General features: G+C 39.9%; 3 protein-coding genes and 1 pseudogene across 10 annotated transcripts; 3 read left to right on the top strand and 1 right to left on the bottom strand.

Moving 5' to 3' along the window:
• Positions 1–4,110: 4,110 nt before the first annotated feature.
• SCYL3 (SCY1 like pseudokinase 3) lies at positions 4,111–45,845 on the top strand. Of its 3 annotated transcripts, none has more exons than XM_070768128.1 (14): positions 4,111–4,269; positions 8,706–8,923; positions 17,040–17,225; positions 19,012–19,125; positions 21,230–21,286; positions 22,384–22,486; positions 23,688–23,799; positions 25,890–25,967; positions 28,188–28,327; positions 28,956–29,140; positions 40,196–40,367; positions 43,063–43,221; positions 44,011–44,684; positions 45,141–45,845. In XM_070768128.1, exons 2-14 carry the CDS (start codon positions 8,759–8,761, stop codon positions 45,198–45,200), a joined length of 2,205 nt encoding a protein of 734 aa, XP_070624229.1. In that variant the 5' UTR covers positions 4,111–4,269; positions 8,706–8,758; the 3' UTR covers positions 45,201–45,845. The 3 variants fall into 3 exon arrangements, with proteins under 3 accessions (XP_070624229.1, XP_070624230.1, XP_019831489.2); XM_070768129.1 differs by lacking the exon at positions 4,111–4,269 and adding an exon at positions 4,418–4,571; XM_019975930.2 differs by lacking the exon at positions 4,111–4,269 and having other exon boundaries at positions 8,796–8,935.
• LOC139176586 (5S ribosomal RNA) lies at positions 39,709–39,826 on the top strand (annotated as a pseudogene).
• On the bottom strand, positions 44,796–95,649 carry FIRRM (FIGNL1 interacting regulator of recombination and mitosis). 4 transcript variants are annotated; one of them, XM_070768124.1, is made up of 25 exons: positions 95,438–95,649; positions 89,585–89,624; positions 88,293–88,381; positions 86,797–86,901; positions 86,131–86,271; positions 85,044–85,209; positions 82,111–82,195; positions 80,074–80,212; positions 74,392–74,472; positions 69,100–69,164; positions 65,745–65,893; positions 65,349–65,478; positions 64,073–64,259; positions 61,822–61,904; positions 61,421–61,472; positions 59,840–59,929; positions 55,453–55,638; positions 53,529–53,651; positions 52,360–52,455; positions 50,643–50,756; positions 48,946–49,050; positions 48,247–48,327; positions 47,252–47,371; positions 46,001–46,180; positions 44,796–45,514 (listed from the first exon to the last, which is right to left on the bottom strand). In XM_070768124.1, the coding sequence occupies exons 1-25, from the start codon at positions 95,639–95,641 to the stop codon at positions 45,344–45,346; spliced, it is 2,982 nt and encodes a 993-aa protein (XP_070624225.1). In that variant the 5' UTR covers positions 95,642–95,649; the 3' UTR covers positions 44,796–45,343. The 4 variants fall into 4 exon arrangements, with proteins under 4 accessions (XP_070624225.1, XP_070624228.1, XP_070624227.1 ...); XM_070768126.1 differs by having other exon boundaries at positions 45,377–45,514; positions 45,991–46,180; XM_070768125.1 differs by having other exon boundaries at positions 45,382–45,514; positions 45,954–46,180.
• METTL18 (methyltransferase 18, RPL3 N3(tau)-histidine) lies at positions 95,645–98,109 on the top strand. 3 transcript variants are annotated; one of them, XM_019976858.2, is made up of 2 exons: positions 95,645–95,783; positions 96,728–98,109. In XM_019976858.2, the coding sequence occupies exon 2, from the start codon at positions 96,940–96,942 to the stop codon at positions 98,059–98,061; it is 1,122 nt and encodes a 373-aa protein (XP_019832417.1). In that variant the 5' UTR covers positions 95,645–95,783; positions 96,728–96,939; the 3' UTR covers positions 98,062–98,109. The 3 variants fall into 3 exon arrangements, with proteins under 3 accessions (XP_019832417.1, XP_019832416.1, XP_019832418.1); XM_019976857.2 differs by having other exon boundaries at positions 95,758–95,863; XM_019976859.2 differs by lacking the exon at positions 95,645–95,783 and adding an exon at positions 96,342–96,424.
• The last annotated feature ends 4,807 nt before the right edge of the window (positions 98,110–102,916 follow it).

Genomic DNA, 102,916 nt, shown 5'->3' with positions numbered 1-102,916 from the left:
AAGAGTAACCAAGGGAGCGTAGAGTCATTTGGCTCATACCCAGCTTCACACAGTAGTTTGAAACTTATTTGTTGGTGCTGGGGCAGGCACTTCAAAAACAAAAGTAACATTCCTAGCACCATTACCTCAATCACTTAAAAAGTTTAATTTGGGCCCCTCAAAGAACACACTTTTCTGTAATGACTGTTATCTTCTTTTCTTACTGGTTAACGTAGTTTATGGCTCAGAAAGGTGTGTCTTAAATATCTGTGGGATACATATAGTCTGTAACATAAGCTTGTAAGTTCTATAACATTTGTGTAGTGTTTACAGTTTACAAAGCAGGCCAATATTCCTTACAACATGGGTGCACAATGTCTGTGGTTGACTTTAAATTTCTTCAGGACACTGTAATATTCTTTGTGGGTTATTTGGTTTAAGCTATGCCCTAGAAGCAGCTAGCATTCTAATAACCATGAATCCACTCTCCAGAAATAGTTAGCTAGCATCATACCAGAAAGGCCACATTCCAGAGATGGAGCTACAAATAATTTAGTCACCTTGATCTCTGATAACACTGGATATTTTGCTAATTATCATAGTGAATGCCAGAAATGGCTTTTAACCAGAAAAAATAACAGCTTAATAATTATCATGATGAACACTAGAGATGAAATCTCAAAAGAATGCTCTCCATTCCTAGTAAATCAGGGTTTAAAAATTCTAGTCCTCAACTTTTTCAGATGCCATCTGAGGCTTCATCCCTGTTGGTTCTGGCTTTCCCACTGGTCTGCAAGATTTTCGGTTGCCAGATGCTGACAGTGGAATCCTGCCTCTGCAGCCCTGTGGGTCTGTTTCTCAACTTGTCAGTACAAGCTGGTGGTCAAACCTACCTACAACTGCACCCTCCAATAGTGTGATCACACTACCTACATTTGAATTTTGAGCATTTATATATGGCTAGTTTAAATTGTAAAAGATACACATCAGATTTTGAAGACAGTACAAAAAATGTAAAGTATCTTATTAATAATTTTTTATATTGAGTGATTGTTTAAATCACAATCTTCTGGCTATGTACCTATGCCCCTGAAGTGGGAGGTCAGAGCCTTAATCACTGGACTGCCAGGGAAGCCCCTCTTTTTTACTATTTCAGATGTGGCTCCTAGAAAACTTAGTAATACATTTGTGGCTCAAGTTCTATTTCTATAGGATAGTGCTGACCTAGGACGGAGAGCACCACTTTCAACCAGCTAATAAGACAATTAAATACTAACTGTGCCTACTTTCTAATAAATATTCATTTTATTTGCTTTCACTCACTTAATCTGGTGAAGTAACTGTGGCGTCCTTATCCAAACTGTAATAAGCCAGAAAGAATTTAAAACTTTTAGGTGATTGAATGATTTATGTCAACTGTGAGGTTGTAAAAGTATTAAATAGAAGTGATGACTAAGATCATGTGTAAGATAGTAGAGAAAATACACTGGGTTTGAGTCAACTAGTTCTAAAAAATATCACATTTACTCACTTTATTTTCACAAGACCCTATTAAGTAGAAACTAAGCAAAATGGCTGTCTGGGGAGGACTTACAAATAGCTGTGAAAAGAAGAGAAGCGAAAAGCAAAGCAGAAAAGGAAAGATATAAACATCTGAATGCAGAGTTCCAAAGAATAGCAAGGAGAGATAAGAAAGCCTTCTTCAGTGATCAATGCAAAGAAATAGAGGGAAACAACGGAATGGGAAAGACTAGAGATCTCTTCAAGAAAATTAGAGATACCAAGGGAACATTTCATGCAAAGATGGGCTCGATAAAGGACAGAAATGGTATGGACCTAACAGAAGCAGAAGATATTAAGAAGAGATGGCAAGAATACACAGAAGAACTGTACAAAAAAGATCTTCACGACCCAGATAATCACGATGGTGTGATCACTGACCTAGAGCCAGACATCCTGGAATGTGAAGTCAAGTGGGCCTTAGAAAGCATCACTACGAACAAAGCTAGTGCAGGTGATGCAATTCCAGTTGAGCTATTTCAAATCCTGAAAGATGATGCTGTGAAAGTGCTGCATTCAATATGCCAGCAAATTTGGAAAACTCAGCAGTGGCCACAGGACTGGAAAAGGGCAGTTTTCATTCCAATCCCAAAGAAAGGCAATGCCAAAGAATGCTCAAACTACCACACAATTGCACTCATCTCACATGCTAGTAAAGTAATGCTCAAAATTCTCCAAGCCAGGCTTCAGCAATATGTGAACCGTGAATTTCCTGATGTTCAAGCTGGTTTTAGAAAAGGCAGAGGAACCAGAGATCAAATTGCCAACATCTGCTGGATCATGGAAAAAGCAAGGGAGTTCCAGAAAAACATCTATTTCTGCTTTATTGACTATGCCAAAGCCTTTGACTGTGTGGATCACAATCAACTGTGGAAAATTCTGAAAGAGATGGGAATACCAGACCACCTGATCTGCCTCTTGAGAAATTTGTATGCAGGTCAGGAAGCAACAGTTAGAACTGGACATGGAACAACAGGCTGGTTCCAAATAGGAAAAGGAGTTTATTTAACGTATATGCAGAGTACATCATGAGAAACGCTGGACTGGAAGAAACACAAGCTGAAATCAAGATTGCTGGGAGAAATATCAATAACCTCAGATATGCAGATGACACCACCTTTATGGCAGAAAGTGAAGAGGAACTCAAAAGCCTCTTGATGAAAGTGAAAGTGGAGAGTGAAAAAGTTGGCTTAAAGCTCAACATTCAGAAAACGAAGATCATGGCATCCGGTCCCATCACTTCATGGGAAATAGATGGGGAAACAGTGGAAACAGTGTCAGACTTTATTTTTCTGGGCTCCAAAATCACTACAGATGGTGACTGCAGCCATGAAATTAAAAGACGCTTACTCCTTGGAAGGAAAGTTATGACCAACCTAGATAACATATTCAAAAGCAGAGACATTACTTTGCCAACAAAGGTCTGGCTAGTCAAGGCTATGGTTTTTCCTGTGGTCATGTATGGATGTGAGAGTTGGACTGTGAAGAAGGTTGAGTGCCGAAGAATTGATGCTTTTGAACTGTGGTGTTGGAGAAGACTCTTGAGAGTCCCTTGGACTGCAAGGAGATCCAACCAGTCCATTCTGAAGGAGATCAGCCCTGGGATTTCTTTGGAAGCAATGATGCTAAAGCTGAAACTCCAGTACTTTGGCCACCTCATGCGAAGAGTTGACTCATTGGAAAAGACTCTGATGCTGGGAGGGATTGGGGGCAGGAGGAGAAGGGGACGACAGAGGATGAGATGGCTGGATGGCATCACTGACTCGATGGACGTGAGTCTGAGTGAACTCCGGGAGCTGGTGATGGACAGGGAGGCCTGGCGTGCTGCGATTCATGGGGTCGCAGAGTCGGACACGACTGAGCGACTGATCCGATCCGATCCGATCAATATTAATAATGTGTGTGTGCACGCGCGCCCAGTCGTGTCCGATTCTAAACGATCCCATGGGCCACAGATTTTCCAAGCAAGAATACTGGAGTGGGTTGCCGTTTCCTTCTCCTAGGGATTTCCTGACCCAGGGACCCACAAACACTATTAATAATCCCAATTTCACTCCCCGCTGATTTAAGCGTAACTTCAGATTCTCTGTCTGAAAGGGCTTCAGCTGGAATCTCTTCCACCTCTGCCAGCTTTAGCCAGGGATTCTTGGGACTTCGGCCCACGCAGCACAGCCAATCAGAGCTGCGGGGTTAGTCACGTCACTCTCCTAAAAGTCCTCACCAATTTCCAGAGTGTGCCTCTTCTCCGTCCCGCCCCTTTTCTATTTGTTAGAGGCCACCAGCGGCCATTTTTGATTAGGGCGGAAATCCAGTTAAGACGTGCAGTTAAAAGGCTGAAAATTAAAATCAAGGCTGACTTTCACGTTTAAGTCAGAGTCCAAGAGAGGAGACATCTTCACAGACCAACTAGGAGACTAGGGCCAGAGAGTGAGCCGCGGGCCCGCACTGGCGCCCGCACTCAAGATGGCACCGGCCTGAGAAACACCTGCGCGGCCGCTCTATCTCGGTTCCGGGTGCTCTCGCCCTCGTGGTGGCGTTGGAGGGCTGAAAGCCGGCATTCTTTCCGGCTTCCGGACCCGTCTCTATGGTGCCGGAGAGACCAGACTCGGAAGATTGTGGGGGTAGAGGCTAGTGCGTCACGGGGGAGGCGAGGGTGGTTGGTGTCAACACGGGGCGAAGAGGGGACCGAAGCTAAGACCCTTGGCCGCCTCCCCCACCGCCCACCCGCAGGTAACAGGGAGCCGCCGGCTGCGTCCTGCGTCAGTGCAGGTCTGGGCCGCCGGGGATGGGGCCGGCCTGGGCCGGGAGCGAGGCGGGGGGCGCGCGCCCCGCTCGCGGGTCCGCGCTTGGGGCCCGCGCGGGGGCGAGCTCGGCGCGGCACCGCCGCCGGTTGAGCGCTGCTTGCCGCCTCCGCGCAGCCTCTCTGTGCTCACTGCCGGGCCCCCTGCAAATCTGGGCGTCGCGGACGAACCCCGCCCGGTGGGGCGCCGGAAGGGAGCCACTGAGCCCGGCCTCGCGGGCAGGTGTGGAAGGTGAGCGGCCAGCGAAGTGGAATCGCCGCCCCGGCCTCTAAGCGACCCCGAGGCGTAGCGGTCAGATCTCCGCCGACCTCCAGCCACCGCTCCCGGCCTGCCCCCCTGGCCCCCGGAAGGGCGAGTGTGCGCGGCGGGGCGAGACGGTGCCAGGCGCTTGGGGCCGAGCCGGGGGAGCATGGGTTCGCGCCCGCCCTGGGATGCTGCCTTCATTCTCGTTCGGAGACCGGTGCGGGGCCCCAGAGGCCCCGCTGGCTCCTGTCTCTGGTTCGTGCATTTTGTTTAGAATAAAGGTGAAACATATATGGGTAACCGTGCGAATACTCAGTTGGATCCTGAATTTTGGAATCCCTGTTACTGTTATTTTTAAGGACCCGTGCGCATACCCCCAAAACATCCCGTGCCTTAGCTGAAATCATACTTAGTTCTTTAGGTACGCAAAGGCTTCATTATATGTTGCTGGACTGAGTTCATTATAGGGAATGTATGCGTGAAACAGATCAAAGGGCTTCAAGTAATATTGTCACCTGATAACAAAATACCGATCAATAACAGATGTCCTTTGAACTCTCAGTGTAAAACCTTATTGTTGGAACTTCCAAGTTGAGGGAGCTAAGATCACGATCATCCCAATTACTTGAGAAGGAGAGCGAGTTCCCCAAAGAACACTCATTTCTTTGTTTAGTGTATGAGTTGCCCAGTAACATAGACGAGGACTTTTAATCCCACAGGTGGCCTAGAAACTTGATGTGCTGCCCAAGGAAATAAAAGGATGAAGGAAGATAGGTGAACAACATTTTAAAGAGAAGACGATGATACCTATACAAGTCAGAAACTGCCTACCCAATATTTTAATTTAGTGTCTGTGTGCGCGCGGGAGAGATCAAACGTGTCCAACTCTGCGACCCCATCGACTAGCCCACCAGGCTCCTTTGACCATGGAATTTTCCAGACAAGAATACTGGAGCTTGGAAATGAGTTGACATTTCCTTCTCTAGGGGATCTTGCCGATCCAGAGATGGAGTCTGTGTCTCTTGGTCTCCTGCTTTGGCAAGCGGATTCTTTACCAGCTGAGCCACCAGGTGGTAAATTTTGAAAAACACCTATGCTAATATTAGAATATCTTTTTCTGCCTTTTTGTGACTTTTTCATTTCAAAGTTAAATGATTTGGTGCTTTCCCTTTTACTCTTCAAAACAAAAAAGAGCATTTTGGAAGTCCAGGTGTTCTTGTTTACCAGTATTACATTTCAGTAAGTCCATTTTAGCTGAATTGTCATTTTTAAAGCGTTGTTTATAGCAATAGTTTTTGTGCCTCTTAGGATACAGAATTGTGAAGCTACGAATTAAGAATTACTGCTTATAAGACATATACAAATTGCAGTTAACAGCGCATCTTTTTATTTCCCTCCTGATATTTATTTCTCAATAGGGCCTACCTGGTGGCTCAGACGGTATTTAATCTTCCTGCAATGCAGGAGATGGGGTTCGATCCCTGGGATGGGAAGGAAATGGCAACCACTCTAGTATTCTGGCCTGGAGAATTCTATGGACAGAGGAACCTGGTGGGCCAAGTCCATGGGCTGGCAAAGAGTCGGACTCCACTGAGTGATCAACACTAACTAATGAAGTTTTTACTGAAAGTAGGCTATAATCCAACTACTGTAAGCGCTGCAGGGTGGTATTAGTCGACTGCTGTCAACATTAATCATGCTTTCAAACTAATAAAATGTCATCCTTTTGAGTTCTCACAAGGAAGGGGTTCATTCCTTTGAATTTTCAGGTGGTATTTCTTTAGGTCATGGACCCAAATAAAACCCAGTTTTAACATCTTCCTAGAGCAGTACTTGGTGATCTGTGGTTGATCGGGTCCCCTTTGTTGGTTGAATCCACAGATGTGGGACTGCAGATACGGAGGGTCAGCTGTAAAGTTATACTTAGGTTTTTGACCAAGAGGGTATGGGTGCCCCTAATTTCCTGTGATTTTAAAGGGTCAGCTGTTGTTGAGATACTTTTTAATACTGTTTCTTGTTGTCATTTGGGGTGTTTTTTTGTTTGGGGGGGTTATTATTATTTTTTTTTTTTTTTGCCTCTATCATAATTCTTCAGTTCAGTCGCTCAGTCATGTCCGACTCTTTGCAACCCCATGAATTGCAGCACGCCAGGCCTCCCTGTCCATCACCAACTCCTGGAGTTCACCCAGACTCACATCCATCGAGTCAGTGATGCCATCCAGCCATCTCATCCTCTGTCGTCCCCTTCTCCTCCTGCCCCCAGTCCCTCCCAGCATCTGGGTCTTTCCCAGTGAGTCATGAGGTGGCCAAAGTATTGGAGTTTGGAGCTCAAAGTATTGGTAGGTAGGAACTCAGTGGATTTGTTACAAAGCCAGCTTAGTTCTTATCCTCAGAAACATTCTTTGGTTTTAAAAAAACATCAATTTTAGATAACTTTAGCCCTTATGCATGTTATAATCCTTATTCAGGTTTATATGTAGGTCTGTAGCCCTTTGAAATTCTTTGGTTGGGGTATGTGTTTTAAGTAGTATTACATACTCTGATAACCTAGTAAGTGTTGAATGGAACTTTACCAAGGTAGGGGAAAAAAAATCCCAAGTAGAGGGTCAACGTATAATGATTCTTGGGTTTATATTTACCCAAAGGATGAAGATTTTAAAGTGAATTTTTTAAAGGTCCACTTAGATTTTTGGCTGTTACTTAGAGCTCTCAATTTGCTTCCCACGCTGCCAGAGTTAGTAAGAACTCTTTTTATCCTGTATTTTTTAAGTTATGGTAAAGCCAGAACTAAAAACTGACTGCCATAAACTTTTCAGACATGTGTTGTTTGGCCTATACAGGTTTAAAAATGTTGTAGCCAATGTTTAAAAATATAGAAATTTCCACATAAATATTCAGGCTCTTGGCTCTTTATGGGTAAATCGTGTGACCTGGCAGTTCTGAAGTGGCAGTTCTGGTTGGGACCTTGTGATGGTGGCTCCCTTCGTAGTGTAAACCCAGTCACAGTAGGCGCCTGCACACACAGTAAGCCCTTTACTACTCCACCAATACTGCTGAACCTCTGTGTACTGTCTGTTGTAACCACATGAGTTTGTATCCTTGAAAGAAATGCTCTTATTGTGGAATAGTTGGGAGGTGCAGGCAAATGTATGTCTGTGTTTGTGACAAACACAGAATGTGAATTCACATACATTCACATTCATGTATGTGAATCATCCATGATCTGACATCCACAACAAACCTGCTAATACTTAATACATCTTTCAAGTGTGTGTGTGTGTGTGTAGCTATAGCAGTAGATCACTCATCACTGTAATCATAGTCAAGGTATACTGAATATATCCATTCCCTCCAAAGTTTCCTTGCACCCCGTTGTATTCCTGTCCTCTCCCATGGTTCCTCTAACTAGTCTCACCCCAGGCAACCACTTAGCTGTTTTCTGTCCTTATAGAAAGTTTGCATTTCCTAGAATCTCACGTCTTTTTAATGTTTGGGATTATACAGTTTTGCTTTTTCCCCTTTTTAGCATACTTCGGAGAGCAGTCATGGGATTGTATTTTTTCTTTTATTTGTTGTCATTTGTGTTCAATGAGTTATCTGTTTCCCTTCCCATTATTCTGCTGGTGTTTTATGTTTTCTTGATTTATACAAACTTTTTCAACATTTTTAGAAATATTTTCCAGTTTGTAGTGTTCTTCATATAATTGTGAGTTGTTTTAGACATCCAGAAGTTTATCATTTTTGAATGATCAAGTTTTGCAGCACTTTCCTCTGTGAGACTGGATATAAGTGGGTTAGGGAGCCAGAGAGCCCTTATTCTGTATTGGATCGCTTTTCCTCTGTGGAGGTTCCGTGTGTGCAGTGGGGGTTGGGAACGACAGTAACTGCATGTGTCTGTTTAGTTCAGTGCGTTTTTTTCTAGAGCTATTACTTGTTCATTGTCAAGCCTTGCAGGTAACTTGCTGAACTTTGACTGTCTTTGTTGTCACATGACCTAGGTGATGAGGATTGTAGGCAGTGGTAGGAGTTTCTGCAGCGGAGTGCCTGGGTCTGGTTACTTGGCTGTCTCTGGCTCATGGCTCAGATACTCAGCGTTTGGAAATGTTTCCTGTTTGCTTTCAGGTCTGCTTGGCTTTGAGAAGGAGCTGCAGCACCCCTGTCTCACCGAATAAGGGATGGGCTCAGAGAACAGCGCTTTGAAGAGCTATGCCCTGAAGGAGCCGCCTTTCACCTTACCCTCCGGACTTGCTGTTTACCCCGCTGTATTGCAAGATGGCAAACTCGCGTCAGTCTTTGTGTATAAGAGAGAAAACGAAGATAAGGTTAATAAAGCTGCCAAGGTACCTTCATAGGTGACTACCTAATAGCTAGTACTTTTTACTATCTTCTTATTTTCTATTTTAAAAAATCATGAAATTAATAAAGTTCCAAAGGGGTAGGTCATAGTAATATTTTCACTCATGGCCTTTGAAAATACAGTTGTCCTTACTTCATGGGAACGTCACCAGCTTGTATCACGAGGTCAAGTACCACAGATTAGCCAAAAGCTTTATGCAACTCAGCGTAATAGCTCTTCTCATCGTATTTTATTTTTTTAGTGAGAAAGTTTGGGAGGGGATTTTACATGGCTCACAGAAGATAAAGGGACTTAATTCTAGCATAGCAAAAATGCTATAAGTACAGACAACATTTTAATTGGTGTGCTGATGATGGGATAGATCTGGAAATTATATATTTTAGGAACTGTAACTGGTGTGTTTTCCTTTTCTGAGGCATTGTGGTGCTCCCGGAAAGAATGTGAAACTGGAATGTGGGATGGGATGCCCCAGAAAGACTGTGACCTGGGCCCTACTTCTTGCTGAGGGACCCTAGAGCATCAACCTCCAGCAGCTTCAGTTTTATTATTACGAAGAAGTTCCTCCCACCTCAAGCCTCCTAACCGCTGCTCCTGTGAAGGGCGCCAGCGAGCTGGCTGACCTGCTCTCAGGGGATCTTGGGCTGTCATTAGAAAAAATGACTCCACCTTGGAATATAATTCAAGAAAATAGCCCTAAGTATCTTTTCAGATTAGAGAAAAGGAAAGTATTAGCTGATATTTGTCTAGTTAGCCATTTCCTTGGGTATTCAGGCATTCAGATTATCTTCAGGAAGGTTCTAAAAAGGAAAGCCCTTTCAGATTGATTCATGGTCTTTGTTAGACGTTATGATCTGTATTATCTTGAGTCTCTTTGTGCTAACAATAAGAATGAAACATTGATATATATTTCATAAGTGTTAGTCACTCAGTGTTTGACTCTTTGTGACCCCTTGGACGGTAGCCCATCAGGTTCCTCTGTCCATGGAATTCTTCTGGCAAGAATACTGGAGTGGATTGCCGTTTCCTTCTCCAGGGAATCTTTCTGACTCAGGGATCAAACCTGGGTCTCCAGAACTGCAGGGAGATTCTTCATTGTCTGAGCCACCAGGGAAGCCTGTATTTCATGCTGCTGCTGCTAAGTCTCTTCAGTTATGTCCGACTCTGTGCGACCCCGTAGATGGCAGCCCACCAGGTTCCCCCGTCCCTGGGATTCTCCAGGCAAGAACACTGGAGTGGGTTGCCATTTCCTTCTCCAATGCATGAAAGTGAAAAGTGAAAGTGAAGTCACTTAGTCGTGTCTGACTCTTCGTGACCAGATGGACTGCAGCCTACCAGGCTCCTCCATCCATGGGATTTTCCAGGCAAGAGTAGTGGAATGGGTTGCCATTGCCTTCTCCCCTGCAATGGCAACCCACTCCTGTATTTCATAGATCTGTTTAAATGGTTTATACCTTGATCATGATTATAAAGGGCTATATTATAATATAGTGATGGCACCCCACTCCAGTACTTTTGCCTGGAAAATCCCATGGACGGAGGAGCCTGGTAGGCTGAAGTCCATGGGGTCGCTAGAGTAGGACATGACTGAGCGACTTCACTTTCACTTTTCACTTTCATGCATTGGAGAGGGCACTGGCAACCCACTCCAGTGTTCTTGCCTGGAGAATCCCAGGGACGGGGGAGCCTGGTGGGCTGCCGTCTATGGGGTCTCACAGAGTCAGACACGACTGACATGACTTAGCAGCAGCAGCAGCAGCAGGAATATAGTTTAGGCATTTTGTCTGTCACACTAGTTCATTATTTGATGTCTCTGATCAGCCTTGAGATTAACAGTTGTAAGATGGTTCCTAAGGAAAATGTTTTGCTCAGAATGCATTTTCCATTAATGTGCTCTGATAAAAAGTGTAGCTGGCTGTTGTATCACTAAGTAATTGTGCTTTTTGTTAAGACCACACATTTGTCTCTTTTCCAGCCCATCTGGGAATTGATAATATTTTTTTATTGTGATTTTACAAAAGATACAATGCCTTGCCTCCCTGTCTTTTGCTTAGGTGCAGTTACTATCTGACATACTTCCTATTATTTTCATCTAATAAGATTGCACATTTTTTAAAAATAACAATTGACTATTACTAGGTAGGCTGCAGTCCATGGGGTTGCTAAGAGTTGGACACAGCGACTTCACTTTCACTTTTCACTTTCATGCATTGGAGAAGGAAATGGCACCCCACTCCAGTGTTCTTACCTGGAGAATCCCAGGGACGGGGGAGCCTGGTGGGCTGCCGTCTGTGGGGTCGCACAGAATCGGACATGACTGAAGAGACTTAGCAGCAGCAGCAGTGAGGTACTAGAAATTTATAATCATTTATAAGACCATAGATTTTTTAAATTATGTTAATCTTTATGGTGTATGTAGCATGGAAGTTGAACAACCCAAATCATAAAAGTTTAAAGGGAAGAAGCAAAACTCATGCAATATTTGACGACTTCCACACTGTAGGAATTGCAAAACTTGAGAAGGAATATTTTTTTCTGCCCGTGTTATCTACACATACTCTTCGGAGCCCTGACTCTTCTCTAGTGGTTCATACTTGTCCCTTAGGTTCCTCGGGCTATCATGTGGCTTTGAATACCTGAACCATGAATCTGAGAAATTTTGAAATGGCAACAAAATTATAAGGAGTTTAGATGAAGGTCATAGTACTTGAGAAACGAATGGGATTGCAACAGGTTTTAGAGACTTGGTTTCCTAGATACCTGAAATATTGAAGTACCATCGTTAACTTGCTTCTTTTCTCTAGAGATCAGGTTCCTAATCCTACCACTGACATTTCTAATAGCTGTCAATGGTAGGATTACCATTTCAAGCAGATACGCAGTGTTTCCTTAGCCAAACATTGTTAGGTAGGGATTATGCTCTTCTAACCATGTTGTAAATAAAAAACAGCAGTCTCAGCACACTGTTTAACCTCTGAAGTAAGATGAAATGCAGGTATAACCTTTGGCCACAAAACAGTATCAGAAATACTTCAAGTCCATCACACCTTCTCATTTTATCCTGAATTCATTAGCTGTTGATACAGCAGTATAATTTTCTCACTGGGATTATGATTCATTTCTAACCAATAGCCTGCAAGGGGTGGTAAATCCTGTCAGAACTTGGTTACTCTGTGGTTTGCTATAATACAATGTAAGTGCTTAGTTAGGGCCTCATGGTGAGTGCAGGCTCAAAGAATGGTTCCTAAGTGTCTTTCTATCTGGCAGCCACATCAGAATAGGTATTTAGATGCTGTGTAGGTGCTCTGTGGAGTGCCTTAGGAGGCATGCTGTAATTCCAGGGTGGGTTCACGCTGCTGTTGGTCAACATACTTGAGAACCCACATTGTGTGGGCATGAGAAAGAAATAGAAAGACTGATTGCTGTGCTTAAAGGAGCTTGAATTCCGTTTGGGAAATGCTTTACTGCTCTTCCTTATGCTGACATTTTCTTTCTGTTCCTCTCCCTCTCAGCCTTTTTTATGCTATTTATAACCCCATTCTGGTAAATCAACTTCCCTGTATCGTCAGCTTTGAAAAAAATGATTTCCTTCCCCTCATGGTCAAAGTCTGGTTCTCTTACAAGGCTCCCAAGCACCACCCGCTGAGAAGAACTTGGAAGTGTTACCCCTCCCTCCGGGTGTTAGGGTCACCAGGTGGCACTGGCCCTCGGCTAGTTCCCACCGGAGTTCTCAGACTTCACATTCTCATCCTTTTGTCTCTAAATAGCTGTCAAAACCTCATCTGAGCCTCATCCTTTTGTCTCTAAATAGCTGTCAAAACCTCGTCTGAGCTCCAGAGCTATTACTTCCACGTGCCTATTCAGAATCTCCTGTTCCCCAAAGCATGCTTTCCAGCACAGAATTCTTTATCCCTTTACCTTCCTGCATTTTATTCTTGGTTTATGACCCTGCCTCCAGGCAGTGAACATTTAAAGAGAATGGACTTCTGTCTTTTTCTCCAATTTGAATTTTAGGGGTAGGAGGAATAATATGTCTCCCTGAAGATTCTTGCTCACTGGTTTAGGCATCTTGTTATTTTGTTGTAGTTCTCTAGCAGAGTGACAGTAAAGCTTTCTCCTTGTCTAAAAACTTCCAAGTGAATTTAAGCTACAGTTGAGAACTACTTTGTGTTGTTTTCAAAGTGAAGTAGCAAGTTCGAGGTAGAACGGTAATGAAAAGTCAAGCCCCTGAGGCTTGAATTAATTCTCTGAATGGCTGAGTCCTAACTGATTCCTGAATAGTAGGGATACCACACACTTAACATCTGTGTGTGGGCATAGATCGGCAAAATATCTACTACTACTCATATTTAATAATATAAAGTTCTTACTCAGAATCCTCGTACCTAGTGGAGTGAATGAGATGTGATCGATACTTGGTTTCAGATAACTCTCATTCAATAGCAGTCACTATTCTCCACCAGAACAAAAGCATTTTTCTCTTTAATTGATGTTCATTGAGAAAATATCCTAGTTAAACTTAGCAAGTACATCTTGTCATTCCGTCTGTTCTTTGGAACAGCAGAAGTTTAAATCAAGAAGTATTTCTATTTCATTCTTAACTGCTCACCTTTCCTGTGAATTTATGCATAATTTTATGCATAATTACATGTGCCAAAGAGGAGTGACAGTGTTTTTGCTGAATTAAGTGCTTATTCAGAATCATGCAAGATCTATTCCATTCTTTCTTCCTTCATTTAAACAAATAAGAAGCCACTTGGGACACCTCATTAGTTAATGAAAAGAGAAAAGTTTTAAAGATGGTTGAATAATGTGCTGGATCATAAAACAGTTTTGAATGGATTAGTACCCTGATCCACGATAAACAATTTAATTTTGTTGATCTTGCTTTCTTATTTTTTGCCTTTTTACTTAAACATTTAATCCCCTTAATTATATTCAACTATCTTTAAAGCTTTTCTCTTTTCATTAACTAGAAAACTGATCATCAAATAAAGAATTTGTATCTGCAATTGGATAAAGTGTTTTCTAAATCTCAGTTTGATTCAGGTAGTTGATATTATTCAGGTTTTCTAAGTTTTTATCTATTTAGTTCATTTTCTGCTAGTTCTATTGATTTTTTTTTTTCTGTTGATTGTTGAGACAGGAGCTTTAAAATCTCCAACTCTGATACTATGATTGTGAAATTGTCTGTTTTTCCCTTTCATTTTCCCAGTTTTACTTCATGTGTATCTTGAGTTTCTGCTCTTATGCGCATACACATTTATAATTAGTTATGTCTTTTTAATGAATTATCCCTTTTATTCTTAAGTAATTGTCCCATTTTATCTCTGGCCATACTCTTGTCTTGAAGTATATTTTGTCTGATAGGAATATATCCATGTCAGCCTTCTTTTGCCTACTGATATCCTTTTCCATCAAATTCATTTATTTTCTATTCATTTACCTATCTCTGTCTTTTGTCTAAAGTGTGTCTTCTATAGGCAGCATATAGTTGGATCTTCCTTTTTTATCCACTCTTAATTGGAGTGTTTAGTTTTTTAACATTTAATGTAATTATTTATCATTTGTTTTCTTTTCATCCCCTTCTGATTTTTGTTCTTCTGTTCCCCCTTCTTGTGAATTATTTTAATATTTTTAGTATTCTGTTTTAATGTAACTTGAATGGGGGCTATATATTTCTTTATTTTTTTAAAAATAGTTACACTGAGGACTTCAGTATACATAACTAACTTTTAATTAGTTATGGTTATTAACTGTGGTTAGTTAGTACTAACCACTAATTATGGTTAGCATTGTACCACAGTCACATAAAATGTAGAAGCCTTGGAATCACATAGATGTCTCCAGCCTCCAACCCTGCTGTCCTTTTGTTACATGTATATTAACTGTATGTGCGCACAGCTACACAGGCATGCATGTACATCGCACACGTGGAAAACCTTACCAGGCGAGTGTTACAGTGCTTCCTCTACATACTGCTACTGCTAAGTCCCTTCAGTCGTGTCCGACTCTGTGTGACCCCATAGACGGCCTCCTACCAGGCTCCTCTGTCCCTGGGATTCTCCAGGCAAGAGCAGTGGAGTGGGTTGCCATTGCCTTCTCCAATGCATGAAAGTGAAAAGTGAAAGTGAAGTCGCTCAGTCGTGTCCGACTCCTAGCGACCCCATGGACTGCAGCCTACCAGGCTCCTCCGTCCATGGGATTTGCCAGGCAAGAGTACTGGAGTGGGGTGCCATTGCCTTATATATTTTAAATAAGAGGGAAAAAATGGAACCTTCAGCTTTAACCTGCTTTTCTTGCAATCCTGAAGATCCAGGTTTCCCTTTGGTGTTGTTTCCTTTTCAGCTTGAACTAACTTTAGCATTTTTGTAGAGCAGATCATCTAGCAACAACTTTTCTGTTTTCTTGATCAAAAATGCTTTTAATTTGCCGTCTTTCCTGAAGTGTATTTTTGCTAGGTACAGAATTCAGGTTTGATGATTTTTTTTGTTTCATTGCTTTAAAGATAGTTCCCCTTTATCTTTAGGATTCTGTTTTCTTATGAGAAATTAGTATCATTCAGTTTATCTCTCCACCTGTGTTGTTTTGCTCTAGCTACTTCTAAGATTTTTAAATTGATCTTTGGTTTTCAGCAGTTTGATCATAATGTGTTTAGGTGTAGTTTTCTCTGATTTATCATATTTAGCATTCACTGACATTCTTAAATCTGTAAACTTAAGTATTTGGCCAAATTTGGGGAGTTTTCAGCCATTATATTTTTTTATGTCCCAATTATTTTTTCTTCTTTTTTTTTAGAACTCCAGTTATGCGCATTAAACTTTTTGTTATTGTCACCCAGGTTTCTGAAGCCCTGACCTTTTCTTTTACTTTTTCTTCTTCATTCTTTAGATTGGTTAACAACTTTAAGTTCACTGAGTCTTGTCTCTGTCATTATCATTCTGTTATTAAGTTCATCCATTGTATTTTTTTATTTGTAGTATTTTTAATTTATAAAATTTCCATTTAGTTCTTTTATGTAACATTCATTTCTCTTCTGGGAGCTTCTATCTTTCTACTTATTTTATAACTGTTTCCTTTATCTCCAGGCGGGAATGGTGGTGATAGCTGTTTCAGATTCCTTCTGATAATTTCTAGTATCCAGTGTCTGGTCAATCTTGGGGTATTTGTTGGCTGTTTTTTCACATTTTCATGATTCTTTATCTTCTGAGTGATTTTGGATTGCATCCTGGACATTTTGAATGCCCTGTTGCATAGACTCTTGATTCTGTTATAATTCTCTGAAGAATGTTGATGTTTTTCATTTGCAGATGGTCAGTTCCCTTGGGTTCAAGCTTCCTGCCCACCTTTTTTTTTTAAACTACTCTGCTCTCACCCTTCCTGTGCATGGTAGTTCAAACCTTAGTTCATTTTTCAAAACTTTGCTGTACTAATTTGGGTCTGTCCTGTGACTGGTTCTGGGGTTAGCCTGAGACCTGTGTGGGTATACAGATAACTGGGGCCTCTTCTTCTCCCTCCCTCGGCTCTCTCTCCTCTGGGTCAGCTTCCTCAGACTCAAACCTGCTTCGGTTCTCCTGGCCACAAAGCTGGCAGAGTTTCCATTCGAGTTCTAGCCACCTTTGCTGCACTGCTCTGCACCTGGGGCCTGCCCTCAGCGCACAGCTGTGAGAAGGGACATCCCCCAAACCGGGAAACTCACCCCATGGGTGACTGCCGTCCATAATCTACATGCTCTTGTTTACTTTTCAGAGTTCTCACATGTTGTTTTCCATGCTTTGTTCAGAGTCTATAGCAAAAATCATTGGAAATCCGGGCTCTTGGGGGCTTACACTCATGGAAATGAAAGTCTCTCTAGAGTAATATAAATGCTGGTTAAGTAAACACTGTCAGAACAAGTCATGGAATTTTCTTTGCCTTATTTGAAACTTGGGGGTTAGGTGGGGGAGGTAAGAAACTGGAGAAGACCTTGAATTTAAGTATACATTTTCTGAATTGATTACAATATATATGAGACTATAATTAATCTTGGGCTTCCCTGGTGGCTCAGATGGTAAAGCGTGGAGTCATTAACTTTACCGACTTTTCTATTTGTATTTTTAAAGCACCTGAAGACCCTTCGTCACCCGTGCTTGCTAAGGTTTTTATCTTGCACTGTGGAAGCAGACGGCATTCATCTCGTCACTGAGCGAGTGCAGCCTCTGGAAGTGGTTTTGGAAACATTGTCTTCTGCAGAGGTCTGTGCTGGGATCTATGACATATTGCTGGCTCTTATCTTCCTTCATGACCGAGTAAGTAACCTGGACAGTCTGCCTCACAGCCTTTCGTTTAGACCAGGAGTGGGAGATGGAGGCTGATGTATGGGGTAGTGCTTGTGAATTTTGATATCTATAGAAATCATAAGTTACTATTCTCATCGGAAAGCTTCCTGAGGGAAAACAGCACATGAGATGCTATAGACAGACAAGTGGTTTGTGGAGCAGGCAACAAGTTCTTTGTCCCTGGGTAGTTGTTTATAGAACTTTATTTCAGTTTACTAGATAGTCTGTCTCTAGTTTTGGATAAGTCTTTACCTAAAAGTATCTACAGCTGGTATTTGTTATTAGGATGAGATAAAAGTTTAATAACATCAGTGCTGGTGTGGACCATGTTTCTCTTTGTTTTCAGGAATTTTTTTTTTTTTAATGAAAGAAATGATCATTTCTTAGAAAGAGGCAGAGTTTTACACACCCTTTGCCATTCAAGTAGGTGGTGCCAAAGATAGGCAGCCCCTTAATATCACGGCAGTATTCACTATTATGGGGATAAAGTGGTATTGTTTACTTGTGGTAGTTTCTTAATGGGATTTACATTCTGAGGTATAAAGGCCTATGGCAGCCTCCCAAGATTAAAAAACACCAGTTACAGGTTAGAAGCACTTGCATTTGACTCATCTTAATGTGTTTTTAAAAAGTTTTTTTCTATTAATGGGAGATAGACTCTCCAAATATCACTTTGAATTTATTGTCTCTTAAAAGTATTTCTAAGATACACATAAGTAGAATTATTAATGCTGCACCGTGGTGGAATATTTTCTCTGTTGGAAAAATGTTTGAATTCACTAAAAAGTTTGAATAGTATGAGAGTGCAGACAAGGAAACAAGTCCCTGTCCTTGAAGCCAGGGCCCTGCTTCTTGCCATAGACAACCTCAGTGGTCAGTGTGTTAGGCCACAGATGCTCTTTGTGTGTCCTAAGCAAATATCTAAGTGTTTATTCGCCTTTATTTTTCTCAAGCGGAAACACACCCTAATACTACTCCAAGCTTTCCTTTAAAAAAATATATACATACCTTGGAGTGTTTTATATATAAAATGTACATATTGGATCTGATGGGTAGAGTATTTCAAGTGCGCTTATCTACTGCCATAATTTCTGGTTTGAGAAAAAAACATACTTCACCCCCGTTCTCGTTTTCTTCTTCCTTCATTTATTTGACTATACTCTTCTTTTATATAGTTTTAAATTTGGCTCTTCTGTGGTCTGTGGGATATTTCTGGTGGTCCTTATCATTCCGTTTTCCTCTTCTTCAGGCAGAATTTTTTTAATGCCTACTGACAAGATTTCAGGTGAAGTGGATCTGGGTTCGTGATAGAATGTAGGTGAGAAAGAATTTAGAGGAGAAAATTAATACAATAACCTTATGGGAGCAAAGATAAACTTTTCCTTTAAAGGCGTTTGAAGCACACGATGTAGGCTGAAAAGACTTGTAAATTTACCTGTAAGGACACCTGTATCTCCCGACTCCGATGGAGATGGGGATGTACAGTGTCTGTGCGGTGGCTTTCGTGTCTTTATTAACCTGCCACACTGGGCAGGGGGCGATAAGCCTTTCCATTGTGTTTTTCCTTTTTTCCTAACCTCATAATGCTTAGGCTGGCTCATTGAATTTGTCATTTCTTAAAGTTGTAGTTCTGTTTATTATGCCACAAGTAGGAAGGCTTGCCGTAATGTTTTTTTTGGGGGGTGATGACTTCTTAGTTTTCTAAAACTTCTCAGAAAATGGGAATGGCAGTCTTCTTCCTGTTCTTTTTTCCCAGGGACACCTCACACACAACAATGTCTGCGTGTCGTCTGTGTTTGTGAGCGAAGATGGGCACTGGAAGCTGGGAGGAATGGAAACAGTCTGCAAAGTTGCTCAGGCCACACCAGAGGTAAGCCAGGTGCCAGGCCCTCCATGTCACTCAGAGTCTGGTAGCATTTTGGTGTGCGGTTAGGGACTGTGCTTCAATAATAGTATGAGCTGAGGTTTGGAGACTTGACTTTTTTGTCAGTACTCACATTCACAGGGTTGTAGGCTTTTACTGTCCAGAGGGGCTAGGCATCGTCTATTCTTTTCTCATTTTAGAGCGAAGGTATCTTGCGAATGGAAGAGTGGCTCGGTCGGTTTTCCATGAAATGCCCGCCCCCTGTGCCCCTAGTAACCCGCACGTGGTTTTACCACTGAGTGTTTCCTGTTGAATTGCCTCCTTGTGTCTGCCTTCTTTACCAGTGGCTGAGCTTCTTGAGGGTGCTAGTGTTGTATATGTATCTTTGTCCATCCACTGGAATAGGCCTGGCACATATTAGGCCCATTAGACATGTTTGTTGAGCACTTGTTTGTGTTCTCCAGAGTCATACGTTACGTCCTAAAAGCTGGTGTCAGGGGCTGTGCATCGTAACTCCTCGTGGGCCACGGTATTGCTGCCTGGGCTCTGTCTTATGATTTTGTCTGACAGAGGTCTACAAATTCCCCTCCGGAGTTGAGCAGTCTTACTGTTCTCTGTTTTGTTTCTTATTTCCATAATTTTGCATGTTGCCACTACTCTTAGCCTTTTCAAACACACACACACAAACACACACATCATGATTTCCTTACTGACGAGGGTGCTCCCTGACTTCCTGGCTCCACCTCACTCCCCTCTTCCCTCATGTGCCAGTTTCACGGGGGCCTTGTTGCATGTGTACCTTCAAGGGCTCTGGCTCAGCTCAAATGCTTCTTCCACCGTGAAGACATTCCTCTGTTATTTCTGTCCCCGTTGATCCCTTTCTTCTCAGAAGTCAGCTTCCAGCTAATCAGTATAACAGCGTAACTCCCTCTGCGGGGTGTACCCCAGACTCTGTACCGCGGGGTCCCAGGCCCTTCACCAGCTCTTCCCAGCCTGCCTTCAGCTCCAGGTGCCACTCGGTTATTGAGCTCCACGCTGGTTGCATCCTGCTCCACGCAGTCCAGCGGGGTTCTCCTCCTTCACCCGCTTTTTCCCTTGTGTGCCGTTCTGTCGCCTTTCTTCCCCTGGACTCTGCAGGATGTAAGATGAGGCTGACGTCTCGCCGAAGTCTAGATCAGGCTAAGTCTCCTCTTTGTGAAGGCCTCCCTGAGGTGTCCCTTGCCCAACAAGAGTAGCCCTCCTCCTGGGCTTCCCAGGTGCTCAACCAGCGCAGGTTATCGAAGTTCTTAGTTTACATTTTAGGTCGTGAGCTCCTGGCTGGGGACAGGGATTTATTGCATTCAATATGTATTCCTGGTGCCCTAGATGGCGTTTGGAACATACAAGCTCTTGAGAAATAATCTGATGAATCAGTAGATGAATGTTGTTCTGTGGATGCTGGCTCTGTCTCTCTAGTTTATAAGGTCCTCACATATCTCATGTGGCAACCAGCTTATGACTGACTTGACTCAGAGAGCAGATTAATGATAGATTTGTCCTATGCTAGAGAAGTCTTTTATTTGTTAATATCTTCGTAGGATAAGGGTGGTCTTCCCTGGTGGCTCAGCTGGTAAAGAATCTACCCACAATATGGGAGACCTGGATTCCATCCCTGGGTTGGGAAGATCCCCTGGAGAAGGGAATAGCTACCCACTCCAGTATTCTGGCCTGGAGAATTCCATGGACTGTATGGTCCATGGGGTCGCAAATAGTTGGACATGACTGAGTGACTTTCACTGTCACTTTCATGTAGGATGAGAAAGAAGTATTTCTAATTTCCTTATAAATAAATCAGATATAGAGATGCCTCTGAACACCAGAGGGTATCTGTTAAACCAGCTGAAAGGAAAAGGAAAGGGAACTGATATTTATTTTCCACTAAGTCTTGTGCCATACCAGGCACTGTATCTACATTTTTCAGTGATGAAGATTTTTAATTTATGTATTTAGCCTATAGCATTGTTTTGAAGGTTTCATTGGTGTTGATTGCTCTTTGCTTTTGTAACTTGATGTAAGAGATTGGTTCACCAAACATATGCTTGAATTACTTTCCATAATTTATTTCTCTTAGTTTCTGAAGAGTATTCGGTCAGTAAGAGACCCAGCATCTATTCCTCCTGAAGAGATGGTAAGATGATACACTCCAGATGTCACGAAAGCTTCTTTGTGTAACTGAGTATGAAACTTAAAAACAAAACAAAAACCTTTCCTCTGCCCACCTCTTTGCTAAGTCATAGACACTTCCTGATTCCTCTGGCCTTGAAGGCTTCTGAGACTGATCATGTCATCAGAGCAGAGAGCCTTTTTTCTTGAAACTCAGCTTACATTTTGGTCATGTAGACACCTGTGATAGTGCTGAAAAATAAGAGGTACCTCGGTGTGAGCAGGGTGGGGGCGTCATAGCCATCTCATGGTGAGCCTGTGTACCTTTGTGGAAGCCATGAGAGTTGAGGAAACAAGAGCCCAGCACCTTCCTGTGCTTCACCCGAGCTGGTCATCTGCCTATCTGCCGTTAGTTGGGATTCCAAGATGTGAGGAAGAGTGATTATTAATATTATGGTGCTGGTAAAGAAAGATAATATTTAACAATAAATTCAAAAGCACTTGTTCTTTCTAAATTTGTCCTTAACCACTATAGACTTTGATCCCCAAAGACATATTTAGTGTGCTTTGCAGGAAAGACAAACTCAAAAATAAACTTAAGTATAAACCTAGGACTTGAAATAAGTCAGGTTTATTCAAAGCAGTACCATATGTATATATTAGTGTCTTTCAAACCAACGATCTGTAGGTTTTGAATCAATTTAGGGGTCCTGACTGGCATTTTAAGGGAGAAAAATAAGGGAGTAAATAGAAAGTATCACTGGACATCTTGGGGCGCAAGACTAAGAACTGTTGTTTGAAACTTCTGTTTTTGTTATGTGCTTACCCGTATATGTGCATATAATGCTGATGACAATTTTTTTTACTCTAGTTTGTAGTCAGAAATATTTCTGAAAGCCACAAACATATATTATGGCCTTTCCCCGCTCCTTATTTAATATTATTAATATCTTTGATAAATTCTGTTCACTAATCGTTTTAAGAGCTTAGAAATTTGTGTGTGATACTGTGTAGTTAATTTTGGATACACTAAATGCAAAAATGGGAGAAAGTGCTTCAGAGAAGATTAGGAATGGTTTCTAAAGCAGATCCTCTGGTTGTAATGGTCTTTACTGCTTTTAGTCTCCAGAATTCACGACTCTGCCAGCGTCCCACGGACACGCCCGGGATGCCTATTCTTTTGGGACACTGGTGGAAAGTTTGCTCACAGTCTTAAGTGAACAGGGTGAGTTGGACTTGTGCTGTCTGCATCCACAGAATTAGTGGGACAGCCATCCACGGTGGATGCTGCGGCGTTTGATCGTGGTACGGAACTGTTGCTTACCAAGTAACTTTGTGCAGGGCAGATGGTGATAGCAGTGAGGGCAGAAGCTTTGGGTTTCTTCACTTTGAACAGTTAAAAGAATTTTAGGTAGGAAGCACTTGGAACTATGGCTTTGGGTATCTTATATTATGATCTTATTGATTGGTACTGTATTTATGGTCTAAAGACTATTCCTTATCAAACCAGCCTATAAATAAATGAATGGTGCTATTGATGTGTATGTAATGATCTGAGGATAAGATTCAGAGTTTTTTTAAATTAATTTCTAAATTAAGATTAACATTTCTTTATCTTGATTCTTTCAAAGTCCTTTCGGTTTTTTTTTTTTTTTTTTGGCCATGATTTCATTTACTCATTACTTTTTTCTTTGGTTGGCCCTTAAAGGCCAGGCTACTGAGCACATAGTTCTTCTCTGAGCTCTCTGGCGGCATGCTTGACAGCCCGCTTCACTGTCCTCCACCCGCTCCGGGCCTTCAGGTGTCCACCCTTTGCGTGGACTGGGGTCTTTGTACATTAAGCCCCTTTACCAGCCTGTATCTCATGTTGCTGCAGCTTTGTGCAGTTCTAACGCAGTTTCTTCTGCCTGGTTCATTCCATCCTCTGAAGTTACAAGCACCATTCAGCCATCAGCTCTGAGCTGTCCCAGCCTGAACATTTGAGAATTAAGCTCTAGGACATCCTTTGTGGGTGATGAACTCACTGCTCTTCACTGTTTCTAGCACGGTGGCAATTATGTACCATCCTTGAGAGGAAATACAGTCCTTCAAATAACTTCCTGTGTTTTGAGGGTTAGGAGACTTGATTGAAAAGGCCTCAAACCTGCCACTTACTAAGCTTCCTCCTCTAGGCCTGAGCTGAGTTAAGCTGACAGTCAGGAAAGGTGGGGGCCTCCAAGGGGAGCAGGGGGGTAGATGTGTTGGCAGGATGATTTTCTCCACCTGCCCAGGAGTTTGACTTCAGGCAGGCAGGGAGCTGTTCAGCACCAGCCAGGGCTCTGTTTGGGCTTTTTCCAGGTTGGTTTTTGTTCCCGTCAGCCTCCAGCTGTAGAGGTCCTAACAGGAGGGAGGAGGCAGTGGGAACTAACTGTCACTCTGGGTTTCAGTTGCAGCGGATATTCTCTCCAGCTTTCAACAGACCTTGCGCTCAGCCCTGCTGAGTCCCAGCCCGCACTGCCGGCCAGCGCTCTGCAGCCTCCTGTGCCATGACTTCTTCAGGTGAGGCGCCCGGCGTGGAGTGCTGCCTGCCTCCGCCTGCCCTCCTGCGGGCCGCACTCCTGCGGTGGGGTTCGGGGGACCGGGCGATGCGGGCCCTTGTGCTGCTGCTGCTGCTGTCCTTCAGTATTAGGAGAGAGTGAGTCATGTCCACGTGGGAAGTAGAGGGAGACATGATCATTGCCTCTCACGTTCCTCTTATAGATAGGAAGTTCTAGAAACCCTTCACTGTGGACGCCTGGGTCTAGACATTATAGCTGGATTTCTTAGGACTTCTGTGAATGGGAAGAAGCTAGGCTGTGTCCAGTGGTGTAGAGTTGGAGAAGTTAATTGAGGAACTTAATGTTAACACAGCCTCTCTGTTTTGCTGACATTGTATTATTTATACGAGTTTGTTATTGTTGAATTTTACTTGTTGGTGGGGGATGGGCATGGAAATGAGCTTATTTTTCTTCAGGCAGGCAGAAGATTGTTTTCTTTGTTTAGTAATTCGTGATGGAAGAGCAAAGAAGTCAATTTAGAGGGAGGGCACAGTATAGCTGTCAATACTGTCGCTGGATTCAGAGAGATTTTTGAACCTCTCTCTTCAAGGTTAGTTTTAATTATGTGTCCTTTGTTTTTTAAATTTCCGTGTCTGCAGAACTTCTGCACAGGTTAACTCCTCATTGATAACTTTTATTAGCAAAATCAAACTCATGTCAGTTGTGAAACTAAAAATCCTTATGTGTTTGCAGTCGGAAAGCCTGAGAGAAATCAGAGTGAAGGGAGAGCTGATATTATCCCTGGAGGGGGCTCTAAGATAGGATGAGGTATATCATTAAACACAGCAGAGGGGATATTTTCCTTGTGGTCACGTGGCTTTGTTACTTATGTTCCAAAAGAGCTATTCAGACCTTTCCCATTATGAGTCCTTTAACCAAGGTATCTCCATGTGTTTTTGGGGGGGATGTTTCAGACTGATAGACTCTCTGCAAAGAAGAATCCTTTGCAGTAAATAGATTCTCTCATCACTGTGTGTGGTAGGAGTTCTTTTTTTTTTTTTTTGGTAGGAGTTCTTTAGTATGACTTGTGGATGAACCAGAGGGGAGAGGAAGGGGACATAGGTATACCTATGGCTGATTCATGTTGATGTTTGGCAGAAACCAACACAACATTGTAAAGTTGAACTGAATTATCCTTCAATTAAAAACAAAAACAGGAGAGGGAAGGCAGAACCACACACCAGCTCCCTCTTTGATAAATTGTTACATGTGGGGGGATTGTTGCCCCTGATGGGAAAGCCCAGCCAGGGGCAGGGGGAGGAGCCAGGGCCGAAGCTCCTGCCAAGGCAGCTGAGCCATCTGGTTTTACACTCTGGTCAAGGCGTTTGCGCTCTTTCTGCCAAGCCGCAGGGAAACAGGTGCAAAGGTGAGGTGTGGAGACCCAGGAGAGGAGGTCAGCCCTGCTGGTGGGGGCTGCTGGCTGCTGCTAAGCCTCCCTCCCAGGGGCCACATTTGCTTGGAGCTGAGCTGGCTTTGGGACTGTCTGCAGGCCCTGCAGGAAACCACCTACTCTTATCACCCTCTTCCCTGCCTGGCTGGAAAAGTGACCAGACAACTTAAAACAGGCGAAATGAGAAGATCCCTGTGACTTGTACCAGAAGTGCCTCTTTCTGCAACCCTCTTTAATAGTTATTTCTTCCCCAGAGGAGACTTGAGAATCAGCAACTGCTCTGTAATGGTAAAAGCATTTCTCCGAGGACATTTCATGTAACCACATCCTATTACAACAAAATGTTTGGATGATTATGATGATTTTATTAAAACCACAGCATTTGTTCACATTTGTGTATGCACACATGTGTGTGGTTAAGCATGTATCCTTTTCACAGATCTCTTTGATATTCTTAAAATATTAAATTCCCTATGGGCTTGTCCTATAGCACTTGTCTTCTAAGCTACTTAGTTACAGTAGAATCTTCCACGTGGTCAAGGGAGATATGTCTTTGTTGAGTAGTAGTATTGTATGGTCTGCGGTTATGGCTTTGATATTTAATGTGCTTTCTTTAATCTGTTGTCCTGCATTTTTTTTTTTTTTTCCTTTTTGGCATTTAGGAATGATTTTCTAGAAGTTGTAAATTTCTTGAAAAGTTTAACATTGAAGAGCGAAGAGGAAAAAACGGAATTTTTCAAGTAAGTTCAGAAAATTCAGGCCTTAAAATGTAGTAACTTGGATTAAGTCCATGTAATCACTTCAGATGTCCTAGAGAAGACGAGTCTGTCATTGGGTTTCTTAGACAGAGTTCAGTGACATTTCCTCTATGTCAGGCTCTCTGCTAGACCCTGGGAAGTATGGTTCTGGTGAAGGAAACAGATACAGACTGATAATCCTTAGACAGTAGTGGAGCTTGAGGGGGTGTCCTGAGAACACAGAGGACGGGGCAGGGAGGAGGAGGTTAGAGAAAAGCTGTTGGGCAGAGAGGCAGTGTGAACCAGTGCACAAAGCCGAAATGCAGTAGGTCTTGTGTGTGGACTGACGACTTGAGTCCTGCCGGAGCGGGTAGGGCAGGCACCCTCGGATATAGCCGAGGGAGTATTGACTCTGTTGGTAAGCAGTGGGCTTCAGGCTTTGAAGCTGTCAAAGGAGTGAAAACAGGCTGTGAGACAGATGACCCTCACCTTGGGTGGATTACTCTTGTTTTCTACGGAGTGGGCACAGCTTTACTTCATGTAAGATTTGGGTTGGTTGGCAGACCATGGCAGGCCGGCAGTAGATGGGAGGCCTCATGTAACGGCAGCGATGGTACAGTGAAGACACAGCTAAGAAATACTAAAACATAAAAACTGGCAAGCCTTAGTGATTATCACTAAACGAGCTGGAAAATATTGGAGGGAAGACATAGGATCTGGTGTCCGTGTTGGTTGGAAGTGGCTGCGGGCCTCCAGGTAGAGATGGACATGGGCCTTTGGGCAGATGGGTCTGCGTCTCAGGAGAGAAGTCTGATGAGGATGAGCTTAAGGTGAGTATTAAGGTTCATTAGCCTGTAGTCACTGACATTTTCCCGGAGAAAGTGGGTAGCATGAAAAGGACTTGGGGCACCCAGCTTGTCAGGGGGCTGGTGGGGAGGGAGTGGCTGACAAGTGAGGCAGAAGTGATTAGGGGAGATTCAGAAACAGGAGGGCTGGTATTCCAAACGGTAGAGAATTTGAGAAAGATAGTAATCACTTTGCCATCAAGAGAGCTTTTGTAACTTTGTCTTAGAAACAGCCTTTTCAGCAGAGAGAATCAAACTGCTGTGAATTGAAATGTGAGCAGAAGGTGAGAACATGGACTTTGGGTAAAACCTCCTGAAAAGCTTAGAGGAGAGGAACATGGAATTGCTACTGAGTTGCTAAGGGAGTCAAGTAAGGCTGTTTTTAAGGCTGGAAAAGATGGGAGCATGTCTTTGGACTCACAGAATGGAGCTGGTGAGAGTGAGGGAGGAACTGAAGCCCCCCTCGTGCTGGGGGGCTGTTGGCCTGTGGCTCTGGGGTAGAAGGGAATGTTGGAGCAATGGCCCTGTGGCGATGACCTTAAATAAGAGGAATCCCTCACATCCTTGGTACCTGGAAAAGAGGTGGGAATTATTCTGGCCGTGGACCTGTTTGTGGATAGTGGCTGAGGGGCTTGAAGGAGGTAAAGCTTGGTATGGTCCGTTTCCTGATTAGGTAGGAGGCAAGATACTTGCTCAGGGTGATTGTATGGTGGCATGTTATTACTGTTAATACCTGATGTCGGTGTATTTCTCAACAAAGTGCTTGTACTTAGCTTCTAATAACAAAAGCCAGTGTTTTGTTTACCATAGAAACTTTAAGTAACGTAATATCCTATGTGTTTTAAAATGGGCTTCCCTGGTGGGAAGTAAAGAATCTGCCTGCAATGCTGGAGACCGGGGTTCAGTCCCTGGGTCAGGAAGATCCCCTTGAGAAAGAAATGGCAACCCACTCCAGTATTCTTGCCTGGAGAATTCCATGAACTGAAGAGCCTGGTGGGCTACAGTCCATGGGGTCACAAAGAGTTGGACATGACTGAGCGACTAAGCACGCACATGTGTTTTCAATTTGAGAAAATATCTTTTCTTGACTAAAAGGACTCTGGCTTATTAGGGGGTAAAGAGGGCACTCTCGCTATTATTAATGAGGAGCAATTTGTTGAAAAAAATTTCGTAGCTTGGATTGGAGGTTGTATATGTACTGACTAGCTGGTGTTGTCTCACGCCTTCTGTGTTTTTCTTAAATATCTGGGGACCCACCCGTTCAGTTTCCCTAGCCACATTTCAGATGCATCACTTCGATGATGTGGGCTAAGGCTGCACGTGTCTCAACTGCAAGTAACCTGCTGCAGTGTCCCAGGCGTTCCTTCTTTGCCCCCAGATTCCTGCTGGACAGAGTCAGCTGCCTGTCAGAGGAATTAATAGCCTCACGGTTGGTGCCTCTTCTGCTTAACCAGCTGGTGTTTGCAGAGCCAGTAGCTGTTAAGAGTTTTCTTCCATATCTCCTCGGCCCTAAAAAAGGTGAATTTTTTCCCAAAGTATTCCTGGTAGTTACAGAGTTTGGAATTATTTGTCCCCATTTAAACAGTGTGCGCTTAGTGTGTGGTGATCTGAATGACCTGGGGAGCTTTTTCTAAATTTGCCTGTGCCTGGCCCCCTAGGTCTGGGACAGAAGGAGGACAGGTGAATACATATTCTCAAAGGTCCCCAAATGGTTCTGATGCCTGTCTCTGTTGAAGGACCTTCCTTAACTGCTTGGAAGAGAGGACCAGCTCCTGTTGTAGCATTTAATGCTTCCTGGCTTTGCAGGAAAAATTGCAACAATAATATCAGTTGAACCTAGTATATGAAATTTCTCCTTGATTAGACATGAATGTATTAATACAGAGAGCTATCCACTCAGAATTATGTTAAAACATAAGGTTTCTTTGCAGTACGTTAAGTATGATGAGTGTATCAGAAAGACTCCTACAAGGTGGAGTGTACTTAGGACAGTCAAGCCTTGAGTAATACGGGGTCAAAGAAGCACTTGCCTTTGGTTTGGGACGTAAGAATCTCGAAGAGTACTGAAGATTGTGTGTGGAGTTCTAGGCTTCGTGCTCCTTTCACTGAAGTGATGATTTTTTTTCCCTGTCCGATCTGGGGGAAGACAACACGCACGGAGAAGCCCCGCGCCTCCTCTCCCCAGCCCTGTTCCAGGCGCGGGTGATCCCTGTGCTGCTGCGGCTGTTCGAGGTGCACGAGGAGCACGTGCGCGTGGTGCTGCTCTCCCACCTGGAGGCCTACGTGGAGCACTTCACGCAGGAGCAGCTGAAGAAGGTCATCCTGCCCCAGGTAGCCGTGGTCGGGTCAGCGGGCGGGCGTTCCCTGAGTCACCCGGGGGGTGGGCTGGAAGGAAAAGGGGGCTTGGGGGCATTTGGATAAGAGCTGAGAAGGCCTGAGACAGCGTTTCAGTGTGGAAGCCTCCTGGAACCCGAAGGGCGGACGCGAAAACTGCATTTCCAGGCCAGTCACCCAGGCAAAGCAGTTAAACCAGCTTGGTCAGTCTTCGCTTCTTTATAACCGGAAACCTGTAATTCTGCTTGCTAATTCTTTGGAGGAAAACTAACAAGATTCATTTGGGGGATGCTTTGTGAAGAGAAACTGCACGTGTCATAATTAACTTACTATAAAGTAACTAGACTATAGCTGAGAGGAAAGGAGATGGTTCCTGTCCGTGGTTTTTAGCCCGTTGATCCACCATCAGGGCTCCTGTTACCTTTGCCCACTCTGGGCCTCTGGGTTTGTCCTGGTGACTGATGGAACGAATTACCACAAACTGCGTGGCTTAAACAATAGAAATCTCTGGAGGCCAGAAATCCGCAGTCAGGGTGTCCACCGGGCCCCCTCTGAAGGCGCTGGGGGAGAGTCCTCCCTTGCCCTCCTCCCAGCTTCTGGTAGCCCTTTGGAGTTTCTTGGCTTGTCGCTGTGTTGCTTCAGTTTCTGCTTTTGTTGGCACGTGGCCTTTTTATAAGGACACTGGGCATTGAATTTAAGGTCCACTCTAACACAGTACGACCTCATTTAAGGTCACTTCTGGGTGGGCATGAATTTTGAGGAGACACTGTTCAACTCAGTATGAGATTTGGAAAGATTTTGTCTGTTTTGCTATGAGATTAATTTATTTAAAGATGATAAGGCCAGGTTTTAGGCCGGTTCTTGTGCCTAAGTACTGGGGCCATAGAGGTGTGTAACATTCTGCCTGCTTTCAAGAAGTGAGAAGATGGAAGATAATGAATATTTGTTATCTGTGTAGCAAACCGCCCCAAACTACTTAGTATATTAAAACGACAGTCATTTTATTTATTTACTTTTTGATTTATTCGGCTGCATTGGGTCTCAGTTGCAGCATGAGGGCTCTGTCGTGGTGCACACTGTTGGTTGCCCCACAGCATGTGGGATCTTAGTTCTCCAGCCAGAGATCAAACCTGTGTCCCTGTCTTGCAAAGTGGATTCTTAATCACTGGACCACCGGGGAAGTCCCACGACACTTTATTAATTCACATAATTCTTTGGATTGCTTGAGCTCAGCTTGTGGGTTCTGTTGTTCCACATGATGTCAGTGGAGGCAGCAGTCATCTGGAGCCCCAGGACACATCCACACAGCTCCTTGGCACCTCGGAGGGGAGGGCGGAAAAGCCAGACTTATCTGGGGCTGTCTCTCCACAAAGTCTCTGGACATCTCAGGGCCCTTGTTCCCCAAGTGACATCTCCACATGATTTCCCCAGCAGGGTCAGTGGACTTCGTACTTGGCTGCCCAAGGTGACCACAGAGCCCATGCAGCCTTCCTAAGGCATAGATTGGGAACTGCCTGCATCACTTCAGTCACATTCTCTTGATTGAAGTGAGTCACAGAAGTCAGGCCAGGTTCACTGTGGGTAGGTTTCTACAGGGCCGTGGGTACTGGGGCGTGGTTCACTGACGGCTGGCTTTACAGCCTCGTTGCTCCAGCATAGCACTTTGTGTTTACATCTGCAGCGGAAGTTGCCACTCTACCTGTAGCTGTTTTGTGTCTGAGAATGTAGAAGAGGAACGAAGCACTCTAAGTCTGAAACAGAGGTCCTGTCATAGGTCTCAGAATTGGCACTGAGCTGAGATCAGTATTAGGTTTTTGCAAAAGTAATAGTGATTTCGGACTCTGAATTTTAAATCATTATAACTAGCCTCAAACACATCTATATTAATAAAAACAGGAACCATTACAGTCAACACATTTTTGCCAGTAAGAAATAAGTTTGTTAATTCCTGTAGCAAAAAAACCTGTGCTTCAGGATTCAACGAACTCTTGGAAAGCAATTTTTGTGTCCCGCTGGTTGGGGAAACATTTTCTCTGCAAAAACGTTGCCGAGGTGCTTGAAGAAGTGGTAGTCGGTTGGTGAGAGGCCAGGTGAGGCAAAACTTTGTGGCCCAACTCATTCAGCCTTTGAAGCGTTGATTGTGTGCCGTGCGGTGGAGCATTGTTGCAGAGAATCAGGCCCAGGCTGTTGACCAGTGCCAGCTGCAGGTGTTGAAGTTTTCACTGCATCTCATCAGTTTGCTGAGCGTACTTCTCAGATGTAATGATTTTGCTGGGATTCAGAAAGCTGTCGTGGGTCAGACTAGCAGCAGACCACCAAACAGTAACCATGACCCCTTTTTGGTGTAAGTTTGACTTTGGGAAGTGTTTTGGAGCTTCTACTTAGTCCAGCCACTGAGCTGGTCTTCACTGGTTGTCATATAAAATCCACTTTATATTGCACATCACAGTCCAACTGAGAAATGAGCCATTGTTATTGGATAGGATAAGAGAAGATGACACTTCAAAATAACAATTTTTTTTGATTTCGGTCAGCTCATGAGGCACCCACTTATCGAGCTTTTTCACTTTTCCAATTTGCTTCAAATGCCGAAGGACTGTAGAGTGATTGACATCGAGTTCTTGGGTGACTTCTTGTGTGCTTGTAGGAGGACCAGTCATTGACGCTCTCAGTTCGTTGTTGTCAGCTTCCTGAGGCTGGCTGTGCTCCTCATCGTCAAGACTCGTCTCCTGTGCAGAACTTCTTGAACCACCACCACACTGTACATTCGTTAGCACTTCCTGGGCCAAATGCATTTGTTGATGTTGCAGGTTGTCTTGCTTCTTGACCCATTTTGAACTCGAATAAATCGCTCAAATTTGCTTTTGTGTCTAACATCATTTCCATAGTCTAAAATACATATAAACACCAAGTAATAATTATTAGCAAAAAACATAAAGCAAGAAATGTGCATCAAAATGATGTGTGACATAACCACATTTATTTAAGAATATATTCCAGTATCAAATGGAAAAGTTCAACAGTGCAAACCTGTGATTACTTCTGCAACAACCTGTTAACAAGTAGGTATTCAGCACGTGAAAAGCAGTGAAAACTCTGAGTGGAGTTACTTCCCCTGTGGAGGAATAACTTAGCTGATTTCTAATGATCACTTGGGTGGCAGTGTGGAAGACGGACTATATAGCAAGGAGGCTCAATGAGGGCATTATAGAATAGTCCTGCTAGGAGGTGGCAAAGACTGGGGAACATGGTGGCAGTGGTGAAGGGTAAAAGGGGGAGGACTCCGTTTTTCACTAGATGGGAGAGTTTTGAGGGTGATTCTTGGGTTTTTGGCTTGGGTCGTTTCTTAAGATTACCATAATTAGCTGACAGAATTCTAACCATGATTTAGTTTACTTGTACAGCTGTGTTTTGAGACAGTGCCTGGTTTGTTAGCATTGGACCTGATACTTCTTTATTGAGTCCTGTTGGAAACCTTTATCTTAGGTAAATGAGGAAACTGGACCAGAAAAATGAAACGATTAATTGGCTGAGTCACATTGAGAATTCCCAGCAGAGACTGGACCAGAACCTCGGATTCCTGAACCCGTGATGCCCCCTCCACCGGGCAGTCCAGTCGTCCTGGCCTTGTGTCTGACTGGTGCAGACGCTTTGCCTCTGTCTGTCTTCTATACATGTTGGCCAATTCAGAGCAAAACCTCTCCTTATAGCTCCATGTGAATGTCTTAATCAAGGTTCTTCTGGTTGCAAGTAACTGAAACCCACTTAAATGGGCTAAAGCCCAAAAGAGAGACTTTAATCAAAGGACGTCAGTCTACCTAAGAGGAAAATCAAGTGCAGCTGGGATTCAGCCATATGGTCTTCATTCCCTTCCTTTCTCTTTACATCCATTCACGTTTGACTTTTGAAGACCAGCTTTTGTTATTTGGTATACACATGGCCAAGCATGGTTGCCCCATAGTTTCCAAGTTTACTGTCCTCCCTTTAAGCAAACCAGAGATAACCAGTTTCTCTAAATTCCAGTTTTTATTACTGGGAAAGAGATCGTAATTGGCTCAGTTTGGGACAGGTGTTATATGCATCAGATATAAAAAAAGTTTTCACAGTCCTGTTCTTGTGTATTAAGCTAAGAGGTGAAGGACACAGCTCTTAGTGACCTAGATGAGTGTTTCAAGTGCGCTCTGCAGAACATTGCCTGTCCATGAACTGTTTGTTATGATTCTGCTGCATTGAGCTGAGTACAGATACAGAAAGTTAACATTTAAAATCTTTTTTTAAAATTGAGGTACATTATGGACATGTAGTTTCAGGTATACAGGAGAATGATTTGATATGTTTATTGCAGATGATCACAATAAGCTTAGTAACCATGTGTCACCATACAGTTATGAAATTTCTTATGATGAAGCTTTAAAAAATATTCTTTGTGACTTTGAAATATGCAGTACAGTATTATAACCCATAGTCACTCTGCTGTGCATTGTATCTCCGTGGCCTTTTTATTTTGTAATGTAGTGTATGCCTCTTGCCCCATTTTGTTTCCTCTCTACCTCCTCACTTCCACCTGGCAGCCACTCATCTGTTCTCTGTATCTGTGTTCTTGTTTTTTTCTGTTTGTCCTCCACCCCACCTCCCCCACCACACACACATGTAAGTGAGCATTTGTCTTTCTGAGTCGGATTTATTTCCCTTAGCAGAGCATAATGCCCTCCAGGTCCATCCAGGTTGTTGGAAATGGCAAGATTTTATTCTTTTTGTATGGCTGAATAATCTTCCTGTGTGCATACTGCATTTTCTCTATCCATTCATTCATCAATAGATACTTTAATGTAAATAATCCTGCAGTGAATATGAGAGTGCATATGCCTTTTTGAGTAAGATTTTTCCTCAAATAAACACCCAGAAGTAGAACCACTGGATGGTATGGTCATCCCATTTTTAATTTCTTGATGAACGTCTGTACTGTTTTCCATAGTGGCTGTACCCATTATGAAAATTCCCCCCAGCAGCACACGAGGGTTCCCTCCGCCCCACAGCCTCGCCATCCCTCTCTAACAGGCGTGCAGTGCTGGCTCATTGTGGTTTGATTTGTAGTTCCCTGATGTTTAGTGATGTTGAGCATCTTTTCGTGTACCTCATGACCATCTTTATGTCATCTTTGGGGAAACATCTATTCATATCTTCAACTTAGTTTTTAGTCAGGTCGTCTTTCCCTTTGAGCTGTATGAGTTTTTGTATGTTTTGAATGTTAGCCCCTTATTAGATATATGATTCGCACATATCTTCTCCCATCCAGTAGATTACCTTTTTACTTTTTGATGGTTTCCTTTGCTGCGCAGAAGCTGTTTAGTTTGATGTAGTCCCATTTCTTAGTTTTGGATTTTGTAACCTTTGCTTTTGGTCTCAGATCCAAAAACTCTCACCAAGGCTTGTGTCAAAAAGCTTACTGCCTGTTTTTTTCTAGAAGTTCTATCATTTCAGGTCTTATGTTTATGTCCTTAATCCATTTTAAGTTAATGTGTTATAAGACAGTTGTCCAGTTTTCTCAGCACTTTATTGAATAGACTGTCCTGTCTGCATTGTGTATTCTTGGCTATTTCTGTCGTAAATTAATTGACCATATATGTATAGGTTTATTTCTAGGCTATTTTGTTCCATTGACCTATGTGTCTGTTTTATGCCAATACTATTTTACTGTAGCTTTGTGATATGGTTTGAAAGCAAGGAATGTGAGGCTCCCAGCTTTGTTCTTCTTTCTGAAGGTTGCTTTGGCTATTCAGAGTCTTTTGTGGTTTCATACAAATTTTAGGATTGTTTATTCTAGTGCTGTGAATAATGTCATTGGAATTTTCATAGGGATTGCTTTGGGTCTGTATATTGCTTAGGGAACTATGGGCAGTTTATTAACAATATTAATTCTTCCAATCATGATACAGAATATCTTTCCATTTATTTATGTTCTTCAGTTTCGTTCATCAGTGCCCTGTACTTTTCAGCGTAGAGGTCTTCCACTTCCTTGGTTAAATTTATTTTTATGAATTTTATTCTTTGATGCAATTATAAATGGGGTTACTTTTTCTGACAACCCAATGTGTATAGAAATGCTACAAATTTTTGTATATTGTGTATAGTTTCACAGTACTTCTTATTTTCTGATTTAAATGTCTTTGCTCCTCCTCCCCTTCCTTGCTTAATTGCTATGGCTAGGGTTTCCAACACTGTGTTGGCAACAGTGGGCATCCTTGGCTTGTTCCTCATCTCAGAGGGAAGGCCTTCAGCTTTTTGGTGTAATGTTAAGTGTAGGCTTGTTGTATATGGCCTTTATTATATTGAGGTATATAAACAGACGTTTCCTCTATATCCAGTTTGTTGAGAGTTTTTATCATAAATAGATGTTGAATCTTGTCAGATACTTTTTCTGTGTTCATTGAGATGATCATATGATTTTTATCCTTCGTTTTGTTAATGTAGTGTATTATGTTGATTTGTGGATGTTCCACCATCCTGGCATCACTAGAAAAAAATTCCACTTGATCGTGGTATATGATCCTTTTAATATATTGTTGAATTTGTTTTATAATTTTGTTGAGGATTTTGGCATCTTACATTCTTCAGGAATATTTGGTTCAGTTCAGTTGCTCAGTCATGTCCGACTCTTTGGGACCCCATGGACTGCAGCACGCCAGGCTTCCCTGTCTATCAACAACTCCCAGAGCTTGCTCAAACTCATGTCCATCAAGCTGGTGATGCCATCCAGCCATCTCATCCTCTGTCTTCCCCTTCTCCCACCTTCGATCTTTCCCAGCATCAGTCCTTCCAGTGAATATTCAGGACTGATTTCCCTTATGGACTGGTTGGATCTCCTTGCAGTCAAGGGACTCTCAAGAATCTTCTCCAACACCACAGTTCAAAAGCATCAATTCTTCGATGCTCAGCTTTCTTCACAGTCCAACTCTCACATATATACATGACCACTGGAAAAACCATAGCCTTGACTAGATGGACCTTTGTTGGCAAAGTAATGTCTCTGCTTTTTAATGCTGTCTAGGTTGGTCATAACTTTTCTTCCAAAGAGTTAGCGTCTTTTAATTTCATGGCTGTAGTCACCATCTGCAGTAATTCTGGAGCCCCCAAAAATAAAGTCTGACACTGTTTCCATTGTTTCCCCATCTATTTGCCATGAAGTGATAGGACCAGATGCCATGAAATTAGTTTTCTGAATGTTGAGTTTTAAGCCAACTTTTTCACTCTCCTCTTTAACTTTCATCAAGAGGTTCTTTTCTTCACTTCTGCCATAAGGGTGGTGTCATCAGCATATCTGAGGTTATTGATATTGCTCCCAGCAATCTTGATTCCAGCTTGTGCTTCATCCAGCCCGGCATTTCACATGAAGTACTCTGTATATAAGTTAAATAAGCAGGGTGACAATATACAACCTTGATTGTAGTCCTTTCCTGATTTGGAACCAGTCTGTTGTTCCACGTCCAGTTCTAACTGTTGCTTCCTGACGTGCATACAGATTTCTCAAGAGGCAGGTCAGGTGGTCTGGTATTCCCAATTCTTGAAGAATTTTCCACAGTTTGTTGTGATCCACATAGTCAAAGGCTTTGGCGTGGTCAATGAAGCAGAAGTATATATTTTTCTGGAACTCTCTTCCTTTTTCTGTCATCCAACAGGTGTTGGCAATTTGATCTCTGGTTCCTTTGCCTTTTCTAAATCCAGCTCGAACATCTGGAAGTTCACGGTTCATGTACTGTCGAAGCCTGGCTTGAAGAATTTTGAGCATTAATTTGCTAGTGTGAGATGAGTGCAATTGTGCAGTAGTTTGAGCATTCTTTGGCATTGCCTTTCTTTGGGATTGGAATGAAAACTGCCCTTTTCCAGTCCTGTGGCCACTGCTGAGTTTTCCAAATTTGCTGGCATATTGAGTGCAGCACTTTCACAGGATCATCTTTTAGGATTTGGAATAGCTCAACTGGAATTCCATCACCTCCACTAGCTTTGTTCATAGTGAAGCTTCCTAAGGCCCATTTGACTTCACATTCCAGGATGTCTGGCTCTAGGTGAGTGATCACACCATCATGGTTATTTGGGTCATGAAGATCTATTTTGTATAGTTTTTCTGTGTATTCTTGTCACCTCTTCTTAATATCTTCAGCTTCTGTTAGGTCCATAACTTTCAGTCCTTTATTGTGCCCCTCTTTGCATGAAATGTTCCCTTGGTTTCTCTAATTTTCTTGAAGGGATTTTGGCCTGTAATTTTTTTGTGGTGTCCTTCTCTGGTTTTGTGTCAGGGTAATGTCAACCTTTTAAAAGGAGTTTTAAAGAAGAAGAAGTTTCCCTCCTCTTCTGTTTTTTTGGAAGAATTTGAGAAGAATTGGTATTCATTCTTCAAATGTTTGGTAGAATTCACCAGAGCAGCTATCTGTCCTAGACTTCTGTTTGTTGGTAGGTTTTTGGTTACTGATTCAGTCTCCTTACTTGACCTGTCCAGATTTTCTACTTTTTTATGATTCAGTCTTGATAGGTTGTATGTTTCCAGGACTTTATCCATTTCTTTTAGTTTTTCAAATTTATTGGTACATTAATTGTTCATAGTGGGGCTTCCCAGGTGGCTGGCTCAGTGGTAGGGAATCCACCTGACAGTGTACAAGATGTGGGTTTGATCCCTAGATTGGGAAGATCCCCTGGAGAAGGAAATGGCAACCCACTTCAGTATTCTTGCCTGGGAAATCCCATGGCCAGTAGAGCCTGGTGGGTAGTTCATGGGGTTGCAAAAGAACTGGACATGACTTAGGGACTAAACAGTATCACGGTTGTTCATAGTAATCTCTTATGACCCTTTGTGTGGTACCAGTTGTAACGTCTCCTTTCATTTACGATTTTGAGTCCTCTCTCAGTGAGTCTTGCTAAAGATTTGTCAATTTTATCTTTTGAATAAATCAGCTCTTCAGTTCAGTAGCTCAGTCATGTCCAACTCTTTGCGACCCTATGAACTGCAGCACGGCAGGCCTCCCTGACCATCACCAACTCCCAGAGTTCACCCAAACCCATGTCCATTGAGTCGGTGATGCCATCCAGCCATCTCATCCTCTGTCGTCCTCTTCTCCTCCTGCCCTCAATCTTTTCCAGTATCAGGGTTTTTTCAAATGAGTCAGCTCTTCGCATCAGGTGGCCAAAGTATTGGAGTTTCACCTTCAGCATCAGTCCTTCCAATGAACACCCATGACTGATGTACTTTAGGATGGGCTGGTTGGATCTCCTTGCAGTCCAAGGGACTCGCAAGAGTCTTCTCCAACACCACAGTTCAAAAGCATCAATTCTTTGGCGCTCAGCTTTCTTCACAGTCCAACTCTCACATCTATACCTGACCACTGGAATCTGCTCTTAGTTTCATTGAATTTCTTTTTTCTATTGCATTTATTTTTGCTCTGTTATTTCCTTCCTTCTACTGACTTTGAGCTTTCTTTTTTTAGCTTCTTGAGATGTAGAATTACTTGCGTGGGATTTTTATTTCTCAGGTAGGCATTTATTAGTATGAACGTTCCTCTTAGAACTGCTTTTGCTGCATCCCATCGATGCATGCATAGATGGTATGTTTTATTTCCATTTTCGTCTCAAGATATTTTTGATTTCTCCATTGACTCATTGGTTGTTCAGTAGCATACTATTTAATCTCCCCATTTTTGAATTTTCCAGTTTTCTTCTTACAATTGATTTCTAATTTCATACTCTTAGGGTCAGAAAAGATACTTGATTTCAGTCTTCTTAAATTTATCAAGATTTGTTTTGTCATGTGACATACAACCCATCTTGGAGACTGTTCCGTGTGCCCTAGAGAAGAATGTGTGTTCTGTTCCTTTGGGATGAAACGTTCTTTGTATATCTAAATCCATCTAATGTGTCATTTAAGGCCAACATTTTCTTACTTTCTGTCTGGATGATCTATCCATTGATGTAAATGGGATATTAAAGTCCCCTGCTATTAATGTATTGCTCTATTTCTCTCTTTAGGGCCTGTTAATATTTGTTTTAGGGACTTCCATGTAGCTCAGACAGTAAAGAATCTGCCTGCAATGCAGGAGACCTGTGTTCAATCCCTGGATCAGGAAGATTCTCTGGAAAAGGGCATGGCAACCCATTCCAGTATTCTTGCCTGGAGAATCCCATGGACAGAGGAGCTTGGCAGGCTAGTCCATGGGGTTGCAGAGTCAGACACGACTGAGCAACTAACAACCAGTATTTGCTTTAACTTAGCTGCTCCTATATTTGGTGCATAAGTATTTATAAATGTTATAAATATTGGATTTATGTATCATTATGTCATGCCTTCTTTTATTACTCTTTGTTTTAAAGTTTGTCTTGTCTGATTTAAGTATAGCTTCCCTAGATTTCTTTTGGTTTTCATGTGCCTGGAACATCTTTTTCTGTTCCTTCACTTTCTTTCTATGTCCTTACATGAGAAGCCTCTTATGGCGTCATACAGATGAGTCTTTTTTCTTTTAATCCATTCAGCAACTGTCTTTTGGATGGAGTATTCAGATTCGGCAACAATTTGGGGAACTGCCTACAGCCTTACCACTCTGAATGCATCCATCTCATCTGAGCTCAGATGCTAAGCAGGGTCGGGCCTAGTTAGTACTTGAATGGAAGACCACCTGGGAGTACTTGGTGCTGTAGACTGAAAAGGGCTGAGCCTTGGGAGGATCTGTGGTGGTGGCTTGGAGGCAAGAGCCGACAGGCATCATAATCTAAAAACTTTTATAGCAACTTAACAGAGTAATCTTATTTCTAATACATTTCTCATGTACTTATTTGACTTCATTTTTATTGTATCTTCAAAAAAGTATCAGGGTATGCTGGATTGGGAAGGGAAAACATTGGTCCTTGACCACAAATAGAGAGCTACTGACCTAGAACACATCTAAGAAATGAAGTTCACTTGAAAAAAAACACAGTCTGATTGCACCCAACTACTTGTTGGGGTTGGGGGGAAAGGCAGAAGAGACAGGCAACATGGTTGTGTCCACTTACTACCCAGTTTACTCCTAGGTTTTACTGGGCCTGCGTGATACCAGCGACTCCATCGTGGCCATTACTCTTCACAGCCTAGCAGTGTTGGTCTCGCTGCTTGGACCAGAGGTGGTTGTGGGAGGAGAGAGAACCAAGATCTTCAAACGCACTGCCCCAAGCTTTACTAAAACTGTGGACCTTTCCCCAGAAGGTAAGAGTGATTAAAAGGTCGTGTTATTGTTTTATTAGATTTTAAACATTATACAAGCAACACAGATAGATTATATTCAAATGATAGAGAATTAAAAGGAAAAAGTTTCTTTCCCTTTTTCACCTCCTTCTAGGGCATCTAAGGTAACCAATTTTAATGGTTTAATGGGAATTCTTTCATCCTTTTGTAAGCCCGCAAACACAAATGTATTTTAACACACACACATAGGATTTCTTAAAAAAATACTATGCACAGTTCCACAACTTGATTTTTTTCACGTTAACAGCTAATCAGGGACCTGTCTCCAGGTCAATACATAACTACCTAATAATTTGTTTTACTGATAGCTGCCTAATATTTCATTGACTATAATTCATTTAGTGACCTCCCTCGCTATTGATGGCTGTTGCACTCCTTTCTAAATTTCTTACTGAGTCAAAGGATATACAGAATATTTTACATCTTAATAGTGTCAGTTTCCAAAACTGAGCCATAGCAGCTCTTAGTGACACCAAATGTTTTAATTTTAATTTCTTTAGATTTTGATGGCCTGTTAGGTGACAAGCTGTTGATTTTTAGGTACTTAAATCGAGAGAAAAAAATCCTTAATTCTGATGTTCCCATTGAAATATTACCTGAGTAGCAGTAATTTCTGGTCTTTATAGGCTGTAAAAGAATAAGAATTTTGTATTGACAGCGCTGTTGCTTCTTTGCTCCTTTGTATAACCCTGAAGGTGATGGCCATGTTATGAAGCTCTAAATCTCTGATTCAGTTCTCAATGATAGTGAGTAGAGAGCATGGAAATGGTTATTAGTAAAAAAGAACTGCCAGACTTTTCTCTAATTTTGCTGCCAAGAGAATTTTTAAAGCAACACTGACTTCCTCAAAATTTGAGGAAGTCAGTGTTAGTGTGACTCTGAGGAGCTTGAAGAAGGTGATGTAGAAACTGTCACCACCTCTTCAGCCATGAAACATCCACACCAAACTGAGTGAGGTCTATTGTTACCAGTTTTTCTTTTAGCAGAGCACACCAAGAGCAGATGAAGGGTTTATATTTCATACTAGAGGAATTTCTGGCCATAGGAGAGGATATGCATAGTTTTGAGATAAGGACGGAGAAGGCAATGGCACCCCACTTCAGTACTCTTGCCTGGAAAATCCCATGGGTGGAGGAGCCTGGTAGGCTGCAGTCCATGGGGTTGGGAAGAGTCAAACACGACTAAGCGACTTCCCTTTCACGTTTCCTTTCATGCACTGCAGAAGGCCATGGCAACCCACTCCAGTGTTCTTGCCTGGAGAATCCCAGGGACGGGGGAGCCTGGTGGGTTGCCGTCTATGGGGTCGCACAGAGTCGGACACGACTGAAGCGACTTAGCAGCAGCAGCAGAGAAAAGTCTGGCAGTTCTTTTTTACTAATAACCATTTCCATGCTCTCTACTCACTATCATTGAGAACTGAAATCAGAGATTTAGAGCTTCATAACATGGCCATCATCCTTCAGAGTTATACAGCTTTACATGTTGAATTAACAAAAGTCCCCACTCCCAACAACTTTATTTATTGGATGGGGTTTTCTGATTCTAGATATTTTACATACTCTCCATTTGGATCACTCTATAATCTGAATAGGAAACAGAAAAGGGCACCAAAGCATCAATAGCGGTTAAGTTTTTATTAAAATAGATTTTCATGAAAACTTTAATCCCACTGACTTGCCAAGTTAGACTCCTCATCCAGGATGGCTGAGACCCCGGTGACAGCTTGTATCCCAGATCTCTGGTAAAGAGAGGCCCTGGTCCTATAGGGCAGAGGGGCTGCTGGGTGAGGGGCGTGTGTAAAGGAGGTACTCTTAGATTTTTTTTCCTTCTTATAGTTTACCTGCATGATCAGACTTAAGAATGAAGGCTGATACTAAGGTTTATGAAAAATGTACCTGAGGGAAATAAGTCTGCATGAACAAGAGTTAGGGAAGACAATGTAGAGAAGGGGACAATTTGTAAGAAAAATTAGTAGGTTTCAGCAGGGAGGGAGGATGGTGGCAGAAATACCAAGAGGGTGGTGGGCTTGCAAAGATCAGTCTGGGGTGAGGAGGGGAGGTGCAGCCTGTGATGACTCAGCCCAGGCCACCCCCTCATTTCCCTAAGGCAGACAAAGTAGTCAGAAATTTTGCTAGGATCCTTTTGACCAGTACTCATTCTTAAAAGTATGAACTTTCTAAAAGGTGCTAAAGACTACATTTTCTTAAAACATTTTTCTTTTTCCAGTTGGGAGTTAAATGTCCATAACATAAAATTTACTATTTTAAACATTTTAAAGTGTACAGTTTTGTGGCATTAAGTACATTCATATCCGTGTGCTTGTACTCTTTATTCTTAAAAGGAAAGTAGAATCAAGTACAGTTTTAAATCACCACTGAGATGTTTTTAAAGGCTGTTAACTTTTATAACTAGGTATCCTAGTTTTCTCTCTGTATTCCAAATGCTTACCTAATGCTTGAATCCTTTGTTTACCACCATGTGGACACTTCCATAGTAGGTATGACTCTCCAAATATTTGGAGACGTCCTCTCCCAGCAGGTTATCTCTGATCTGTGTTAAATATACCCCTCCTCTTAACTGTTGCTCACCTAACATGTGATAGGAAAAGAAGCAATTTACTACTCTTTCATTTTTTGGAGTTTTTATTTATCTTCAGATTCTCCTGTGCACGTCACCTGCAGCCAGCGCAGTCAGAGCTTGCCAATCTTGAAGAACGCCCCCCCTGGCATATTCCCTAAATGTTTTTCTGGCAACATGCCCATCAACAGCAAGAAGCACATACCACAAGATTACTACAGTACTTTTCTACAGACAGGTAGATTTATTAAATTTATACAGCTGTTCCACTGCTTGGTGAATGTTTTCCTGAGTAATTAAAATTCTGAAACTAAAGGGCACTTTGGGACTATTGAGACTTAATTCTCTTATTATTTACAATTACGTAGTCAGCTTGGGTGCATCTTTTTCCCCTGGACTATAGGGTAAATACTTGTGTTTTCTTCGTAACTGGTGGAGACATTGCTTGCATTCTTTTTTGCACCAGATACTTCACTTTGGGGACTTTCCCCAAATTATATCAAAGTATGATAGTTCTGGAAGATGTTATCAGGTATACCATGAAAGAGGAGTTCTGTGGTTAAATAAGTTTGTGGAATTAAGCACACAGTCAGACCGTACTACAAAGGACTTCATGACTTGACTATGCTTATGAAAATCTATTTAAAATGAGGATATGTTAAAGTGAGGCAGCCTACTTGAGCATACAACACTTTCTCAAGGTGTACATAATTAACGTCTTGAGGGTATCAGTACCTGGCTAGAACATTTTTGTATTTGTTATAGATAAATAGTATGTTTGAGTATTTAGTAAAGGATTAGGTGCTCCAGTTAATTGTTGCTTGGTATGTGCCCATCAAATCACATTTGTTTAACTTGTATCTTTGCTGGTTTATGTTCTGCTGGGCTACCTCATAGTTCAGTACACATGGGTTATTTCCAAGGAATTGGGTCTATACATTTCTTCAGTGTTTACTTTCTCCTAAATATATTGCATGTCTTAACCAACATTTTATGAGAATAACTCTTATACATATCCCCCCCACAGATGATCAATTTTCTCAGCCTATCAAATTTCCCATCAATGGCATCTCCGAAGTGAAAATTACCTCAGGAGACAGTGAAAATTTCCCATCAAGTTCTAAAAAGGCTGAGGAGTGGCCTGACTGGAGTGAGCCTGAGGAGCCTGAGAACAAAACTGTCAACGCAGAGGTTTGTCCTGCAGATCCCCACGCAGCAGCCCAGTCCCCACTCACTAACCTGAATGCAGAGGAAGAACCTTGGGATGACTTTGAGCCCGGCAGCTTAGATACTGAAGTAAATCTGGAAGGTGGAATGATGCCCACAAGACCTGTTACCTCAGGGGAGCAAAAGGCCACTCCTGCTTTGCCTTCAAAATCGAGCCTACCCCCAAAGACCAGTCTTGCACAAAGCAGGGATGACCCAGACCAAACCAAGCCACCGAAAGTGTTGTCACAAGAAAGGCGCCTTAAAGTTCCATCAGAACTGGGTTTAGGAGAGGAGTTTACCATTCAGGTAAAAAAGAAGCCAGTGAAAGACCCAGAGTTGGACTGGTTTGCTGATATGATCCCAGAAATTAAGCCTTCAGCTGCTATTCTTATTTTGCCTGAACTGAGGACAGAAACAGTGGTTCCCAGCAAGGATAATGTCTCATCAGTGATGCACTTTTCCTCAAAATTCGCTGCAGCAGAAATTACTGAGGTGAGGATCATTAAATTGTGTTATTAGTTTACATATTTCCCTCTCACAGGCAGCAGTTATATTGTCCCATTTATAAAGAAAAAAAAAAAAAAATACACTCTTTCCCAGTGATAGAAGACTGATGTCCACAACTGGTTTATTAATGTGATCAGAAAATGAACAAAATCAGTTCCTGTCAATGGCATCTTTTTTTCTTCCCCAGGAAAATGTATTAATAGAAATGCTTGGGCTAAGTGTTAAATAGTTCTTGTGAAAGTTTTTTTTAATGCTGTGATTTTGTAACAGCAGAACCAAAGTGACCCTACTTTTCACGTTTCTGTTATAGTAAATTATGTATGAAGAAATGTATTCTGGCATCGAAAGACACGTGTTGGGCCCCTTTTAAATTGCCGATCTTTCAAATCTGAATGTGACTTGTTTCAGCAGGTTGCCCTTGTTTGCTCTCTTTCGTTGCAGGGAGAGTCTTCAGGCTGGGGGGAAGATGGTGATCTGAACTGGGACGATAACAGCTGGTGACAGTGGCTGCAAGTCACTTTTCAGGAGAAAGGATTTCTTTAAAACAAACAAAAAAATCAAACTAATACCTCAGAAGCAGGCACTGCAGATGAGAAAGCCCCAAAGCATCCTGTTTTTCTCATGTCAGGAGCTCTTTATCCAGTCTACCAATGGAAGTGAGAGGAGACCTGGCTTGCTGGCGGAGAGCCCTGGGCAGTGCAGAGGTTCACAGCCCTTCTCAGAGGAAGAGCCTGTGCGTCTGACAGAGGCCAGTTTCTGTGAAGAGCAAGTGGCTGTGGAAAGGTGGAACTTAACTGCTTTCTTCCAGAGCAATTCTGGAAGTAAAGAAAATAAACACAAAAATTCAAGCTGATTAGCTTAATTCTGTGCCATTTCTTTGTCAGAAGAGTAAACTCTATTATGGAATACAACTTACTGAAAAACTTTTAGCTATAAAGTATATAAATGATTTTAAATTGCTAAGGTTTCCTTAGGCAGCTTATTTATTTGTTTACAGAGGTACTATATGAGTGAGTGGCCCTATGGAGACCTGGGCAGTTACCGACTGTTCCACTTGTATTACCTTGTACCAAAGTCCTTAATGAGAAATATCCCCCCCAATCCTGCTCTCTAAATGTCCATAAATAAAGACTTATTTTCACTAGATTCAACTTCATAAAAGTTTTATGTGTTAGATCATGTACAGATATGTCAATATTTTCATTTACAAAATGTACTATAGGGTAACAAAAATATCATATTCAACTCATTTACCTAGTTGACAAAATGGTCTAGTCCACTAACTCTTCACCTTAGAGTACCTGACGTTTTAGCTTATCAATCCTTTCCTGAAGCGTCTCCATTTCCATCAGGAGCCAGTCTGGAGGAGGAGACTTCTGGAGTAGTAACTCGATCGCCTCCAAGGCTTCTGTTGCCGCTTGCAGTGTTGACCTGTACTCATCTTCTGAGGGGAGCTCGTGACGGGCTCTTTTCACACAAGGCTGGCAAATGAGAAAAACATGTAATGCCATAATCCCCGTTCCAAACAGAACTTTCCTTTTGGACTAAAGCTTACAAGGACAAATTCTAAAATTGTCAAGTTTTATACGAAAATTTTATTCTAGTCTTTGGCTCACAAGGGCAGGAGACCCTTACCCCCGCCTTCATCTGGAGAGAGACATGAAGGCAGTGTTGATTTGCAACAGGGATTCAGGGTGCTACCACAACTGATGCTCAGGGTCCGAGGAAACGAAGAGGTGCTGCCTTGTCCAGTGACTTCAGGTGAGTGTTCTTTAGCCATATAATCTGTCCTTACAAAAAAGCCCCAAGTATGAATTTTTTAAAATGCCCTTTTCTTTTTAATGCTAAGTTTATAATGATGCTTTCACTGCACCAGAAGGAGGACGAAGGGTTAGAGCCATACAGTTTTTAAAATCATTGTCTTCCTACAGATGGTCGTAATATATAAATTCTTTAGGGCTTATTTACACTACTGATATATTTAACTTTGTAGATTTAAGGCATAAAAGTTAACATGTCTTGAAAACCACTTATTGGGTTTTTAAGAGTTGTAACTTATATTTACCATTATGGATTGCCATTCCAAATATACTATTAGTGCTCAAACAATTTTGAGTATCCTTAGAAATGTCAGATTTCTGCCTTATGATAGATATAATTTCTGGACTGTGATGAATGAAGCAAAGGATCAAACTAAACACTTAAGAAGGTATGTGAATCAGTTTTCTTCTGTGGTTCAGAAACTACTGCATTTGTAGCATCACTGGTACAGACATAACTTTTCCAAAGGTTATTGCAAATAGTTTAAAGTTATATTAAAAGTATATTCAGTATGATGTTTAAAACATTTTTTGGAGTCCCACCTCTGTTCTCTGTGTTGTCAGCCTTCCAGAAAGAAGAAATGTGATTTTTAAAAGAGCAACTACCATAAAACAATTTCACATGTCTATTCTGTACGAGGCAAAGAACCATGCTAGTTTCTGTTCTACTGTTGTAAGTAATAAAGCACATTTTTTATTAAAGCTTGATCCACACTGAAGAGCAGTCCATACCTGTAAAGATGACATCTTTGTTTCTTCTTGAGTAACTTTAGCAAAAGGCTCCCAGAAAGTACCTTTTTCCTGTTTGATACGTTCCAGTCTCGCAGCTGTAGTTTCATCTACAAACCCCGTCTGCCAGAGATCATGAAGAACCAAGTAAATACCAACATTAGCACTCTCAACTCGTTATCAAAATGGTGTGATACTCAGTGAAAAGACCTGTGTGTATTAAATGCTGAATGTTTAACTACAAGGCTCAGCTTGTGAACTATGCAAATTCTGGAAGTAAGTTGGACTCATCTGTAAAAATTATTCTCAGTGTGATTTGGGTAAAAATATTTTACAGTGTACGCCTTCCCTACAGAGAAAAAAAAAAAAAAGATTATCTGCTAGCCTTTACTGAACAGGGTGAGAAATTTTTAAAAGAAACATGTACACACCCTTACTTACATCCAGCTTAACATGTACACACCCTTACTTACATCCAGCTTATATATAATATATGCATATATACAAAAAAGAGACATAGCCCACTTCAATGAGATATTCTTAAGAAAATTAAGTACTTAAGCATAATTCACTTTATCCTAGTATTCTAAATTTGTGGTTTAACTGTTCTATTAGTGTTTCGGTTAACCTTTAACTTACATCCTACCACTGTCCCCATGTAAGTTTCAAAGCTCACACAAAATATGGGAGCCACTATTTGGAAAAGTCCTGATTGGATTATGGTGGTGAATATGACCCTCTTGGGCCTACAATTCCACATGTGAGTCTAATGATGGTGAGTTACTGGTGAGGGATCCGCATTCTTTTTCTCTGGGCCTGGATGATCAATGCTGCAGTATCCCAGACTCCAGCCAGAGTGACCCAAATGTTTCACTTCTGACCTGCAGTGAGGTCCCAACTGCTTAATAAGCTAACAGGATATTCAACCTGGCAATAATTTTTAAAAAGTAACATAACAAAATGTGTTCTGCTACTTGGATGCTATACAAATAAAATACCTTCTCCAAAAAGGATACAACTTTTTTCTTTGTTTCTTCAGAACTGAGACATTGTGGAACTATCTCTTCATGAGTAGTTCCCTATTAAAAGATTGATAAAAAACTAATTTCAGTACATTTTAATAACCTGCAAAAAGAAGTACACAAGTTTTAAGAGCTACTTTAATTAAAAATGCAACTTTAAAAGAAAAATCACTCAAAAAATAATAAGCTCATAGTTATTTGAGGGTGCACAAGTATAAAGTTGTGAGCTGTAGCGATTTCTGCCCAGTCATCCCAACATTTTTGGGTCCCATTGTGATGAAGGGCAGGACTGTACAACGGCAGCTAAGAGTAAAAGCAGCCCAGGGCAGGGTCGCCTTCTCTACAGAGCTGAGCTAACAGGTCTGTGTTCATCAACTTAGCTCCCGTGAAAGGTGGAGATGAAATATATTATCATTCAACCCCAAATAGCATCTGAATTAGGACACCTAGTCTGAATGCCTGTTCTGATCATTACTACTGAGGACCTTAGGAAAATCACTTCCCTTCTCTGGACTTCATTTTTAGATCCTGTAAAACAGAAGGCTAGCAATATCTCCTCCAGAAATTTTATGGCTAGGATACAAAAAGCAGCTCTATACATGTTTTTGGAATATTTTGCAATATCAGAAAATGTTTTAGAAATCATTGTGATAGACTGGCCTTCTAATTAATTACCTCAGCAAACTGAGTAAATGCCTCCAAGGAATGTTGTTCCAGTAGCCAGTTCCTGTCAGCTAGCAGTGAAGCAAAAACAGAAGACAGGCTGGGCAGAATTCTGTCCTACAAAGAAAACCAAACCTTATCAGAAGAGAACCTCAGCAGAGTACATTCCTTATCAGTTTTCCTTAATTCTGTCTCAGGGAACACAATAAAACGTGTTCAATTGTGTCCCTCCTTTGCTCTAAGCCCCACTGCCTTTGTGTTAGCTCTCCTTCCGATGTGCTTCCAGCTGGGGGGTGTTCGCTTCCATTTCCCCTGTTCTGGAGATGCCTCCTCAGGCACCTGCCTGGTTTGCTCCCTCAGCGTCAGGTGTTACCCACATGTCACTACGGTGAGGACTCCAGTGACCAAGTCTGATTTCAGACTCTACTCCCACATATACCTTCTTTCTTCCCCTTCTCTTGCTTTATTTCTCTCCATAGCACTCACCACCAATTTAGTCCTTTTCATATATCCCCACTTTAGTACTCTGTTGCTTCTCAACAGGCTGAGGGTATTTATTAGTTTGATTTACTGAATACTGAATCCCCAGCGATCAAAATAGCACCTGACATATAACAAGAACTCAACTTTTTCTTGAATGGAATAAATGAATTAATATCACATGGGTTAAATGCCTCTCATATGCTGATGAATTCCCCCAAATTTCTTTAGATCTTAACTTCACTCTGAGAATAGGTAAAGTAATTTCTGCTTTTATTAAACATTTGCTCCGTAGGTTCTGGGCCCAGCAGGGTCCATGGCTATGGCACTGATGAAGCAGAATTTCAGAATACATTTACATTCATTTTATGCTAAAAAGATAGCTCAAATGCAAGTATCTTTGAATACTTCTATCCAGAGAGTTGAAAAGAAGCTGTCAACTCTACACCTACCTCAAGAAACACAACTTTACGTGATGGAAAGCAACAGTATGGTATTGTCTACCTTTGAACGAGAGAGCCCTTTACAAACTAACCAGTTCAAGTTTTGGTTTCAAGGTTTTAATTATTTAACATGTACTGAGAAAACATTCATCATATTTTTGCCCCACTTACATAACAAGTTCTCAGCACTGAAATCTTCAGTATGACCTAGAAGTAGGGGGAAAATGTCAAGTGTCTAGAATTGTCTTGACCACAGTAATAAGGAAGGAAGAACTCAATTTAGGAGGAAGACTTCTTTTTGCTGTGAAGTATGTCTTAAGATTCAGTAGAAGTGTATCACCAGGCCTTTACAGTTTTATAAATACGTATTTGTCAACTATATATACTTCGCAAAATTTTCAAAAATATCTTCTAAAGAAACAAATAGGCTCCCTTTAATGGATATAGAAACCAAGAGAATAACTGATAAATCACCCAATTTCCTCACTATACATTGTTCCCTAGAAGACATACTTTCCTTCCTTAGGAACTTTGTATGCTAGAACCCAACTATCATAAATCTTACTGTAGCCAGTTCTATAAATTATTTGTATGTCAACATATATTTTTCTAAAAGTAAATGACTTGAGTTATACTAAGACAGTAACCCTCTCTTCACAAAATAGTTTTTCTCCAATTTTCATTTGTCAGCAATCCATAGAATTCCAGAAATTAAAGCCTGAAAATCCCTCAGTAATTATGAGAGATTTTGTTAACATGGGAACAACAGGATTAAGAGAGTATTACCTGGATAGTTTGAGGTATAAAAAGTTTTCCCAGAGAAGAGAGAAAATCCAGAAATGCCAATCGAACATGGTCAGGAGGCTCTAATTTAAGCAGTGAGGTCTGCAAAGTTATAACCTGCAAAGTATAACCAAAGATGCAAAGATCAAAGAATAGTTACAAGCAGTTATAAAACAAGTGCTTTGTAGAGACACGACTAAGATTTTGATGGGTATGCAGGACGGGAAACCAAACCAAACCCAGGACAGTCAAAGATTCTACAAAGCCTACACTTCACAGGTGGAATTTGAATAAAACAATAAAATCACTCATTCAGTTACTACCACAATATTAGTCTTACCAACCATTGAAATAAAAAATTAAAAATTCATGTGTTTCTGAAAAACAATATGCTAGTGTTCTTCCTTTAAATCTTTAAAAATTATTTTGCATTTTAAATTCTAGAAGGAGAAGTTCATTCTTTAAACACGGATTGGCAAACTTTCTGTAAAGGGCCAGAGGGTAAATATTTTGGGTTTGTTCCTTGTTGCATACATATATATATATAGATATTTTAACAAACCTTTAAAAATGTAAAAAATCTTCCTTAGCGCTTCTGATGAAAACAGGAGAGCAGAACCTAGTCAGGAGGCCAAAGTTTGCCTGGTGTAAAGGACACTGAAATAGTCTTCTATGGAAGCAGTGTCTCAATGAATAATTTACTTATGTTGAAAATTTTAAATGTTAGTTATTTGGATTTTTTAAAAATAGGTACAATTACATCAAAACTATCAGTATTTTTCAAAAAAGATTAGAATCTTCAGAATCAACATATTTGAGTCAGTTATTTTACTACATTCTCTGTAAAACATATATAGTAACTAAAAATATGCCTAATTAGTAAACATTTTTTAATGCTAAGTTCTTCATATACACAACCAAAACCAGAGCTACTAAAAACAAGGTGTTGCTAGTCTCACTCTCTGCAATATGCTGCTGCTGTTGCTGCTGCGTCGCTTCCTAAATAGGAAGGACTGGCTTTACCTCGGAATAGTTTTCTTAAGTGACAGTAAGCTTAAACCAACAATTAGGGGATCGGGTCTGTCTAGTATGAACTCATTCCAGATCCTCAAATCACTTCAGGTAAGAGGAAAGCCTTCTCCCCTTTTCCCTCTCTCCATCACTTAGAACCACCCAAAGCAAGGCATACCTGAGGCAACACCACGAGGATCCCCCAGTGGCCCTGGTTCTGCCAGGTCCAGCCATGCAAGCTAGGGACCAGAGGAAGAATTCAGTAGTGCTCCTCATTTTATTTCTTCAAACAAAATGAGGATTATCCTCAAGTCCATGTTGGTTTTATTGCATAGCTTCCCTAGTGGCTTAGATGGTAAAGAATCTACCTGCAATGCAGGAGACCAAGGTTCGATCCCTGGGTTGGGAAGATCCCCTAGAGAAGGAATAGCAACCCACTCCAGTGTTCTCGCCTAGAGAATCCTATGGACAGAGGAGCCTGGTGGCCTACAGTCCATGGGGTCCCGAAGAATTGGATAGGACTGAGTGACTAATGCAACTTCAACAACAGCTTCTGGCATACCTTTGAAAATGCTATAAAGGCAGGGTTCCCAGGTGAACTGACTCCTAACCTCAGGGTTTCCTAAGCAGTTACCAGCAACAATGAAACAGGTCTGACTATTCAGTATCAAAGAGATAAGAGAATAGATAGCTTGCCCACTATTCTTACCTGACTTACTAGCTGAGGATCTAAAGTTTGAATGAAAAATCCCAGCAGTGGAAGTAAAAGACTGAGTGTCTGCTGAACATAAGGTTGACCTATTACCTTAAATAAGAAGCACAAAATAATTTTGGTGAAAATTTTCCATTACATAAGACTAGCAACATTCACATTTATTATATTCCAGGAAATATGCTAAGCACTTTATATTTATTACTTCACTTATTCCTTATAACTCTGAAGCAGGTATTATTACCCTCACTTTACTACTAAGAAAAGGGTAGAGAGGTTAAGTAATTTCCTCTAGACACACAGGAAAAAGTATAGCCATGTTCTAAACCCAGATTTAATTCAGATGGGCATCTCATTATTTTTATCTGTCACAGAAAAAGCTTGCTTATTCCTTAGTCTTCTTAAAATTCCATTCTCCTCTCCAGAACTCTTGCTTCTATTATGATATTATAAGCTTTATCACCAAGAAAGATCCTCAGTGAATATTTATTGAATAATTTAATGAGGATTAGGGGAAAGCACTTGAAGCTAAAATGCTGCAACAGTGAAATCTAACCATATACATAAACTTTAATGATAAAATATCATCTGCAAAACCATTTCTGTTATTTCACAAACATTAATGTTGCCTTCAGCTTTCACTGACTGGGACACCCAGAGGCCAGTATTTCAACTTATCAATGTCATAGTTAAATATTTAACTAAATATGATTTTTAAATTACAATGATCTGTGGGACATATATCATTCTAATTCTAGCCTGATTTTGGCTTTTCTGGAGAAGAAGAATACAAGTTAACCACATCCATTTACTTGCCCCTTCTACTATTAAGCCAGACCACTCTCCCAGTGCTCAAAAGATTTTATAAAAGAACTCCAGAATCACAGAAACAGGCCATAGCAAACAAAGAAGAAAAAACAGTAAGAGTTGAAAATAGTAGCTAGACTGTCACTGTCACTTCACTACTTTCTAGTTTTATTAATATAATTCTATCAACTTAAATAGAACTGGCTGAAAGAGTAAAAGTAGGTATTTTTAAGTTCTAATCACAAGTGCTACCAAGAACCTAAAGTAATTACATACATTTTACTCTGTATGGAAATTTCATTCTCTTTTTCAGTATTTTATTTGTTCTTCAGCAAAATGATTATAGTTGCCTTCCTTACCAGTTTAACATTTAAAAGAATTGAAAGCTGACTTCCAACTTCCTTAATTGCAGTTTGCTGCCCCAAATCCAGAGCTTCACCAGAAGAATTACATACAGCAAGCAGAGCAGAGAGCACTGTGTTCTAAAGGCAAGAGACAGGGAAAGGACCTGAGTGCAGACATCACTTTAAAGGAGCTGGAACCCAATTACCTGTCGGTTTTGAGTTACCTCTAACTCTTCATAAAAACACTAGAAGTGTATCTCTAAGACCCAAAGCCATCTTTTCAGCGATGTCTTAATACATGTATTATGTTAGCCAAATAAGATGTATTTATAGAAACACTCAAATTTTTGGCCAACCAATATATTTTGTTAAAACTACTTTCCTTATACACAGAAACATTAGCTTCATTTTCCTAAAAAAATTTTTTTTCCTTTTAGGTTGAAAATTTAACAAAATGGAAACTGCATCATATTTTAAAAAATAGATTTGATACAAATGGCCAATACGGTCAAGCTAATTCATACTATTTATCAACTAAATTTTTTTCACATTATGTACTTAGCAACCTTTTAAAGTTTACTAAATTATTGTTGCTGTTGTTGTATAATTAATCTTTAAAATTTTTTAGCAACACTGCCTTCAATAAACAAATATAGTACCTAAGTACACTATTTAGAATTTAAAACAAAAGATAATTTTTCCTGGATTCACTCTTAATGATATATCAAATGTCTGTCTCTCTGGCCAGGAATGGGGTTGGTTGGCGTGTGGTAACAATCAGTAATTTTGCCCTTCATCCATTATACTTCAACAACCACACTTAATTTTATGTAATCACCACACAGCTTTTAACTTACAATTAACTTATTTCCTTTTACAATAAACATTAAATAACTTGCTGATCTGGTTTTGGTCATAGAGTAAAGCCGTTGAATTTTAGAAAATAGGTGCTTTTATTTTATCTAATACAAAAGTTTTTGTCTTTACTATAGAAATTTGTGTATAATGAATACAAAACCTGAACAATCTCACCAATAAAGGCACATAGAAATATTTCCTTTCAATATATGTAAATGTTTTAAATTATCTTTATGATTAAGGTCAAATGCCACTATGTAATAGAGTATCAGAACATTTACACTCAGTTTAGAAATATAAGTCTCAAGAAAACCCTGAATTCAATTTAAAATTGCAAATAAGCCCTCACCCCTTTGAATGCTCTGTGCCCATCCTTGCTTGATTTGTCTGTTATCACAAACTGATATATAATATGTATCTAAGTTTTACATATATATATATATATATATATATATACACACACACACACACACGTGTGGGTGTGTTACTTCTTTGTCCACAGCTAAAGAATGTAAGTCCATGAGAGCAGGAATTTTTGTTGGTTTTGTTCTTTGATATATTTTTATCTCCAATGCCTAAAACAGAGCTTGGCACATATAAACACTCAAAATATGCTGAGTGAATGATGAATCAAAGAATGTGCAAATAAACACCAAACAACATGTACTATATTCAGTTTCTAAAATTGTATTTTGACTTATAGATCAACTTCTTTTTTATTTCATTATTTTAAGAGGGCGCATTCTAAATAGAAAGGTATATAAAGACTCAGAAGAGATTTGCATAAAATGAGGGTTGTACAAAAAGAAGAATCTTCTCTACCAAATCTAGAAATATGTCAGCAAATATACTACAAATAAAGTATTTCATAATGTGTTTCGTGTTGTTCCACCCTCCCCTCTCATATTTACATCAATCAAGATAATAGCACATTTCTCACAGACTCTTACAGTGTAGAAATATGAAACTCTTGCTAGATTCTGAGGGCACAAACTGTGTCTTTTTAACAACACATCCCCAGTAACTAAAGCAGCTTCATAAACAGCTACAGAACGAATCAAGGCCATCATAATGCACTTACCAGAGACTCAAGTTCTTCTAGCGTGCGGTTACTGCCTAGCCACTTCATACACCATGCAGTACCTGCTCTGGTGACCTCAAGTGCAGTTTGTTTCCTAAGCTCAGCAGGTAATGCCTGAAAGGAAATATACTGCCACAGAAGCAGATTTTCTGTTTCTTTTGGGGGAAATTTCTGGATAAACTCCACCTGAAATTAATTGTTAAAAAAACAAGAGTAACAGACAGCCTAGTGAACTGATACACCAAAGCTAAGTATTAGCTTCCATATTTAATATTTTTTTAAAGTTCTTGGGATTTCCCCTGGTGGTCCAATGGTTAAGTCTCTGATTCTGCACTTCCAGTGCAGGGGGTGCAGGTTGGATCCCTGGAAGGAGAACTAAGGTTCCCACATGTTGTGGGGTGGTATGACAAAAAATAATAGTTCTTAACTGCATAACAGTATCACAAGGTACCAGATCAATGTAGCCTAAATGAACATGCATTTTAGTTATTTTTGTTTTTGCATTTGTTTCCAAATTGAAAAAACAGGTTAAGTGCAACACGATATAAATGCATTAAGAAATATTAAATAATGTATTTCATTATTAGTCATGTCAGCTATTCTAAATGCTTCTACCCAATAAGTCTATTTTTCCCTAAGAATCAGTGTACTCAACAACTTGTACAGCTAAATCAAAAGTAATATTCAAAAATACACCAACAAGATTGATTTAGCCAACCTTTGTGGCTTACTACTTAGCTATCACAGAGAAGCAAAGGTCACAGGTTCAGTTTTCCAATGGGCTATCCAGCTCTGCTCTACTTTAGACAACATATGAAACTCATTCGCAAGTGTTCAGAACAGTATGGTTGGCAAAACAATTCTACCACTGAAATAATTCAAAGTGTTTGCCAGGTTAACAGAAAAACAGTATTGTTAAAATGCCACGTTAACGGACTAGATAAAAATGGCAAAAGTTATTTGAAGAAAGAGTTAAACTGTTAAGTCAGTTTCTGGTGGAAAAACTGCAAAAGCAATGGTGTACTTAATTACTAATTAAGGTATACTCTAGGAATATTGATGTAATTTTTAAGAAGAAGAATTCAATTTATAATATCCAAAATCTACTTGCTGAATGACAGAAAAAAAATTTTCTTACATCAAAAATGAGAAAAGAAAAAACACACCACTATATTAAATCTGACAGAGAAACTCTTCTACATTATATATCATATTTATATTTGAATTTTATTTGTTTGGAGAAAATACTTAGCTGTCAACACAAGGGAGAAATTACATAGCTATCTTCTGGGACAGCTGATAAAGCCAGAAAAATGGATCCCTTCTTGAGCTATGCATCTATTACAACAGGCAGCTTTACTCTTGAAACCAAACTACATCAGGAAAGCCAAGAGAATTGTGCCAACTAACATCAATTCAACAAGACCTTTCTTTATAATAAAGTCCAGTGAGTGAATGATTTCCCTTTCCAAAATAGAACTATAAGTAATAACACCCTGGACAACATAGGTAGGAGTTGCCAAGATCTGTTACATACAAAGACTGATTTATTTATTTACTATTCTGGGTTTGAAAACCTTGGCCTCAACACAGTTTGCAAGATTTAAAACTGCTAGTGCTGACAGTTCACAAGGAGTGAAATATAAGGGGATCTAATGTGCAGAGCACATGACTTCCCTCCTTAACACTGAGAGAAAAATACACCAGTGGGCTTAAAATGCAAATATATATCTTTCCTTTACATGAAAATGGTAGCACAGCTGCCAATGTGCTTCAACCAGACCATACTAATATCCTTTCCCCCCAGGTAACCTCAGGAAATAAAAAAGCATATTTCCTAGGGTAAAAGGGCATAAGGAGGCAGAGGCAACATCCCACAGAGGAGGGCTCTGAAGCAGCTGCATGAAAACCAGCTAAAAACAATACGGGAGCCATGCAAAGAGCACAGACTTGGAAGCAAATCAGATCTTATCTGAATCCTAGCTCAGTCACTTATTATGTGTGAGCTTGGAGAAGGTCTTTAATTATCCTGAGTTATTGAATCTTCATCTGTAAAATGGACATGATAACATATCTATCCCACAAGGCTGAGGTAAGGATTAAAAGAATTAAAGTGCCTACTACAAAACCTGGTCCATAGTATAGTCTGAAAAAAATACAGGCTTCCCTGCTGCTTCCTTTAAGATGCTGGATCATGTCTTAAGAGAAAAGGAAAAAGAGCTGACATGACATGACATGATAGAAGAACTAACACTTGTTAAATGCTTACCTGATGCATATATACACTCTTATCTCCTTGAGTCTCACAACTGCCGTCTAAGTAATAATATTTCAATTCTAGGATTAACTAATTCTCCCAAGCGCTCTCAGAACAGGAATTCAAATTCAGGTTTCTCCCTTAATTTTAAGTGTTATACAGTAACTTGAACACAGCAGGAAAAATCAGTATTTGATAAATGAAGGAAAATGTTACAAGTAACCCCTCATTTATCCATAACTTCATATCTGATAGTTGGAATTAGTAAATTTCAGAATAAACTGAGAAGTATATAAGAGATCTCTAAACATACACTAGAGTTTGTTATAACAAATCTGCTAGAACTCACTTGGGGCTAATTCATTCAGAGTTGTATTATCCTAAAAGTTAAAATTTCTCAACTCTGGGAAAAGAATTTTATTCCTATAAAGTGAGAAAATCGAGGATCTCTTCCAAATCCCACTTCTTCAGGAAGGGCCTGCCAGTTAAACAGGGCTTCTAGGAAGAACCATATACCAGGAACCAAGAGTATGACCTTTGATAGGGGAGTGGAAGGTATTAAAATTGCACTTGGAGCAGACAACTCTTCAGGAGTTTTAGAGGCATGAACAGCAACCCTAACATGTTTTCTGGAGGGCGATGAGGTGGGCCTGCTGTGCTTTTCTGCCTTGGAGACACCTAAGGAAGAGGGCCAGAAGGTCAGTGTGGCTCCTCGCTACCCTGCCATCCTCTCTTGGCAGGAAAGCAGGCATGGACTTGGGGTAAATACTCTGGTCAGAAATAACTCAGCCTTTACTGAGTACCCTCTAAACTCAGCACTATGCTAAGTATTTCACATATATTATCTCTAAATCCTTATGAAGTTTTCCAAAATAGTTACACATTTCTGTCACTTTGTAGGCAGGCAAATAGTTTCAGAAACAATGACTTGCCCAAGGTCATATTAAGCCAGGATTCACACCAACCCACTTCACTAACCTAGTGTTTCCCCAGCTTATATCCATGTCAGAATCATGTAGGAATTTAATAAGAACAAAAACAAGTTACTGAGCCTCACCCAACAGCCACCACTCCATACCCATTCTATTCACAGGCTTAGGTCCTGGAACAGGTTCCAGGACCTGTATTTTATAAAAAGTTCGTAAGAGCTCCAAAGTGACTAATCCAAGGGACTATACCAGGCTACCAAGGTTCCTGTAACTGGAAAATCTCCTCTGTCACACAGAGCTTGTCTTCCTCACAATGGCAAACAACTAGGGCTCATCATACTTCCAATTTTCCCCAGAAAGTTCAACTTGTTTACTTTGAAAAAGATAAAGATATCATTTTCATTTAGAGCATAAGTAATATTCTAGCTCTTCAAAATAAGTTAAAGGGACAGGGGATACAGAACCATTTCATTCCAAGTATCTTAAATGTATGAGAAATAAGAAGAAAGAAGACAGAGTTAGATGTACTCAACCTCCACCTACTCCTCCGCCATCTTGTTCTCTCAGAAGACAGAGTTAGAATGATTATCTGTAACTTGCAGTAAAGACACTGACAAGGACTCTCTCCTTGACCAATCTTAAGTCAAGCTCTTCTTAGCTCTCTTCTTGAGAAGACTTTGACCCTGGGCTTGTATCCATCTTTTCTGGGTCTTGCATTATCCAATTTTAGCAAGAATCATAACTAAATTTAGAAAGAATCCCTCAACCTTAGTATCTGATCATCCTGGTCTGTGTTCAGCAAGAATCTGGTCAAGCCAGGATGACCCCCTTACCTCTGATGTTTCCTTTTAGGAATTTTTATCCACAAGACTCCTACCCTGCTTCTTGACCCTAGATTCACACTAGTCTATGCTGTATTCAGAACTGAGCCCAGTTCTACACTGAAATCTCTTCTCTCCTATTGCAACAGCTCTGAATAAGATCTGTTTTTATCACTTTAACTCCTGTATAGCTTTGGCTTTTCTTTAACATCAAAATCTAAATCCACCTAAAAGCAATAAGCAATGTAATCAATACATTAAAAATTTACATTCAGATGTTAACATTTACATGCAGAATAAATGGGAGTGAAAAAGCCTTCAAAAGTATCTGAATCCAATTCTCAGCAGCTGCTCAAAAACAGTGACAAAGATATCCTTGCCTGTTGGCGTGGGGCCATGAAGAAGAAGAGACGCCTCAATAGTATTGATAGGTTGGTGAGCTGATAACATTCTCCAGGGCAAGATTTTATCTGGGAAAAGACAGGAGAGAGAGCAGAGATCAAAGACTTAAAATCATAGCTTTTACAAACTTTTATATGCCAAAATATTAACAACAGCTCTTTCTGGAAAATAACATGGAATTTTAATTTTTGATTTGGCACTTTCCTCTAATTTTTTCTCTTCCATGAACCTAGATTACTTTTGTAATATGGAAACAATTGTGATATATTTAAAAACAATACTTTTGAATTTCTAATTACCATTTTGATTATAACTTGATATGTTAATCCCCCTACTGAAAGATAACTTGTGAAATTTTTTTAAGTCTAATCACAAAAGCGCAGAGGTGAATATAACTGTAAGATGGAAGCGTCATTAAAAGAATTTAAAATTCCTATCATAATGTGCTAGGAGAGCTTTTATTTAAAGTAGTTATGATACAAATAACATAAAAGTCAGTTTTGTGCAAGATGTGATGAGGATTTAGAAAAAAAATTGGGTAAGCACTCCAGACCATTAGCCATGCAGACATAGATGTCAGCTGCCTGGTTATCATGCACCTCAGTGAATCTAGTCTACAATATCCTTACAGGGTAAACCAAGAAATATATGAATCAAAAAACAAAACACACACGGCCCACATAAAATCTTATCAAAATCCAGAGACTAAAAACAAAACAAACCAGTCATGCCCATCTTATATGGAACATAAACATGTTGAGATTTAAAAGCAAAAGAAGATTAACACTGAAAAGATTAACATGTGTCATCATTAATTTTCTCTTTGTATCTATTCACATTACTTCTTTACCCAAAAGGCATCAATTACTATCACATTTAGTCCTTCTCAGAAAGAGATACATCAAAATCAAGAGTCAGAATGTCTAAGTCATATTAGAGACGGGGCTGGGGCAGGAAAGAGGGGCTCGGGAGAGGGAGGAAGGAGGCGAGAGTAAGAACAACTCTGGGTCATTCACATTAAGGCTAACTCCTATTCTCTACTTTGTATTCAATTTTACATTTATCCTCAAACAACCTAATTTTTCTTCCCCAGATCAATGAAACTCCATAAAATTTTGAAAATGAGACAATTTCCCCAGTGAAACGATCTTTCTAATATGTCTTTCTCAATAGCATCAACATTGAAAGTGAAAGTGTGAAGTCACTTGGTCGTCTCTGACTCTTTGCGACCCCATGGACTGCAGCCTGCCAGGCTCCTCTGTCCATGGAATTCTCCAGGCAAGAATACTGGAGTGGGTCGCCTTTCTCTTCTCCAGAAGATCTTCCCAACCCAGGGACTGAAACTGGGTCTCCTGCATTGCAAGCTGATTCTCTACCGTCTGAGCTACCACGGAAGCCCAGCATCAGCATTAATGCTGAGCAAAGAAACTAATTTACTATCAAAATCATTTAGCTAACATGCTATTTCTCCTTTTGATATTCACATTCTTTAAGATTATCATATCCCCAAAGGAAATGCATGGGAAGTTGAATGTTTTAGGCTTTATAATTCTACTTACCAGATGGGCCATTATGGTCACATGATGAGCACAGAGTTCAGCAGTCCCATATCTGTGATAGAAACAGAAGGCAATCTTCATACAATTATTTATACAATTATTCAGAAAAGCAAGATGAACTACCATAAAGCACTAAATATTCTAAACTGCAGTTATTTCCATGGCAAAGGAATATCACAACATACAAAACGACCTAAGCTATAGGTTCTATTGATCTGAGCCAAAGAAAGGAAAGAGGGAACTCAGTACCTAATTCAGTGCTGTGATGTGAAATCAAATCATTTTGGGGGGCTGTTATGGGATTATCAAGATTTAATTTTCTATAAACTTACAAGTATAAAGTCATTTACTATCAATCACTACAGTAAATCAACCCCTAAATTTTAAAAAGCATGTTGTACCGAGCAAGGAAGCACCATGCGTCCATAGCCAGCAAAGAGGTGATCATATTAGCACTAAGAACAGCATTCAACAGAGCAGTGTCCTAATGAAAAACAAATTTTTATGATAAATTATCATTAATATAACATTTCTCAAAACAACAAAATACTATCACAATCCAAAAAAACCCAACAGATCCTCAATAAGAAAGTTCTACTTTCTAGTGTCTGAAAGAATCCACGTTGCCATCCCCTCAACATTTATTGAGTACCTACATGTTCAGCATTGGACTGGGCTACGGAGATGTAAAGTGATTGTCAATGTGATAACTCAGTCACTAGGCTCCACAAAAATCCTCTATGTAGGCTGAAGTCTCTAAAACAATATATATAATACACATGCCTATACTTCCGTTTCTGTCTTAACCTATTCAAAGACAATATTTAATATGTGCTGAATATTACCCATTTATAATATCATAAATGATACTGATTTTTAAATAAATTTTAAGAATTTTTTTCCTAGAATTTTATCAGTGTCTTTTCTAATCCAATTCCAGTAAAAAGGGACTTCCCTGGTGGTCCAGTGGTTAAAAACCCATGCTTCCACTGTAGGGGTTATGGGTTCGATCTCTGGTTGGGGAATTAAGGTCCTGTGTGCTGCATGGTGCAGCCAAAATTTTTTTAAAAACCAAAACAATTCTAGTTTTAAAAAAGCAAACACATTAAGCCTAGGATCTGTAGGAGACTTGGTACTACATTCTGCTATTCTCTGTTTCTTTTTAAGAAACTGAATTAGGTGAAATCATAGACCCATTTTTCTTCTTCTTACACTGTCTTTGCATACCTTTCCACCCCAAATGTTTTCTGAAGTATTTTAGCTAAAGATTACATCTGCATTCTACAGGACTCTTAAAATTACCATTTCCTAAGACCCAACTGAATTAAAACATAAAATGTGCAAGCTGAGAGAATGACAGTCAAAAATAAATACACATTTCTGAGTCATATGGTAGTTCTATTTTTAGTTTTTAAGGAACCTCTATAGTGGCTGTATCAATTTACATCTCCATCAACAGTGCAAGCGAGTTCCCTTTCCCCCACACCCTCTGCAGCATTTATTGTTTGTATATTTTTTTTGATTATTGCCATTCTGATTGGTGTGAGGGGATACCTCACTGTAGTTTTGATCTGCATTTCTCTAATAATTAGTGATGCTGAACATCCTTTCATGTGTTTCTTGCCCATGTGTGTGTCTTCTTTAGAGAATTCTCTTTAGGTTTTCTATTTTTTGAAGACACATGCACCCCAACATTTATTACAGCACTATTTACAATAGCAAGGACATGGAAGCAACCTAAATGTCCATGAACAGATGAATGGACAAAGATGACAGGGATATAGATACATATGGATAAGATAATATGGGTCATTTGTGGAGACATGGGTGGGCCTAGAGTCTGCCATACAGAGTGAAGTAAGTCAGAAAAAAAAAAAAATCAAATATCATCACATATATGTGGAATCTAGAAAAACAGTAAGATGAATCTATTTGCAGGGCAGGAACAGAGATGCAGATGTACAGAACTATACTCAGGGAGGGCAGTCGGGGTGGAGGTGGGTGGATGAATAGGGAGACTGGGATTGGCGGATGTGCACTGCCATGTAAAACTGCTAGTGGGAACCTGCTGTAGTGATGGGAACTCGTCAGTGCTCTGTGGTGACCTAGATGGCGAGGATGGGGTGGCGGCGGAGTTAATAGAGGGAGGGGATATATGCATACATATAGCTGATTCACTGCATTGTACAGCAGAACTAACCAAATGTTGTAAATCAAGTAGTAGTGCCCAGTCATGTTCAACTCTTTGTGATCCCATGGACAGTAGCTCACCAGGCTCCTCTGTCCACGGAATTTTCCAGGCAAGAATACTGGAGCAGGTTGCCATTCCTGTCTCCAGGGGATCTTCCTGACCCAGAGATTGAACCTCATCTCTTGCCTCTCCCGCACTGGCAGGCAGGTTCTTTACCGTGGGCACCACCTGGGAAGCCCGTAAACAACTACGTGCTGTGCTGTGCTAAGTCGCTTCAGTCACGTCCGATTCTATATGACCCTACGGACTACAGCCTGCCAGGCTCCTAACCCAACGATACCCCATGTAAATAAATACATACACAGTTATTATCCCCACACTTTCTTCTATATCTGATTCACAGTCTCAATGAAAAGAAAGCAAAAGTAATCTCAGCTTAGCCCTGCAAGTGACAAACATACCAGTTCAGGGAACAGTGAGGGATGAAGGGAAGCAATAAATGTACACAGATGAATGCAAACATGCTGATACAAGGTGACAGCAACCTCGGCTTGCCCTTTACTCTTTACTCCCTGTAAATGAACAGGAAGAGAGAGTTCACCAGAACACTGCTCAAAACTGGAGAAAATGGCTTTGAGTAGAGACACCCTGCAGGGAAATTGAGAACATTGAACCCAACGTTATTAACATTTAACAATTAGTGGGTGTAGTAACACTGGTATTTTAGCAAAGCCAAATGTCTCAAGATGTATATATCAGTAACAGTTTCCAATATATGTGAATATGCATCCATGTATCCATAAAAATAAAATACAGTTAGAGAAATCCCTTAAAGGAGAATTTTCCTATACATCTTTTATCATTTACCAAGTGATTAACAAAATACAGAACTATACAAAGTCTGAGACAAAATTCATCAAGGAATCTGAAACTTAAATAGCTAAACTAGGTATCATATATAAAATGAAAAATAGGCCCTATTATACAGACAGAGAGGGGTCATTTTAAGATTGAAATGGTTTAAGAATTCTTCATAGAGGGTTTAAAAATAAATTAAAAATAAGCAAAATATAATAGGTAAAGATGAGAAAGCCTGAGTAAAAGGCAGACAGGAATCACCAGTCTGACAGAAGCAAGGTATATGTGTAGAAAGAGAGACAGGATAAGGAGCAAAAGTTAATGACGACAACAGCAGGTTTTAAACGCAAAGCTGAGGACATGGGACATTATGCTTCAGTTACTGAGCAGGAGAATTGCAAGCTCACAAAGCTGGGGGTTAGGAAGACTAACCTGACAGTGGTACATAGGATGCCACTAAAGGAAAGGATAAAAAACTAGAACACAGCAACAGCCAGGGTGTAGGAACTAGAGCCTGATATTGGCAAGAAGAATGAACACAAGGGAGATTTCCCAGGGGATACCTTATAGTGTCTAAGCATTCTATTTATCAGAGCTCATCTTTAAATGTTATCAGCTACATCTCTACTACATTCAATGTTTATAACACTATTAGGCAATACCTTTTAAAAGAGTGAACAAAATTAAAATATTTTCAGCACCTGTCAGATTTGTGTATTTTATATTTTTATTAAGTAGCAATGTGTATGAGGTCTACATAGTAACTATTAATTAGAATATGTGATACAACAAAGAATTTAATTTTGAGGTCATTGCAAACAACAGTGCATTCTAAACCATCGTAATATGATGGGAGATAAACAAAACCATGTCTGTTACCTGGCTGTAGCCTCTGAGACTTGGCTCTCTGTGCACCACAGGGCCTGCACATCCTCAGGCCGAGAGGACAGCTCATCCATAATGACAACCAGCAGCAGACACTGGGGAAGCTGTAGTTCACAAGGCAGCTCTTCACGTGGTAAAAACACATTAATTAAGTTATAGCAAATTGGTAAAAGCATACTCTATTTTTATATAACTTTGATTGCTATATTAAAAAATTATAATTTTTTTTTAAAGTTAGAAATATACTCCAAGAAAAGCAAGTAGAAGAAACTTTAAAGAAAAATTTTAAAACTTAAAAAAAGGATGACTATGTAAGGGAAAATTACCATGTGTCTAACACATTGTAATTAATAAGAGATGTTTTAACATTAAATGTGTTTTGAAGCTTACCTAATTTACTGTCCAAAACCACATCCACAAAAGGCTGGAATGTGAGAAGCTGACTGATGAGTGGACTCAGTGTAACCAGGAAAGTACTGGCTATTTCCTCCTGCTGTGCTTTAGAAATCCCTGCAGCATACAGGCTTGGAGGAAACTTACTGGAAAGAAGGGAAAAAACTCATTCACTTAATGCTGCTGCTGCCGCTAAGTCTCTTCAGTCGTGTCTGACTCTGTATGACCCCATAGACGGCAGCCCACCAGGCTCCCCCATCCCTGGGATTCTCCAGGCAAGAACACTGGAGTGGGTTGCTATTTCCTTCTCCAATGCATGAAAGTGAAAAGTGAAAGTGAAGTCACTCAGTCATGTCTGATTCTTAGCGACCCCATGGACCACAGCCTACCAGGCTCCTCTGTCCATGGGATTTTCTAGGCAAGAGTACTGGAGTGGGATGCCATTGCCTTCTCTGCATTCACTTAATAGCTACCTTCTAATTTTGGCCAGAGGCTAAGTACGGCAAAATGATGGTCTTCTAGAAGTGAAAATATATTTAAAAATTAAGTAGCATGTGTTTTATAAAACAAAACTCAGAGTACTGAATTGATACCAAAATTGTTTGAAGAACCTCTGAATTACATGGCTATAATTCTACAAAACTAAAAGTTTATAATCTTAGAGAAAATGTTAGTATTATTTTGATGCATTTTAATACATTGACAATGATATTCTCAAAAAAAGTTATAAAAATATGAACCAAATAACTAGTAAAAATATATATAATAAAGATACTTCTGATAAATTCTGGATTAATTACTTCTATTGAAAGTTGTTTTCAAATAGGTAGAAGGATAAACTGACAATGAATTAATGCCTGGAAGCAAGAGCTTTACAAGAACAAACTATACTAACACTGAAGGAAGATTCAAAGACTTTCAGAGAAAATGTCTCAGTAACTGCAGTTTAAACTAAGCTTCATCAAAACTTATGTGAAATGAGATACATAGTCAGTATATTTTGCAGTGTTAATTTTAACTATGGCAAACTTGACAGAAAATGCAAATACCCTGGGGATGACAGCATTTAAAAGGAAGTCCTCAAGATAAACACTTGACATTTGGAGAAGGAAATGGCACCCCACTCCAGCACTCTTGCCTGGAAAATCCCACGGATGGAGGAGCCTGGTAGGCTACAGTCCATGGGATCGCAAAGAGTCGGACATGACTGAGCAACTTCACTTTCACTTTTATGTATTTTACTGAAGTACACTCAACTTATAATGTTTCAGGTACACAGCAGGCGATTCAGTTATACACATATATATACACATATATTATTTTTCAGGCTATTTTCCATTATAGGTTATTACAAGATATTGACTCTAGTTCCCTGTGCTATACAGTAAAACTGTGTTGCTTGTTGCATATCCATTTTTTAATATTAGAAATCTAGCATTCTATTCATACTAAATCAAACAAGTGGAAACAAAATGTCATCAACTTTTTAGTTAGGCAAAACTTCGTAAGTTTTCTAAAATATATATATTATACACACTATATATATGTATTACAAAAGCTTTTTTACTACACTTGATAAAGGCTTGAATAAGAACATCAAAAAAGAAAAACGGAGACAGAGAAATTGGAAAATATAAACTAAACTAAATGGGAACATTAACTATGAAATAGAAAACCCTTTTCTATATACTGCATGTATACATATTTATTCTGAAGGTTATACGGACAGAACTCGCCTCTAGAATACAGACTAGATGAGGCATAAGAGAGCAGAGAAACATCAAAGATGACAGCAAGGTTTTTTGGCTTGGTCAATTTGCAAAACCAAGTTATTACTTAAACTGAAATGAGGAAGCCTGGTGGGGGGTGGTGAGGAGGGTCAGAAGATAGGGGTTGGAATCAGTCCTAATTGATGGTTAGACATTAAAGGGAAGAGATATAGATTTAAAGTCTTGAGACTAAATGACTACAGAGAAGAGAGAAGAGCCTGAAGACTCAGTGCTGGGGCACATCCAACTTGAAGTAGCTGGAAAGACGAGGAGGAACCTGCTGAGAAGGGAGGTGGCATGGAAGCCGACAGAATAGAGTCTAAACGATAGGGTTATGCACTGCTGAGAGATTACATAAGACGAGGCCTAAAATTGTCCATTAGACATAGCAACATGGAGGTCACTGATGACCTTAACAAGAGCTGTTCTGGTGAAGTGTTAGAATGGAAAGTTTGATTGGAATAGCTTCAAAAAAGACAGTGGTATAGACAACTGTTTTTAGGAGTCTTATTGTAACAAATGTAGAATAAGGGGAAGGTGCTTATTCGCAGGAGGATGCAGAGCTGAGACTGCTTTATGTTATTCTTAAGATGGGAGGAACAGCATGCTGTATACTCATGAGAATGATCCAGAAGGCAGGGAGGACTGATGACCTAAGAAGGAAAAGGAACAACTGTGATAGTGAGGTCCCTGAGCATGTGAGAGGGTGAAATCCAATGCAGAAATAGTGGCTGGCCTCAGGCGCACAGTCAGTTCACTCTTGGGAACAAGGAAATACGTGGGCCGAGATACAGGCAGAATAATAGATGTGTCAGAAGAAGAATGTGGAAGTTCTCTTTATATTGCTTCCATCTTTCTAAGTGACACAGAGGGACGACACTGACAACCAGAACTGGGGAGATGGTACTGGACATTTAAGATGTTTGAAGAAGAAGAGATATGAAAAGCTGTCTAGGAGACTAAATGGATTAAGGAAACATAAGAGGATTGCTGATGAATTAGCTGAGAGTCCTTTAGTGTCAAATCAAGGGTTCTTCTGAGGTTACCATCAATTTTAGATGTCATTCGGCCCTTATCTAAATTATGATGCACTTTCTGTAACTCGTTTTTTTTCCAAGATGGAGTCAAGTACTACTTGACTTAAATCTCATAGAAGTAAAATAAAAATTAAGATAAAAAACAGTATGCTGATACAAAATACATACATGTAAACATAACCTCTTTTTTTGCATCTGGTATTTATTATCAGACCAATTATTCATCACTTGGGTATAAAATACTAGTTAGAATATAAACATAAATAAAACTCATATGGAATCTATTCTTGAAAAGCTTCCATCTCCATTAATTACTTTTAAGCAAGCATATAAAAATACACTAAAACATTAAGAAAAATTACTGATACTTGCTTTTTTTTTAATTGAAGGCTAATTACTTAACAATATTGTAGTGGTGTTTGCCATACATTGATACTTGATTTCTAAATGACACGTGATACTTGATTTCTAAATGACATACACTAAAGGGCTGCATGGCTCAAATGGCTCTATTACATGTTAATGGTCATACAGCATTCTTCTTACCTGTATATCTGAAGATAAAGCTGGTGCAACGTACAGCAAGAATCAGAGAGGAAAGGAAGAAACTCCTAAAAATAAAGCAACTCTCCTCACTTCCTTGTACACAATATGCTTTGCTAATATATATATTTTTTCATCAGAAGCATGCAAAATAAAATAAAATCCTACATGTGCTACATAGGGAAAACAACTTTTCTTGCATGAAAATAAAAAGGAGAATGAGGCTAAGCACCTAAAATTCTTTACTGTTAACAATCAACACAACCACAATTAGTAGCTATCATTTAATGAACATGTCCAAGTGCTCAGTAGATATGTAATGACTTTACAAACATTACTTTAGTTCTCTAAGACAGTGAAGAATCTGCCTGCAATAAAGGAGACCCAAATTCAATTCCTGGGTCGGGAAGATCCCCTAGAAAAGGGAATGGCTACCCACTCCAGTATTTTTGCCTGGAGAATTCCATGGACAGAGGAGCCTGGTGGGCTACAGTCCCTGGGGCACAAACTGTCAGACATGACTGACCAACTAACCCTTTGGGGGTTCTCTGGTGGCACAGACAATAAAGAATCTGCCTGCAATGTAGGAGACCTGGGTTCAATCCCTAGGTCAGGAAGATCCCCTGGAGAAAAAAATGGCAACCTGCTCCAGTACTCTTGCCTGGGAAATTCCATGGATAAAGGAGCCTGGTGGGTTACAGCCCATGGGGTCACAAAGAGTCAGACACAACTGAGAGACTTTCACTTTTCAAAAAATATAATGACATATTCTTTTGAACTGTGGTGTTGGAGAAGACTCTTGAGAGTCCCTTGAACTGCAAGGAGATCCAACCAGTCCATTCTAAAGGAGATCAGCCCTGGGTGTTCTTTGGAAGGAATGATGCTAAAGCTGAAACTCTAGTACTTTGGCAACCTCATGTGAAGAGTTGACTCATTGGAAAAGACTCTGATGCTGGGAGGGATTGGGGGCAGGAGGAGAAGGGGACGACAGAGGATGAGATGGCTGGATGGCATCACCAACTCGATGGACGTGAGTTTGAGTGAACTCCGGGAGATGGTGATGGACAGGGAGGCCTGGCGTGCTGCAATTCATGAAGTCACAAAGAGTCGGACACGACTGAGTGAACTGGACTGAACTGAACTGAATGACATTATTGTCCCGATTTTATAGACTAGAAAGGCTGAAGCTAACTATCAAATAAACTGAGTCACATGGCAAAAAAAGAGTAAGGTTGGGATTCAAGTACAGCTCTGACAGCTTTATCCATTATGACTATGCTATATCTTAGAATGTCAAAGAAATAATTTTAATTGTTATCATAGGATATAGAAAACAAACTGATAATTATTTTAAAACTTCCCCTGTAAGAAAAGAACTAATTTTAAAAGGGTATGTTGTTGTTGTTCAGTTCCCAAGTCACGTCCAACTCTTCGTGACCCCATCAACTGCAGCACACCAGGCTTCCCTGTCCCACACCACTTCCCAGAGTTTACCAAAGATCATGTCCATTGAATTGGTGATGCCACCAATCTCATCCTCTGTTGCCCTCTTCTCCTTCTGCCTTTAATCCTTCCCAGCATCAATGTATTTTCCAATGAGTCAGCTGTTTGCATCAGGTGGCCAAAGTATTGGAGCCTCAGCGTGAAGCTGCATCAGTACTTCCAGTGAATATTCAGGGTTGATTTCCTTTAAGTTTGGTCTCCTTGCTTTCCAAGGAACTTTCAAGAATCTTCTCCAGCGCCACAATTCGAAAGCATCAATTCTTCGGCATTCTGCCTTCTTTATTGTCCAGCTCTCACATCTGTACATGACTACTGGAAAGACCATCAGTTCAGTTCTGTTGCTCAGTCGTGTCCGACTCTGCGACCCCACGGATGGCAGCACACCAGGCCTCCCTGTCCATCACCAACTCCCAGAGTTTACCCAAACTCATGTTCATTGAGTCAGTGATGCCATCCAACCATATCATCCTCCCCTTCTTCTCCCACCTTAAATCTTTCCCACCATCAGGGTCTTTTCAAATGAGTCAGTTCTTCACATCAGGTGGCCAAAGAATTGGAGTTTCAGTTTCAACATCATTCCTTCCAATGAACACTCAGGACTGATTTCCTTTAGGATGGACTGGTTGGATCTCCTTGCAGTCCAAGGGACTCTCAAGAGTCTTCTCCAACACCACAGTTCAAAAGCATCAATTCTTCAGCACTCAGCTTTCTTTAGAGTCCAACTCTCACATCCATACGTGACTACTGGAAAAACCATAGCCTTGACTAGACGGACCTTTGTTGGCAAAGTAACTGGGTGTTGTTTTTGGTTTGGCTCTGCCTCTTTGCAAAGACCATAGGTTTGACTATATGGACCTTTGTCAGCAAAATGTTATCTTTGCTTTTAACACACTGTGTAGGTTTGTCATAGCTTTTCTGCCAAGAAGCCATCGTCTTCTAATTTCATGCCTGCAGTCACCATCCACAGTGATTTTAGAGCCCAAGAAAAGGAAATATGTCACTGCTTCCACCTTTTCCCCTTCTATTTGCCATGAAGTGATGGGGCCAGATGACATGATCTTAGTTTTTTTAATATTCAGTTTTAAGCTGGCTTTTTCATTCCCCTCCTTCACTGGCATCGAGAGGCTCTTTAGTTCCTCTTTGCTTTCTGCCATTAGAATGGTACCATCTGCAAAGGTGAGGTTGTTGCTATCTCTCCCAGCAAGCTTGATTCCAGCTTGTAACTCATCCCACCCAGCATTTCACATGATGTGCTCTGCACATAAGTTAAACAAACAGGGTGACAATAAACAGCACTGTCGTACTCCTTTCTCAATACTGAACCAGTCAGTTGTTCCATACAAGGTTCTAACTGTTGCTTTTTGACCCACAAAAAGGTTTCTCAGGAGACAGGTAAAATGGTCTGGTATTCCCATCTCTTTAAGAGTTTTCTAGTTTGTTATGATCCACAGTCAAAGGCTTTAATGTAGTCAATGAAACAGAGGTAGATGTTTCTCTGGAATTCCCTTGCTTTCTCTATGATTCAGCAAATGTTGGCAATTTGATCTCTGATTCCTCTGCCTTTTCTAAACCCAGCCTGAACATCTGGAAGTTCTCGGTTCATATAACATCGAAGCCTAGCTTGGAGGATTTTGAGCATAACCTTACTAGCATGGGAGATGAGTGCAATTGTCCAGTGGTTTGAACATTCTTTACTTCTGCCCTTCTTGGGAATTGAGATGAGAACTGACCTTTTCCAGTCCTGTGGCCACTGCTGGGTTTTTCAAATCTGCTGACATACTGAGTGCAGCACTTTAATAGCATCATCTTTTAGGATTTTAAATAGCTCTGCTGGAATTCCATCTTTCTACTAGCTTTAATGGCAGCAGTGCTTCCTACGGCCCACTTGACTTTACACTCCAGAATGTCTGGCTCTGAGTAAGAGACTACACTGTCATGGTTATCCAGGTCATTAAGGTCTTTTCTGTACAGTTCTACTGTGTATTCTTTCAGTCTCTTCTTGATCTCTTCTGCTTCTAATAGGTCTTTATCGTTTCCATCCTTTATTGTGCCCATCTTTGGACAACATGTTCCTTTGGTATTTCCAATTTTCTTGAAGAGATCTCTAGTCTTAACCTTTCTGCTGTTTCCCTCTACTTCTTTGCACTGTCCGTTGAAGAAGGCCTTCAGGTCTCCCCTTGCTATTTTCCAGAATTCTACAGTTAGATGGGTGTACCTTTCCCTTTCACCTTTGCTTTTTGCTTCTCTTCTTTCCTCAGCTATTTGAAAGCATCCTTAGACAAACATATTGCCTTCTTGCATTGTTTTTTCTTTGGGATGGTTTTGTTCGCTGCCTCCTGTATAATATTACGGACTTCTGTCCATAGTTCTTCAGGCACTCTTTTTACTAGATCTGATCCCCTGAATCTATTTGTCACCTCCACTGTATATTCATAGGGGATTTGATTTAAGTCATCCCTGACTGGCCCAGTGGTTTCCCCCACTTTCTTTAGTTTAAGCCTGAATTTTGCTACGAGGAGCTGGTGATCTGAGCCACAGGCAGCTCCAGGTCTTGTTTTTGCTGACTGTATCCAGCTTCTCCATCTTTGGCTACAAAGAACGTTTTCAATCAAATTTCGGTCTTGGTCATTTGGTGATGTCCGTGTGTAAAGTTGCCTCTTGTGCTGTTGAAAAAGAGTGTTTGCTATGACCAGTGCATTCTCTTGGCATAATTCTGTTAGCCTTTGCCCTGCTTCACTTGCACTCCAAGGCCAAACTTGCCTGTTACCCAAAGTATCTCTTAACTTTCTACTTTAGCATTCCAATCCCTTACAATGAAGAGGACATCTTTTTTTGTGTGTTAGTTCTAGGACATCTTCTAGGTCTTCATAGAACTGATCAACTTTTAGCTTCTTCAGTATAATTAGGCACATTTTACCTCCTCCATATCAGCAAATATCAGATGGGTAACTACCCAAAAGTACCACTGGAGCTAGGACCTCCCTGTCATGAACCCCTGCCACTGAAATACATACACTGCAAACTGCAGGGAACCCAGTGTCAGAGCAATCAATCACGGTAAGTGGTTGTGGCCCAGAGGACAAACTCAGCACACTAACCAGGGTGGCAAGTGTGTCAGAAGTCAGTGTATCTGTCATGGAATTTTGACTAATAAACAGTCACTGAAGATCCTTCTCTTTTTGTCAAAAAAGGAGGAAGACAAGGGTAAAAACAAATTCAACATGAACAATAGTTTTTAAATTACTAACATTAATGCTATTTCTTTCACTGGCTGCTGTTAAGTATCCCCTGCTCTTCTCTCTAAATAATCTTCCTTGACAACTTACCTATTCTGTTCATATATCTTCAACTATCACTATGCTACCCTGACAACTCCAAAACACACAGGTCTTAAAATTATTATACAGCTTGAACATTTAAACTTTAATATTTAAACTTTAACATTTAAACTTTAACAACCTACTTTAGAAATAATTTATCAATAGTAAAGATAAACTGAATTATCTTTAAAAAAAAAAAAAACAACTGATCTGTGCCTCTAGAAATAATTGTTTACACTTAAAAATAAATTTTTCAGAAAATTGAATAAAACTAGTAACAATATGATGGTAGCAACCTAAACGATATAACAGATGCTCAATATTTAAGAAACAATATTAAACCAAAAACCCTACAAAATATACTCGACAAAATAACTTCAAGAGATTGTTTCTGGCAGGAATTAAAAAACAGGATAACTTACAATGTATTGTAGATTTCACATTCATGCATTATAAAAAAAATAAGCTTTACCTTAGTATAGTGCAAAAGGGAGTTGGCAAAGAAACGACACAATTTGAGTGTTTTCTGAAATAATCTGTAGTCTGCATTATCCTGTTTCAAAAAAAAAAAATAAGAAAGCATAATAAATATGAAAAGAACATGAAATTAGCTAAAACTGTATATGAGACAGGATTTTCTAAAAATCTCTCTTAATAAACACAGAGTGGAAACATTTTCCATGAGAAAATAATTGTTCTCTGAATTACTGTTAGAAGCAATACAAAACACACCCAATGATTATAGAGATATTTCAAAAAATTAGTCTGTATTACTGAAAATAATCTAAAACAGCAAAAGAGGTGATATTTGATTGATCTGACAGTGAAACAAACTTTAATATCGTAACTGTCCCTTGCTATATTGGGATCAGTAAATGGTCAAAAGAAAAAGGTCTCTGTTGTTGTTCAGTCACTAAGTCATGTCTGACTTTTTGTGACTCCACGGACTGCAAGAAAAAGATCTTACAAACCCATAAAAGAATGAGCTATAAAAGAAAACAAATAGAAGACATGAGAAGGCAGGTTGTAGAAAAGAAACTACAAAATTTCCAATAAGTAATATTGAAAACCTCCAAATTACAACCTAATTACATATCTTTTGAAGCTGGAGGACAGGTGACTATTTGATTAGCAAAGATTTAAAAGACTGATAATATTCCAGTGTTGACATGGAAGTGTAGTAATAAACATTTTAACATTTATGGGAGCATAAAATAACACCCTCTTTGCATTACTATTATTATTATTAAAAGCTTGAGCATTAAAACTCCTTGACCCAGTAGCAATTCCACTTCTGGAAATATATTCTATTGAAATACCAGCATAGGTATGCAATGTATCCTTTCTATGTCGTGAAAATTGAAATGAACCATTCTCCATTAATTGGAGAATGGTTAAATAAAGCCAAGGTATATTCATAAACAGTGGCATAAAGCTATTAAAAGGAATTGGGTAGATATACCCTCAGGGATACAGAAAGCCTCAAGATAGATTCAGTAAAAAATCAAGCTGCAAAACAATTTGTATAATCCTGTTATTATTTTTGAATGTGTGCTATGTGTTTAATGTTTCAAAATATTGAGCCATTCTTCCTTTCTTTAAAGTACTGATAAAAGAAAAATACTGATAAAGTCTAAATGTAGTGAGCAATAAATCCAACTATAGGCAACAGATTTTAAAATGAGTTTTTCTGAATGTAACTTTCTATAAGCATTACATTAGTAAAAATAAGAATTATAGTACAAATTTATATCTAAGAGCCTTACAAATAAATTTTCCCTGTCTAAATTACTGGTGATGAAAAAGCTTGCTACAAAGTCTATACATAATAGTTGATTTTGAAACCATGTTCAAGACTTAAGAGAGAAAACATCCATTATAGGAGCTGTCATGGGTTGAACTGTGTCTCCTAAAAAGACAGGTTGAAGTCCTAATGCCCAAAACCCCAGGATGTGACTTTATTTGGAAGTAGGGACATTACAGATGTAATCAGTTAAGATGAGGTCATACTGGAGTAGGATGTACATTTAATCTAACATGACTGGTGTCCTTATTATGAAGATAATGTGAAGGGACAAAGAGAGAATACCTTGTGATGATGGCAGCAGAGACTGAAGCTGTACAGATGCAAATCCAGGAATGCCAGTGATGCCAGAAACTAAGAGAGAGGATGCAGCGGACTCTCCCACAGAGTCTGCAAGCGAACAAGGTCCTGCTTGTTCAGAGATCTATCCTCTAGAACTGCGAGTGAATAAATCTGCCACGTGATTTGCAGTCATTTGTGATCATTTGTTATATAGCAGCCTCAACTACGTAATTCAGGAACTCATACATCTATATGCTTCCATAAACAGCATATTACCTATGAAATCTAGTGGTTTCCTTCTGATGTTTTTAAAAACAAGGTGAAAAAACTGCTTGGAAGAGTTTAATGAAAGTTTGATTCCTCAATAAATATCAATAGCAAACAGCAGAGGGCATTGCTATTTAAAATTTAGACTTAAGAATGGAGAAACTATACAGATTTTTTCAAAGCTCCATTTCAGGCAATGGACAGCAGTAAATAGTGCTAGTTACTCTTATGAAACCCAAATAAATAAAAACAAGTAAGGAAAAACATGAAAATCTACTTGGACATTTAGGAAAGTTTACAATTCTCTGATTTTCATATACAAGGAGTTTATATGCACTGAACTTATATACCTTATGTACAAACAGCCATCCTGATCAGGTACCCTCAGGAGCTCTCTTTCCTCTTCCACTATAGACTATACGGTGGCTTCAGCTTTCTCCACCTCACTTCTCTCCAAGGAATCTGTCTAATATTACTCTCTGAATAAATACTAACTGGGGGATCTGTGGAGTCAAGATAAGCAAGATAGAAACTGGGAAAAGAGGAGGCTGCAGTGGAGGATATAAATGTACAGGATAAAGGAGGAGAAGGGAGCATCCTTTCTGCCACTGATAGTTAAGCAAATACCTTCTCCTTTCAGCAAGGTGAGGGGAATCAGAAAGGGTAAAAGAAGGAAGTGGGGACAGAAAAGGAAAAAAGGGATGGGAGGGGAGGATAGATAAAAAGAAGACAAGCAAGAAGGAAAGGGTTTGCCTCTTCCTAAAGCTACTCCTCACTCCCTCTTACCAATTTCAGAAGCCCTTTTCAAACTTCCCACCCTCCTCTAGGTCTCTCTTTCCAGATCATCCCGGCCCTAGAAGTTGTGACCAGTTTTAGGAACTGAATGAATCCTCACATGCCCACCCCCACAGTTGCTGGGCAAAGAGCAATGGACAAAGGAATTTCCTGTATCCATTCACAGGTCTACGACAGGAAGAGATGTTATTGTTAACCTATGGAAAAATATTTAACTCATTTACCATTGAAAATTTAACTTCTATGCAGAGTACACCATGTGAAATGCCAAATTTAACTTCTATGCAGAGTACACCATGTGAAATGCCAGGCTGGATGAATCACAAGTTGGAGTCAAGATTGCCAGGAAAGATATCAACCTCATAGCACTCTAATGGCAGAAGGCAAAGAGGAACTAAAGAGCCTCTTGATGAAAGTGAAAAAGGAAAGTGAAAAAGCAGGCTTAAAACTCAACATTCAAAAAACTAAGATCATGGCATCTAGTCCCATCAGTTCAATTGCTCAGTCGTGTCCAACTCTTTGAGACCCCATGAACTGCAGCAGACCAGGCCTCCCTGTCCATCACCAACTCCCAGAGTTTACCCAAACTCATGTCCACTGAGTCGGTGATGCCATCCAACCATCTCATCCTCTGTCGTCCCCTTTTCCTCCTGCCCTCAATCTTTCCCACCATCAGGATCTTTTCAAAGTCAGCTCTTTGCATCAGGTGGCCAAAGTATTTCAGTTTCAACATCAGTCCTTCCAATGAATACCCAGGACTAATCTCCTTTAGGATAGACTGGTTGGATCTCCTTGCAGTCCAAGGGACTCTCAAGAGTCTTCTCCAACACCACAGTTCAAAAGCATCAATTCTTTGGCACTCAGCTTTCTTTATAGTCCAACTCTCATGTCCATACATGACTATTGGAAAAACCATAGCCTTGACTGGACAGACCTTTGTTGACAAAGCAATGTCTCTGCTTTTCAATATGCAGTCTAGGTTGGTCATAACTTTCCTTCCAAGGAGTAAGCGTCTTTTAATTTCATGGCTGCAGTCACCATCTGCAGTGATTTTGGAGCCCAAGAAAATAAAGTCAGCCACTGTTTCTCCATCTATTTGCCATGAAATGATGGGACCGGATGCCATGATCTTAGTTTTCTGAATGTTGAGCCTTTAGACAACTTTTTTCACTCTCCTCTTTCACCCTCATCAAAAGACTCTTTAGTTCTTCTTCACTTTCTGCCATAAGGGTGGTGTCATCTGCATATCTGAGGTTATTGGTATTTCTCCCAGTAATCTTGATTCCAGCTTGTGTTTCTTCCAGCCCAGCGTTTCTCATGATGTACTTTGCATATAAGTTAAATAAGCAGGGTGACAATATACAGCCTCGATGTACTCCTTTCCTAATTTGGAACCAGTCGGTTGTTCCACGTCCAGTTCTAACTGTTGCTTCCTGACCTGCATATAGGCTTCTCAAGAGGTAGGTTAGGTGGTCTGGTATTCCCATCTCTTTCAGAATTTTCCACAGTTTATTGTGATCCACACAGTCAAAGGGTTGGCATAGTCAATAGAGCAGAAATAGATGTTTTTCTGGAACTTTCTTGCTTTTCCAATGATCCAGCAGATGTTGGCAATTTGATCTCTGGTTTCTCTACCTTTTCTAAAACCAGCTTGAACATCTGGAAGTTCACAGTTCATGTATTGCTGAAGCCTGGCTAGTCCCATCACTTCATGGCAAATAGTTAGGGAAACAGTGATAGATTTTATCTTATTGTGTTCCTAAATCACTGTGGACAGTTACTGAAGCCATGAAACTAAAAGATGCTTGCTCTCTGGAAGGAAAGCTATGACAAACCTAGACAGTGTATCAAAAAACAAAGACATCACTTTGCTGACAAAGGTTCATATGGTCAAAGCTATGGTTTCTCCTGTAGTTATGTATGGATGTGAGAGTTGGACCATAAAGAAGCCTGAGGACTGAAGAAGTGATGCTTTTGAACTGTGGCGTTGGAGACGGCTCTTGAGAGTCCATTGAACAACAAGGAGATAAAACTACTCAACCCTAAAGGAAATCAACCCTGAATATTCACTGGAAGGACTGATGCTGAAGCTCCAATACTTTGGCCACATGATGCAAAGAGTCACTTCATTGGACAAGACCCTGATACTGGGAAAGATTGAGGGCAGGAGGAAAAGAGGACAACAAAGGATGAGATGGTTGGATGGCATCACCAACTCAGTGGACATGAAGCTGAGCAAACTCCAGGAGACAGTGAAGGATGGGGAGTGCTACAGTCCATGGTGTCACAAAACGGTGAATACAACTTAGCAACTTAAAAATAACAACACACTGAAATTATTAGTTATAAATGTTAAGTCATGAGTACGGTTAGTTCTATAATTTAGGACTATTATGAGTTAAACTTTAAAGAGCTAGTCTGAGAACAGACTATGTATAATAGTTATAGAAAAATAAACTGTAATTCCTAATAAGCATATTACAAATTTTTAGAATACAATGTTTTATAAAACTGATGCCAACACTATAATTTTTTGAAATCAATATAAATATATATAAGTATAAGCCAAGTTTAGAAGACTGACAGATACACACACATTCACACATCTGTATACTGCTTCTCTACAAGTTGCAATGGATTGGTGAAGAAAAGGTTCACTGTGGCTATTTCAAGACAACCTTAAATAAAAGTAGCAATAAGGAATTAGACTTCTGTGTAAGAGTAGAAAAGACTGAAAGGATTCTGAGGAGAATGTCTTGACCAACCAGTGAGTATTTAAAAAGGCAGGGACAGACTGACTGTAGAGAGAATGAAAGTAGAGGAGTTACAGGAGTCCAATGTAACATTCTGGGTGAAAAGTAATATTGGGCTACAAATAATCTCACAGGTTGAAAACAAAAACAAAACAAATTAAAACCCATTTTGGTAAATCGATCCATAGATTTAGTAATAACTGTCAAAGGAGAAGGAGCTACTGTTCACAGTGCTGTCAGCCCATATTTTTACCTGTGCATCTGACTGTATCATCTGCTCAGCTAACTGTAAACAAGAATGGAAGGAGAAAAGAATGTCTTCACACAAACTAGTAATTATATCTTTGTGTTTCAGCTGACTCTTTATAACCGACTGGTGCTTAAGGCTCTGCCTAAATGAATAAAAAGAAAATATAATCACCACAAGTAACACATCAAGTAACTTAGGACGATAAAATATGATTTGATAGAACATATAAAAAATCAAAATGCATCATTTATAATAGACATGGCATAATTAAGACATGCTGACTTTACCTCTGAAGTTGTCATATTAGTTTAAGTTGCTAATTTTTAATTTCTCCTTATAAAATATTAATTGAACCCTTACTATACACTGGAGTCTGTGAGGGCCTGGAGATAGAGGAGTGAATGAAAAGACACAATCTCTGCCCTGTCTGTACGAAATTTCTGGTCCAACACAAAAGAGAAGACTAAATAATGTAAGAATAATTGATGGATTGCAGCTGTGACAAATGCTAAGGTGAAGTTCAGAGTGCTACAACAGAGACATCTACTCTAACTTGGATGGATTTTAAACAATAGAGTGATATGATTTGATTGACATTTTTAGAAGCAGATCAGTCTGAATGAAGAATAGAATATGAATCAGAAGTGGGCAAGAGTAGACGATATTTGATGGTGATGGTGTATGTGCTCAGTTGCTCAATCGTGTCTGACTCTTCGCGACTCTATGGACTGTAGCCCACCAGCCTCCTCTATCCGTGGGATTCTCCAGGCAAGAATACTTGGGTGGGTTGCCATTTCCTTCTCCAGAGGATCTTCCTAGACCAGGGATCAAACCTGCCTCTCCTGCACTGGCAGGCAGATTCTTTACTACTGTACCACCTGGGAAGCCCTGATGGTGACAGCAGTATGACTAACTCACTGAGTACTTCACTAGCCTTGCAGAGTTCCAAGCACTTCAAACTGATAAACTCAATTAATTCTCACTGTACCCCCATAAAGAAGGTACTTTTGTTATAACTTCCATTTTCAGATGAGCAAACTAAGGCTCAGAGAAGTTAACTAACTTGCCTAAGACTTCCAGAGGATAAATGATTTCAGAAAAGATTCAAGTATATGCAGCATGGCTGTGAGTTGACACTTTTAACCACTGCACTATTTATTACTTGTTGGCAATGTAATAACCTGGTGCAAGAAAAGCACCCAAGACCTGAAAGTATTACACTGATCTTTAATGTTTTATGCATATGTATAAAGTAGAGGTTCTTAACCATTTTTATATCTCAACTATACTCCCTCCACCCTCAAGAATGTGATGAATGCTATGGACACTAGCAACTTCATACAACATTCTAGTTAAAATTATAAATGGAATTAAACTTAAACAACTCAAAAGCATATAATGAGGGGACTGTATTCAGCTTAATTATTAACTTACCTAAGCCTGGAAAAAGGATAGTTGATAGTTAAACACTAGCAGCAGTAGGCACAGAGAAGGCGATGGCACCCCACTCCAGTACTCTTGCCTGGAAAATCCCACGGACGGAGGAGCCTGGTAGGCTCAAGTCCATGGGGCTGCTGAAGGTCGGACACGACTGAGCAACTTCACTTTTACTTTTCACTTTCATGCATTGGAGAAGGAAATGGCAACCTACTCCAGTGTTGCCTGGATGCTCTTGCCTGGAGCATCCCAGGGACAGGGGAGCCTGGTGGGCTGCAGTCTGTGGGGTTGCACAGAGTCGGACACGACTGAAGTGACTTAGCAGCAGCAGCAGGCAAGTGGTTAAGACCCATGCCCTATTATTTCAGATATACTAGCTAACTGAGTAGAACTTTTTTTTAATTTTAGAGATGGCAGGATAAAGAAGTAAGATTTAGTTTGGGAGTTACATGTACAATATCTGGATTATCAGAGAGCAGTGTCAGTAAATATTACACAAACCCATACAAAATGTTTTAAATGCAATCTAAGAAAATTACAAATAATTAAGACTTTGGATATAGAAAATGTATTACAAAAAGTAAAAACAAAACAAAAACTTACTTAATTATAAATTTCCAAGTATTGGCATGAAATGCATGGTCCATACTGGAAATAACAGAGCAGATATCCAACAATGAATGAATAACTACAAGGAAAGAGAACAGAACTCTTAGGACATTGAACTATTATATGGAGTGAGTTTAAAAATATCTAATGAATGATCTTAACATTTGTTAAAATAAGTAATATAGTTTTAAAAAATTACATCAAAATAAAGTGTCACACTTTTGATTTAGAGTTTTTATAAAATATGGAAAATTAAGTTTGATGCTTATAGCTACTCTATGACCTAAATAAAATGAAAAATGTTCAGTGGAATAAAATTTGTGCCCTATTATAACTGAAATATTCTGCAGAGATTCTAATAAAAAATGATATATTCCTAAGGAAAGAAAACCTAACAAAGAAGAATCAAAACAAATTTGTACAGTACTTATTAAGGTTTCTACTCTGCCTGTAGTAGATAATTTGTAAAAGTAAGCACAATAAACCCCCTATCTGTGTTCATGAGCTTGGGCAGTTCCCTTCCACAGACCCCAGGCATGGCCATATAACTTACTTTGGTCAACAGGACAAAAATAAACGTGAGGCAAGCAAAGACTTTAAAGTGCCTGACTACTGGGGCTTGCCCTCTCTTGCTGCTCTGACAACCGCTGAAGCTATCAGCAGGTAGCTGATCCCAGGCTAACCTGCTGGATGATGGGGTACACATGGCTGACTCAGCACATTATTCCTCCCTCTGCTCACAACCACTCATGAGTAAGGTCAATGGCCACAAACACCCAGGTGAGCCAGTTACACCCTGTGAAGCAGAGAAATCTTGTCCCACCTCAGCCCAGCCTAAAAATACTCAGAACTGTGAATAAATGAAACAGTAATTGCTTTATTTTTCTTCTCATTTTTTTTGGGCTATGCCACTCAGCTTGCAGGATTTTCAGTCCCTCACCAGGGACTGAACACAGGCCCCGGCAATGAGAGCCCCAAGTCCTAACCACTGGACCCCCAAGGAACTCCCTAGTAGTTGCTTCAATATAACAGATTTTGAGGTGGTTTTTACAGAGCAAAAGGTACCTTATAATACTGTACAAAACCAACTTACTCTCCTTATGCTGAAGTTATGAATGCAAACTTTGCCTTTATGGAGTATTGTTTCTTAAATTCTGGGTCATGATGCATTTGGCAAGTGATGAAATGAATGAAGGAGCAATCAGCACTTTTTAAAAATAAAATAGACTATAATAGAGTACATTATTTCACATACAATAAATAAATGTAGTATATACATACACATGCACAAACATACACATACACATGTATTTATGTGTTTCAGGAAGGAATGAAAACTTTCTTACTAAGAATTTATAGCTTAAAAATTCTGAAAGCTACTGCTTTAGAAGGTACAAGGTTGCACAGCTTTCTTTGCTAATCACTGTGGAGAAACAACCTACTTTGAACATTGACTAAATATATCAGTTCAGTTCAGCTGCTCAGTTGTCTCTGACTCTTTGCAACCCCATGGACTGCAGCACAGTCCATCACCAACTCCTGGAGCTTACTCAAACTCATGTCCACTGAGTCAGTGATGCCATCCAGCCATCTCATCCTCTGTCGTCCCCTTCTCCTCCCGCATTCAATCTTTCCCAGCATCAGTGTCTTTTCAAATGAGTCAGCTCTTCGCATCAGGTGGCCAGCATATTGTAGTTTCAGCTTCAGCATCAGTCCTTCCAATGAATATTCAGGACTAATTTCCTTTAGGATGGACTGCTTAGATCTCCTTGAAGTCCAAGAGACTCTCGAGAGTCTTCTCCAACACCACAGTTCAAAAGCATCAACTCTTTGGTGCTCAGCTTTCTTTATAGTCCAACTCTCACATCCATACATGACTACTGGAAAAACCACAGCTTTCACTAGACAGACCTTTGTTGGGAAAGTAATGTCTCTGCTTTTTAACATGCTGTCTAGGTTAATCATAGCTTCCCTTCCAAGGAGTAAGCGTCTTTTAATTTCATGGCTGCAATCACCTTCTGCAATGATTTTGGAGCCCAAGAAAATAAAGTCTCTCACTGTTTCCATTTTTTCCCCATCTATTTCCCATGAAGTGATGGGACCAGATGCCACGATCTTAGTTTTCTGAATGTTGAGCTTTAAGCCAACTTTTTCACTCTCCTCTTTCACCTTCATCAAGAGGCTCTTTAGTTCTTCACTGTCTGCCATAAGGGTGGTGTCATCTCCATGTCTGAGGTTATGATATTTCTCCCAGCAATCTTCATTCCAGCTTGTGCTTCATCCATCTCAGCATTTCACATCATGTACTCTGCATATAAGTTAAATAAGCAAGGTGACAATATACAGCCTTGACATACTCCTTTTCCTATTTGGAATGACTCTGTTGTTCCATGTCCATTTCTAACTGTTGCTTCTTGACCTGCATACAGATTTCTCAGGAGGCAGGTGAGGTTGTCTGGTATTCCCATCTCTTGAAGAATTTTCCACAGTTTGTTGTGATCCACACAGTCAAAGGCTTTGGTGTAGTCAATAAAGCAGCGGACATCACCAGATGGTCAATACCAAAATCAGACTGATTATATTCTTTGCAACCAAAGATGGACAACCTCTATACAGTCAGCAAAAACAAGACCAGGAGATGACTGTGGCTCAGATCATGAACTCCTTATTGCCAAATTCAGACTTAAATTGAAGAAAAAGTAGGGAAAATCACCAAATATATAAATCTGTTAATGCATCAAATATCAACTTTACAAAATCTAAAAATTGAAAAGATTAAAAGTTTATTGGGTAGGATTTAAATTTTTTTATAAATTTAATATCATGAATCGCTAATTAGAAACAATGATTGGGTTCAGTAATTTAGTTGATGCATGGTTTATAGTCAATATACATCACATACCAAGTAGTAAGTTTTCCTCACTCACCTACTACCATATTCAAAATATCATCATGCTCATCTATTAAAGGGTTCATGCACACCATATCCAGCAGTTCCATGAGCTGCTTCTGAAGAGAATAGGCTTCCTTAAAAAGAGCCTGCAGAAGGTCTGCGACTAGGTGTAGACGCCCAGAATAGACAGATTCACTATTCTGATCACAAAAAAATAACGAGAGGAAAAAAGCAAATCAGAGAACGCTCAGGAGCCAAATTTATTTTAACTCATTCTATCAGAGCTTATAAATTTAATATTTTTACTGAATGACATATTCATTAAAGAAATGCTTAATGAACTTTCATCATATATAGTGTACTTTGAGAGATGCAGGCATGTATAAAATACAATCTCTGACTTCTAAGATCTTACAAATATAGAACAAAAAAGGAGATTAATAACACTAGGTCCATGGCATGACATTTTAGTACCCTATCACCAAAGAGAAGGATTAGGTAACAACAAACAGCATTATCACCCAACAACAGCATTATCCAACAAACAGCATTATCAAAATTGCCTGTGACCCACAAATCCTAGGCCAGCTTTTCTGCTTTAAAGCTGCCACAGGACTAAATAAAGGTCAAGGTCCTTTTATAGGCAACTAATTGTTAAGGAATTCACCTGAGTCACCAATGCCACGACAGAACTATTTCAGGATCCCTGTGACTCAACATGAATCCTTATCACTTCTTTCCTTATCAAGAGGAAACAGAATAAGACAACAACAAGGAAACTGCAAGCGCCCCTTTGTAAGATTTCTCTACAACTACTTATTTTGAAACAAATATTTACATACATGCTGTTTGCTCTGTGGAAAAATCCATTGCAATAATACAGGATAAATGTAAGCTTATGAACAAACATGCTGCTGCCAAGTCGCTTCAGTCGTGTCTGACTCTTAGTGACCCCATGGACTGCAGCCTACCAGGCTCCTCCATCCATGGGATTTTCTGGGCAACAGTACTGGAGTGGGATGCCATTGCCTTCTCCCATGAACAAACATAAACACTACCAATTCAGGCCCTTTGCTCATGGATTCTAGGCCATTTAAAGTGTACTTAGACCCATTACTCACCTTACAATGTACAAATGTACTTTTGATTACATGTAGGACTGAGGAGGGAAGACTATGAATATTTTCTAGAATGACGGATTCCTGAGTGGCACAGACATGCTGAACGCATCCAGTAAGAGCTCCTAATAGCTGTACCATTGTCTGGAAATAAGGAAAGAAGTTTCACTCAGAACGTATTTTCTGTGCATCAGTCATGACTGAGCGACTAAACTGAACTGAACTAGTATACTAGGGATATAGCAATGAACAAAACCGACCCTCTGTTCCTCCTTACACATAACTTTAGTCTATCAGAATCACAAATATTAAAACTGGCTAGACATTTGGTTAAAAAAAAGAAGTTGGCATACTAACCCACACATCAAAGTATATGGCAGGTGTTCTACACATATGCCTTGGAATTATAGATAGGGCATGATATCTTGATTATATTTGTTTTACACTAGTTTATTACTTGTCTAAACTTATACAAGTTTAGATGTTTATTAAGCACAAAATTTTATAAAAATTCATTTATGCCTTTTGCAATATCTTCCTATCTTTAATTCTATAAATTTAATTCTAGCATTGGGCCATTATATAAACAGTATACAGCTAATATTAGTACAAAAATTCTCACATTCTTGAAGTTCTGCCCCACCCCCCTTCCTAATATACTTGACATACTTGTAAAATATTTCTTAGAGTGCTCTGGATTTCTAAATTTTGGCTTGACAGTTCTCTGGCTTGACTGGTTAACTCATACATCATGTCATCAAATAATCTCACAGTCTGTGAAAACAAAGCAGGTCATAAACAGCAGTAATAGAAGTCACTAGAAAAGAAAGACACACCGTTCAAGAAAAAAATTGACTTGATTTTGCATTATTAATAGCCACAGGATATTGTCCAGTATAACAACTGTACCTAATAAAGTTAATAATGTGTGTGTGTATAGTATTTTTTGTATAGTGTTTCTGCAATATAATCTCTTTGAAAAATACAAAGTCTTCAACAAAAATTGATGTCTTCCATTTCTGTAATAATATCCATAAAGAAATCACTCAAAGTTCACTTTCTGGTGTTGTAACAAAAGTGCTACTCTTACACTTAAATAAATAAAAGATGATGATCTTAACCAATGAACATCCATGTGAACATTAAAAGGATATTTTCTGGTAGTGGTAATGAATCTGTGTTGAATTACCTATTTACTTGTTTTTTATCCAGTTTCCATTTTTGACCACCTCAAAATACCATTCCTAGATTAGAGACACAGTACGTAACCTCAGAACTAAGTGTTTTTGTCTGAAAAGTTAGCCAAATTAAGATCTAAACAAGTTAAGTGGCCTAAACACTACACTACAAGAATAATCATAGTTGACAACACACTGTAATTAAAGAGGATACTGTTTCCCTTAGGCCTGTTAACACTCAACATCTCCTTTTCATCCATAGGTTAGCTGGACCTTTTTTGGTATCAAGAACAAATTTTAAGAATCTTTTTAGAGAACTGAGTGAATGAGTAAAAGGAGTTTTGATAACTATTTGCTTCAAAGCTACACTTAGAAGTCCATTCTAATAAGAGATAAGTTATCACACAAAAATATCTCATTTTGTCAGCAAAGTACCTTTAGTTCTCATAATAAAAAAAAAAGTAATGACTCTGCTTTTCAGAGAAAAGGTATACCACATATATCTAAAAAGTAGCAATGCAGTGGTGAATTTGATGCTTCCTCTTAATTTACTTGATTTTACCAATATTCCAGCCATTTTTATTCTAAGGCTGCTTTGATAAATTCTAGCTTCATTTTTCCAGACAATGAAATTTAACAATTATTAATAAACTGTACAGAAAAGATACAAAAAGAGACTTAATTAACTTCATCATCCATCCCAATTTTCAATGAATAGCTTTAAAAATTACAAGAGGATTTAAAATTAACTACAAATAATAAAAATTCAATTAGTAAAAAATCCATACTCTCCAAAAACATAAGTTGTTTATTCACCTAACAATCATACTAACACCATTATATTCTCACATGAAATCATTTTTAACTGTTTTATTTGTATTTCAAGCATGTGATACATTAAGAAATTAAGAATAAATGGCCTAAAACTGAGGATACATTTTACTAGCCTTGATAACATGTAGATTGATTAAGATAGTAGTACTATACCTTTGGCAGCACTTGTGAAAAGAAAGTCTGTTCCAATGTCAGGTGGTTCATATGAGGTAAAAACATTTCCACAATAATTTTCAGAATTTCTATAAAAGAAAATAGTAATATATTTTCTAACAATATTAAGTCACATCAGCCAACAAAGATTACTATCCATTCCCAATGCAAGCATATTTAAGTACTACCAACCAAAAGCTTTGAACAGTTTCAAAATGCCATAGTCTATGTAGAGAAACTATTAACAATTAAATAACCTGAAATAATAGCAAAATTAAAAAAAAAAAACAAAACAACCCAACCTATATGTCCAGTAATTGAGGATTAGTTAATGGATGAGGTACATCTACTGAATAGGATCTGTGATCATTAAAACATTTGTTAGAGATTATGTAAAACAATGATAAAATGTCCACAATACTTTAAGCTAAAATGAAAAGAGTTTCAAATGGTATAATTCTAATTTTAATATATATATAAACATGTATATACAAAGAATAATACACAGATAAGCTAGCAGGAACATACAGAATCAAGATGAGGATGTCTTAAGCCAAAATCTGAAATATTTCAGATTCATAATTGTTTTATTATTCTGTTTTTCTACATGTTAACAAATTTTCTATACTGAATGTGCATAACTCTTAACCTCAGGATAAAAAAATAACTGTTACTTAAAAAAAATTAGACTCCATATGCCCATATGCAGCACATAGGTTCAAGATTGTAAGCAAATTCCACAATCAAGTGAAACGTAAATAGAAAAGAACTCAAAATATATGGGGAAACTAGAAAGGACAGTCTTAATTCTCTACCTCTTTTTCTAAGTAAATAAGTAAATAACATCAAGTAAGAGTAGTGAAGACAGATGAGGTTAAAGTCAACTTTTCCAAATAACAAATTAGTCATGCCTAAACAAGCAGCTTTTTGTAACTTAGAAAGTATTTCCTAACTAACACTACACAAATAAAGAGGTTGAGGGTTATTCAGTAGACTGCAAATTATGTTTTTTATAGGTCTAACCAGCTTAACAACTAATATTTAAAATGTACATTGTGCTTATTACACGTTATCAAATAGAACACTTTTGGTATCTATGCAGACTGAAATTTAAAACTTTTTAAGTACTATAATTTGAGGTAATTGGTCATTTTAACTAACTGAAGATAACAAAAGTTGTAACCGTACAACAGGAAGAATAAATTCAAAAGGAATATGAAACTGTATTGAGATGTGGGACTTAAGCTTTAATGACATCAAAGCAATCATACAATTAAGACAATTTTACTTACGAATATGCTCAATCCAATTGTCAGAATGCTGATACATAGAGTAAAAAAATTAAGGGAGAACTAGTATTATAGTATTAAGATGTTCAATATCACAGTAATCCAAGTCTATGCCCTGACCAGTAATGCTGAAGAAGCTGAAGTTGAATGGTTCTATGAAGACCTACAAGACCTTCCAGAATTAACACACAAAAAAGATGTCCTTTTCGTTATAGGGGACTGGATTGCAAAAGTAGGAAGTCAAGAAACACCTGGAGTAATAGGCAAATTTGGCCTTGGAGTACAGAATGAAGCAGGACAAAGGTTAAGAGAGTTCTGCCAAGAGAATGCACTGGTCATAGTAAACACCCTCTTCCAACAACACAAGAGAAGCCTCTACACATGGACATCACCAGATGGTCAACACTGAAATCAGACTGATTATGTTCTTTGCAAGCAAAGACGGAGAAGCTCTATACAGTCAGCAAAAACAAGACCGGGAGCTGATTGTGGCTCAGATCATGAACTCCTTATTGCCAAATTCAGACTTAAATTGAAGAAAGTAGGGAAAACCACTAGACCATTCAGGTGACCACTAGACCATTCAGGTGAGCTAAATCAAATCCCTAACGATTATACAGTGGAAGTGAGAAACAGATTTAAGGGACTAGATTTGATAGACAAGAGTACCTGATGAACTATGGACGGAGGTTCATGACATTGTGCAGGAGACAGGGATCAAGAACATCACCAAGAAAAAGAAATGCAAAAAAACAAAATGGCTGTCTGAGGAGGCATTACAAATAGCTGTGAAAAGAAGAGAAGAGAAAAGCAAAGGAGAAAAGGAAAGATATAAGCATCTGAATGCAGAGTTCCAAACAGCGAGGAGCAATAAGAAAACCTATCCCAGTGATCAGTGCAAAGAAATATTAGAAAACAATAGAATGGGAAAGACTAGAGATCTCTTCAAGAAAATTAAAGATACCAAGGGAATATCTCATGCAAAGATGAGTTCAATAAAGGACAGAAATGGTATGGACCTAACAGAAGCAGAAGATATTAAGAAGAGGTGGTAAGAATACACAGAAGAACTGTACAAAAAAGATTTTCATGACCCAGATAATCACGATGGTGTGATCAGTCACCTAGAGCCAGACATCCTGGAATGTGAAGTCAAGTGGGCCTTAGGAAGCATCACTATGAACAAAGCTAGTGGAGGTGATGGAATTCCAGTTGAGCAATTTCAAATCCTGAAAGATGATGCTGTGAAAGTGCTGCACTCAATATGCCAGCAAATTTGGAAAACTCAGCAGTGGCCACAGGACTGGAAAAGGGCAGTTTTCATTCCAATCTCTAAGAAAGGCAAAGTCAAAGAATGCTCAAACTACTGCACTATTGCACTCATCTCACATACTAGTAAAGTAATGCTCAAAATTCTCCAAGCCAGGCTTAAACAATATGTGAACCGTGAACTTCCAGATGTTCAAGCTGGTTTTAGAAAAGGAACCAGAGATCAAATTGCCAACATGGAAAAAGCAAGAGAGTTCCAGAAAAACATCTATTTCTGCTTTATTGACTATGCCAAAGCCTTTGACTGTGTGGATCACAATCAACTGTGGAAAATTCTTCAAGAGATGGGAATACCAGACCACCTGATCTACCTCTTGAGAAATCTGTATGCAGGTCAGGAAGCAACAGTTAGAACTGGACATGGAACAACAGACTGATTCCAAATGGGAAAAGGAGTAAGTCAAGGCTGTATATTGTCACCCTGCTTATTTAACTTATATGCAGAGTACATCATGAGAAACGCTGGGCTGGAAGAAGCACAAGCTGGAATCAAGATTGCCAGGAGAAATATCAATAACCTCAGATATGCAGATGACACCACCCTTATGGCAGAAAGTGAAGAACTAAAGAGCCTCTTGATGAAAGTGAAAGAGGAGAGTGAAAAAGTTGGCTTAAAATTCAGAAAATTAAGATCATGGCATCTGGTTCCATCACTTCATGGCAAATAGATGGAGAAACAGTGGAAACAAGTGACAGACTTTATTTTTGAGGGCTCCAAAATTACTGCAGATGGTGATTGCAGCCATGAAATTAAAAGATGCTTACTCCTTGGAAGGAAAAGTTATGACCAACCTAGACAGCACATTAAAAAGCAGAGACATTACTTTTCCAACAAGGTCTGTCTAGTCAAGGCTATGGTTTTTCCAGTAGTCATGTATGGACGTGAAAGTTGGACTATAAAGAAAGCTGAGTGCCAAAGAATTGATGCTTTTGAACTGTGGTGTTGGAGAAGACTCTTGAGAGTCCCTTGGACTGCAAGGAGATCCAACCAGTCCATCCTAAAGGAAATCAGTCCTGAATGTTCATTGGAAGGACTGATGTTGAAGCTGAAACTCCAAAGTATGGCCACCTGATATGAAGAGCTAACTCATTTGAAAAGACCCTGATGCTGGGTAAGATTGAAGGTGGGAGGAGAAGGGGATGACAGAGAATGAGATGGTTAGATAGCATCACTGACTCAATGGACATGAGTTTGAGTAAACTTCAGTTGTTGATGGACAGGGAGGCCTGGCGTACTCCAGTCCATGGGTCGCAAAGAGTCGGATACGACTGAGCGACTGAACTGAACTGAGTAAAATATTCACTACTGAGAATAGTGTTTCAAAAGACCTTTCTTGAAGTCTAAGCAATGATAATAAGAGACTAAGATGAGACTCAAATTACTGGCTTAATTTTGCTTTTAAAAAACTAATGCTTATTAAGCTAACAAACAATAGAATGAAAATACTTTAAGGAAGTATTTTCAAAATGCTCTAGGATAAACTTATCTCTTCGAACTATATGTAATTATGACATATTTCTGACAGATGAGAAACAGTCCATAATAATCCATGGTTTCTGAAACAAATTTATTTCTCCTTAGCACTTCTATAGTACTGTATCTACACCTGTCACCAATCATTTTCTACTTTCTTTTCATGTTATTAGCATATCTATCTTATCACCTTATCAGACTGAAACTCTTCTGCAAATAGGAGCTTACAAATACATGATAATAAACTATCCTATATGCACTGTAAAAGTTAACAGTAATCACATTATAAACTATACACTTTCAAACCATTAAGAATAATTGTTAGGAAGTTTTTACTGTAAAAATAATATAAGAATTATTAAAGCATGTGTCAATCAGAAAAATTAAAAAAACACAACCCCATCACAGTAATATAAGTCATTCTTTTTCTGAAATCTTACTTTGCAACTACATATCTTACAGCAGCAATCAAAATGAGGCATGGTCACTAACTCATTTTAGTTCAGTAGAACTAATTTAGTTCAAACTGGGCAGAATCTGCCTCATGTATAAATTTTAGGAAAGGTAAAAAAAAAATTTAACCTCTTCCAAAATTTAAACTTCAGTTATGATTATGCAGACATGCAGGCAAAGACTGAAAAATAACATGTAAAATGCAAAAGATAAAAATAATAACGTTTGGGTGACAGAACTGTGGATTTATAGAAAATATCTTTCATTTGTTAAAAGTGCTGTAGTAAAACCAAAAGCTGAAAAACAAAATTATATAATGAGACTTCAGGCCATTTTAAAACATGACAAAATTTTTTAGCCCTTCACTGAATGCTTACTATATGCCAGGAACTATTCTAAGTGCTGGAGACAATGCAGTGAAAACAAAATTCCTGCCTTTATGAACTTTACAGTATAGTGAGGAAAAGCTAAAAGGAAACAAAGTAAACAACATAATTTCTATTAACGATCTGACTGCTCTTTAGAAAACTGAACAGAGCAATGTGGTAAGTATTACTGACTGGGTTTGGGGAAACCACCTAAAACTGAGGGCTCTGAAAACGGCTTACCTGAGTAGCTGACATATGAGCTGAAACCTGAATAATGAGACCTACCAAAGACTGGAAGAAGAGCTACATGGAACATCAACAAACATGAAGATCCTAAGGTAGGTGACCTTCATGTATCTCTGGTTAGAATGTAGTGAGCTAAGTAGGAGAGGACAAGGCTTAGAATATGAGGAGACCTGAAAGTAAAAGTTTAGATTTTATTCCTAATTTGTTAAGAAGCCTTTGTGGTAAGGGGTGCCTTAAAAAGGAAATGACATGTTTTTCAATATGAACTTTTTTGGGGGAGACTATAAAAGGACATGAGTAGAAGCAAAAGAACTATTAACTACAGCCCAGATGAGAGGTTATGGGGGTTTGGAGCAGTGGCAGGAAATGGGGATGATGGATTCAAAATACAGTCTGAGGGCAGAAATGAAAGAACTTGATTAAAGGTTTTGGCTTGTGAAACCGTTTAAGAAGCCTAGGGGTTTAGTTTCTTTCAAATTTTGAGATGAAACTTAAAATTTCATCAAAAGAACAGGTTTTGGTTCTTTTGAATTTTAAGTTTGAGATGAAAACCAGGAGGGAATGTTGACTTTTTTGGGGGGGGGGGGGGGATAAAAATTTTTACTTTCAATTACTGAAATCCCCTATAAGCTTGAGGGGGGGGGGGGCGGGGGGAGAGGAACCATTCTCTTTGTTCCCCCTAAGCCTAACACCCGGCCTGCTATGTATTATGTACATTATAAAAGTTTTTGAGGATAAGGATGGCTATTAGCTGCAGAAATCAAAAATCTTTTAGGACAGAAATTCCGTATCTGCACAACAACTAAGAAAGGGCTTTGGCACTGAAGTGGGATTTCTTTGTGACAGTAATATCTACATTTGGCTTTATCTGTAAAAAATTATTTGTGCAGTGTTCAGAATTTCTCAAGTGAAGGCCTTGTTTTTGAGTGCAGTTTTAAGTTTTCTGTGCTCAAAGCTGTTAAAAAAAAAAAAAAGCTACCCTTTAACGTGAAGGGCTGCTGCTGCTGCTAAGTCACTTCAGTCGTGTCTGACTCTGTGAGACCCCATAGATGGCAGCCCACCAGGCTCCCCCGTCCCTGGGATTCTCCAGGCAAGAACACTGGAGTGGGTTGCCATTTCCTTCTCCAATGCATGAAAGTGAAAAGTGAAAGGGAAGTCGCTCAGTCGTGTCCGACTCTTAGCGACCCCATGGACTGCAGCCTACCAGGCTCCTCCATCCATGGGATTTTCCAGGCAAGAGTACTGGAGTGGGGTGCCATTGCCTTCCCCCACACGAAGGGCTAGGCCTCCACATACATTTACAACCAAAAAGGGATTCAACTACTAAACGGTCTGCACCTGAACAAAAGAGTCATTAAGTACCTCAAACGCAGCACATGAAAGCCAATTAGTAAACGAAGCAACTTCTCACCAGCAATAAACCAAGAAGTTTGAAAACCGGACAGGAATAACATTTGAATTTGCTTAACATCTTTTACAGACCTGGCAGCATGGCAGAACTACGTCCTTTAATTCGATTCTCAAAATAGTGGAGGAAGGTATTCACTATCACCGCCCATTTTAGAGATGAGCGCTCGGAGTATCTCGCTCTCCTCTACTTCATCCAGAGTCGGCTCACCTTACAGCTCAAGGCTAAGTTCCTGTCTCCCCCGCTCTCCACCAAGCAAAAGTAATGACACTTAACTGCACATACAGAGCAACTTGAAGGCTCAGAGGAGTGGAAGAAAACGCCATATCCACTGCCGAAAACCATTGTAAGAACACCCGAGAGCCCTCCGAATGCCAAAGCCAAGCGTGACTTTGGCCTCAGCACCCACGGCTCTCGCTCGCCCTTCATTTCCTCGCTTACTCATCTCGCTGTCAACAGAGAGCGGAGAAGGTTGAAGCCGCATGGACCCAGCAAGGCCCAAAAGCCGGTTAGATGAGACAGAAAGTTGGAGACCGGCCCCACAGCCCTCTCCAGGTGGAAATGACAGTAAAGGATATAAGGAGCCGAGGCAGGACAGACGGCAGTTCCCGGCGGCATAGTTCCTCCGGCCAGCTACTTATTTCTTCCAGTGGAACCGCGCTCTCCGGGACAGCGCGTTCCTGAGACATGCTTTCGCCCAGCACCAAAGCTTCAAAACACTCCCGCCAGAACCAAGACCGGAAACTCCCACCGTCCCGGCAGGCCTTGCGAACCAAGACCATAGAGAAGACAGGGCGCCGCTTTCCCTGGTGAGCCCGGGCCCCGCACGACTGGGAAGAAAGCCGGGCTTGTCTGGCCTGGGGAGGACTCGATTCACTGGTGCACGTTTCCGGTCTGGCGAGTCTGGCCGGCGTTCTCCGCGAGGTGAGTCGGGAGTCTGTCGGGCGGTGAGCATCTCCAAGTTTGGATCGCTGTCAACGTTGCTTTGAGACGCTGTGGGGGAGGTGAGGGCCGAGAGTCCCCAGATTTACAACCTTCCATCCCGTGGGGCTTTTTGGTTGCACATCTGGGGTTGGGTTTGACCTGGGCATGCGGCCAGGAATGACTACAAGTCCCGCGGTGAAGTGGGATAGAAACAGGCGCCGTCCTACCCACTTAATATGTTGACCCTACTTTATATCTTGTGTAATGGGGCTAGAGACCCACCTGTCAGAATTGGTGTGCAGATTGAACTGACGGTATATATTAAGTGTCTAGCACAGTAGATACAGAGAAGACCCTCTTGATTAAGTTGCTTCCATTTTCTACGGGCCTCTCCACACGGTTCAGTACCCTTATTTTGTGTCAAGCTAATCTTTACTAATTACTCCAGAGTCACCTCACTCCCAGTACACTTAGGGCTGCTGATCTCGGCTAAATGTTTGTAGTTAGGTCATTTGGGTTAATTTACACACATCAGCATACCTGTGCATGTTTTTAAAGGGATGCTCATTGAGCAAGATTCAATCTTGAAGTCCTGTTACATGAAACGGTAACAGACTGAAGAGATTCTGGCAGTTTAAGAGGTAAATATTATATGTTTGGGCAGGGTCGTGACAATCGCTAAGCTGATCATTTTCTGCTCGAGAATTTCGGACTGTATTGTTTTTAATTGTTGCTACTGCTGCTGTTCTTTTGTTCGTTTTTAGAGTTTATTATCTTCAGCTTTTGAACCCTGAAGGCTGTGTGTGTTTCCAAATCTGTCTCCCTCTCTCTGCACAGCTTTCATAGAAAAGCTGTTGGTGGGGGAGGGTGGAATGTTTAGTATTAAATTTAAATGAAATGTGTCACTTTGCTTCTTAATAACAATTTTCTTTTTTTTTCTCTAGAGCTGCACTGAAAGAAGAGCAAAGACCTCTTGAAAGTCATTTGGAAATAGCTCTGAATATTTATAACTGTATATGCAGCTAAAGAGAAATAGACCTTCAGCAAAACTAACAGAATAATTAATTGAGGCAGGTTTATATGTGTGTCATCAGTTTTATCCAGAAGTTGAAGAAGCTTCCTTGAAGTTTAACGTTTGTGTGCATTTTATGAGAGAATGACTTTTCAATTTAATTTCACTATAGAAGACCATCTGGAAGATGAATTAACATCTCTTGGAGATGGAGCTTTGGCCCTACATTCTTCAAAAGAATCTTTAGTCTCAGAAAGACAAAAAGGTACACACAGAGACAAAAAATGTTCCACAGAACAATCTGACTTGCTGCAGGACCATTTGTGGGAACATAAGTCAGAGAGAAATGAGGCTCCCTCTCAAGACCCAGACAGCTCATTTGGTGCAGCTAACAGTTCAAGTAACTTGGAACCACATGAGGAAAAGCCCTGCTTGAAAGTTGCCAAAGAGCATGCTGTGCCTAAAGATTTAAAGAAAGTGTTAGAAAATAAAGTCACAGAAACATTACCAGGTCTCCAACATGTTAACATATCAATAATGAAAACCACCTTGTTGAAAGAGAACTTCCCTGGAGAAAATATCATTTCAAAAAGCTTTTCTTCTCACTCTGACCTGATTTCAGGTGTTTATGAAGGAGGCTTGAAAATCTGGGAGTGTACCTTTGACCTCCTGGCATATTTGACAAAGGCCAAAGTGAAATTTGCTGGGAAAAAAGTGTTGGATCTCGGTTGTGGATCAGGGTTGCTCGGTATAATGGCACTCAAGGGAGGTGCCAAAGAAATTCATTTTCAAGATTATAACAGTGTGGTGATTGATGAAGTAACCTTACCTAATGTAGTGGCCAACTCGACTTTGGAAGATGAAGAAAATGATGTAAATGAACCAGATGTGAAAAGACTCAGGAGATCAACAGTAGCACAAGAGCTATGTAAATGCCGCTTTTTTTCAGGGGAGTGGTCTGAGTTTTGTAAGCTTGTACTGAGCAGTGAAAAACTCTTTGAAAAATATGATCTCATTCTTACTTCAGAAACGATTTACAATCCAGATTATTATGTTCCTTTGCACCAAACATTCCTTAGATTGTTAGATAAAAATGGACAGGTGCTTTTGGCCAGCAAAGTACATTATTTTGGTGTGGGTGGAGGTACTCATCTCTTTCAGAAGTTTGTAGAAGAAAGGAATGTATTTGAGACTAGAACACTTGAAATAATCGATGAAGGACTAAAGAGATGCCTAATTGAAATGACTTTTAAGTACCCCACTTAATGTCCACTGAGCGTCCTAAGTGAAATAAACGGAATAACTAAAACCTTATTTTGAATGATTTCTGATTTCTATTATTTCTGAAATTATTATGTTTGTTTAATTTTGTTTAGCCAAATAAGAGACCAACTATATTAACACTTTACTTGTTGGTGAGACTGAGAGAACAGTGTTTCTGAGCATTTGAAGAGATTTCCTAGGAAGTAATTTTGTGAGAAAGTTTTCTACTCTCCACTTTAATTCTATTTAACTTTTCTACCACCTTTAGCATATAAATTTGCCATTTCTTACTTCACATTTGAATTTCTTCGCAGACTTTGTCAGTTTCTGTTCCCATGGAGTGCCTGGTCAATCACCATGCTTTTCACTTTAAAGGCATGCATGTGTGCTAAGTTGCTTCAGTCATGTCCAACTCTTTGTGACCCCATAAACTAGCCTGCAAGACTCCTCTGTCCATGAGGTTTTCCAGGCAAGAATCCTGGAGTGGGTTGCCAGGCCCTCCTTCAGGGGATCTTCCTGACCCAGGGATGGAACCCACATCTCTTACCTTTCCTGCATTGGCAGGTGAGTTCTTTACAACTAGAGCCATCTGGAAAGCCCAAAGGTGTACATATGCATTACTGAATGGTTCTGAACCTAAATACTAGATCAGAGGTGTTAAGTAACTAGGAAGAGGTTTGGGCTTTTAAAATATTCATTTATCTTATATAACAAGAATCAAAATGCTGAGCAGTTGAATTCACACTGAGATGGAATAGATAAAGGGGAATCATGATAGTATAAAAGTGATACAGAAAGCTTACAGTGCTTGTAGCCCTTTTGTAGCCAAGTAAGTAGGAGATCCTAGGGTCTTGGTAGGAAAAAGAATAGGAAACACAATTTCAGACTCTAAGGAGTAAAGATTCTTCATTCTTTAAGTAATAGGGAAGAGAAGAAGAGATAAAGTATTTTTTATTTTAATGCAAAATTTTTCACACTTAACGTACCTGAAATTGGAATCTATACCTTACTATTTATAACTGCAATGCTAGAGATCCAGGTTAAATTTCTGGGTCGGAAAGATCCCTGGAAAAGGGAATGGCAATCCACTTCAATGTTCTTACCTGGAGAATTCCATGGGTAGATGAGCCTGGCGGGCTACAGTCCTTGGGGTAACAAAGCGTCGTCTACGACTGAGTGACTAACATTTCATTTTTCAACCTTACTATCTATAACTATTGTGCCACTGGCAGTCTTTATTGTCTTTCTTGGAGGTAACTAAAATAATGGTACAACCTGGATTCAATGAGATGTGATAGTCACAATGTCTGTTAATTAGGCAGTTTGTCTACTTGTTGCTGAATTTTTATAATCTTACAAGGTATATATCATCCATATTTTAATAATGATCATAATAGCTAACAGTTTTCAGCATTTACTATATGCAGGGTAGAAGGGATTTACATACACTGACATTTAATATTCATAACAGCCCTGAATTATAATTACTGTCTCCATTTTATAGATAAGTTGAGACTCAAGAAGGTAATTTGATCCTTATCACAGTCCTCATATTCAGAACCTGAATCTGAACTAAAGTCTTTTTTTAAAAGGTGGTGAAGATTTACTCTTCACCACCCCAGTGCTCTTAACCGTGCCTTACAATGCCAAATATTTTAGGACCCTTTTATTATTCTGAAATGAAAGCCACAGTTAAACTTATTTACATGCATGCTTAGTCACTTCAGTCATGTCCAACTCTTTACAACCTCCTGGACTGTAGCCTGCCAGGGTCCTCTGTCCATGTGATTTTCCAGGCAAGAACACAAATGGGCTGTATTTTTATTTTATTCTCCAGAGGATCTTCCCAACCCAGGGCTAGAATCTGCATCCTTTAATGTCTTCTGCTTTGGCAGGTGGATTCTTTACCACTAGTGCCACCTGGGAAGCCCCAACTTATTTACATACATCATTAAAAGAATTTTTTTTGTAGTCATAATTTTTCCAGTAGTCATGTATGGATGTGAGAGTTGGACTATAAAGAAAGCTGAGCGCCGAAGAATTATGCTTTTGAACTGTGGTGTTGGAGAAGACTCTTGAGAGTCCCTTGGACTGCAAGGAGATCTAACCAGTCCATCCTAAAGGAAATCAGTCCTGAATATTCATTGGAAGGACTGATGCCTAAGCTCCCATACTTTGGCCACCTGATGCAAAGAACTGACTCATTGGTAAACACCCTGATGCTGGGAAAGATTGAAGGCAGGAGGAGAAGGGGACGACAGAGGATGAGATGCTTCGATGGCATCACTGACTCAATGGACATGAGTCTGAGCAAGCTCCGGGAGTTGGTGATGGACAAGGGAAGCCTGGTATGCTGCAGTCTGTGGGATCGCAGAGTCAGAGACAACTGAGTGACTGAACTGAACTGAAACATAAACCCCTAATGCATTTATCATGTGTATATATGTGTGTGCATATATATATATGTATAAACCTATAATATGAAGAAAGTCATTTATAAACAAATAATTTGTGTTCCTTCAGGTAAATGCACAGGTATAGCTGGTGAGAAAGTATGTAGTAGTAATATGTTTGTACTTAAGATATGGTTACTGTCAATGTCACAGCTACAATTCCAGACCCACCTACTAGATAAAGCAGAATAGCCCTGACAGCAGGTTTGGCTATTTGAGGAGGTACAAAGCATTAGATGAGAGTCCCATGACAATGGTCAGCATCAATGATTTTGAGACAAACAGGTATCTCTCAGTTCTCTGTGATGAATTAGACACCCAAAGAGATGTCATCCAGGAGGCTTCTCCAGAAGTAGAAGAGACACAGCCCTGTATAGGGGCTCAGGGAACAATTTCAGCCCCAAGGGAGGCAGGCCTAGTGAAAACAGCAGGAGTCAAAACAGAAGCCCAGTCCTGGGAACTAGATAATCCTGGGCATTAAAGATAATTCTGGAGGTGACCGCTGATCAGGAACACATCTACCTAAGATAGCCGGCAGCAAAAGAGACTGGAGATAAAAGCATGGATATAAATCCAAGAGAAGAATGCATAGCATAGTACACTTTGTCATGTAAATAGTTGAATCATTTAAAGAAGCATCTATTAATATGTCAAGACAATGAGTTTTGGAGTTCAATACTTGGGTTAAAATTCAGTTTCCCCAACTAGAAAGCAGGGTTTGTAGTAGTATCTCTCTAAGAGAATTCTTTTTAAAAATCATTGTGAATATTGGGAACCTTTCAGGGAGTTTGGAGTTTCAGAGCATGAACCACCCATTCTTGTATTTGTGCCTTACAATAAATGCTGTACTTTACCACACACACACAAAAACAACCCAGCAACTTAGTACTGAGCCTTTATCATGGTTCCTTCAACATGATTACTATGGATAAATGGAAATTATTATGTTCATGAATTCTCGTAGTATTTAGTCACCCTGTTTTCTCAATCAAATAGGAAGCCTTTTTCACTTTTGTTAAAAATTGGGTTTGAGACTTTACAGTTTACAAATCCCAGTTCAGAACTTGGAGAAATAAATAGATTGAAGAACTTTCACTGCCCAAGGCCAACCCTCATTCTCTCCCTCCACAGCCCTGCCCCCTACTTCACCTTATTTCTAAGTTGTCTTTTTCTTTTTCTTTTTGACTGCTTTGGCATTACAGAGCATTAAGGATGAGGAAGAATGCATGTTGGAAATCTGTTTCTAAAAACTCAGTCACATGCAAGATGTGTTCTGCCTTCAGTTCAGTTCAGTTCAGTCGCTCAGTCATGTCCGACTCTGCGACCCCATGAACCGCAGCACGCCAGGCCTCTCTGTCCATCACCAACTCCCAGAGTCCACCCAAACCCATGTCCGTTGAGTCAGTGATGCCATCCAGCTATCTCATCCTCTGTCGTCCCCTTCTCCTCCTGCCCCCAGTCCCTCCCAGCTCTGGGATGTAACTTCTAGTGGGAGAAGCCACAGTACGTTTATCATAGTTAGTCTCTCACAATGCCAGAGCTGCAAAAATGGAGTCTTTTATAGCACAGAGAACTTTCTCTGCTGGGCTGCACTCAAGTTATGATGGTAATTTTGAATTGCACTTTTACCCAAAGAAAAAATTTAATATCAGCAAATTCAGTGCAACCATAACACAGAATGAGAAGTTCAGGAAATTCTGGCTGAAGTGTAAGCAAAGAATCAAGGTTATGTTGTCACATAGGTTTCTTTTTATTTCTTTTTATTCAAATAGCTATTCATTAAGCTCTTATTTAACTTATATGCAGAGTACATCATGAGAAATGCTGGGCTGGAAGAAGCACAAGCTGGAATTAAGATTGCTGGGAGAAATATCAATAACCTCAGATATGCAGATGACACCACCCTTATGGCAGAAAGTGAAGAGGAACTAAAAAGCCTCTTGATGAAAGCGAAAGGGGAGAGTGAAAAAGTTGGCCTAAAGCTCAACATTCAGAAAACTAAGATCATGGCATCTGGTCCCATCACTTCATGGGAAATAGATGGGGAAACAGTGGAAACAGTGTCAGACTTTACTTTTCTGGGCTTCAAAATCACTGCAGATGGTGATTGCAGCCATGAAATTAAAAGACGCTTACTCCTTGGAAGGAAAGTTATGACCAACCTAGATAGCATATTAAAAATCAGAGATGACACACTGCCTTTGTCAAATGCAGTCACCAATGACGCGCGTGCTGTTCTATCCTCAGGGGAGATGGGTCAGATGAGGTCAGCTGCTCAGCTAGCGGGTTCTTCTTAGTACCATCCATAGGTTTTATTAGAACTTCAGTTCAGCTCAGTTCAGTTCCGTCGCTCAGTCGTGTCTGACTCTTTGTGACCCCATGAATTGCAGCACACCAGGCCTCCC

This window comes from Bos indicus, chromosome 16 (assembly GCF_029378745.1).
Source record: "Bos indicus isolate NIAB-ARS_2022 breed Sahiwal x Tharparkar chromosome 16, NIAB-ARS_B.indTharparkar_mat_pri_1.0, whole genome shotgun sequence".
NCBI classification, from domain to species: Eukaryota; Metazoa; Chordata; class Mammalia; order Artiodactyla; family Bovidae; genus Bos; species Bos indicus.
The sequence above is the reverse complement of the archived record's forward strand: the minus strand, read 5'-3'. Positions and strand labels throughout refer to the sequence as shown.

Excerpts from the sequence above, each read along its gene's own strand:
- SCYL3 (XM_070768128.1), top strand. The coding sequence starts at position 8,759 with ATGGGCTCAGAGAACAGCGCTTTGAAGAGCTATGCCCTGAAGGAGCCG. Across the intron at positions 25,968-28,187 it reads GAAAAAACGGAATTTTTCAA|ATTCCTGCTGGACAGAGTCA; the intron begins GTAAGTTCAGAA and ends CTTTGCCCCCAG. Across the intron at positions 28,328-28,955 it reads TCTCCTCGGCCCTAAAAAAG|ACAACACGCACGGAGAAGCC; the intron begins GTGAATTTTTTC and ends ATCTGGGGGAAG.
- FIRRM (XM_070768124.1), bottom strand. The coding sequence starts at position 95,641 with ATGGTCTTGGTTCGCAAGGCCTGCCGGGACGGTGGGAGTTTCCGGTCT. Across the intron at positions 80,213-82,110 it reads ACTTGGAAATTTATAATTAA|GCAGAGCCTTAAGCACCAGT; the intron begins GTAAGTTTTTGT and ends TTATTCATTTAG. Across the intron at positions 48,328-48,945 it reads CATTTACTCAGTTTGCTGAG|GGAACTACTCATGAAGAGAT; the intron begins GTAATTAATTAG and ends ATCTTTTAATAG.
- METTL18 (XM_019976858.2), top strand. The coding sequence starts at position 96,940 with ATGACTTTTCAATTTAATTTCACTATAGAAGACCATCTGGAAGATGAA.